This window comes from Citrus clementina, unplaced genomic scaffold, assembly GCF_000493195.1.
Source record: "Citrus clementina cultivar Clemenules unplaced genomic scaffold, Citrus_clementina_v1.0 scaffold_7, whole genome shotgun sequence".
Lineage (NCBI taxonomy): Eukaryota > Viridiplantae > Streptophyta > Magnoliopsida > Sapindales > Rutaceae > Citrus > Citrus x clementina.
Window position 1 is genome coordinate 14,347,593 of NW_006262075.1, and position 108,876 is coordinate 14,456,468.

The 108,876-nt window shown below is 33.8% G+C and overlaps 6 protein-coding genes, 2 long non-coding RNA genes and 1 other non-coding gene across 11 annotated transcripts; 2 read left to right on the top strand and 7 right to left on the bottom strand.

Moving 5' to 3' along the window:
- Nucleotides 1-6,257: 6,257 nt before the first annotated feature.
- LOC18036830 (probable disease resistance protein At1g61300) lies at nt 6,258-9,933 on the bottom strand. 2 transcript variants are annotated; one of them, XM_024181015.1, is made up of 3 exons: nt 9,743-9,933; nt 7,096-9,339; nt 6,258-6,960 (listed from the first exon to the last, which is right to left on the bottom strand). In XM_024181015.1, the coding sequence occupies exons 2-3, from the start codon at nt 9,328-9,330 to the stop codon at nt 6,541-6,543; spliced, it is 2,655 nt and encodes an 884-aa protein (XP_024036783.1). In that variant the 5' UTR covers nt 9,331-9,339; nt 9,743-9,933; the 3' UTR covers nt 6,258-6,540. The 2 variants fall into 2 exon arrangements, with proteins under 2 accessions (XP_024036783.1, XP_006427600.1); XM_006427537.2 differs by having other exon boundaries at nt 6,258-9,339.
- A 15,486-nt stretch (nt 9,934-25,419) lies between these two features.
- On the bottom strand, nt 25,420-26,082 carry LOC18036281 (disease resistance protein At4g27190). The gene has a single exon (XM_024181217.1). The coding sequence runs from the start codon at nt 26,080-26,082 to the stop codon at nt 25,420-25,422; it is 663 nt and encodes a 220-aa protein (XP_024036985.1).
- A 5,823-nt stretch (nt 26,083-31,905) lies between these two features.
- LOC18036819 lies at nt 31,906-35,100 on the top strand. Its single transcript, XR_002904719.1, has 4 exons — nt 31,906-32,313; nt 32,874-33,040; nt 34,346-34,424; nt 34,888-35,100. It is a non-coding gene; the product is annotated as an uncharacterized LOC18036819 (long non-coding RNA).
- A 2,069-nt stretch (nt 35,101-37,169) lies between these two features.
- LOC18037251 (probable disease resistance protein At5g43730) lies at nt 37,170-40,735 on the bottom strand. 2 transcript variants are annotated; one of them, XM_024180865.1, is made up of 2 exons: nt 40,675-40,735; nt 37,170-40,281 (listed from the first exon to the last, which is right to left on the bottom strand). In XM_024180865.1, the coding sequence occupies exon 2, from the start codon at nt 40,276-40,278 to the stop codon at nt 37,456-37,458; it is 2,823 nt and encodes a 940-aa protein (XP_024036633.1). In that variant the 5' UTR covers nt 40,279-40,281; nt 40,675-40,735; the 3' UTR covers nt 37,170-37,455. The 2 variants fall into 2 exon arrangements, with proteins under 2 accessions (XP_024036633.1, XP_006427604.1); XM_006427541.2 differs by having other exon boundaries at nt 37,170-40,287.
- A 12,029-nt stretch (nt 40,736-52,764) lies between these two features.
- On the top strand, nt 52,765-55,825 carry LOC18037638. The gene is made up of 4 exons (XR_002904548.1): nt 52,765-53,015; nt 53,535-53,703; nt 55,067-55,145; nt 55,609-55,825. It is a non-coding gene; the product is annotated as an uncharacterized LOC18037638 (long non-coding RNA).
- A 9,581-nt stretch (nt 55,826-65,406) lies between these two features.
- LOC112096966 lies at nt 65,407-66,947 on the bottom strand. The gene is made up of 2 exons (XM_024181218.1): nt 66,282-66,947; nt 65,407-65,988 (listed from the first exon to the last, which is right to left on the bottom strand). The coding sequence occupies exons 1-2, from the start codon at nt 66,945-66,947 to the stop codon at nt 65,407-65,409; spliced, it is 1,248 nt and encodes a 415-aa protein (XP_024036986.1).
- Nucleotides 66,948-69,401: 2,454 nt separating this feature from the next.
- LOC112097118 lies at nt 69,402-69,508 on the bottom strand. The gene has a single exon (XR_002904775.1). It is a non-coding gene; the product is annotated as a small nucleolar RNA R71 (small nucleolar RNA).
- Nucleotides 69,509-77,148: 7,640 nt separating this feature from the next.
- LOC18037639 (probable disease resistance protein At1g61300) lies at nt 77,149-82,943 on the bottom strand. Its single transcript, XM_006427543.2, has 3 exons — nt 82,898-82,943; nt 81,329-81,394; nt 77,149-79,954 (listed from the first exon to the last, which is right to left on the bottom strand). Exon 3 carries the CDS (start codon nt 79,929-79,931, stop codon nt 77,151-77,153), a length of 2,781 nt encoding a protein of 926 aa, XP_006427606.1. The 5' UTR covers nt 79,932-79,954; nt 81,329-81,394; nt 82,898-82,943; the 3' UTR covers nt 77,149-77,150.
- Nucleotides 82,944-92,822: 9,879 nt separating this feature from the next.
- On the bottom strand, nt 92,823-93,945 carry LOC112096967. Its single transcript, XM_024181219.1, has 2 exons — nt 93,356-93,945; nt 92,823-93,096 (listed from the first exon to the last, which is right to left on the bottom strand). Exons 1-2 carry the CDS (start codon nt 93,943-93,945, stop codon nt 92,823-92,825), a joined length of 864 nt encoding a protein of 287 aa, XP_024036987.1.
- Nucleotides 93,946-108,876: the final 14,931 nt, after the last annotated feature.

Consider the following 108,876-nt stretch of genomic DNA (forward strand, 5'->3'; position numbering starts at 1 on the left):
CTATTTTTAAAACATGAGAGACAATTTCGTTTAATTTTTTCTAAACAATAAGAACAGTCCTCATTTTTCTTTTTTAACGGATGTCTTTTGTGAACGTGTGGTCTTCTGTAAAATTGAAATTGTAATCCGTAATCTAAAAAACGCAATGAAAATTTTAAATATATATATATATATATATATATAAAACATAGAATTAATGCACTTTTTTCAGATTCTGGCGAAATAGAAACTTTGTCCAATTGCTTCTCGGATTTGAAAAGTGCAGGCAACGAAGCTACTTGTCCTCAATAATTCATAGGATGTCATAGCTGGTCCGGCTACGCATTGTTTTTAGTACATGCCGTGTTACATCTCGGAAGAATTCTAAGCTAAAAGCCTTTTGCAAAATTATTGAATGTAGGGGGATATTGACATTAGTTGCATTTTGACATTTGGCAAGGATAGGCAATGAATAACTTGTTTTCAATAATTAACAAGATGAAAGGGAATCCAAACATAGGTTGAATGACATGTCTTACCCTTTTGTAAATGACGACTTTTCCCTGATTCGCATTTGCAGTAGTTAAATTTCGAAGGAGCTGATAGCCCTCCACTAAGTACTAATTTGTCAAAATTAGAAGAATCATGACTTTTTTTTTTTTTAATGAGATCTTCTTATTTTTACTTTTTACTTTACTTTCAAGTTTATATATAGCGCTATCCATAATATCATATTTTAAGCTGAAGCTTCTTCAAATGTTAAATTACGGACAACACAACTGAATAGATATGTCAATAACTGTTTAAATTTTACATTTTTTTTTTCAGAAGGGGTGTCACCGATGTTATTTGATGAAAATACAGTCAAATCGCACTTATAATTATACCCTTGTAAACCAAAAGCGAAGGGAAAAATTTTTCGTGACTAAATTACAGATCCTTAGTCTCATTAGTTTTTCACTATCGTCAAGCAAGCTCTTATTAGCTTGCAAAGGGCATTAAACCCTTCATCAACACTTTTTCAAAGACCAATTTTGTCATAAAACAAGCATAAAAAATTAAATCTACTTGGTTAAAATAATTATAAATAAATTATTTAAAAAATAAAAATAAATTATAATTTGAAATTTTTTATTTTTTATTTTGTATTTATTAATTTAATTATAGAATAAGCTCATTTAATGTTTATATTTTTAAATTTTAATTATACTTTATAATAAATATTGAAAATTTAACATCAATGGGAGAACTTGTTCTAATAAAAAATAATTTCCTTCGTCTTTACAATTCTATATCAAACCTAGGGATGGTAGGAAAGCCCATATGGGCAATGTGAACCAAGCTTTGTCCAACTCGGGAGTGAGGCGTGCCAGATCAAGGCTTCAATAGTACATTTGATAAGCCTGGGCATGGGAAGCCCTAATTTTATTGAAAAAGTTTAAAAATATATATTATATTGAATAATTATATTTACTTATCCAACTCTTACATATGTTGGGAATTTTAAACCTTTAACTTCAACTTTTCAAGCCTAATTTTATTATAATAAAATTTTAAAAATTATAAATTTATCAAAAAAATGAAAAAAATTATAAAATACAAACTCTTGGTTTTCTATGCTCAAATAAAATAGTCCTTAGTCATTACAGTACCCTCTCCTTCCAATTCCTCTCCTTAATTCTTCTTTCCTTTGCTTTTTATTTTTCCGCTCATTTATTCAAACCAAACACTACCATAAAATATTAACCCAAAATTTGTTAGAATTTTAGTATAACACCCAACACCCAACAACCATCTATAATTTTAGTATGTTAGATAGTGTAGAGGAAAAGAAATTCCATATCAGACAAAATTGAAAGATAAAAAATTAGTTAAAAAATATTCTCTTTTTTGCATCAATTTGGGTACAGTAGCGACCGCCTTCTCAAATGTTTCCAACCATTGATTAAAGAGATCCTTGAGCAGCAACAAAGTGTTTAACCTTTTGGTGGAATTTATTATTAATACCCCAAATTAGAATCCTTGATATAAAAAGGCAAACTCTAAGTTACATTTCATGTACCTTACACCCACGATATAAAAAGGGATTGTTCTTTCACAAAAGAAAAAAGGGCCAAAATATACAAAATGTAGAAAGAAATTTCTCGCTCTAATTTTGAGAGAAATTTTTTTTCTATTGCTAGTTGTTTATAGTAGTAATATAAAGGCACCTATATATCAAATGCATATTAAATTTGAGTCATAACCTGAAAAATCGTTGGTGATAGATCATGATCTAGTAAGATCATCGATGACAGATTGTAATCTAATAAGATTAGTGGTGAAGGATTGTGACTTCAAAAGCTAAATTACTTAGTTAAATTACTTATACGGGAAAGTAAAGATATGATTTCTAGATTATTATGATAATTTAATATAATGTATAGGAACTTCAATCTAAATATTTATATTATAAAATTATTTTTAACCAATGGTTCCTACATATAGTTTGATGAAATCATATATAGAGATGATATCATCATTTCAAAATAAGTTCATTTTCAAAAAACAATTATCCATTTACTAAGTTCACTAAGTTTCATACTCATTCTATTTTTCTATATTCATCATCCCCCCAGAACCTAAACAAGAGATTTGCAGGCACACGAGTAGACCTAGTGATAAGAGATATTTTGAGTTATTCCCACTTGATGGTGCTAGGATTCACATATGTTATTATTAAGACATTTTGGATTGTATAACTATATTTTGATTAGATGATTAAGGATGATTAATGTATGTTGACATTAAAATAGTTGGGTGATATTTAGTGTTATGGTTGAGGAGATTGATTGATGAATTTGGTTGAATAATGAACTATTTCAGAAGTGTTTATTTTAGACATTTGCAGGTTTGAAAAAGTCATAAATTTAGGGGAAACTTTGCCCCCTTTTTTTTAGTAAATCCATATTAATACGTTTATTACTAGTCACGTTAGATGATGAATAGACATGCTTACCTTTAGAATTCAGAGCGGGTCATTTCATCTAATTCTTTTATCTTTATCTAGGATTGTAGCTTGCCAAACCCTAGAAATCAATCCCGCATCTTTGCTGCTGTTCAAATAGTGTTCTTGCTGTCGTTAGAACACTAATGACGAGTTCAAATAGTGTTCTTGCTGTCGTTAGAACACTGACGACGACTACGATGAAGATGCACGCGCAAAACTAGGCCACAAGTCTCACCAAGTTACGCTTCCATGTCACCAAGTTACTAAGATTTGGTAAGCATTTTGATGCTTCCATTATCAGTTTGATTCATTTAGTGTCATCAATTATTCCCAGTAGTCTTTCTCCCTCTGTGGAAATAATCATTGTTTTTGCTTTGATAGTTTACAGGAAACTTGATCCCATATAATAGTTTTGCTAGAACTTAATTAGTTATATTCACATGTGCCTAAGCCTTAGCCATATTTAAGTTCTTGTTTCAAAACCTAGATAAAATGAACTTATAATTGCATATTAATTGTAAATCAAACAAAAGGGTAAAGGAATTAATTAGTTATATTCACATATGCCTAAGCTTTGAAGGAAAGTTAGCAGCCTTTATGGGTACCCTTTTGGTTCCACATTTTATTGCCGCAAAGAATTAATTAAAGTTACATCAGAAACTTGAAAGTTTTACTTTAATAGATAATTCTTTATAATGATACTATTGGCTATAGTCAATTGGTGTTGCACCTGCAGGTTGAGAGAAACTGCTGGACTTAGGAGTTTTGCTGGGTATTTGTTGAGAATAGGAATTTATCTACTGGAATTTGACTGAGAATATGGGAGAAGTCTTGCACTACAAGATTTGACGGCTTCATAGCTAGTAAAATTTAAAGCATTTGCTCGAGTTAACTTTTTTTTTATTACTTTGGATGGGTTAATTGTTGGAGACAAGTGTTTTTGGATGGTGTTATTAATATAAAGTGTTTTTAGACTTGATAGAATGTATAATTTAACTTTTGGTTTATATTGAATTTGTGATTAAACTCATATGTAGGAATGCATAAATTTAAATAAAATAATTTAGAATTTCTTTTAATATAAATTCAGATCTTGGGACAAAAAAAATCAGTCATAAATTATGTGGCAAACAAAATAATTAATGATAAAAATTTTCAATTATTAATTCCATCACAAACAAAATAGTTTACCCACTAAAATTAATTGGATAATAATGTACGTGTAAAAGATAATTTTCCCGCCAAAATTTAAGATAAAATTTAATTTTCGCTCCAAAAAATTAATTAAAATATTCATATTTTAAGATGACTGACATATGACTTCGAAACATTATCATAAGTTAATGGTACTTTTTTTCTATCATAAAAGAGTGACAGATACGTAGATGATAGATAAATTCACTGTCATCCACCCCCTTTATGATAGTTTTTTTTCAGTCATCTATTGTCAGTTTTCATGTAGTGATTATTATTGTTATTATTATTTATTACTACTACAAACATTTAGTATTAATATTAATACTATGTTGACGCTTCTACTTATTTGTAGTTGGGCCTAATTTTTGTGAAGCCCATTTTAGTCATTTTCATCCAACCCATTAACTAATAGCAGACATAAAATAAAGATTGACGATAAAACAAGAGCTAACTTTTTCTTCCACCTTTGGTCGGCCATGAATGTTCAAGTTAGAGTATAAACATAGAGTTATTGTGTTTTATCTCTGTGATTAAGGATTGGAAAGTTTTGATTCTTGAGCTTATTGTATGAGTTTGGTCGGCCATGATGCTAATTCATTGTATTTGAATTTTTGTGAATTAATGAGTAAAGGCATATCTAAAATTGGGCTCCTAATTCCTTGTATTTTAATTTTTTGTGAATTAACGAGTAAAAGTTCTCAATTTTAGATTACAGATTTCAGGACATAATAGTCTTGGGAAAAAAAATTATTTGGAATAATTTTGATTGAATTTGGCTTTGAAACTTTTATGGCCTATATATTAATACGTCTATTTAAGCCCTACAAATTTCATAATTTTGGTATTAGTAATTTATTTTATAATAATCGAAGATTGAGGGCTGGTGATTTATATTTCTGCACTCCACATAAAACCTTTCCATTTATGAAGTATAGGAAATAGTTTGATGAGTATAATAGATTATTATTACCTTTTTATATGAATATAATATTCACGGGTAATATTCATAATAAACTGCTCTTAAAAGAGCCCACGGGTCGTAAAGCGAACATAAAGGTAATCATCCATGCCTCGCGCATTTGGATGGTGAGAGAGAAAAATGAGAATTGTTTTTTTTTTTTTAATAAAAAGGAAGATGACAAGAGAATTTGGAGATACGATATTTCTTTTTTTTTTTAATTTTATTTTCCTGTAAGAATAAAATTTAATTAAAAATTCAAAGAATTGCCAATCGTTTTCTTAGAGTTTAAAAGTAATATTGACTGCTGAATTTATCCACAATTTTTTAAATTATGATTTTTTTGGGTTGGTTCATAGACAAGGACATTATTGTAATTTTAAATCTCATAAATAAAAGATCCAAAATTCTATGAAAAAAATATACTCTTTTTTATTAGCTTATATTTCTTAGAAAGTCGCTCCAAAAAAAAATATATTTAAAAAAAAGTATTATTTTAAAATTTTCTAATGTTTCTCCTAATTTGCTCTGTTATAATTGTCATGTTAATACAAAATCATGATAATCAAACAAACAAACATTAGTTATCAATAGAAAAAATGATATTAAATAAATTGTCATTTTCAACAAACAATAATAATATATATATATGATAAAAAAGAATAATTATATTACTCTAACCAATATTTACCGAGAAAAAAACTCACAGGATACATATTGCGGTGAAACCTTTATTATTTGTGTGTGAATATTTGGTGGCAACTATTAAGGCAAAAGCAAATCCAATATTAAGACAAATAAATAATTATTTAAAGGTAACATTTACAAATTCACGAGTTTTTTTTTTTTTATCAAATGATGTGTATTAATTTCAAATGAGAAGAACTTAGAAAAACATTATATTTAAATACAAATCAACTTTAATAAGTCTCTTTGACGCAATGCATTATTTAATTATTTAATTTGTTTTCATCTACTCGTCCTGCAAAAATAGAACAAATTGCAGAAACACTACTGGACCGAAACTGTTACAGAGCATGATCAGAGCTGTGAGGATGAGCACACTTGATTATCTTCTAGCTGACATGTAACAGTTAGTTAGCTGAGTCAGCATTATTGTTAACAAACTCATTAATCGTGTATAGGCGTTATAACAAACTCTAGTCAGCTTCTTTACAATGTATAAATACCGAGCTTAAAACATTTTTGTATAATACAGTTTTAATTCTAATAAATTCCAAATTGATTCTTCTTCATATCTTTTCTTCATTTTCTCGTTGATTTTCTTACTTACCAAACACACATTTACATAATCTTCCAGAAACCATGCAGCAAAATTGACATGGAAGGAATTTAATAGAGAAAGAGATATGGGCATTGAAAGTTACCTGAGATGAGTTGCTGCATTATTTATATTCTAGAACCCCACAAACTTACAGTAAGGATTGAGGACATCTTTAGCATTGGCTTGATCCCACTCCAATGTTTCCCATAATTCTTTCTTTATCTCAATAACTTTAAGCGCAGCGGGTGGAGATGGTTGCCCATTATCAAGCAGAGGAAGCGAAAGAGAAAGCCGCTTCAATTTGGGGCAGCCGCGTACTTCAATTTCTTGGAGAGAATTACAAACCAATACCCCATTATTGCTGCAGAAGCTCTTAAATTCTGGCAAGAAATAAAAACCCAACCTCTTCAATCTAGGAAGTGTAACAGTATTAATGATGGTATTTGTAGCTAATTCTTTCTCAGTTTCTTCATCCTCGACCACTACTATCTCCTCAATTGAAAAGCACACTTTGACTTTGAGAACTTCCAAGTTTTGGAGGGCAGGCAATAACTGAAGTGAGAACAAATTCTTTAAATTAGGACAACGAACAAATGAAAGAACTTTAAGATCATGTGAAAACTTGCCAATGTTAACTAATCCTTGTTCCCTTGGTAAAACATCATTTAAGCTTGCCACGTCGCTAACCTCAAACATTTGTAAAAATTGAACATCTTCTGGGAGCACAATGGGTTCTTCTCTTTCACAGATTTTGCAATTCATTAAGCTTACTGATTTATCTACTTCGAGATCAGTAATCAGAATTCCCCTCATGTCAGATGCCGACAGCAGAAGACAATAATTTTTTGATCCTCGACCATCTGTAGATTTAACATATATGTTGAAATCTTTGAGTGTAGAAAAATGGCCTTCAAAAGTGTCCAATCTATTGCTCAATCTAGCTGCCTCTTCCACTGTTTCTCGTAAAGCTTCCCTCCCAAAAGATAATTTCAATTTGTAGAGATCACGTAGTCTAGGTAATATACCAGTCGGGAACTTCTTCAGCGGCAGCGAATAGAGATAAAGATAACTAAGGTTTTCCAACATTTCCATACCTTCTGGGACTTCTTCTATCCTTGTTGCTTCGAGGTCCAAGTAGTGGAGAGCCAACAGCTTTGCCACAGAAGGAACTCGCCTTAATCTTAAACAGTATCGAAGCAACAACGATCTTAGATTCGTCAAGTCAGAGACGGAACTTGGCAAGACTTCGATGTCGGTGTGAGAAAGATTGAGAACCTTCAACCCATGCATGTGCACAAAGAAACATTCAGGAATCGTCCATAGATTTCCATTTGCTTGTAGCAACAAAGTTGAAAGAATGTCACAATGTGGGGACATATATGAAGGGATTTCCTTGATGTTATTCTTCATCAGTGAGACTCTCTCGAGATTCTCTTTCCATTCTTGTTCAACGGGAAATTCTTGCAAACGTAGGCCAGCTTTCGCCATGAATAAAGGACTCTCGCTTGTAATGCTTAACGCCATGTCTCTTATAAGATCATGCATCTTCACACATCTTCCATCTTTAGCGCTTTCCAATAAGCAGCAATTTACAAGCCTATTCAATATAGTATGCCCTCTATCATTTTTTGCTTGGACATCCTTCACTTCTTCGATAAACCCTTCCGCAATCCAGTAATCTATCAGCTCCTCCTTTGGGATGGCAAAGTCTTCAGGATACAATGCACAATACAAGAAGCACTGTTGGACCTTGTCATCTTTTAAGCGATGGTAACTGAATTCTAATCGACCGAGTACATCAGCATTTACGCCATTCCGACTTCTTACAAGTCCACGCAATTCATTGAGCGCATTTCTCCATTCGTGAATTTCATCTACACCTCTCATGCAACTAGCTACAGTGACAATTGCCAGCGGTAAACCGGCACATTCTTCAACAACTGAGTTTATGATTTCTTTATCCAAATTCAGGATTTGTGAAGTGCTAATCCTAACTTTGTCCAAGAACAAATTCAATGCTTCCTCTTGAGAAAGCAGTTCAACTCCGATTTCTTTGCAATCCATAAAACGACAGACCCCCAATGAACGTGTAGTTATTACCAATTTGCATCCGTTTTCTTCACTAGGCTCAGGGATCCCTACTTCTTCAAGACGAAATTCTTTCCACATATCATCTAGTATCAACACAAACTTCGCTTTAGCTTTCAACATTCCTGACAACCTCCCTGCACGTCTTACTTCATCTTCATTTTCTGGAAGACTTTGGTTCAATGCAGCTGCAATTTCATTTTGCAGTTTAATAAGATCAAGTGGTTGGGACACGGTGACCCAAATCACAACATTGAACTTATTAGTTTCTTTCTGGAGTCTGTTGTTAATTTCTTTCATGATAGTTGTTTTACCAATACCGCCCATACCCCAAACTCCTATCTTTGTGACCTTATCACCCATCAAATCCTCCCAAATTCTTTCCACAACTTTCTTTGTCTTTTCGCCTGCTAATGTTGCCGTGGTCAACGTCAATCCTCCGGTTGGAGGTGGAGCAATCACCAAACTAGTGAAAGAACAAGCCTTTTGATGATACTCTTTCACTTCTTGAATCTTCTCCTCAGCATGTTTTCCCAAACGCGCACGTGAGAAATATTTTCCTTTCTTCACTTCCTCCTCAAAACTATGTGCTTCGCTGTTGATCCTTTCTACGTTTTCCAACCAATCATTGACTTCATTACTTGGTTGTTTGTTCCCCAGATCACACTCTGCCTTCAATGTTGCTTCTATATCTGCTTTCTTGCAATTTAATTCCTGTAATGGTCTTTCAAGATTTTTCATTATTTCACTGAGCTTTCGGTGGCGGCGAACATATTGGCGTATCGGCGGCCCCACACACTCAAAAAATTGAAGGATTGTTCCCATAAAATCCATAGGCAGGTCCTACAAGTATATCACTATAACATTAGCGTATATGATTTCTTCTGGAGCAATTTCATTTATCAAAATTGCATCAAATTTTGGGATAAAATGTTAAACCTAAAGGAATAAAAATAATAATATAATTTCTTTGAACTAATTTGGAAGATTTACAAAATATGCTGAGCTAAATCCGTGAAAGACATGATCTGAACATATATTTTGAGTTACGGATCCCCAGGTAATCCAATAAGAATTTGGTAAAAATTAATAATATTTTTTGACTAAAAATTTCAACTTACATAGATCAGTTAATGAATGAAAATATGTTTCTCAATTTGACATGACCAAATTAAGAACTAACAGCATATCAGATAAAATAAATCAGTGGTGCAATATAATCTAAAAGAAAATATAGCTTAATTACCTGAATAAACCGGCTTGCTGTAGCTTCTTCAAATGTTTTGTCAAGGGGAAGAAAGCATCAAGGCTGAAGAAGCCAAAACAATATGACCTTTTGCTGAATGGCACTACTCTTCGTGATTTGTCGGGAAAAACAAAAAGAAAAGAGGAAAAAAGAAGGGTCAAGAATCATAATGAATGCAAGCTAGTAGCTACATAAATATTATGTTAGTTAATATTTTTTTCATAATTTACAATTTATTATTAAATTAATTTAATTATTGAGGGTATATAAATCATTTGGCTTAATTATTATTTTTAAAATTTTTAGATTTTATAATCTACATCAAGGCTAGAAGTAGAATAAAAAATTAACGTATAAATTAACGCAGTTATAACTATAGAAGCATTTAAACTTAATTTCAAATATAAGAGAGATTTCGCTTAATTTTTCTAAACAATAAGAGCAGTCCTCATTTTTCATTTTTTTCCTTTTTAACGAGTGTCTTTAAGATAAGCGATGAAAGTTTGAAAAAAAACGACAGCTACTTGTCTTCAATAATTCATAAGATGAAAGGGATGGTTATTGTCTTATTAGCTGGCCTGGCCACCACGCGTTGTTTTTAGTCAAAAAGTCTTGCGCAATGCAATTAAATTTCCAAATAAATGCAATGACGATATTTTCATTTCAGGTGCGACGTCGGTTCGATGCATCCGATTTGATCATAAGGGAAAAAAATATGGAATCGAAAGTACATTGGAGAGCTGTTTTCGGAATGATTTGCGTAATCTAGAAGGGTAATATAAATAATAATTATTAATGTCATTAAATAAATTAAAAAGTTGAAGGGTAATTTTAAAAATTTTAGTTTCTAACATAAAAGGAATTTAAATGCTTCACTACAGTGTGAAATTCAAATTCTACATTATGATGGATATTAAATTCTAATATAAATTAAATTCTTATATATTCTATCTAATCAAATAATAAAAATAAAAATAAAATTTAAATTACTTTTCTCTCCTTCTACTCCCAACCAAACACCCCATTGGGCCTTAGGTGGCCTCCTACATCACCAGTAAGGCTAAAAGTCTTATTGGAATGACGACTTTTCTCTAACTGGCACCTACTGTTAAATTTCCAAGTGGCCACTTGTCCACTACTCACGATGTCATATGTTAACCTGAAGCTTCTTCGATTGCAAAATTGCGGACAACACAACCGAAGATGAAATGATACCTCGATATTATTGTTTAGACTTTAAATTTTTCGGGACGGGGCTTCACCGATGTTATTCCCTGAAATTGCAATCAAACTACGCTCACAGTTACACCCTTGCAAATGGAAAATTAAGTGGGGAAAATTTTTGTGGCTCCCAAAGAAATTAGAAAAAGAAAACTGAAATTTATTCGTGTTTAATTACTAAATTTTCATTACTAAATTGCAGATCCTCAGTCTCATTAGTTTTTCACAATCGTCAAGCAAGCTCTCATCAGGCGCAATAAACTCTTCATTAACACTTTTTTTATGGGCTCAAGTTCATACCTAGACAAATACATCTGGAAGTTTATATTTGTAAGTAAAATGGCATCAATATGCTACGGAAAAAAAATTAGAAGAATTAATATGGTCATTAATACAAATGACAATATGACATTAATATTCTCTGGAAAGATTTATATGGTCATTTATGCCAACTCTCTCTACACGTGACATTAACATTTCGTTTTGACATTTTCTTTCTACACATACAAATCCCAACTCTCTTTTCCTGTTAGATTCCAATAAAATAGATCATCAATTGTTGATAGTATCCATCTCAAGCTTAACTAAACTTCAAGGACCAATTCTGTCATAGAACAATCATTAAAAAAATAAATCTAATTGGGTTAAAATAATTATAAATAAATTATTTTAAAGAATAAAAAAGAATTAAATTTATTTATATGAAGTACAATTTAAATTTTTTTATTTTTTATTGTGTAGTTATTAATTTAATTGTAGATTAAATTCATTTAAAATTTATATTTGAATTATATTTTATAACAAATATTGAAAGTTCAACACCAAAGGGAGAAATTATCCCAATAATAAAAAAAAATTCCTTTGTCTCTAAAATTCTATATCAAACCTATGGCTGCCGAGAAAGCCCATATCAATATGAACTTGACTTGGGCCTAGGCAATGGGAACCAAGCTCTACAAGAGCCTGAGAGTGAGGTGAACTAGACTCGAACTTCACTCGATAAGCCTCAGTCTGAGAAGCCTATAGTTTATGAAAAAAAATTTAAAATATACAGTATACATTGAATAATTATATATAGTTAGCCACCTATTACATATATTTGGAGGTTTAAGCCATTAGCTCCAACTTTACTATCCTAATTTTAGTACAATTTATAAATTTTTCAAAATTAAAAATAAAAAATTATAAAATACAAAATTGGCTTTTTAAGCTCGGATAAAACATTACCTAATCATTACACTCTCCTAAGTCTTCTCATGTGCATTGTGAATGTTAATTTAGACTTCTATTATCTCCAGCCAAAAATGCCCATTTTTGATGGTGACATTAATATGCTGGCTCGACACGTATTGGAAGACTACACCTAGAGTGATCTGAAGTTACAAAAATCTCCTCAATCGGACAATCAGAAACACTTCAAAAAAATAACACTCACAGTCGCGCGCCCCTTCCCTGAGAATGGAAACGCCAGAAGTGTGCTTTTTTGTTAATTAAAAACTAGAAAAAGTTCTTTAATTTTTCTTCCTTAATTAAAAACTAAAAAAAGTTCAAGATAAGTGGACGGCGGTGCCGCCGTGGATGGCAATGCCGTCACCCTTTAATATGTAAACAGTAAAACAGACGCAAGTTTTACCTTTTAAAAATAATCAGTTGCCGTTTAATTTCCGCTGCTTGGAAACAAAATTGAATTTGACCTTTGACTTGGCTAATTGGCTTTTACTCTTTATCCTCGATGCTATGAAATGGTGACGTGGCTGGTAGTGTTGTATTGGATTTCATTATTTATCTTACAATAGAAGGACAGTCACAATTACCATTTGCAAATGCAAATTTTGATTTCTATATGAAATGTAATCATTTTTTATGAATAGCCAGACAAAAATTTTGTAATTTTTTGCAATGTGTCTCTAATACAAGAGAAAAAAAAAGTAAAAATGAAATTTCAAACTTAATATGTAAAAATAAAGAAAATTAATATTTTTTTTGGGAAATATGACAAGTTAATGCATACAGTGACAACTACAAGGAAGGTAAATTTAGAATAGAAGAAACCAATATAAAAGATTTTTTTTTTTTGGCTGAATATGAAAGAGAACTTAAATAGTCATAAACAATACAAATCAGTTTTGTGAAGGTAACTTTTGTAAATTTATCAGGCTTTTAAGGAATGAATTACACACATGGGGAAAAATATCAATTTCAATTAGTCACTTTAGGATAACCCTAGTCATAGTACGAGTATAAATTTAATTTTTTTTAGTTTGATTAGGATTTATTTTCTTATTTAAGTTATATTCATTTTCTTATAAGGGGAATCATAATTTTATTAGAAATATGATAATCCTAATTAGTATAAATAGGCTTCTTATACTTATTTCTTGACACAAGCTTTTCGTTAATAATATTCAATATTTCTCAATTGAGATATTCTCTCCTTTGTGAGAGCTCTTCTTCTTGAGTTATCAAGGACGTATCTAGAACGAAATTTACTATTGCTTTCACACTGCATCAAGTGATATCAGAGTCTTTCTCTGTACCAGAAGAGCTTTCTTGACCATCAACCACCTTTCATACACAAATCCTTCCCCATTATCCATTGATTCCATCAACTAAAAAAAAAATAGCATAAGAAAAAAACCAAACCTAAGCCACCTTAACAGCCACGACATCGATCATTCTTCTTCTTTCCTATTGATCCTCTCTCCCATCTGAACACCCATAAGCCATTAAAAACTAACCTATCTCACTACCGAATCACCATCAAAACACCACCGAAAACCTGCAAACCGCTACACCAATGACCACTCAAATCGCAGCGGTCTACCGTGATTCACCAGCCTCTATTACTACCAATTCGTTCACCATCAATAACCCATTCTTTCCAACTAGTTCTAGCCATCATCTGTCGCCTTGTTTGCCGAAAATCGAAACCAACCTCCTACCGCCAACTCAATTCAAATTTTTGGTCAATCCACAGCAATTTGAGACACATGGCTAGTGCCATCACACTCACCATCATCAAAACTTCTAGACCCACTTATCATAATCCAATTTTTCGATCACCGTCGTCGGCAACACAAACTTTTGCTTATTTTTATTTTGCCCCTTTACTTTTCTTTAATTATAATATTACCTTATAATTTCTTGTTCTTTTTAAAAACTTAAAAAATTAAAAAAGACCAAAAAAAAACCAAAAAAAAACCAAAAAATCAAAATGGTTTCTAGAGAAAGCAGTACTCAATTTGAAAATCGAATTACAAGGAGGATAGAGCGACTGAAGCATTCCCAAACCATTTATCAGAGACATGGCTTGAAACAATGACAGCCCTACAGTCAATACAAATCCATATTACGGTGATGGAAGAATCATTACTTGGCATGAGACGTGATTTGTAAGATATTAGACTTGTCCAAAGAAGTAATTAAGAAGGAAAGGTATTGACATTATTCATTAAGAAATTATTTAGTGACCCAAAAAAGACCAATAAAACTAAGGAGACAGGTAACTCTAGTAGGAATACAAAAGCTACTCCACTTTTTCTAAGTTCAAACAATTTAGATAAAGAGGAGATAGAAGATGAATGACAAAAAACATATCAGAATGACAACTACATCAAAATTGACCTCTCATCATTCAATGGACAATTAGGTATTGAAGAATTTCTTAATTAGTTATTAGATGTTGAATGCTTCTTTGAAACAATGGACTTTCAGAATCAAAGAGGTCAAAGTAGTAGCGCATAAACTCAAAGGCACTATTGCAATTTAGTGGGATAATCTATAGAGTTCTCATGTGCTACAAGGAAAAAGAAACGTCAAGACATGGCATCACATGCATCACCTACTAGGAGAATGATTTTTGCCTTTTAACTATGTACAAACGTTATTTCGTGAGTACAATAACTGTCGTCAATGAGTCAAAACAGTTGAAGAATATGCCCTGAAATTCAAAGGCTTATGGAACAAATAACATCTGCGAGATAAATGCCCATATAATTGGTCGATTCTTAGATGGTTTACACAAAAAAAAAGATGAGTTGCAACTGGTACATACATTATAGGATGCCATTCGACTAGCCAAAAAGATGGAAATGCAACTTGAAAAATGAAAGGCTCATAATCAAGCCACCTCATGCTCATTCATTCCTGGTTAGCAACTAAAGCAGAGGTATGAAGTCAACAAAGGAAAAGCTCTTATGGAAAACTTTGGGAAGCCAGCACAAAATCGTAATAGATAAAATATAGGGCCAATAAAAATCCACCAAGTAGTAATAATCTTTATACAATTCCGCGAGGCGACAAATATTTTCATTATTCCAAACAAGGCCATACATCAAACCAATGTCCAGAACGAAGACACCAAACAGTTAATTTGGCAACTCACCCTGAGGAAAATGAAGAGCTTGAGAACAAACCATTTGAAGACAATGAAGACATGGAAAAGGAAGAGGAAAAAGAGTAAACACATCCAAATAAATGAGTATCACTAGTAATAAAACGATTCTATATATTTCAAAGAAAGAAGAAGACACTCAGAGACATATCATCCTCAAAATAAAGTGTACAATCAAAGAGAGGGTATGCGATCTAATTATTGATAGTGGTAGTATCGAGAATATAGTTTGCAAGACAATGGTTGACAAGTTACAACTTAAAACTCACAAACATCCTTCTTTTTATTGCATTAGATGGATAAAAGATGTTGGAGAGACCAAAGTTACTAAACAATGCCATATTCCTTTCTCCATTAAAAGATATAAAGATGAAGTAACCTACAATGTTGTCAACATGAATGCTTACCATATGTCACTCGGAAGACTCTAGTAGTTTGATCTTAATACAGTACATCATGGGAAGAATAATACATACAGGTTTTATTATGACAACATGAAAATTATTCTTGCTCCAATGAAGTCAAAAGTTAAGGGAACCTATCTTTTAGTACTAAAAGAGGTAGCTGAAGTAGAATCAATGCCTAAATAAGTCCAACAACTACTCTTAGAATTCAAGATATTGTGCCTAAAGACCATCCTAACAAGTTACCTCTTATGAGGAATATTTAACATCAAATTAATCTTATCCTTGGAGCTAGTCCACCCAACTTACCTCAGTATCGTATGAACATAAAAGAGTATGAGATCTTATAAGAGCAAGTGAAAGAATTACTCTGCAAGGGCTTAATATATGAAAGTATGAGTCCATGTGCTGTTTTCGATTTACTAACTCCAAAGAAGAACGAAAGTTGGAGAATGTATGTAGATAGTAGAGTTATCAATAAAGTCATGGTGAATTATCAATTCCTAATTCCTCGACTATATGATATGCTTGATAAATTGGGAGGGTCAAAGATATTCTTAAAAATCGATTTGAAGAGTGGATATCATTAGATTTGTATCCGCCCTGGTGATGAGTAGAAAATAATTTTTAAAACTCACAAAGGTTTATATGAGTGGTTGGTTATGCCTTTTGGACTATTTAATGCATGGCATGAGGTTGATGAACTAAGAATTCCAACTTTCATAGATAAATTTGTTATAGTTTACTTTGATGATATTTTAATCCATAGCCGCAACAAAGAAGAACATTTATAACATTTGCAAGACGTCTTCATAGCCTTAAGGGAGAACAACCTATACTTCCTAGGCAATGTTGTGAGTATTGAAAGTATTAAAGTAGACGAAGAGAATGTGAAAACTATATGAGAATAACCAACACCTATAAGTATTAGAGAAGTATGAAGTTTCCATGGGCCAGCTACATTCTATATGCACTTCGTTAAATACTTTAGTACCATTACTACTCCTCTCACTGATTGCCTTAAGTAAAGGCAAGTAATTTGGACATATAAGATAGAGTAGAACTTTTTAAAGTTAAAAGAAAGCTTAAGTACTGCACCGGTCCTTGCACACCCAGAATTCAATAAGTTATTTGAAGATGATTGTGATGCTTTTAGGATTGGAATTAGAGATGTCCTATCTCAAGAAGGTTTCCTTATAGCATCTTTAGTGAGAAACTTAGTGAGGTCAGAAAGAAGTGGTATACTTATGAACAAGAGTTATATACTGTTGTTCTTACTTTACAACAATTGAAGCTCTATTTAATTCAAAATGAATTTGTCCTGAATATTGATCATGAAGCTTTGAAATTCTTCAACAATTCTTTAAAGCCAAATTGTATGTATGCTCGATAGATTGCTTACATTCAAATGTTTACCTTCTCTCTTAAGTATAAGTCTAGGCAACTGAACAAGGTAGCCAATGCTTTGAGTTGCCAAGTAATTTTTCTTGCCTCAGTAAAGAGTGAAATTATTGGCTTTAAATACCTAAAGGATCTTGACGCATATGATGAAGATTTCAAAGAGGAATGAAAGAGCTATACCTTAGAAGCTTCAAGCAAGTATCAAATATATGATGGATTCCTATTCTTTGGAGATCATCTATACATTCTCTAAGGATCTTCAAGCGGATGATTAAGAGGACATATAGGTCGAGATAAAAGCATTGCTTTAGTTAAAAGCACGATACTACTAGCCGCATTTTAAAAGATAGCTAAAGGCCATACACAGAACATGGGTTTATACACTCCTCTTAATTCCTAAGGCTCTTTGGGAAGATTTGTCTATGAATTTCATCTTGGGAGTTCCACGAATTTAACGAAGAACATATTCTATCTTTATAGTTGTTGATTGATTTTCTAAATTGGTATATATTCATTCCATGCACGAAGACTTCAAACACAAGAAATATTGCCCAATTATTCTTTTTAGAGGTTGTTCGATTACTTGGATTATCTAAGACTATTGTCTCTTATCGACATAGTAAATTCCTAAGCTACTTTTCGAAGACCTTATAGAGGAGACTAGATACATCCTATAGTATAGTAGTATTTGCTAACCACAAATAGATTGGCAAACTGAAGTAATTAATCGCACAATAGGCAATATTCTACGAACCTTGGTTCAGGAAAATCCCTGCCAATGGGACCAAGTTTTACCTTGAGCATAGTTCACTTATAAAAATGTGCTCAATCAATCAAGTGGAAAGCTACCTTTTGAGATTGTCTACACTAGACCTCCTTTACATACCTTAGATTTGGTTCCTTTGCCAAAACTACTTGAAATAGGCATCATTGTTAATCATATGGTAGACAAAGTCATCAATGTTCATGAGGAAGTCAAGAAGAAATTAGAAGAATCTACTACTGAGTACAAGGAAAATGCATATTAGCATAGGCGCTTCAAATCCTTTGCTGTAAAAGATCAAGTGATGGTTAATCTACGAAAGGACATATTTCCTTTTGGAGAATACAACAAGATCAAGCAAAAGAAGATTAGACCATTTCGCATCCTTCAGAAAATCCATGACAATGCTCGTGTTGTGCACTTACAGGTCAACTAGAATATTTTCAAAACTTTCAACATTCGAGACTTGTTCGAATATCATGGTCCTTCACCATTGCCATACGATTGAATCAACTCGAGGACGAGTTCTTTTAAGGGGAAGAGATTGATGTAGGACCACCTTAGTCATAGTAGGAATATAAATTTAATTTCTATTTTTTTCCTAGTTTGATTAGGATTTATTTTCTTATTTAAGTCATATTTCTTTTTTTATAAGGAACCATAATTTTATGAGGAATAAGATAATCCTATTTAGTATAAATAAGCTTGTTATGTTTGTTTCTTGACATAAGCTTTTCATTAATAATATTCATTATTTTCTCAATTAAGATATTTTCTCATTTGTGAGAACCCTCCTTCTTGAGTTTTCAATGACGTATACTAGAACGAAATCTAGTGTTCTTTCAGCACTGCATCACTTTGACACAATGAATAATCCATAATTTTCAACTTCTACTTTGGTGCTTAATTAGGAGATTTATTTTGGAGCCAGGTTTGGGCCTTTCGCAATTGGCTTTGCTACTTATCTTGCAAACATATGGTAGAACAAGATGCAAAACAGTTCTAAACTGTCATCCAAACATAAATAGATATCTTCAGCCTCAGTAGAGAAGAACAAGGTTGTTCTAGTGTTATTTTTTGTCTTAACAGTTTGAGAACAGCAGAATTAGCAAACCAATCGAAGGACACCAAAATTGGTAGATTATAAGCAAAATTTATGATTCTTCCATTTAGTTGGGTTTATATAGAATAGCTTAAGAAAAACAGAATTCGCTGATTATGCTGAAAACGACCCCAACAACAACATCATGTTTTCTCACGTAGCCTTTTTATGTAATTTCAAATTATTCTTTAGAATATGAAAACAAATACTGCATCAAATTGCAGATACATTCTTGCCTTAGAAATAAATTGGACATATAATATATATTCAAAAGTACAATCCTTTTATAGTGTAGATGCCTTCATTTTTTTCAGGCAGACATGCTGTTAAGCCATATGATTTAATAGAGTTAATTTTTAATGCTATTAAACTGTATGACTTTATAATGTATTGAAAATTAACTTTATGAAGTCACAATGCTTAACAATGTGTCTGCAATAAAAAAATTATAAGCGTAAACACCTGAGAATGATTATACAGAAGCATAAGGGTGCGGATATTTTCACCCCACTATTTTTATAAACCCATCACACCTCATAAAGTAATTACAATAAATTTACATTATTTTGTAAAATTACAAATTAATAATAAGTTTGAACAATTAATTAATTAAATCATTCTTATAATTTTTTCCGGTCTTTTAACAATTTTTAACTATTTAAGGTTGCTTTAAGATAAATTTAATTTCATTATTTTGCCCTTATAAAATAACCAATTACCTTAAGAAATATATATTGTTGTAACTAATTGTTTAGGCATTTAGTTTTATGTTTTATATAAAATTTAATTATTTTTAATACTCCACGTGTCCTAATTATATCTTGTTAGTTTAGTAGAATATTAATAACCACTCTAGTAAAGTACTACTATACATCATTAAAATATAAAAAAATTTCGTATAGAAAATTATTAGAGTTAAATTAAATTTTTAGATATTTTGATACTTTTACCTTATCAGGAAAAAGTAATTATATTAAATTATGTCAAAGCAACCTTATTGATCAAATATAACAAAAAATAAAGCATAGCCCATATAAAATATAAATGAACATTAATTTACTTGATTGAGATTCTAAATTTCTTCTTAATTTGAATTTTTAAAAAATAATGTGCATTTGTTGTAATAATTTTCTATAAATAGGGTGGGTTTATAAAATTTGTGGGGGAGAAATATGGAATATAAAAGAATTTATTTTGTCGGGAGAATAACAATGTCCTCCCTTTGGGTTGGGAGGAATATTAACAAACAAGTTATTAAATATATACACAATAAAAGACCCGTTATTCATTACAATACCTATGGACTTAAATGTGTCCTTTTCCTATCGAGCAGTAAGTTCTCAAAGAAAAATAAAATTAAAAAAAATATAATTACTTCTCACCCTTAAACAAATAATAAAATAGATAGACAAGTTTAACCCTTTAAATTATTCGTTGCTCTTATAATATTTTCCACCGCGTGATACCAAGAATGATGACGTGGCTTGCAGTGCGGTAATGGTTCTCTTCAGTTGTTTTGATGACTTAAAAGTCATAATAATAAAAATAAAAACAATTACGATTATCAAATAAATTACACCCCTGAAATGGGAAAAAAACTAAAATAATTTATACAAATTGATAAAATAATGTCCAGAATTTTCATGTTTCTAATGTTTGTCCTATTTGCTCTGTTATAGTTGATTATGTCATCTAATGAAAATACAAGATAAAGATGATTAAATAGGCAACAATAGATGTTATTGATTAAAAATGTTAAATTTCTCCATAAAAAAGAAGATTTTATTTCTCTAGATCTAGTGATATTTAGAATAGAAAAATCTCTTACAAAACATATGATGTGGTGAAACCTTTGATGTGTATAAATCAACAAACAATTATTAGGATAATAGAAGATATCCAATATAAAAGAGAAAGCTCAACAGCCATGAGCCATAAACAAGATAAATTGCATGTTTCCTATAATATTATCTAGATGGTTTCCAATATTATAAAGCATTTACAAATTACAAACAATATAATGAGATTCATAATATATGAATGACATGTATCATTATGCATAGACTGGCACTACCTATTCTATATGACATGTTATCATGGCATGTTATCATCCAAAACATAACATATAAAAAAATAATTAAATAATTTTAATTCATGGCTATCCTAAAATAAAAAAATACATTAACCATAAGCCTAATCTTCATTGGACTTCTTGTCAATATCCATCTTCCATAGCTTGTCTTTGTTAATGGACTAGGGGAAATTGAGCTTTTAAATTTATTATTGGTCAAATTTTAATTTTTGAAAGAAAACGTTAATTTTTTAAAGAAAATAAAATCTTTTTTTTAAAAAATAAAACTTTTAGACCAAAAATAAATTTGATGTGTTTAATTTTATCTATGCATTTTAATCCATTAAGCCTAAATTTCAATTGGACCTAAAATTAGGATTCATTAAGCCCAAACTGTTTTTGAACTTAAATGAAAAAAATTAAGACTTTTCCGCCCAACAGGAATAATATGAAACTATAGGGACCTCAGTGATAAAAATCATGAAACCCTATGATTTTCTTTTACTTTTTCTCCAGCTGCCATCTCCACAAAAGACAGCCATTGTTCACCATTTCCACACTGGATTTGAGCGCTGCTGCCTCGCCGGAATATCTCCAAACAACCTCCCTCCACCAGCTGCCAACGCACGCATGCGACCAGCACTTGCCCGCGCCGCTGGCAACGTTGCTTGCGGCGCTGTTCGCGGCCCGCTGCTGCAGCGCGCGCTATGGGTGCGCTGATCGATGTTGCCACTAAAATTTCCAGCCTTCTGTTTCCTTTGATCTCGTTATTCCGATGATTATTCTCCAGTGATTTACAAATTTCCTAGGCCAATTTTGGCTTACAAAATTTCTAGAATAGTAAACTAAATCAAGAGAGAAATATAGTGATAAAAAGCCATCCCTCTTATTACAGATCCAAACGAAAAATACAGTAGAGAATCTAACCATGAATTAAGACAAACCATAACCTACTTTATTCATATATTAAACAAATAATATATATCTGAATAAATTTTGTTACTTTAATAAATAAACATCAAGATTGATTTCACACGAAATTCTTATATATTAATATGGGATGGCTCTAATATCAAATTGTTGGAGAAAAATCAGTTTTTTAAATTTTTATAAAAACTTTTAGGACCGATCTCATACAATATATAGGAATACGTAATCTAGAAAATCATACCTTGGCAATTTAAGAAGATGAATAATCTTTGCTTTTTCCAATGAAGTGATTTAGGCTCCCAAGTCACGATCCGTCACCACCACTCTTGTTAGATCACGATCCGCTACCAAATAATCTTCCAGGCTATGACTCAAGTTTGATCTGCACTTGACGTATAGGCGCTTTTATCACCACTAAAACAACTAGCAAAAGAAAAAATTTCCTCTCAATTTTGGAGAGAAAAATTCTTTTTCTCTAATCTGTATATTGAGGCTCTGTCTTTTGTCTTTAGAGAAAATAAGTCTTTTTATATCTCCCTTTAGTGAAAATCCTAGACTCCAAACTATAAAAACCAAAAGTCATGTTACTTGTTTTTTCTATAGGGGGCCCACCTTGTAAAATAACATAAGACCCTTTACACACAAGCATATTAAATTGAGTCTCCCACTAAATGATATATTTAGGTTTTTTTAACCCAAATAACTAGTTATCTTGCTTATTAATCCAGTAGTGGTGCAGTCAATTAAATGAGTTAATCTGGGGATCATTTGGAAACATAAAATAGTGGCTACAATAATTAGGCATGTAATTAAACTAGCTCAATTATTTAATTCCAAATCTACTCCACTAAAAGATTGGAACTGGCCTCCATAATGGTATGCTCAAATAATAATTCGTCCCAAGCCACATTGATTTCTTTACTGCATAATCCTTTGTACGACATCGTTAATTAAATCGACATCTCAATTGTCCAATCAATTTAATTACATGTTGTTCCTTGATACTTACTGGTTTTCTCTAATGATCATTTTCAATATACTAAATATGTTGACACACTATGGCAAGAGAATTCTATGATCAAGTGCCGAAAAACCATCAAGAGATGTGTTGTATAAATTCTATATTGTTAATCTATAACTTCAATATTCATAATTACTCCCATCAAGATATCAAGTAATCTTGACTACAAATATGTGTCGTGCCCATTGGTAACTCAAATGGAATAACAATTACAATCATGAAATCATAACTAACTCAAGATTAAGATTACAATAAAATCAATGCCTATGAGATTGAATAAGTCTGACAGTTATTACAAAGTTAATTAAATCTCATATGTGATCCTGTTCAATGTAGTCGTACTACATTAATAAATTTATACATGATTAAGATAAATCATTTAATGAATTTATTACAGTCTAAACATAAATAGAGTGCCCAACTCTATTTATCAACTGCGAACTTAATTTATTTAATTATAAGATAACTTGTATTTATATCTTCTGTGAATCCATATGATGATCACATAAATACATATAATATGATTAAACAGACATTATTCAAAATATTTATGCAATTGAAAATATCTCAAATATTTTATTAATCAGAAAATAAATAAATTAATATGCTTTAAAGAGCATATAATCCCAACAAGTATGACATCTAAGCATCCTATGTAAATATATTGAATAACAAAGAGTCAAAGTTTTCCTAAGCACTTTATGTAAACAATTTAATGAAAGACACTGAATCAAAGATAATCATATATAAACTTTATAGATCCAAGCATAAATTTAGTTAAATATTAATCTTAACAACCAATAATGCATGATAGAATCGATGAAAAAATTTAATAACATCCAAATCAATCATGTGAAACAAGAACCATAAACATTAAAGCACACATGTATGGAATTAATTAAATAAAAAGATAATTATTTCATTGAATAGGATTTCATTCTTAACCTCAGTATAAGAAAATTAGATAGACATACTTGAATTGGGAGTAACAAATAAAATAAAATCAGCCATGGGAATATTGAATTGCTGCTGCCGCTATTTTCTTTTCTTCTCTGCCTTGCGTCTTCTCCTATGGTAGCCGCCCCTTCAAAAGCTAAAGTCACCTTTTATAGTCATCATAATAGGCCCGACCTTTTCAATTCTAAAGCCAAAAGGCTTGGCCTTTATTTGGTTTTGCTCTCACACGTGCCCACTACTTAGAATTGCATTAGGATTTTTTTTTTTTTTTTTATTAAAAGGGGCTCAACAAAATAAGCTAAACTGGAACAAAGCGGGGTTGAGTAACCCCAAACATGTCTTGCAATATAATTGAATAAATACCCATAGGCGGGCTAGTAAAAAAATGCAAACCATGAGGAACTGAATGAGCCATATTAGCCATGAAATCCGCCGCAGAATTCGCTTCACGAAATATGCGAGTGATAGAAATTTGCCAGTTTCTACTTAGTAATTCCCAGACAGCAACAACTATAGCATAGAACGCATTAGGCACGACCACCTGCTTAGAAATCATCTGTGAAACACAAAGACTGTCCACTTCCACCAAAAGACGTTTTATGCCAGCCTTCTACGCCAGGCTTAAGCCTTGAGCCTTTTTTTAATGCCATACACATGCTAACAATAATGGCAATTGCTTCTTACGTGATGCATATATTCTCTTCTTGAACTAAATCTCAATAAATTAATTCTTTTAATTGCTTGTCCTTCAATTGATTCTCAATTTAATCTCTCTTGTTTCCTAAATTGAGTTTCTTCATGTCTTTTTATCCATAATCTCCAATTAATTCCCTATTCAATAAAATAAATAAATTAATTAAAAATAACAAATAAAAATAACTAACAATTATATAATTAAAGATAAAATATGTATATATTGTAAGCCCATCACCTATCAGCTCATCCTTTGAGATTGCGAAGTCTTCAGGATACAACGCACAATACAAGAAGCAATGTTGGACCTTTTTATCTTTTAAGCGAAGGTAACTGAATTCTAATCGCCCAAGCACATCAGCATTTATGCCACTGAAACTTCTAACAAGTCCGCGCAATTCATTGAGTGCATTTCTCCATTCATGAATTTCATCTACGCCTCTCATGCAACCAACTACAGTGAATATTGCAAGCTGTAAACCAGCACATTCCTCGACAACAGAGTTTATGATTTCTTCATTCAAAGTTGGAACATGCAAAATGTTTCTTCCAACTTTGTCTAAGAACAAATTCAATGCCTCTTCTTTTGAGAGAGGTGGCACTCTGACTTCTTCGCATCCCATAGAACGCAAACCCCAACAGAACGTATGGTTATCACTAATTTGCATCCGTTCTGTTTATTAGGCTCATGGATCCCTACTTCTTCAAGAGGAAATGCTTCCTACATATCATCTAGTATCAACACAAACTTCTTTTTAGCTTTCAACTTTCCTAATAACCTCCTTGCACGACTTACTTTATCTTCATCTTCTGTAAGACTTAATTTCAAAGCCATTGCAATTTCAGCTTGCAATTTGACAAGATCAAGTGGTTGAGATACTGTGACCCAAATCACATCACTGAACTCATTGGTCTCTTCTTGTGGTCTGTTGTTGATATGTCTCATAATAGCTGTTTTGCCAAAACCACCCATACCCCAAACTCCTATCTTTGTGACCTTATCACCCATCAAATCCTCCCAAACTTTTTTCACAATTTTCTTCGTGTTTTCGCCTACTAGTGTTGTTGTTGGCAATATCAATCCACTAGATGGAGGTGCATCAATCACCAAACTAATGAAAGAACAACCCTTTTGATGACAATCTTTCATTTCTTGAATCTTTGCATCAACATCTTTTCCCAAACGCGCACATAAGAAATATTTTCGTTTCTTTACTTCCTGCTCAATACTCTGTGCTTTGCTATTAATCCTCTGTACATTTTGCAACCAATTTTTAACTTCAGTCCTTGGTTTTTTTCCTCGATCACCCTCTGCCTTCAGTGTTGCTTCTATATCTTCTTTCTGACTATTGAACTCTTGTAATACTCTTTCAAGATTTTTCATATTTTCATCGAGCTTTCTGTGATCCTAAACATATTTGCATACAGGAGGACATACGCACTTGAATATTTCAAGGATTGGTCCTATATTGACATCAAATGTTAGAATTACTAATAATAAAGATATTATCATTCCATTTGACATATTTATCAATTTTTAAATTTTCACTTATGTGACAACATGCTGAACCATTTTGGGTAGACCTAACAAGGCCCATTTTGGGCGTCGTTTGGATTTCAGGCATGGTGTGACATGAATTTTTTTTCTTTTATTATTATTTTTAAATTTTTATTTTTCAATGCATTTTAGCTTATGTTTTCATTGCTATTAACCAAAACTCAAATCGAACCAATTGGTTCTTAAATTTCGAAACCAAAATAAACCAACCACTACAAAAGAAAAATCTCAAACCATACCAACCATTTTGGCTCACGCCGTGTATGTGCAACTTTGCCCAACCTTTGAAGAACAAGAGAAGAGGTTTGACATAAGAACAAATAATCAGTAATTAATTTTATTTCATATACCTTTCAGCGATAAACATCAATTCTTTGATCTAATTTTTTTTAGGACTCTCAAAGGAAAGAAAAAAAAAAGAGCATGATAAATTTTATTCGCCAACATTTAATTTTCTTACATTAGTTTTCATGCATGTTTCTCATATCTTTTTTTTCTTTCTGTGTCTTCTCTTATTTTCTTTTCAGGAACTAAAAATATATCTATTTTTATTTGAATCGGCTTAAATAAATACTAAGACTACATAAAAACTGATAACTTAATAATGCTTTCATTTTCCATGCGCAGACGACATATATAAGAAACAACGAACACCTCAAAATATAAACTTAATTTATTAATTAAAAGCCATCCACCTCTCGTAATTCGATAATAGACAGAGTTGGTAGATAACAATACATATTTTTCGACAAAAAATTTAAACACTAGATTGGTGGATCGATAAATGAAAACTTGCATTTTAATTTAAGATCCCTGAAGAACTAATAGCACTTCACATAAAATAAACAAATAGTACAATACAATCCAAAAGAAAAGATAACTTACCCAACTAAACTGGTTGCTGTCGCTTTTTCAAATATTTGTCAAGGGATAGAAAGCAATAAACCTAAAGGCAAAACAATATAAACTTATCTAATGGCATTACTCTTTGCTATTTGTTGGGGGAAAAAAAATGGGGTCAAGAATCAGAAGGACTTAACCACATGCAACAATGGAAGTAGAGAATGTAATCAATTATAGAGGCAGCAAAGGTACATCAAATGGTGTGGCAGCAGGATAATTAGATCAATAAAAGGAGCGAATCTATTTTGAAGTAATAAAGCAACAAAACGAGAGTATATTAAATTAATTCTTCGTAGTGGCTGAAAAATTTATATATATTCCTCTTCTAATACCATGTCTTCATCTTTGTACAAAGGCATAAAATAAATATCCTCCGAGTTATTTTAAAGCTGAAAAGGGAATATATGGATAATTAATTACATTTAACTTTCACAATTTGACAAGAAAATAAGTTGCAGTTACTCTACGATTCAATTATAAATTTTAGTAAAAGAGAATTTCTGATACCTTGAACAGCCATTGGGTTTATTTGAGTACATCACATACAACTATATTAATTCATGCAACTCTATTAAATTGTAAAAAAAGTAAATTTTAGATTATCCCCTCATGAATTAATTATCTTCAAATCACACCCTTACTTTTAAAAACCTCAAGTTATCCCCATTTTTATTTAAAAGATAGGGGAGGGTTGTGTTGATGAATTTTTTTTTTTTTGTCTTCTTAATAAAAGTGAGGGTAAATTAAGGTTTTAAATAATAATTAGGATATTTTGAAGATAATTAAATTATGAGGGGAAAATCTGAAATTAACCCTTGAAAAATAATATGATACAAACAAAATCCAAGTTACCGAAGAGGACAAATAGATTTAAAAAAGCCTTTGTTAAAATTTATAACCATTTCCCCAACAGCTCTATATATATATATAATTTATTTCTGTTAATTTAAATTGGTTTCGTTTACTTTAGTGATGAAAATAACTTTTACATACAAACCCTATAATTCAATTTAGTAAATGCCTAATTACGTCAAAAAAGAAAATTAAAAATAAATTTTTAGGGAAAAAAAACTCAGTTGCAACTCTTTACAAACACAAGTGGCTCAAAATGAAATGTTATCATAAGTAAAAGATTAAAAAAAATGAATGTAGGATATTATCTGAGCTAAAAGAAACCAATGGTGCAATCTCATCTTGAAGCCAAGATATCTTAATTACCTCAACCAATCGGCTGCTGCAGCTTGCTTCTTCAAATATTTGTTAAGATAGAGAAAACCAATGTCAGAATTAATCATGATTGAAACCAAAAAAAAAAAAAAAACAATACGTTATACTGGAGAATTTAGCCAAAGCCAACAATAGTTGATGAAGCAAGGAATCAAATGGGGGCTTGCAAGCATGATAATTAATCAAGGAAAAGGAAGGAATGCAGCTATATTGAAGTGTTAATTAAGCAAGATTATAAATATAATTAAGTATATAATTAAAATGAATTATGTTTAGTAATGGTCTTTAAATCTGAGGCATCACAAGTGTCTTGTAAATAGACATCTCTTATATGTGATAATGATTGATTCCTAATCAAGGAAGAGATCAAAAATGACTTCTAGACGAATTTTCTTTTATAAAAAAATAATAATTATGGGTTTTAAGAAAGAATTACCTACCGCGTTGATTGATTCGATCCGCACAAGAAAAGATCAAAGTGACGCAAGATTTATTCTGATTTGATATATACCTTAACTTTCAGCACCGCTAACTTTCGATTGCACTTTGCCGCGATGATTATAATTTCGCCGTCGATTGCCCGAAAGTGAAAGGCCATATTCATGTTCTAATCACCAGAAGTTTTTAATTCCCACAAAAGTTGCAATCCTCTAATTCTAATTTTACGTCTTAATTGCTGTCTCGAGATCAATTTTTTGCACAAATAAGTGAAAACTCTAATCAGTTCTAAGAAATTTCTAGAATCTACGCTCACTGAAATGCTATTAGATTAATACTCAACGGGCTGCAACGGATGCTACTCGCTGCATCAATTATCCAATAATTAATTTCTGCCGTTAGATTGAACAAGAAAGTATCCAACAACTTTGTTAAATAAGGACAAAAACTGTGGTCTGGAACTACTGTTGCAACATAAATGGATCCCACGAACAAATAAATATCAATTTTCTTAACTTTCATTATGTGATTTCTTTTAATAAAAGAAGGTGGCAGAGGAGAAAAAGGGAAAAGCATCTGGTGCGAATTGTTGATGAAGAAGACGATGAAAGATTTAAGAGCGAAAACCTTTATGACTTGGGTATTAACCAACTTCCTTAGTGTATTGGCTATTAATTTCCTCTCTGACATTATGTCAGTCAATTTTTCTCTATAATTTATAATTTATTGTTAAATTAATTTAATCATTAAGGATATATAAATTATTTAACTTGATTTATATTTTCAAAATATTTAAATTTTATAACTAACACCAAAATTATAAGTAAAATGATAAAACGACATATAAAGTTAATATCATTATAACTGTAGAAGTATTTGAACCTATTTTTAAAACATGAGAGACAATTTCGTTTAATTTTTTCTAAACAATAAGAACAGTCCTCATTTTTCTTTTTTAACGGATGTCTTTTGTGAACGTGTGGTCTTCTGTAAAATTGAAATTGTAATCCGTAATCTAAAAAACGCAATGAAAATTTTAAACATATATATATATATATATATATATATATAACATAGAATTAATGCACTTTTTTCAGATTCTGGCGAAATAGAAACTTTGTCCAATTGCTTCTCAGATTTGAAAAGTGCAGGCAACGAAGCTACTTGTCGTCAATAATTCATAGGATGTCATAGCTGGTCCGGCCACGCGTTGTTTTTAGTACATGCCCTGTTACATCTCGGAAGAATTCTAAGCTAAAAGCCTTTTGCAAAATTATTGAATGTAGGGGGATATTAACATTAGTTGCATTTTGACATTTGGCAAGGATAGGCAATGAATAACTTGTTTTTAATAATTAACAAGATGAAAGGGAATCCAAACATAGGTTGAATGACATGTCTTACCCTTTTGTAAATAACGACTTTTTTCTGATTCGCATTTGCAGTAGTTAAATTTCGAAGGAGCTGATAGCCCTCCACTAAGTACTAATTTGTCAAGATTTGAAGAATCATGACTTTTTTTTTTTTTACTGAGATCTTCTTATTTTTACTTTTTACTTTCAAGTTTCTATATAGCGCTATCCATAATATCATATTTTAAGCTGAATCTTCTTCAAATGCTAAATTACGGACAACACAACTGAATAGATATGTCAATAATTGTTTAAACTTTTTTTTTTTTTCAGACGGGTTGTCGCCGATGTTATTTGATGAAAATACAGTCAAATCGCACTTATAATTATACCCTTGTAAACCGAAAGCGAAGGGAAAAATTTTTCGTGACTAAATTACAGATCCTTAGTCTCATTAGTTTTTCACTATCGTCAAGCAAGCTCTTATTAGCTTGCAAAGGGCATTAAACCCTTCATCAACACTTTTTCAAAGACCAATTTTGTCATAAAACAAGCATAAAAAATTAAATCTACTTGGTTAAAATAATTATAAATAAATTATTTAAAAAATAAAAATGAATTATAATTTGAAATTTTTTATTTTTATTTTGTATTTATCAATTTAATTATAGAATAAGCTCATTTAATGTTTATATTTTTAAATTTTAATTTTACTTTATAATAAATATTGAAAATTTAACATCAATGGGAGAACTTGTCCTAATAAAAAATAATTTCCTTTGTCTTTAGAATTCTATATCAAACCTAGGGATGGTAGGAAAGCCCATATGGGCAATGTGAACCAAGCTTTGTTCAACTCAGGAGTGAGGCGTGCCAGATCCAGGCTTCAGTAGTACATTTGATAAGCCTGGGCATGGGAAGCCCTAATTTTATTGAAAAAGTTTAAAAATATATATTATATTGAATAATTATATTTACTTATCCACCTCTTACATATGTTAGGAATTTTAAACCTTTAGCTTCAACTTTTCAAGCCTAATTTTATTATAACAAAATTTTAAAAATTATAAATTTATCAAAAAATAAAAAAAATGAAAAAAATTATAAAATACAAACTCTTGGTTTTCTATGCCCAGATAAAATAGTCCTTAGTCATTACCCTCTCCTTCCAATTCCTCTCCTTAATTCTTCTTTCCTTTGCTTTTTATTTTTCCTCTCATTTATTCAAATCAAACACTACCATAAAATATTAACCCAAAATTTGTTAGAATTTTAGTATAACACCCAACACCCAACAACCATCTATAATTTTAGTATGTTAGATAGTGTAGAGGAAAAGAAATTCCATATCAGACAAAATTGAAAAATAAAAAATTAGTTAAAAAATATTCTCATTTTTGCATCGATTTGTGCACAGTAGCGACCGCCTTCTCAAACGCTTCCAACCATTGATTAAAGAGATCCTTTAGCAGCAACAAAGTGTTTAACCTTTTGGTGGAATTTATTATTAATACCCCAAATTAGAATCCTTGATATAAAAAGTCAAACTCTAAGTTACATTTCATGTATCTTATCCCACGATATAAAAATGGATTATTCTTTCACAAAAGAAAAAAGGGTCAAAATATACAAAATGTGGAAAGAAATTTCTCTCTCTAATTTTGAGAGAAAATTTTTTCTATTGCTAGTTATTTATAGTAGTAATATAAAGGCGCCTATATGTCAAGTGCAAATTAAATTTGAGTCATAATTTAAAAAATTGTTGGTGATAGATCATGATCTAGTAAGATCATTGATGACAGATTGTAATCTAATAAGATTAGTGGCGAAGGATTGTGACTTCAAAAGCATCTTTGTCGCTGGTCATGAGACTGTGAAACAACACGCTTGCCAAACCCTAGAAATCAATCCCGCATCTAACACTGTGAAACAACACGCTTGCCAAACCCTAGAAATCAATCCCGCATCTTTGTCGCTGTTCATATAGTGTTCTTGCTGTCGTTAGAACACTGGCGACAACTACGACGACGATGCACGCGCAAAACTAGGCCACAAGTCTCACCAAGTTACGCTTCCATGTCACCACAACTCCACATCACTATCGCTCAAAGCCAGGCCAAGCCGCCGCTGCTCTGAGGTAAATTTTCCGTTCATTGGACTTCCATTGCTTTTTTCATAATAGAAGATCGAGTAAATTCATTTTCGTATATGTTGATTTTTGTTTTGAGATTGTGCTAGCGATTTCCATTTTGGTGGATTTGAATTTAGATTCTCAGAGAAATACGTGAGATTGTAAATAGATTTTAAATTGATTAAGTTGTTAGGTCTTATAAATTTTGTCAATTTTTTTCCTTTTTCTGATTTTTGGGCTGGATTCATGGTTGTTTCTCAAATTATCTCTACTGACATGCTAAAGCTTAAGCTATTAAATGTTCATGTACATTCAAGTGCTTATGTCTATGCCGAATGCATCGTGAACGTATGAACTTTGCATTTTGATGATATTATTCAGCAGTTTTTTTCTTTTTTGGGGCTGCTATTGGTATTTTCTGGACTGAAAAAAATTAGACGAAATAATAGTTTCTAACGAAGCCCACTAGGTGTTTGATGGAATGCATTAAAAAAAAAGAATTGCCTTAGTTTTTATTTTGTGGCATATTCTGTTGAATCTTTCATTTTAATTTTTAATTTTTGTAGGTTGAACCTACATCTTTGATAAAGTGACTACATGAAAAGGTTTTTCATTAACACTTTCATTAGTGGATTGTAATTGTCATGTTATCTATCCAACATGTCCAAAGATTAACTTTGTTATTTGGCCCCAAAACTGAAGGAATTAGAATACGGCAACCAACATTTGTAAGGTAATGTGATGTCTCTGTTTATACCTGGAGCTCATATTATAAGTAAGCTTGTTGATTTGTTTTATGTCTTATTATTCTTGTATTCTATATTCGATATATATAGTTATTGCAGGAACTTATTAACTTGGATTTGGCTTTGGATTTTTATATGGAATAAATTTTTATTTTTTACTCTTTGGCTTTCTGTTTTTAATGCCTCTATGATTCTGTTAGTTTCTTCAATGTGGGACAGTGTTTGTTTAAGAAATGAGGTGTTGAATGGTGATGCTACTCTATTGATAATCAATGTGCATGCAATCCTAATTCCCAGCTTTTTGTCCTCTTTATTTCTCTTCTTTACACACCTGTCTCTTTCTTTTGCACATATGTTTAACACTCTTTTCTATTCAATGATACCCAAAAATAATTGATATTATCTAAGTATTTGAAATTTTATCTCAAGAATTATAATTATACTAGAAATTAAAAATTGAGTAGCTTTTTTAAGCAAAGTTGTTGATAGTGTTTGTTTTAGCCAAAAGAATAATCAGTGCTTTGGAAGAAAGAGGAAAAACATTGTTTCTGTGGTTGATATTTTCTAGAGCATATTTACAAAAACTTGCTAATAGTAACGACTTTCGCTGGAGTTGTTTTTGGGTTCTTTGCAGGAGTATTACAAAGGTATTCACTGAAAAAGCATATAATAGACAATTAAGTTGTTGTAAAGAGGTATTCACTGAATAAGATACGAGACCCAGCATTCTGTCTTGTTCCCGCATCTCAGTTTTCAGACAATTGTAAACTATTTTCTGTAACTCCCTGGTCTTCATTGTGCCTTTGGGTAACTCTTTTCTAATTTTTGGCATTAAATATTCTCGGTTCACTCAATCATTTAAATTTAGTAGTTTATGAGTTATGTTAGGTGACATAGAAAACAAGTGTGGTTTCTTAAGCTATTTGGAATATTTTAATTGTTACTGCTTCACTGTTATTGTAAAGTTGTTTACCTTAATTCTTCATTGGGTGCATCATATTCATGACCCGTTATTCTCTTTTGAAACTGCAAAATGATTCAAGCTGCCAAAGTTTTTCAAGTATTTTGAGAATGAACTTGGAGCAACTGTGATCTTTGGATTATTTGCAATATCTTGGGTCATTCTACGATTAATATTCTTCCTCTTTTGGGTCATCAAATGTACAAGGTTGGCCTGCATGATAAATGATTTGATGCCACCTTATTTGGTCGTCTAGCAGTTTCGTTGGCTTATTTGCTTTTTTGATTTGCATTTTCCAACTATGATCTTTAGTTCTACTTGAACTTATCAGATATGCTGGTGGGTTCTCATATCCTCAATGATTTGGAGACAGCTGAAAAGTGGTCAACTTAGGGAAGATATAAGATCTGGTAAGCATTTTGATGCTTCCATTATCAGTTTGATTCATTTAGTGTCATCAATTATTCCCAGTAGTCTTTCTCCCTCTGTGGAAATAATCATTGTTTTTGCTTTGATAGTTTACAGGAAACTTGATCCCATATAATAGTTTTGCTAGAACTTAATTAGTTATATTCACATGTGCCTAAGCCTTAGCCATATTTAAGTTCTTGTTTCAAAACCTAGATAAAATGAACTTATAATTGGATATTAATTGTAAATCAAACAAAAGGGTAAAGGAATTAATTAGTTATATTCACATATGCCTAAGCTTTGAAGGAAAGTTAGCTGCCTTTATGGGTACCCTTTTGGTTCCACATTTTATTGCCGCAAAGAATTAATTAAAGTTACATCAGAAACTTGAAAGTTTTACTTTAATGGATAATTCTTTATAATGATACTATTGGCTATAGTCAATTGGTGTTGCACTTGCAGGTTGAGAGAAACTGCTGGACTTAGGAGTTTTGCTGGGTATTTGTTGAGAATAGGAATTTATCTACTGGAATTTCACTGAGAATATGGGAGAAGTCTTGCACTACAAGATTTGACGGCTTCATAGCTTGTAAAATTTAAAGCATTTGCTCGAGTTAACTTTTTTTTATTACTTTGGATGTGTTAATTGTTGGATACAAGTGTTTTTGGATGGTGATATTAATATAAAGTGTTTTTAGACTTGATAGAATGTATAATTTAATTTTTGGTTTATATTGAATTTGTGATAAAATTCATATGCAGGAATGCATAAGTTTAAATAAAATAATTTAGAATTTCTTTTAATATAAACTTAGATCCTGTGACAAAAAAAATCAGTCATAAATTATGTCACAAACAAAATAATTAATGATAAAAAATTTCAATTATTAATTCCATCACAAACAAAATAGTGTACCCACCAAAATTAATTGGATAATAATTTACGCGTAAAAAATAATTTTTCCTCCAAAATTTAAATTTCGCGCAAAAAAAATAATAAAAATATTCATTTTTTAAGATGACTGACATATGACTTTGAAACATTATCATAAGTTAATGATAGATTTTTTTTCTATCATAAAAGAGTGACAGATACATAGATGATAAATAAATTCACTGTCATTCACCCTCCTTTATGATAGTTTTTTTCAGTCATCTATTACCAGTTTTCTTATAGTGATTATTATTGTTATTGTTGTTTATTACTACTACAAACATTTAGTATTAGTATTGATACTATATTGGCGCTTGTACTTATTTGTAGTTGGGCCTAATTTTTGCGAAGCCCATTTTAGTCATTTTCATCCAACCCATTAACTAATAGCAGGCATAAAATAGAGATTGACGATAAAATAAGAGCTAACTTTTTCTTCCACCTTTGGTCGGCCGTGAATGTTCAAGTTAGAGTATAAACTTAGAGTTATTGTGTTTTATCTCTGTGATTAAGGATTGGAAAGTTTTGATTCTTGAGCTTATTGTATTAGTTTTATGCGTACTATGTGTTGGGGGATTGTTGATTAAATGAAAATCAAGAGGATTAAGGGGATATTGTGTTAGAGTTATTGTGTTTTTTGTAACAGTCGCCCATTCTGAAAATTATGTAAATCTATTTTTTTGAGTTATAATTTTTTTTATATATCTATCGAAACTAGACATCTTGAGGGTTATATAAAATTTTGTTTCAACTAAAAATGATTTCTATTCCATTTTTAATGAATTTTTGAATTAGGCCCTGTGGTTCTAGAAAATGACATTTCTATAGTGCTGTAAGATGGAAAAGAAAAATGTTTAAATTGATCAAACCGTCTCAAAAAATTATGAAACTTCTCAAATTTACTCTTTTGATGTCTATTACATCATATCCAAGATTGGGATGCTAATTCATTGTATTTGAATTTTTGTGAATTAATAAGTAAAGGCATATCCAAAATTGGGCTCCTAATTCCTTGTATTTTAATTTTCTGTGAATTAACGAGTAAAAGTCCTCAATTTTAGATTCTAGATTTCAGGACATAATAATCTTGGAAAAAAAATTATTTGGAATAATTTTGATATATATTTAAAAAAAGTATTATTTTAAAATTTTCTAATGTTTCTCCTAATTTGCTCTGTTATAATTGTCATGTTGATACAAAATCAGGATAATCAAACAAACAAACATTAGTTAGCCCTAGTTATCAATAGAAGAAACGATATTAAATAAAATTGTCATTTTCAACAAAAGATAATAATATATATATGATAAAAAAGAATAATTATATCACTCTAACTGATATTTACGGGGAAAAAAATCTCACAGGATACATATTGCGGTGAAACCTTTGTTATTTGTGTGTGAATATTTGGCGGCAACTATTAAGGCGAAAGCAAATCCAATATTAAGACAAATAAATAATTATTTAAAGGTAACATTTACAAATTCACGAGTTTTTTTTATTTTTTATCAAAGGATGTGTGTTAATTACAAATGAGAAGAACTTGGAGAAACAATATATTTAAATACAAATCAACTTTAATAAATCTCTTTGACGCAATGCATTATTTAATTATTTAATTTTTTTTCATCTACTTTGGTGCTCAAATCAATTGAGAGATTCATTCAGGAACCAACTTTTGGCCATGGCTACTGGACCGAAACTGTTACAGAGCATGATCAGAGTTGTGAGGATGAGCACACTTGATTATCTTCTAGCTGACGTGTAACAGTTAGTTAGCTGAGTCAGCATTATTGTTAACAAACTCATTAAGCGTGTATAGGCGTTATAACAAACTCTAGTCAACTTCTTTACAATGTATAAATACCGAGCTTAAAACATTTTTTGTATAATACAGTTTTAATTCTAATAAATTCCAGATTGATTCTTCTTCATATCTTTTCTTCATTTTCTCGTTGATTTTCTTACTTACCAAACACACATTTACATAATCTTCCAGAAACCATGCAGCAAAATTGACATGGAAGGAATTTAATAGAGAAAGAGATATGGGCATTGAAAGTTACCTGAGATGAGTTGCTGCATTATTTATATTCTAGAACCCCACAAACTTACAGTAAGGATTGAGGACATCTTTAGCATTGGCTTGATCCCACTCCAATGATTCCCATAATTCTTTCTTTATCTCAATAACTTTAAGCGCAGCGGGTGGAGATGGTTGCCCATTATCAAGCAGAGGAAGCGAAAGAGAAAGCCGCTTCAATTTGGGACAGCCATATACTTCAATTTCTTGGAGAGAATTACAAACCAATACCCCATTATTGCTGCAGACGCTCTTAAACTCTGGCAACTTAGAAAAACGCAACTTCTTCAATCTAGGAAGTGTAACAGTATTAATGATGGTATTTGTTGCTAATTCTTTCTCAGTTTCTTCATCATCGACCGCTACTATCTCCTCGATTGAATCGCAGCCTTCGACTTTGAGAACTTCCAAGTTTTGGAGGGCAGGCAATAACCGAAGTGAGAACAAATTCTTTAAATTACCACAATAGATAAACCGAATAACTTTAAGATCATGTGAAAACTTGCCAATGTTAACTAATCCTTGTTCCCTTGGTAAAACATCATTTAAGCTTGCAACGTCGTGGACCCTATTCATTTGTAAAAATTGAACATCTTCTGGGAGCACAATGGGTTCTTCTCTTTCACAGATTTTGCAAGCGAACAAGCATACTGATTTATGCTTGTATAATTTTTCGAGATGAGTATAATTTTTCGGGATGAGATGAGTCAGAAATCGCCTCTTGCCAGATGCCGACAGCCAAAGACAATAATCTTTCGATCCTCGACCATCCGCAGATTTAACATATATGTTGAAATCTTTGAGTTTAAAAAAATGGCCTTCAAAAGAGTCCAATCTATCGCTCAGACTAGCTGCCTCTTCCACTGTTTCTCGTAAAGCTTCATTCCCAAAAGATAATTTCAATTTGTAGAGATTACGTAGTCTAGGTAATATACCAGCCGGGAACTTCTTCAGCAGCGGCAAATAGAGATAAAGATGACTAAGGTTTTCCAACATTTCCATACCTTCTGGGACTTCTTCTATCACTGTTGCTTCGAGGTCCAAGTACTGGAGAGCCAACAGCTTTGCCAAAGAAGGAACTCGCTTTAATCTTCCACACATTCCAAGCAACAATGATCTGAGATTCGTCAAGTCAGAGACGGAACTTGGCAAGACTTCAATGTTGGTGCGAGAAAGATTCAGAACCTTCAAACCATGCATGTGCACAAAGAAGCATTCAGGAATCCTCTGTAAAAGTCCATTGCGTTGTAGCAACAAAGTTGAAAGAATTTCACAATGTGGGGACATATTTGAAGGGATTTCCTCGATGTTATTCCTCATCAGCGAAACTCTCTCGAGATTCTCTTCCCATTCTTGTTCACCTGGAAATTTTAGCAAACGTAGGCCAGCTTTCACCATGAATAAAGGACTCTCGCTTGTAATGCGTAACGCCATGTCTCTTATAAGATCATGCATCTTCACACAACTACCATCTTCAGCGCTTTCCAATAAGCAGCAATTTACAAGCCTGTTCAATATAGTATGCCCTCTATCATATTTTGCTTGCACATCCTTCACTTCTTCGATAAACCCTTCTGCAATCCAGTAATCTATCAGCTCATCCTTTGGTATGGCAAAGTCTTCAGGATACAGTGCACAATACAAGAAGCACTGTTGGAGCTTTTCATCTTTCAAGCGATGGTAACTGAATTCTAGTCGCCCGAGTACATCAGCATTTACGCCATTCCGACTTCTTACAAGTCCACGCAATTCATTGAGCGCATTTCTCCATTCGTGAATTTCTTCTTCGCCGCTCATGGAAGCAGCTACAGTTACAATTGCCAGCGGTAAACGACCACATTCCTCAACAACTTCGTTTATGATTTCTTTATTCAAAGCTGGAACTTGCAAAATGCTGTTGCCAACTCCGTCTATGAACAAATTAAATGCCTCCTGTTTAGAAAGCAATTCAACTGCGACTTGTTTACACTTCATAGACCGACAGACCCTATGTGAACGTGTAGTTATCACCAATTTGGATCCGTTCTCTTCACTAGGCTCAGGGATCCCTACTTCCTCGAGAGGAAATGCTTCCCACATATCATCTAGTATCAACACAAACTTCTCTTTAGCTTTCAACATTCCTAGCAACCTCCCTGCACGTCTTACTTTATCTTCATTTTCTGAAAGACTTTGTTTCAATGCAGTTGCAATATCAGTTTGCAGTTTAAAAAGATCAAGTGGTTGAGACACAGTGACCCAAATCACATCATTGAACTTATTGGGCTTTTCCTGGAGTTTGTTGTTGATATGACTCATAATAGTGGTTTTACCAATACCACCCATACCCCAAACTCCTATCTTTGACACCTTATCACCCATGAGATCCTCCCAAATTTCCTCCACAATCTTCCCTGTCCTTTCCCCCACTAAATTGCTTGTTGTTGACAACGTCATTCCGCTGGTTGAAGGGGCATCACTCACATAACTAGTAAAAGCACAACCCTTTTGAATATACTCTTTCACTTCTTCAATCTTCTTCTCAACATCTTTTCCCAGACACGCACGTGAGAAGCAGTTTCCTTTCTCCACCTCCTGTTTAAAACTCTCTGCTTTCGTATTGATCCTTTGTACGTTTTTCAGCCAATCACTGACTTCATTACTTGGTTTTTTTCCTTGCTCACGCTCCGCCCTCGACAGTGTCGCTTCTATATCTTTTTTCTTGTTTTCTAACTCCCGTAATACTCTGTCAAGTTCTTCCATATTTTCATCGAGCTTTCTGTAATAATCAAAATATTCGCATATGGGAGAACATACACACTTGAATAGATCACTGATTGGTCCGATAAGATCCATTGGCTGGTCCTAGAAGAGAATTAATCAGTATAGCATTAGCATAAGGTTTCTGCCAAATGCAATATTTGTTCAAAATTGCATCAAATTTTTACATTAAATATTATAACTACTAATAATAAAGATAAATAATTTCATCTGACTTATTTATTAACTTGAAAAAAGTTTTACTTATGTGGAACAAATATGCTTACATAAGATTTACAAAATATGCTGAGCCAAATCCTTGAAAGACATGATCTGAACACATATTTTGAGTTACGGATCCCCAGGCAATCCAATAAGAATTTGGTAATAATTAATAATATGTTTCTCAGTTTGACATGACCAAAGAACTAACAGCATATCAGATAAAATAAATCAATGGTGCAATATAATCTAAAAGAAAATATAGCTTACCTGAATAAACCGGCTTGCTGTAGCTTCTTCAAATGTTTGTGATTTTTGTTATAATCCAAAACAATATACTTATAACTAAATTGTAAATAAAAAAGAATGTAAGGGATTCAATCAAAAAAAGATAAAAGAGCGGTACGGGGGTATTGTAGCTGCGTCCCTGTTAACTTTCTACTTAAATTATGTTAGTTAATTTTTTTTTCATAATTTATAATTTTTTATTAAATTAATTTAATCATTGAGGGTATATAAATCATTTGGCTTAATTATTATTTTTAAAATTTTTAGATTTTATAATCTACATCAAGACTAGAAGTAAAATAAAAAATTAACATGTTATAACTATAGAAGCATTTAAACTTAATTTCAAATATAAGAGAGATTTCGCTTAATTTTTTCTAAACAATAAGAGCAGTCATTTTTCATTTTTTTTTCCTTTTTAACGAGTGTCTTTAAGATAAGCGATGAAAGTTTGAAAAAAAAAAATCAGTCAACGAACAGCTACTTGTCTTCAATAATTCATAAGATGAAAGGGATGGTTATTGTCTTAGCTGGCCTGGCCACCACGCGTTGTTTTTAGTCAAAAAGTCTTTCGCAAGATGACTTTTTCTCTAATTGGCTAATGCAATTAAATTTCCAAATAAATGCAATGACGATATTTTCATTTCAGGTGCGACGTCGGTTCGATACATCCGATTTGATCGTAAGGGAAAAATACAAATTTAGAGGTTATGATTTTTTAACACGTTAGAGGTTATGATTTAGAGGTTCGATACATCCGATTTAATACATTAGAGGTTATGATTTTTTTATCTATTAATATAGTGAAATCTGCCTTTTTCTCTATTAGTTACATCCTTATTTTGTTCCTCACTTTATCACTAAAAAATAAAAAATACAAATTTAAACACAATAATAAAAAAAATAGTTTCTAATGTATTGAAATCTATATATTTTTATATACCTTAAAGAAAAAGCACGCGCGCGCACACACACACACACATTTATATATATATAACAACAAACACATACAAAAATTAGGATCCCTTATCTTACAATAAATGTAAGATACACTTCTCACATGAATAATGTAGGGACTCCACATATACATTATTCATATGAGGAGAATGTATCGTATATTAATTGTAAGATAGGAATTGCCCAAAAATTAATGCTATGTTATACGCTATACATGGCCCCAGTTTCAAATTAAAACATTGACATTAGTTGCGTTTTCACATTTGATAAGGACATGCAATAAATAACTTGTCTTCAATAATTAAGAAGATGAAAGGGAATCCAAACGCACAATGAATGACATGTATCACTCTTAGGCCATGTTTGGTTTGAAGAGAGGGGAGAAGAGGAAAAAAATGAAATGGAGAGGAAGGGAGAAGAAAGGAGTGGAGGAGAGTAGTGAAATTAAATTTCATTGTTTGGTTTGATATAAAATATGATAAGGAAATAAATTACAATTTTTTTTAGATAAATTGATCATTTATCTTAAATATTAAACTATTTATATTACTAATGAAATGTAATTTTTTATATATAATGGTTGTTCGGCGGAGTTCCGGCAACTTTCCGACAACATCCGGCAACTTTCAAATTCTACATTATGATAGATATTAAATTCTTATATATTTTGTCTAATCAAACAATGAAAATAAAAATAAAATTTAAATTATTTTCCTCTTCTCCATTCTATACTCCCAACCAAACACCACATTGGGCCTTAACTGGCCTCCTACATCACCAGTAAGGCTAATAGTCTTCTTCGAATGACGACTTTTCTCTAACTGACACCTACAGTTAAATTTCCAAGTGGCCACTTGTCCACTACTCACGATGTCATATTTTAAGCTGAAGCTTCTTCGATTGCAAAATTGCGGACAACACAACCGAAGATGAAATGATACCTCGATATGTGTTTAGACTTTAAATTTTTCCGGACGGGGCTTCACCGATGTTATTCCTTGAAATTGCAATCAGACTACGCTCACAGTTACACCCTTGCAAATAGAAAATTAAGTGGGGAAAATTTTTGTGGGTCCCAAAGAAATTAGAAAGGGAAAACTGAAATTTATTCGTGTTTAATTACTAATTTTTCACTACTAAATTGCAGATCCTCAGTCTCATTAGTTTTTCACAATCGTCAAGCAAGCTCTCATCAGGTGCAATAAACTCTTCATTAACACTTTTTTTATGGGCTCAAGTTCATACCTAGACAAATACATCTGGAAGTTTATATTTGTAAGTAAAATGGCATCAATATGCTATGGAAAAAAAAATTAGAAGAATTAATATGGTCATTAATACAAATGACAATATGACATTAATATTCTCTGGAAAGATTTATATGGTCATTAATCCCAACTCTCTCTACACGTGACATTAACATTTCATTTTGACATTTTCTTTCTACACATACAAATCCCAACTCTCTTTTCCTGTTAGATTCCAATAAAATAGATAATCAATTGTTGATAGTATCCATCTCAAGCTTAACTAAACTTCAAGGACCAATTCTGTCATAGAACAATCATTAAAAAAATAAATCTAATTGGGTTAAAATAATTATAAATAAATTATTTTAAAGAATAAAAAAGAATTAAATTTATTTATATGAAGTACAATTTAAAATTTTTTTATTTTTTATTGTGTAGTTATTAATTTAATTGTAGATTAAATTCATTTTTATATTTGAATTATATTTTATAACAAATATTGAAAGTTCAACACCAAAGGGAGAAATATACCTATATGTATGTTAAAAAAAAATATAGTTAGTTATTTATTGAGGTCGAAAAGTATAAATTATTCTATCATGATTTCATTTCTATACAAAATTAAAATTTTCCTCTTACTTTTCTATTCATTTTCAAAATATTTTTTAGTGATATAAAACACACTCCTTCATCGAGGGGCGAGCACCTCTTCATCTTATTTTTTAAGTCGAGATTTTAAGTTTTCTCGTGTGCATTGTGGATGTTAATTTAGATATTCATAATAAGATATAAATTATATATTTTTAAGATTGGGGATTCAAGTCTTCTCTTGTGGTATCATCATACATAATCAGAAATAAATTGGACAATAGCACAAAAATGCAAAAAGTATTTCTTTTGTTGGGAGGATAATAAAGACTTCTATTGGGCTTTGGACTAATAAGAAACGACCTTATCATGCTATGTCCAGCCAGAAAGGCCCATTTTTTATTGTGACATTATACGCTGGGTCGAGACGTACTTGCAAGAATACACCTAGAGTGATCTGAAGTTACAAAATCTCCTCAATCGGACAATGAGAAACACTTTAAAAAATTAACACTCACAGTCGCACACGCCTTCCTTGAGAATGGGAATGCCAAAAGCGTACTTTTCGTTATAGAGCACTTCCTTAAATTAAAAAAAAAAAGTTTCAAGATAAACACTCACAGTCGCTGACGGCAGTGCCGTCACCCTTTAATCAAATAATCAAAGCATGTAAACAGAAGCAAGTTCTACCGTTTAAAAGTAATTAGTTGCTGTTTAATTTCCGCTGCTTGGAAACAGAATTGTATTTGACTTTTGACTTGGCTAATTGGCTTTTACTCTCTATCCTGGATGCTATGGAAATGGTGACACGGCTGGTAATGTTGTATTGGATTTCACTATTTAACTTACAATAGAAGGACCGTTACAATTACCATTTGCAAATGCAAATTTTGATTTCTATGTAAAATGTAACCAATTTTTATGAATAGGTACACAAAAATTTTGTAATTTTTTTCATTGTGTCTCTAATACGAGAAAAAAAAAGGAAAATAAAAATGAAAATACAATATGTTTTAAACCGAATATGGTAAGTTAACACTTACAGTGACAACTACAAGGAAGACAAATTCAAAATTGAAGAAATCAATATAAAAGATCTTTTTCTTAATTGAATATGAAAGAGAGCTTAAACAGTCATAAACAATACAAATCAGTTTTGTGAAGGTAACTTTTGTAAATTTATCAAGCTTTTAAGGAATGAATTACACACATGGGAAATTTTTTTTGAAAGGTCGAGATAAAAGCATTGCATTAGTAAAAGTACGATACTACTAGCCGCATCTTAAAAGATAACTAAAGGCCATGTATAGAATATAGGTTTACACACTCCTCCCAATTCCTAAGGCTCTTTGGGAAGATTTGTCTCCGAATTTCATCTTGGGAATTCCACAAATTCAACAAGGAACAAATTCTATCTTCGTGATTGTTGATTGATTTCTAAAATGGTATATTTCATTCCATGCAAGAAGACTTTAGACGCAAGAAATATTGCCCAACTATTATTTTGAGAGGTTGTTCAATTAGATGGGTTATCTAAGACTATTGTCTAAATTCCTAAGCTACTTTTGTAGGACCTTATAGAGGAGACTAGATACTTCCTTATAGTATAGTAGTATTTGTTACCTACAGATAGATGGGCAAACTGAAGTTATTAATCACACATTAAATAATATTTTACGAACCTTGATTCAAGAAAATCTCTGCCAATGGGACTAAGTTTTACCTCGAGCCCAGTTCACATATAATAATGTGCCCAATCAATCAAATGGGAAGCTACCTTTTGAGATTGTCTACATTAGACCTCCTTTACATACCTTAGATTTTGTTCCTTTGCCTAAACTACCTGGAATAAGCATCATTGCTAATCATATGGTAGACAAAGTAATCAATGTTCATGAGGAAGTCAAGAATAAATTAGAAGAATCCACAACTAAGTACAAGGCAGATGCAGATAAGCATAGGCGCTTCAAATCCTTTGCTGTAGTAGATCAAGTAATGATTAATCTACAAAAGGACAAATTTTCTTTTGGGGAATACAACAAGCTCAAGCGAAAGAAGATTGGACCATTTCTCATCCTTCAGAAAATCAATGACAATGCTTGAGTCGTGGACCTACGGGTGAACTACAATATTTCCAAAACTTTCAACATTCAAGACTTGTTCGAGTATCATGGTCGTTCACCATTGCCATATGATTGAATCAACTCGAGGACGTGTTCTTCTAAGGAGAAGAGACTGATGTAGGACCACCCTATTCATAGTAGGAGTATAAATTTAATTTCTACTTTCCCCTAATTTGATTAGGATTTATTTTCTTATTTAAGTAATATTTCTTTTCTTATAAGGAGCCATAATTTTATTAGGAATAAGATAGTCCAATTTAGTATAAAATGGCTTGTTATCCTTGTTTCTTGACATGATCTCTTTTCATTAATAATATTCAGTATTTCTTAATTGAAATATTTTCTTCTTTGTGAGAACTCTCCTTCTTGAGCTTTCAAGGACGTATACAAGAAGAAATCGAGTATTCCTTCAGCACGGCATCACTTTGCCACAATGTATAATACATAATTTTCAACTTCTACTTTGGTGCTCAATTGAGAGATTTATTCTGGAGCCAACTTTGGGCCTTTGGCAATCGGCTTTGTTACTTATCTTGCAAACATATGGTAGAACAAGCTGCAAAATATTACTAAATCGTCATCCAAATATAAATAGATATCTTCAGCCTAAGTAGAGAAGAACAAGGTTGTTCAGGTGTTATTTTTTGTCTTAACAACTTGAGAACAACAAAATTAGCAAACTAGTCAAAGGACACTAAAATTGGTTGATTATAAGCAAAATTTATCATTCTTCCATTTAGTTGGGTTTATGTAGAATAGTTGATGAACAGTAGAATTCGCTGATATGTTGAAAACGGCCCCAACAACAGCATCATGTTTTTTCTCTCAACCTTTTTATATAATTTCAAATTATTCTTTAGAATATGAAAACCAATACTTCATCAAATTGCAGATACATCCTTGCCTTAAAAATAAACTAGACATATAATGTATATTCAAAAGTACAGTCTTTTTATAGTGCAGGTGCCCTCATTTTCTTCATGCGGATATGCTGTTAAGGCATATAATTTAATATAGTTAATTTTTATACTATTAAACTATACAACTTTATAATGTGTTGAAAATAAACTCTATTAAGTCACATTGCTTAACAATGTGTCCGCAATAAAAAATTAAGGGCACCTGCACTTGAGAATAAATTCACATTATTTTGTAAAATTACAAATTAATAATAAGTTTGAACTATTAATTAATTAAATATTTCTTATAATTTTTTCCAGTCTTTTAACAATTTTTAACTAGTTAAGGTTGTTTTAAGATAAATTTAATTTCATTATTTTGCCCTTATAAAATAACCAATTACCTTAAGAATATATATTGTTGAAACTAATTGTTTAGGCATTTAGTTTTATGTTTTATATAAAATTTAATTAAAAATAATACTCCACATGTCCTAATTATATCTTGTTGTTTTGTAGAATATTAATAACCACACTAGTAAAGTATTACTATACATCATTAACATATAAAAAAAATTCATATAAAAAATTATTAGCGTTGAATTAAATTTTTAAATATTTTGGTACTTTTACCTTATCGGGTTAAAGTAATTATATTAATTTATGTCAAAGTAACCTTATTGACGGAATATAACCAAAAAAAAAAAAACCATAGTCCCATTTAAAAAAATGAATATAGATTTAATTGACTAACTTTCTAAATTTCTTCTTAATTTGAATTTTAAAAAATAATTTACATTTGTTGTAATAATTTTCTGCAAATAGGGTGGATTTATAAAATTTGTGTGATGGAAATATCACCATTCAAATATATATAAAAAAAAGGGTAATTTTTAAAAACCTCTCCTGAAGTTTGGGCTTGTTGCAAGTAAATGACGAGAATTTGTTTATTTGTAAAAAACCCCCTACCGTCAGTTAACTTTAACATTGACCGTTAGTTGACTATGCAAAGACAATATTACCCTTAACAACAGTTTATAGACGGAAATAACTAAAAAAAAAATTAAAATTGTTGGCGCGAAAAGCACAAACCCTATTTTTTGACAATTTTATCATTGTCAATTCCAAAGATTTACAATATCATAGGTAAAGATTATAACTATTTCATTTTCAAGTTTTTAATTTTATCTTTTTTGTAGGAACTTTAAGAAAATATCTATAATTTAAAGAGGATTTTTCAATTTTTTAATTTTATCTTTCTTGTAGGAACTTTAAGAAAATATCAATAATTTAAAGAGGGTAAAATAGCCAACAATTTTAATTTTTTTTTTAGTTATTTCCGTCTCCAAACTGTTGTTAAGGGTAATATTGTCTTTGCACAGTCAACTAACGGTCAATGTTAAAATTAACTGACGGTAGGGGGTTTTTTACAAATAAGTAAATTCTCGCCATCTACTTGCATCAAGCCCAAACCTCAGGGGAGGTTTTTAAAAATTACCCAAAAAAAAAATTTATTTTGTTGGGAGAGTAACAATGTCCTCCCTTTGGGTTTGGAGGAATATTAACAAACCAAGTTATTGCGTACATACACAATGAAAGACCCATTATTTATTGTGTAATATATGTTGCTTCTAAACGTGGTTCCTGTATACTCATACAACGCGCTGAAATTACCAAAGTATCCTCATTAAAGACTTACGCCTTTTTTTTTTTTTAGTCATTACAATATCTCTGGGTTAAAATGTGTCCTTTTCCTATTGAGTAGTAAGTTCTCAAAGAAAAATAAAATTAAAAAAATATAATTACGTCTCATCCTTCAAACAAATAATAAAATAGATAGACAAGTTTATCCTTTTTAAATTATCAGTTGCTCTTATAATATTTTCCACCGCTTCAGAACAAAAATGATGACGTGGCTTGCAGTGCAGTAACGGTTCTCTCCATTTATCTTGATGGCTCAAAAAGTCTTACTAACAAAGACAAAAACAATTACCATTATCAAATAAATTACATACCTGAAATGGGAAAAAAATGCTAAAATAATTTATACAAGTTGATAAGATAATGTCCAGTATTTTCATGTTTCTAATGTTTCTCCTATTTGCCCTGTTATAATTGTTTATGTTATCTAATAAAAATACAAGATAAAGATGATCAAATAGGCAACAATAGTTATCAGAAGAAATGTTATTAATTAAAAATGTTAATTTTTTTGGGAAAAAGAAAATTATATTTCTCTAGATCTAGTGATATTTAGATTAGAAAAATCTCTCCCAAAACATATGATGTGGTGAAACCTTTGATGTGTATGAATCAGCAACAACTATTAGGACAATAGAAGAAACCCAATATAAAAGAGAAAGCTAAACAACCATGAGCCATAAACAAGAGAAATCACTTTTATAAAATGTGTGTGGTGGGAATATGACCATTCAAATATAAAAGAATTTATTTTATTGGGAGATTAACAATGTCCTCCCTTTGGGTTTGGAGGAATATTAACAAGGGTGGTGTTATTTCCACCCCATAAATTTAATTAACCCACCCCAACTTTAAAAAATTATTTCAACAAATGCACATTATTTTTTAAATTTCAAATTAAGAAGAAATTTAGAAATTTAACCAATTAAATCCATATTCATTAATTATTATTTTTATGAGACTATGTTTTTTTTATTATATTTGATCAATAAGGTTGTTTTAATATAAATTAATATAATTATTCTAACCTTATAAGATAAAAGTACCAAAAAATCTAAAAATTTACTCTAACTTTAATAAATTTTTAGACAAAATTTTTTATATTTTAATGATGTAGAAGTAGTGCTTTTTTAGTATGATTATTAATATTCCACTAAACTAACGAGACGTAATTAGGACATCTGGAGTATTGAAAATTATTAAATTTGATATAAAGCATATTAGATTATAAAACATAAAACTAAATGTCTAAACAATTAGTTACAATAATATATATTTCTTAGGGTAATTTGATTATTTTATATTATAAGGGTAAACTAGTTAAATTAAATTTATCTTAAAGCAACCTTAAATTGTTAAATATTGTTGAAAGACAAAGTAAGAAAAAAAAGTATTAAAAGAATGATTTAATTAATTAATCATTCAAACTTATTATTAATTTATAATTCTATAAAATAATGTAAATTTATTGTAATTATTTTATAAAGGTGGGATGGGTTTATAAAAATAGTAGGGTGATTAACAAACAAGTTATTACGTATATACACAATAAAGGACCCATTATTTATTGTGTAATATATGTTGCTTCTAAACGTGGTTACTGCATACTCATACAACGAGCTGAAATTACCGAAGTATCCTCATTAAAGACTTTACCTCATGGTTTTTTTTTAAGTCATTACAATACCTATGATTAAAATGTGTCCTTTTCCCATTGAGTAGTCAGTTCTCAAAGAAAAATAAAATTAAAAAATATATAAAATTACGTCTCACCCTTCAAACAAATAATAAATAGATGAACAAGTTTATCCTTTTTAAATTATCAGGTGCCCTTATAATATTTTCCACCGCTAGAGAACAAAAATGATGACGTGGCTTGTAGTGCGGTAACGGTTCTCTCCATTTTAACTTGATGACTTAAAAAGTCGTACTAACAAAGACATAAACAATTACCATTATCAAATAAATTACACACCTGAAATGGGAAAAAAAATGCTAAAATAATTTATACAAATTGATAAAATAATGTCCAATATTTTCATGTTTCTAATGTTTCTCCTATTTGCTTTGTTATAATTGTCTATAAGAAGAAATGTTATTAATTAAAAATGTTAAATTTTTCCGGAAAAACAAAATTATATTTCTCTAGATTCTAGTGATATTTAGAATAGAAAAATCTCTAACAAAACATATGATGCGGTGAAACCTTTGATGTGTATGAATCAGCAACAATTATTAGGACAATAGAAGAAATCCAATATAAAAGAGAAAGCTAAACAGCCATGAGCCATAAACAAGAGCAATCACTTTTATCTAAAGATAATATTTGGAGATTTCTGAGGCTTTTAGCAAATAAATTAATTACACATGAAAAGAAATTGATAATCTGCATAAAAATCAACTTCAATAAGTCACGTTGACACAATTGATAAAATTGATAACATACATCTGCTTTGGTTCTCAATGGAAGGATTTATTCTTGAACAAGCTTTGGCAGTTGGAATGGCCACTTATATAATCCTGCAAAACAGAACGAGCTGCAAAACATTACTGGACCAAAACCATGCAGCAAAAACAATCAAATTGACATGGAAATTTAGTAGAGAAGGAGATATGGGCGTTGAAAATAACCAGAGATGAGTTGCTGCATTATATATTGGGTACCATATATTCTAGCTCTGCTCGAACTTACAGTAAGGATTTAGGACCAAAGCAGATGATTCCCACAATTCTTTCATTATCTTAATAACTTCAAGGGCAGGGGGTGGAGATGGTTGTCCATTATCAAGCAGAGGAAGCCTAAGAGAGAGCCGCTTCAATTTGGGGCAGGAGGGGGTTATCTGAATTTCTTGGAGAGAAATACAAATCAATACTGCATTATCACTGCAAACGCTGTTAAGTTCTGGCAAGAAACTAAGCCACAACTTCTTCAATCTTGGAAGTGTAATAGTGATTGCACTTGTTCCTAATTCTTTCTGAGTTTCTTCATCATTGACTTCTACTATCTCCTCAATTCTCTTACAGCTTCGGACTACGAGAAATTCCAAGTTTTGGAGGGCAGGCAATAGCTGAAGTGAGAACAACTTCTGTAAATTAGGACAATAGGAAAACCAAAGAGCTTTAAGATGTGAAAACCAGGCAGCGTTAACTAGTCTTTGTTCCTTTGACAAAACATCATTTAAGCTTGTAACATCTTCGATATCGCGCATAATTAGTCCTTTGAACATCTTTTGGGAGCAAAATGGTAACACCTTCTCTTCCACAGATTTTGCACCCATAGAAGCACACTGATTTATTTGCTTTGCTTGTGCGAATGAAGCTATAAAATCTAGTATTCGCGACAGAACCATTGTAAACTGTCGACACCTGAAAATGAAAATTTTTTTACCTTTGACCATCTGAAGATTTAACATATGTGTTGAAATCATCGAGTTTAGAAAAATAGCCAACGAAAGTATCCAATCTATCACTCGATCTGGCTGCCTATTGCACTGTTTCTCGTGAAGTTTCCGATCCCCAATTTAATTTTAAACTATAGAGATTGTAGTGTCCAAAAATTAAGTAAATAATTATTAGTATTAATTTGATTGCTGGTTTGAAAAAGTCATAAATTTAGGGAAAACTTTGCCCCCTTTTTTTTTGTAAATTCATATTAATAAGTTTATTACTAGTCAAGTTAGATGATAAATAGACATGTTCACCTTTACAATTCGGAGCGGGTCATTTCATCTAATTCATTTATCTTTATCCAGGATTGTAGTGTCTAAAAATTAAGTAAATAATTATTAGTATTAATTTGATTGCTTATTATGGTTATTGATTTATTTTCATATTTCATTGTTAAATTTTTTTATTATGTCATTCACTATAAGAAAAATGATAATAGAGATGACTGACACTTTATGATAGAAATCGCTATATCATAAGAGTATGATAGGGTTGTGATAAAATTATTATTTATCAAATGATTAATGATGTACTTGTGATATAATTTATGTTTATCGAGAATTTATGATAGTATAGTGATAAAAATATACTCTATCAAAAACTTTGTGATAGAATTTTAACATTGACCGAGTTTGACCAAATTTTAAATTAATTTTTTATTAAAAGAAAAATAAAATCAAAACGGGGCGTTTAGACTAAGACATAAAATTTTCTCATGTCACCGAACTCACTTAGGCTCCGTTTGGTACAGCTTATTAAACAGAGTTTATAACAATAGAGCTTATAGCAGTAGAGCTTATACCAATAGAGCTTTTGGACAAAAAGTCATTGGGTGTTTGGTTGTCAATAAAAAAAATACTTTTGAACCATTAAACTGTGTGATATTTTTTATATTATATATTTTTAGAAAAGTTATATAACCTCTATTTCCAAAAGTTCAAATTTTAGGCTTTTCCTAATAGAGGTAAATTAACTTATTTAAGTTAAAAAAACTCTACTAAAAAAATAACTAAACACCATAAAAATTTTTAAAAAATATTTATACGATTAAATAAGCACTTATAACTCTTAAATAAGCCATACCAAACAGTCTCTTAGTCACTTATTGCTCACCACAGAACGCATACCACTAATCAGCTAACACTGTGAAACAACACGCTTGCCAAACCCTAGAAATCAATCCCGCATCTTTGTCGCTGTTCAGATAGTGTTCTTGCTGTCGCTAGAACACTGACGACAACTACGACGACGATGCACGCGCAAAACTAGGCCACAAGTCTCACCAAGTTACGCTTCCATGTCACCACAACTCCACATCACTGTCGCTCAAAGCCAGGCCAAGCCGCCGCTGCTAGGAGGTAAATTTCCCGTTCATAGGACTTCCATTGCTTTTTCATAATAGAAGATCGAGTAAATTCGTTTTCGTATATGTTGATTTTTTTTTTTAGATTCTCAGAGAAATACGTGAGATTGTAAATAGATTTTAAATTGATTAAGTTGTTAGGTCTTCTAAATTTTGTCAATTTTTTTCCTTTTTCTGATTTTTGGGCTGGATTCATGGTTGTTTCTCAAATTATCTCTACTGACATGCTAAAGCTTAAGCTATTAAATGTTCATGTACATTCAAGTGCTTATGTCTATGCCGAATGCATCGTGAACGTATGAACTTTGCATTTTGATGATATTATTCAGCAGTTTGTTTCTTTTTTGGGGCTAATATTGGTATTTTCTGGACTGAAAAAAATTAGACGGAATAATAGTTTCTAACGAAGCCCACTAGGTGTTTGATGGAATGCATTAAAGAAAAAGAATTGCCTTAGTTTTTATTTTGTGGCATATTCTGTTGAATCTTTCATTTTAATTTTTAATTTTTGTAGGTTGGAACCTACATCTTTGATAAAGTGACTACATGAAAAGGTTTTTCATTAACACTTTCATTAGTGGATTGTAATTGTCATGTTATCTATGCAACATGTCCAAAGATTAACTTTGTTATTTGGCCCCAAAACTGCAAGGAATTAGAATACGGCAACCAACATTTGTAAGGTAATGTGATGTCTCTGTTTATACCTGGAGCTCATATTATAAGTAAGCTCGTTGATTTGTTTTATCTCTTATTATTCTTGTACTCTATATTCGATATATATAGTTATTGCAGGAACTTATTAACTTGGATTTGGCTTTGGATTTTTATATGGAATAAATTTTTATTTTTTACTCTTTGGCTTTCTGTTTTTAGTGGCTCTATGATTCTGTTAGTTTCTTCAATGTGGGACAGTGTTTGTTTAAGAAATGAGGTGTTGAATGGTGATGCTACTCTATTGATAATCAATGTGCATGCAATCCTAATTCCCAACTTTTTGTCCTCTTTATTTCTCTTCTTTACACACCTGTCTCCTTCTTTTATACATATGTTTAACACTCTTTTCTATTCAATGATACCCAAAAATAATTGATATTATCTAAGTATTTGAAATTTTATCTCAAGAATTGTAATTATACTAGAAATTAAAAATTGAGTAGCTTTTTTAAGCAAAGTTGTTGATAGTGTTTGTTTTAGCCAAAAGAATAATCAGTGCTTTGGAAGAAAGAGGAAAAACATTGTTTCTGTGGTTGATATTTTCTAGAGTATATTTACAAAAACTTGCTAATAGTAACGACTTTCGCTGGAGTTGTTTTTGGGTTCTTTGCAGGAGTATTACAAAGGTATTCACTGAAAAAGCATATAATAGACAATTAAGTTGTTGTAAAGAGGTATTCACTGAATAAGATACGAGACCCAGCATTCTGTCTTGTTCCTGCATCTCAGTTTTCAGACAATTGTAAACTATTTTCTGTAACTCCCTGGTCTTCATTGTGCCTTTGGGTAACTCTTTTCTAATTTGTGGCATTAAATATTCTGGGTTCACTTAATCATTTAAATTTAGTAGTTTATGAGTTATGTTAGGTGACATAGAAAACAAGTGTGGTTTCTTAAGCTATTTGGAATATTTTAATTGTTACTACTTCACTGTTATTGTAAAGATGTTTACCTTACTTCTTCATTGGGTGCATCATATTCATGACCCCTTATTCTCTTTTGAAACTGCAAAATGATTCAAGCTGCCAAAGTTTTTTAAGTATTTTGAGAATGAACTTGGAGCAACTGTGATCTTTGGATTATTTGCAATATATTGGGTCATTCTACGATTAATATTCTTCCCCTTTTGGGTCATCAAATGTACAAGGTTTGCCTGCATGATAAATGATTTGATGCCACCTTATTTGGTCATCTAGCAGTTTATTTGGCTTATTTGCTTTTTTGATTTGCATTTTCCTACTACGATCTTTAGTTCTACTTGAACTTATCAGAGATACTTTCATTTACTACTTGTTCAATACAATGTTGCCGATGCTCTTTGTGGTCCAGATATGCTGGTGGGTTCTCATATCCTCAATGATCTGGAGACAGCTGAAAAGTGGTCAACTTAGGGAAGATATAAGATCTGGTAAGCATTTTGATGCTTCCATTATCAGTTTGATTCATTTAGTGTCGTCAATTATTCCCAGTAGTCTTTCTCCCTCTGTGGAAATAAGCATTGTTTTTGCTTTGATAGTTTGCAGGAAACTTGATCCCATATAATAGTTTTGCTAGAACTTAATTAGTTATATTCACATGTGCCTAAGCCTCAGCCATATTTAAGTTCTTGTTTCAAAACCTAGATAAAATGAACTTATAATTGGATATTAATTGTAAATGAAACAAAAGGGTAAAGGAATTAATTAGTTATATTCACATATGCCTAAGTTTTGAAGGAAAGTTAGCTGCCTTTATGGGTACCCTTTTGGTTCCACATTTTATTGCCGCAAAGAATTAGTTTAAGTTACATGAGAAACTTGAAAGTTTTACTTTAATAGATAATTCTTTATAATGATACTATTGGCTATAGTCAATTGGTGTTGCACTTGCAGGTTGAGAGAAACTGCTGGACTTAGGAGTTTTGCTGGGTATTTGTTGAGAATAGGAATTTATCTAGTGGAATTTCACTGAAAATATGGGAGAAGTCTTGCACTACAAGATTTGACGGCTTCATAGCTTGTAAAATTTAAAGCATTTGCTCGAGTTAAATTTTTTTTATTACTTTGGATGGGTTAATTGTTGGATACAAGTGTTTTTGGATGGTGTTATTAATATAAAGTGTTTTTAGACTTGTTAGAATGTATAATTTAACTTTTGGTTTATATTGAATTTGTGATTAAATTCATATGTAGGAATGCATAAATTTAAATAAAATAATTTAGAATTTCTTTAAATATAAATTTAGATCCTGGGACAAAAAAAACCAGTCATAAATTATGTCGCAAATACAATAATTAATGATAAAAAATTTCAATTATTAATTCGATCACAAACAAAATAGTTTACCCTCTAAAATTAATTGAATAATAATATACGTGTAAAAGATAATTTTCCCGCCAAAATTTAAGATAAAATTTAATTTTCGAGCCAAAAACTAATTAAAATATTCAATTTTTAAGATGACTGACATATGACTTCGAAACATTATCGTATGTTAATGTAATGACACATTTTTTCTATTATAAAAGAGTGATAGATATATAGATAGATAAATTCACTGTCATTTACCCCCTTTATGATTTTTTTTCAGTCATTTATTGTCAATTTTCGTGTTGTGATTATTATTGTTATTGTTATTTATTATTACTACAAACATTTAGTATTAGTATTAATACTATATTGGCGCTTGTACTTATTTATAGTTGGGCCTAATTTTTGCAAAGCCCATTTTAGACATTTTCATCTAACCCATTAACTAATAGCAGGCATAAAGTAGAGATTGACGATAAAATAAGAGTTAACTTTTTCTTCTATCTTTGGTCGGCCATGAATGTTCAAGTTAGAGTATAAACTTAGAGTTATTATGTTTTATCTATGTGATTAAGGATTGGAAAGTTTTGATTCTTGAGCTTATTTTATGAGTTTTGGTCGGCCAAGATGCTAATTCATTGTATTTGAATTTTTGTGAATTAATGAGTAAAGGCATATCTAAAATTGGGCTCCTAATTCCTTGTATTTTAATTTTTTGTGAATTAACGAGTAAAAGTTCTCAATTTTAGATTCCAGATTTCAGGACATAATAGTCTTGGGAAAAAAAAGTTATTTGGAATAATTTTGATTGAATTTGGCTTTGAAACTTTTATGGCCTATATATTAATACGTTTATTTAAGCCCTACAAATTTCATGATTTTTGTATTAGTAATTTATTTTATAATAATCGAAGATTGAGGGCTGGTGATTTATATGTTTGCACTCCACATAAAACCTTTCCATTTATGAAGTATAGGAAATAGTTTGATGAGTATAATAGATTATTATTACCTTTTTATATGAATATAATATTCACGGGTAATATTCATAATAAACTGCTCTTAAAAGAGCCCACGGGTCGTAATGCAAACATAAACGTGATCATCAACAATTTTGCAAATCAAATCAATTCTAGTTCAAGATTGTCACTCCATGCCTTGTGCATTTGGATAGAATTGCCCTTTGGCAACAACGACAGTCCTTATAGAAAACACACACTGTTAGGTAAATAAGAGCACCAGCTCGGCCATGCCATCATCCCCACGCCGGGGTGGACCACCTCAGCCGAGTGGTGCGAGCAGAACACTGATAATGAGCCTTCTACAAATATGGGCCGACCAGAGACGAGTACCGGCCAGAGGAATATATCGACCAAAAACATATACCGAGTCGATACCCATCCCCCAAAGAGCGGGAACACGATCTCACAAAATCACGATAGTTGCGCTTTTCCCAGAACTGTTGAAGGAGACGCGAAATCCTACGTTTGCCCACAATGTAGCAGTTAGAACCCCATGAGGGGCTGCCACTACTCGAAAAAGGGGGGATGAAGGGTGAATGAAAATGTGGGACAACAGCTATAAAAGAGGAAGAAATCAATGAAGAAGAAGGGGGAAAAATTTGAGAGAAGAGAAAACTCTGCCAAATTGAAACCAGATCATTTTCAATACAAAATTGTGAGCTCATTATAAGCAATTTATCGAATCTTAATTGCACGGTTTTTCCGTAAACACCTTGTGCTAACTTAGGCATTGGAGGGTTTATGCCAGCAAATCCACCGGCGTCTCTGATCCATTTTTGTGAACGCAGACTTAGTGGGAGAAGGAAGGATAATTCCAACTTCAGTGACTAGAGCTATCGTCGAAGTAAGAAGAAATTGACATCCTCACTGTTGATAACATAAACGTTGGTGTAAAGGTCTGGTCGGGCAAAGGACGAGCAGATTTTAGCATTAACATATTGGCGCCGTCTGTGGGGACTTGAATAAAAAGCTACCGGCAAATTAGTAATTACCAGAGAAGCAGCGAACGGTTAGGTATGGATGTGGCAAGGAAGGATGCTTTGAGGGAGGACAATGAAACTGTGGAGACAATCACTCTCCGGGAAATTGTGAATGAAGCTCGAGAGAGGATGATGAAAGATCGACTGGAGCGGATGGAGAAACAAATGGAGACGCTCGCAGCCATACTGTATGAGCTGAGGGATGAGCGGAGAAGGGATTGTGAAACCCCCGTGGGGAGAGATGAAGTTGGAGCAGAACCCAGCCTCTAGAGGCGTAGAGTCGAGGAAATCCCTCCGCCGGCAGACTAACCTAATGAGGTGCATCCCCATAGAAGTACTGGTCGGGTTCCAAGAGAACGTGTGGATGAAGGGAGGGACCAACCTCACCCCGGACGGGTACTGGAAATTGATGGCTGAAGGGCCAGTGTTGATGAAGGAGAACTTAGACAGCGGTTGCAGAATGCCGAACAGGAGCGAGATCAGATAGCTGCGCGTGATCCTGATCGTGCTGTAGAATTGGAGGGAGAGGTGCGCAGATTGGCGCAGGTGATGGAGGATATTCAGGGCAAGAGAAAGCCCCCGAGTTGGAGGATAATGCTAGATGAAGAGTCTCCCTTATTAACCGAGATCATGGGTATTGTAATCCCAAGTGATTTCCGCTTCCCTGACCTCAAATACTCCGGGCGAAGTGATCCGCTGGTGCATATTGAACGTTTCAACGACATGACGGGTGTTCAGGGGTTGACACCAGCTCAGAGGTGCAGGGTGTTCCCATTGACACTAGAGGGACGATCCCGAGAATGATACAACAAGCTGTCACAGGGAAGTATTAAAGGGTACGAGCAGATGTACCAAGAGTTGGCTGAACAGTTTCGAGGAGCAGTGACCCCAGAGGATGATATGATGGAACTAATGGGGATGAAGCAGGAGAAACAAGAATCCCTTCGGGATTTTGTAAAACGATACCACCAGGCCGTGCTTGATTTGGGAGCTTTCAATCATCTGCAGGCGTTGAGAGGATTAAAAGAGGGTATGAGGATAGGCCGGCTATGGTATAACCTAAGAAGTCCCCTGGTGCAGAATTATTCAGCAGGGTATGAGCAGGCGAGGAGAGACATTGAAATCGAAGAGAAAAAATCGGCAAGGATAAAGAGTGAACAGCTGGAGGAGCTGAGACGAAAGGAAAGGAGAACCCCAAGTGGGAGCAGGTCGGGAAAGCGAGCTGGGGAATCCTCACTGATGGGTGCAATATCAGCTCGGTCTCGCCCTTACCCCATGGCTCAGAGACTGCAACAGGTCCAACACAATCGAGCTCAGCTTCCGCGCCCCCTATTCCCGGAGCGGCAACGAGAATTCCGGCAGTTGGCTAACCATCCTTATCACAACGCTCCCAGAGCACTATATACAGCCAACTCCAGAACTGGGCGACCAGGTCAGCTACCTTCAATATCAGCTCAGGACGATATTCATGATAGCCGAGCAGTCCAGCTGATTGACCAGAGCTTGGCGTACAGACAATACACCCCGTTAAAAGTCCCTAAGGAGGAGTTGTATGAAAGAATCGAGGGACGAGGCCTGCTGTACCCTCCAGCCCCTATAACAAAACCTGCTCACCAACGGGATAAGAGCAGATTCTACAAATTTCACAACACTCACGGTCACACTATCAGCCAATGTTGTGACCTAAAGATTCAGGTGGAGGATTTAGTGAGGAATTGATACTTGGATGAGTATGTAGATGGAGTGTCCCCCGTCATTGAATCACAACACACGCGAGATGAAGGAGTTGAGAGGGATCTGAAACGTGAACAGCCAACCATTCGTGTGATAGCAGGAGGGCCAACATTGGCTGGGGATTCGAACATGGCACGAAAGAACTATGGGAGATACGCCATGACTGGCAAAGAGGTGCTTCTCAATTTGCCAGCAGCCAAGAGAGCAAAAGTGCGGCAAGTTTCCATTATGTGGACAGAGGAGGACGAAGAGGGCATTTTATATCCTTATGAGGATGCACTAGTGATTAAGGCATTGGTGGCTAGTACAGAATTGCGGCGAATACTTGTGGACACAGGCAGCTCAGTTGACATTCTGTTTAAGTCGACCCTATATGATATGGGAATTTTGGATTTGAAGCTGGAGCAGACAAATACCTCATTGAAGGGATTTGGAGGGGGATGGTTAACCCCCATGGGGATCATTGAACTCCCGATTACTGTGGGGTCAAAGCCGTTTGAAAGAACGATTATGCTAGACTTTGTCGTGGTAGAAGAAAGAAGCCCTTACCAGATGATACTGGGGAGACCGTTCATGAGGATAAGTCAATGTGTAATGTCCACGCATTATCTGGTGTTGAAGTACAGAGTAAATGGAGTTGTTGGCGTAGTAAAAGGCGACCAGAGAATGGTAAGGAGCTACTATACTACAGCGGCCAAGGAAACGCTGCAGGTTACCTTTCTAGATAACCGAGGGGATTCAAAAAATGGTCGCCAAGAACCTGTTGAGAAGCTGGAGGGAGTTGTTGTAAGCAAGAGTAACTCGAGCAGAGTGGTTAAGGTCGGGTTAGAATTGGGCGAAACAATAAAAGGCGAGCTAGTGAAATGCCTACAGTCCTATGCAGATATATTTGCCTGGTCTCATGAGGACATGCCAAATATTGATTGCGGGATAGCTTGCCACAAGCTGGCAATCAAGAAAGGGGCAAGACTAGTGAGGCAGAAAAGGAGGTGATTTAACCAAGAAATGTACGAGGCCATAAATGCCGAGGTAGAGAAATTGTTGAAAGCAGGATTTATAAGGGAGGCTAAATACCCAGAGTGGATTTCCAACGTAGTGTTGGTGAAGAAGGCCAACGGGAAATGGCGAATGTGTGTGGATTTCACAGACCTTAATAAGGCCTACCCGAAGGACAGTTTTCCCTTACCAAAAATAGACCAATTGGTGGATTCAACGATGGGGCATAGTCTGCTCAGCTTCATGGATGCCTTCTCAAGATACAACCAAATATCCATGAACGAGCAGGACGAGAAGAGTACCACCTTTATAACTAACATGAGTTTGTTTTGTTACAGGGTGATGCCTTTTGTCTTGAAAAATACCAGAGCTACCTATCAAAGGTTAGTGAATAAGGTCTTCAAACCATTAATCGGTCACACTATAGAGGTATATGTGGACGATATGATCATAAAGTTAAGAGAACCGAAGGATCATGTGAAGCACTTGGAAGAGACCTTCGAATTGCTGAGGAGGTATGAAATGAAGCTGAACCCGGAGAAATGTGCATTTGGGATCAGCTCTGGTAAATTTTTGGGATACCTGGTGAGCCACCGAGGGATCGAGGCTAACCCGGAAAAAATACGGGTGGTGATAGAAATGAGGTCCCCACGAACAGTTAAGGAGGTGCAGAGCCTTATAGGGAAATTGGCAGCATTGAACCGATTCATTTCGCGAGCCACTGATAAGTGCCACCCTTTCTTCCAAACTATAAAGAAAGGGAGGAATACGAAATGGACATCAGAATGCGAGGAGGCATTTGGACAGCTAAATGAATACCTAGCCCGCGCCCCGTTACTATCAACTCCGAGAGAGGGTGACCAGCTGCTTTTGTACTTGGCAATCTCTAAATGGGTTACCAGCTCGGTCTTAGTCAGGGAAGAAGAAAGAAAGCAACATCCGGTATACTACACAAGCAAGGCCCTGGTAGACGCAGAAACCAGATATCCACTGATGGAGAAGTGGGCGCTGGCTCTAATAACGGCAGCACGCAAACTCCGACCATATTTCCAGGCCCACCAGATTGTTATGATGACTGACCAGTCCCTTCGGCAAATGCTTCAAAAACCAGATGCATCTGGTCGGTTAGTAAAATAGTCCATAGAGCTGAGCGAATTTGACCTATCCTATAGGCCCCGAGGAGCAATCAAAGTCCAAGCCCTGGCCGATTTTATGGTTGACCGTGCTGAAAAGGGAGAAGAGATTCAGGAGGAACAACCAATAGAGCAGGAGAAACCAAAGGGGGTGTGGCTGGTGATGGTTGATGGGTCACGTAGTGAACAGGGATCTGGAGCAGGAGTTGTAATACGGAGCCCAGAAGGGGTCGAGGTATCCTATGCAGTAAAATTCGAGTTCCAGCTTACGAATAACCAAGCTGAATATGAGGCCTTCATTACTGGGCTCGGGCTTGCACACGCGCTACAAGCTGAAAGAGTAGAAATCCAAGCAGATTCCCAGCTAGTCTGCAATCAGCTCTGCGACCAATTCCAAGTAAGGGAAGAGAAGTTGGGGCTTTATTTGAAGAAGGCGAAACAAATAGTTGGACTCTTCAAAGAGGTAGAGGTAAAGTAGATATCCCGGAATGAGAATTACCGAGCAGATATGTTGGCTAGAATGGCTGCAATTGTAGATCCAAAATTACCTAAGTGAGTTCCACTAGAGGTGAGGACCTCGCTGAGTATAGAGGAGGAAGTAGAGGTAATGAGAGTAAGCACTGAAGAATCCTGGATGGACCCGATTCTCGCATACATCCGCGATGGCATTTTACCGGAGGACAAAAGGCAAGCAAGAAAATTAAAATGCCGAGCAGCAAGGTACACGCTGGTTGATGGGGTGCTCTACCGCTGAGAATTCACCTTGCCCCTTTTGAGATGTTTGGATGATGAAGAGGCAGATTATGTACTGAGGGAGATTCATGAAGGAATATGTGGTAATCACTTGGGAGCAAGAACTTTAGCTTTCAAGGCACTCCGGCAATGATACTTTTGGCCAACCATGCACCAGGATGCGAAAAGGATGGTAAAGAGTTGTAAAATCTGCCAAAGCTTCTCGAGGTTCTTGCACAACCCCAAGAAAAGCTGACCACTATGACATCCCCATGGCCTTTTGCTCAATGGGGAATCGACTTGATTGGTCCGTTACCAAAAGGCCGAGGAGCGGCAGCACATGCAATTGTAGCAATAGACTACTTCACCAAGTGGGTAGAAGTGAGAGTCCTCAGCCAAATCACGGAGAGAAAGACGACAGATTTTATTTGGAAGAATATTATCTGCAGATACGGAATCCCTTATACCATCATTACAGACAATGGGAGGCAATTTGACAACAACAATTTCAAAGAATTTTGCCGGAACCTGGGGGTGGACCTGAAGTTCTGCACCCCCGCACGCCCCTAGGCAAATGGACAAGTGGAAGCAGCCAACAAAGTAATAAAGAAACTCCTGAAAACAAGACTGAGAGAGAAGAAGGGAGCTTGGGTCGACGAGCTACCAGGAGTACTGTGGGCTTACCGGACAACTCACAAAACTGCCACCGGGGAAACCCCGTTTGTTTTAACTTTTGGTCATGAGGCGGTAGTCCTAGCAGAAATTAGAGTAGGAACACATCGGACAGAATACTTCAATAAAGAGCAAAACGATGAACAGATCTGCTTGAGCCTGGACCTGTTTGAGGAGAAAAGGGAAGGGGCCTCATAGAAAGTGGCTCAGTGTCAGCAAAGGGTCATGCGTTATTACAACAAGAACGTACGCATGAGGCAATTCCGAGCAGGGGATTGGGTACTTAGGAAGGTGAATCAAAACACTAAGGATCCTAACCATGGCGCTCTTGGCCCGAAATAGGAAGGCCCGTACAGGGTGATACGAGCGACTGGACCAGGAGCTTATAAGCTAGCGTACCCAGATGGACGAGACGTGAAGAGGTCGTGGAACGCCGAGCACTTGAAAAAGTATTTCTAGTAAGCAAAGTGCTCTACTAAGTCTTCATTTTGATAAGTTATCTCTGTTAAATGCATGATGACTTGTTACACATGCATATATTCTGTATTTCTGTGATGCATTCAAATTTCAATAAAGATAAATTCGGCATGAAATCCCCCTACTAGCAAGGTTCACTGAGGCAAGCAAGTGCTTAATCTTGCTCGGTCAACGAAAGGCCAGCAAGCAATACTACAAAGTTCTACAAAGGCAAGCAAGTGCCTGTTCCTTCTCGGTCAACGAAAGACCAGCAGGCAATTTTACGCAATTTTCACTAAGGCTAGCAAGTGCCTAATCTTGATCGGTCAATGAAAGGCCAGCAGGCAATACTACAAAGTTCTACAAAGGCAAGCAAGCGCTTGTTCCTGCTCGGTCAACGAAAGACCAGCGGGTAATTTTATGGAATTTTCACTAAGGCAAGTAAGTGCCTAATCTTGCTCGGTCAACGAAAGGCCAGCAGGCAATACTATAAATTCTACAAAGGCAAATAAATGCTTGATCCTGCTCGGTCAACGAAAGACCAGCAGGTAATTTTTACGAAATGTTACTAAGGCAAGCAAGTGCCTAATCCTGCTCGGTCAACGAAAGGCCAGCAGGCAATACTACAAAGTTCTACAAAGGTAGGCAAGTGCCTGTTCCTACTCGGTCAACGAAAGACCAGCAGGCAATTTTACAGAATTTTCATTAAGGCAAGTAAGTGCCTAATCCTGCTCGGTCAACGAAAGGCCAGTAGACAATATTACAAAATTCTACAAAGGCAAGTAAGTGCCTGCTCCAGTTCGGTCAACAAAAGACCAGCAAGCAACTTTACGAAATTCTACTAAGGCAAGCGAGTGTCTATTCCTGCTCGGTCGCCTAAAGGACCAGCAGGCAAATCTACAAATTTGGTTATGACAAACAAGTGCCTATTTCTACTCGGTCGATTAAAGGACTAGCAGGCAAAGCTAACTAAAAGCGTTAAGAAAATTTACAAAAATGATCTATAAGCAAAACCACAACAGAAGAACCAATAGAAAGCATCTAGAATTTATGCTCAAAATGTTTACAAAGCAGATGAAAATTTAGAGTTTCTACAAAAATAGACCTAAAAATTAGGAGGGTCGACGGCTTCAGTAGTTGAAGGATCAGTAATCTCGGGAGGTGAAGGATCAGCAATCTCGGGAGGTGGAAGATCAGCAACACCGGGAAGAGGAGGCATGGACCATTGACCCACTTCAAAAACACGATCCCCGACTTCCCCCTCATGCACCCCATCTAAAGGAGCCTCTACCTGATCTCTGCACTCCAGCCTCTAGCTTGCTCATGTCCAGCTCGGGATATTCTTCCTCAAGCACAGACATGATGCACTTATAGCAGAAAGCAACCCCAGAGTCATACTCTGCATCCAGCCGATCGTCCACATCAACATATTTGCCTTTCGGCTCAGCCAACTGCTCATTTAGGGATTTGATTTCTCCCTCAAGGGCGGTCCTCAAAGTATCTCTTTCACTTTAAGTAGCCTGAAGATCAGACTTCAGGTCACCCAACTCACCGTCAAGTTTGGAGGAGGTGGACTCAGCAACAACAACTTTCTCTTCCAGGTCCGTGATCTGCTTGTTCAGCTCAGCCAGCATCTCCTTTGAGCGATCAGCAGATTAAACCTTTTTCTTCAAATCCTGATTGTCAGCTTGAAGCCTCCTCTCATGACGCGTGGCCCTGTTCTTATAACAAGAAACTATAGTGGCCAGCTTGAAGGAGACCCTCTGGACAGAACCAGCCAACTCACTGAGATCCATGCTCTCAATGTCGTTGACCATTTTCGGTCCCACTGACTTCCCATAGTCTCTTTGGTACAGAGTCAGATAGTCGCCTTGATCCCGAGGCGGAAGAGGAGAGGATCGGCCTTCAGAGTGAGTGCTGACCTCAGGACTCTTGTCGGAAGCTTTCTCCCCACCACTCTTACAAGGTAGAGGAGGGGGCAGCGTAGGAACAGGAGCCTTGGAAGGACCGACGCTGGTTTTCTTTGGAGGAGGAAGAGGGTTGCTGGAGTTGCTTGGAACCCGACCATGCTTTCTAGTCATAGCGCTAAGGATCTTGTTATCCATTCCAGCAGTTATGTCCACTAAACCCAAACCGACCAGGTTTGTTGGTGACAGGAGGTCTTGGCAGGTGGACGCGTTCACCAGAGCAGTTTCCACTTGAAGCAAAGGTCGGTCTTCAAGTTCCTTAATCAAACCCTACGATTCTGAAAGAGCAAACAAAGTTAAAGAACCCAATAAATGACAATTTGAGAAAGAGTATAGGCAAAAAATGAACGACCTGAGGTGACAAAATGCGTTGGAAGGTAAATATCACCACCCAACGAACTAGCTATTGGACACCAACTTCCCCTAGTAAAGAAGAATTTATTCTTCTAATTTTTGCATGAAGAGGGGAAGCCGGTGATTGGCTTCCTCTTCGCAGAGCTCGACATGAAATAATACCAGCCTGCTTTCTTCGGCCTACTCCTCAGCTGGTATAGATGCTTTACTTCAACAAGGGAGGGCTCCTCTGATCCACACCTATCCCATAACACATACATAGCTGAGAGAACCATCCACCCGTTGGGATGTAGCTGACCTGGGGCCAGGTGCATACCACCCAGTATCTTAGCAAAATAACGCTGAAGGGGTAGTCGAGCTCCTAATTTGAAACTCTCCAGGTGCATCGTCACATACCCCGGCGGAGGCCAACTCGGAACATCACATTTCCCAGGAACTATAAGGAGAACCTCCTCAGGAATGTTGTAGAGGTTCTTGAGCTTGAATAGATAAGTTTGTGTGGTGGCACAAGCTTTGTAGTCAATAGGGTAAGAATCCGCCTCTACCCTATGGCCAAGGTTCCTTTTCTTAGGGTGCCCGCCCGGCTCGGAACTGCTTCCCTCACCATTACCCACTTCTTCGGGGACCCCAACCCCACCAGAACTGTGGTTCTCACCAGAGTGCGACGCAGGTCCACTTCTATTCCCTACAAGCTCTAGTTTAGGGGAGGGAGAAGTAGCCAAGGGACGTGGGTACTCAAGGGTATCCCTACCATGGGAGGGGCCTATACTACAAGAGGGACGTAAAAAATCAGTGGGTATTGATAAGTTAAGGTCTGAATCCCCTGTTTCTTCATTACTCACATCAGCAATTAACTTCCTTTTCCGATTTGACATATCGAAATCTCAAAAGAAAACAAAGCAAACCCGAGTATACGGGTACAAAAGAGAAACAATGAACCCAATCAACAACAACCAAAGAAGGGGTTAAAGGCTATACCTAGAATAGACTGGCACTGGTAAGTGTTACTGTGATAAAGGAAAAGACCCAGTAAATGGAGATTCCAGACGCAGAAAAATATGAACGAAGTTCGTAGGAGTTGTCTCACGGCAAAGAAGCGAATAAGCAAAACGAAAGTAACTTTAGTTTAGGGATTTGAAACGAAAAAGAGGAAATGGAAGCGTTTGAGTGATAGGAGTGACAGCTCATCCACCGTATATCGAGGATGGATAGCCCGTCGTTTCAAATTTCAAATACGAAGAGTCTGGAGATGCCACGTCACTAACCGTTATAAGAGGCCAGACGAAACGCAAGCCTAGATATGCAATGGACATGCTCATAAAGCCCCATGTTCAGGTCGGAATCTCCTCTGACAAGAGAGGGAACCTCAGGTCCATACCAGTAAACAGAAGACCAGATGGGAAGTTCCCCGGGCCGGTAAGATTCGATTATCAGTTTTCATTCTCAGCTCGTTTCACTTGCAAGACCAGAAACTGGGGGACTGGTGTTAGGTAAATAAGAGCACCAGCTCGGCCATTGTTAGAGTGCAATTTATGCACTAGTTTTGCATTGTTTACTTCCCTTAATATCGATGTTTTGCACTTAATAATAATGATTTACTTGTGTTTTACTTTTGTAGGTGCAATTCTATTGATTTGTGATAAAATTGAGCTATAATATTATGTTTAAAGATGATTGTTCTCTTGGAGAAATTTAGAGTGTCAGAAAAACTTTATTGATAAGGCGTGGGCGCATGCTGTCAACTGCGGACCTGCAGTTTTTAGTTTAACGTGTTTTGTATTTTTGGTTATTTTTGTAATTATGAATTTAATATTTCAGATATTAGTATTTTATTTTAAATAGAACTCTAAAAGAGAAGAGAGAGAGAGTATTTAAGGGAGGAATCTATTGTGAAAAATGGGGGTTTTGGATTGGAGAAAAAGAAAGAAACCCTAGATCTAATTTTTCTCTTTTCTTTATGAAGAACTAAACTTATTTTTCTGGTTGAAGGTTAATGAAGCTTTGATTCATCACTACTGTGAGATCTTTCTTATGCTTTTATTGTTTTATTACTTTTTGGGTATTTGTTTATTCTCTGAATTAGTTTCATGATTATGTTTGTTAATTAGGTAATTGGCCACTATTTAATTATCAACTTAATCTATTGTCAATTAAAGGATTTATCGTATGAAGATTTTAATATTTGTGACAAATAACATAGCAGTGAGTTGTGTTATGAGAGTAAACAATCTAATTTAAATGAATCATCATATGTGTTGATTAGGATTTGGGTCTCTCTGGTTTTTCAAGCTGTCAATTGATTAAATCATATGATCGTATCTAGGGTTGTCTATTGATTAGGGAAATATCCAACGGTCGTACCTTGGTTATCGACTAGTTAAGGAGAGATTGGCTATTAGAGGGTCTCAATAGTTATAACCGGTCTATTCATAAGTAATAATAATCTATATTTGAATCAATGATCAGTAGTCGAATCAAGCTGAGTTAATTCCTTCAACCAGAGCTTTCTCCAATTTGAATTACAGCTTTAATTTGTATTCTTGTTATTTTAATTTAATTTTTATTATTGTCAACAATTCCTCCATTTTACGTTTTACATTTCAAAAGGATTTAAATAATTATCGATCTCTGTGGACACGACCCTGCTCAATCACTACACACAATTTATTTAGAGTAGGAATTTATTTTTGTTAGCTTCGACAACCATCAAATTTTGGCGCTGTTGTCGGGGATTGGCGTCATTTATTTAATTCTTTTTTACGTTTTACTTGGTGTATGGTTCGTTCTTCTCGTACAGGTACACTTTCGTTTGATCTTGAAATTAAGAAGACAGCTCGCCAGCTGAGACAGCAGACGAAGCGAGCTAAGCAACGATCCTCGTCGCCTTTGCTTTCTGAAACAGATACAGTGCCTTATTTAGTTGAATCATCTAACGATTCAGAAGAACAAGTGATGGATAGAGCTGCACCTGTAGAAAGAACTCTTAGAGAGTTAGCTGAACCAGACTTGAATCAGTAACCACTCTGCATTCAATATGTAGACTTGGAGGTAAATTTTGAATTAAAGTCTGGTCTTATTCATTTATTCCCAAGTTTCATGGTTTTGCAGGTGAAGATCCTCATAAACATCTTAAGGAGTTTCATGTTGTGTGTTCAAGTATGAGACCACAAGGTGTGACTGAAAAGCAGATTAAGCTGCGTGCTTTTTCATTCTCTTTAGATGGGTTAGCTAAAGATTGGTTGTACTACTTGCCTCCTGGATCAATTACAATGTGGAATGGTTTGAAGAAGCAGTTCCTCGAGAAGTATTTTCCTACTTCAAGAGCTGCCAACATCAGAAAAGATATTTGTGGGATCAGACAACTTTCTAGAGAGACTTTGTATGAGTATTGGGAGCGATTCAAACAATTGTGTGCCAGTTGTCCTCAGCATTAGATTTCTGATCAACTTCTTATTCAATATTTTTACGAAGGACTATCATTGATGGATAGGAGAATGATAGATGCTGCTAGTGGAGGCATGTTGGTGAACAAGACCCCTACTCAAGGAAGGGAGTTGATATCAAATATGGCTGCCAACACACAACAATTTGGCAGCAGGCAAGATCCTACTTCAAGGAAGGTGAATGAGGTAAATATTTCTTCTGTTGAACAACGTTTATATAAACTTACTTCTCTTGTGGAAAAGTTTGTTGTAGGTAATGTGCAACAGGTGAAGACTTGTGGCATTTGTTACAATATAGGTCATTCAACCGATATGTGTCCTACACTTCAAGAAGAACCCATTGAACAAGCCAATGCAGTTGGAGGATTTCCAGGCATGCCTCAGAGGAGGTATGATCCTTATGCACAAACATACAATCCGGGATGGAATGATCATCCCAACTTCAGCTATGGAGTTAAGCCGTCAAGATTCCCACAACAGTATCCACCAAGACAACCAGCACCTCCACAGTCAAACTCCAAGTCAGGTATATCTCTTGAAAAAATTGTTAAATCACTTGCGACTAACACTCAACAATTTCAGCAAGCAACTACAGCAAGCATTCAAAATTTGGAGAACCAAATGAGTCAATTGGCGACTACAGTGAGCCGTCTGGAGTCTCAAGTATTAGGGAGATTGCCTTCACAATCTGAGATGAATCCAAAGAAAAATGTTAGTGTTGTCATCCTTAGAAGTGGGAAGGAGTTGCAAGAGCCTAGTAAGAAAGTGATAAAGCATGTAGAAGATGAGCTTGAGAAGAATGAATTGATGCCTAAATCTCAAGATGCGCAACCCACTAGAGCGAAACCCCTACCTATTGTGATACCTCATTCTTTTCCAAGCCGGTTTGCAAAATCCAAGAAAGAGGAACAAGAGAAAGACATCCTTGAGACATTTCGCAAGGTTGAGGTAAATATTCCTTTATTAGATGCTATAAAACAAATACCTCGATATGCTAAAGTCCTTAAGGAACTGTGCACCTCCAAGAGAAAATTAAGAGGAGATGAAAAAGTTCACATGTGGGAGAATTTTCAGCAGTTCTCCAAAAGAAACTACCTCTTAAGTGCAAGGATCCAGGTATGTTTACTATCCCTTGTAAAATTGGTAGTGTTAGAATTGAAAAGGCTTTGTTAGATCTATGAGCTTCTATTAATGTCATGCCTCGTTCCATTTATTCATCTTTAAATGTTGGTCCATTAAAAGAAACTGGCGTGATAATTCAACTAGCTGATAGGTCTAATGCATATCCTGATGGGGTATTAGAAGATGTCTTAGTACAAGTTAATGAGTTGGTTTTTCCTGCTGATTTTTATGTACTTGATATGAAATAGGATAACTCCTCTAATTATGTCCCAATTTTGCTAGGAAGACTTTTTCTTAAGACTGCTAGGACTAAAATGGATGTACATAAAGGAACTCTCACTATGGAGTTTGATGGAGAGGTTATAGAATTCAATATGAATGATGCCATAAAATATCCTAGTGAGGAACATTCGGTATTTTCTGTGGATGTTATTAACCCTATAGCGCAGGAAGTTTTTTACAAGGAAAAGACGAAGACATTTCATGATAGAATGATTTTGAGAAAAGAGTTCTCTATTGGTCAAAAAGTTCTTCTTTTTCATTTTAAACTTAAACTTTTTCCGGGTAAATTACGTTCTTACTGGGTTGGACCTTTTATTATTACTAATGTTTTTCCTCATGGTGCAGTAGAGATTCGGAGTCTGACCTCTGACAAAGTTTTTAAAGTTAATGGTCATTGCTTAAAATCTTTTTATGAAGATTTTTTAGTGAATATTGTGGAGGATGTGGCTCTCGAGAGTCCCAATTATGGAGATTGATGCATAAATGTGTCTAGCCAAAGACATAAAACAAAGGCGCTTTTTGAGAGGCAACCCAAATGATTTATTTATTTTGGTTTTTGTTATTTCTTCTTTTAATTTTGATTTAGATTTTTTTTAAATAATGTGTTTGCTAATAAGTACTTCTGTGATTTTTAAAGTAAAATGGTTTTAAGGCGTGCCCACGTGCTTATTAGAAAAGTACTTCTGAAATTTTTAGTGTCTCAAGTGATTCATCACTAAAAAAAAAAATCGTTTTCTTTCCTAGCAACCAGCCGCTCCAGCCTTCACCAGAGCAACAGTTGCGTTCACCGAGCAGCCATGCACGCCCAGCAACCCACGCATCTCAGCATCTCCCATAGCAGCAGCCCGTGCGCAACAATCCCACCATTTCCGCCAAGCCCATAGACGTTATGAGGATCAAAGCTCACAATTCAGGGAAGTTATTGCCTTTAATCTTTTATCCTTACGCTTTAATTTTTATGTGAGCTTTGATTATCTTACATTGGGGACAATGTAATTTCTTTTGTGTGGGGGAGAGATTTTTGCATTATTGATGTCTGGAATTATTATTTTCACTCTACTCATCTATTTTCACTCTACTCATCCTTAAATGATTTTAGAGTTAGTATGCTTCATATATTATTAATTTTCTTTTCCTTTCTCTCTCACTACTCTTTTCCCATATATCTCAAATTATTTACATTTATTTTTTTTCTATCATACTCTTTCATCACTCACATTTTATCTTTCATTTTTTTACTACATACATCTTTCTCGCTTATTATCCTTTTTACCTTTCCTTTCATATCTCAATCATACCTTCTTCTCATTATACACCACTATTGATGGTTGATTCATTTGAAGAGTGTACATGATTTGATGGCAAATTTACCAACTTTGTGAAGATTTGAGCCTATGAGCAACCACTTTGCTCTAATTATTTTTGTTATGTGAATATCAATCCTAGTTTGTTTATTCTAGAACTTGCTTTGTTATGCATGTTGAAGCCACATTACGGGATTTTATGCATTAAAATGATAAAGGCAAACCATTTACCATTTTTCTATTCTCCATTTTCCTTTTTCTCTACCCGAAGACCTTTATTTGAGGCTTAACCATTACCCATCTAATTCTCTCCGTCTACTTAACCATTTTTATTCTTTTTGAGCCTCAATTTAAGGAGATTTTTAGACTCATTGTGTAGATATATTTTGTTACTTTTTCTACCTTGTATTAAAATTTCTCAATTAGATCAACAAGCATTATGCTTGAATAAAATTGTGCAAGGTTCGTTTCTTTTGTTTGATTAAAAAAAACAAAAACAAAAACAAAAAAAAGAAAAAAGAAAAGAAAAATAAAAATCGAAAAAAAAGAGAAAAATTTTACATTCTTGGTGACTTGAGTAGAAATAAGCATTTTGATATCATAAGTTCATTCAATGAGTTCATTCTTCTCATTTTGATCTCTTTTTCTTTCATAGACTTTTCTTTTTCATTTAACCTATTTAACTCCGTTACAACCATTTTAAGACCCTTAGATTTTTGCATTTAATTCATGTTTTGTGGATTGAGATGTGATATATGAGCAAGCTTATGGTAATAGCATTCTTTGATTTGATTTGAGTGCATAAATGACACCCTAAACACTTTGAGTGCATGGAGTGAAGTTATTGAGAGGGCTATTAAATGTTGTTGCACTTGAATTTTGAATGGATCTTCTTAGTGGTTGAATGTTCTTATTCTATCTTATGAAATTCTATGCTTTAAAATACTTGTCTCTCGAATGTTGAACGACTTAATTTCTTGAGGTTTACTTGCTTAAAATTGCTTTTGCATGAGTTGAGATGAGAATTGAGTGGAGATTTGGGATTAGTCTTGAGTTATATGCTTGAGGACAAGCATCATCTTGGTGTGGGGGAATTTGTTAGAGTGCAATTTATGCACTAGTTTTGCATTGTTTACTTCCCTTAATATCAATGTTTTACACTTAATAATAATGATTTACTTGTGTTTTACTTTTGTAGGTGCAATTCTATTGATTTGTGATAAAATTGAGCTATAAGATTATGTTTAAAGATGATTGTTCTCTTGGAGAAATTTAGAGCGTCAGAAGAACTTTATTGATAAGGCGTGGGCGCGTGCTGTCAACTGCGGACCTGCAGTTTTTAGTTTAACGTGTTTTGTATTTTTAGTTATTTTTGTAATTATGAATTTAATATTTCAGATATTAGTATTTTATTTTAAATAGAACTCTAAAAGAGAAGAGAGAGAGAGTATTTAAGGGAGGAATCTATTGTGAAAAATGGAGGTTTTGGATTGGAGAAAAAGAAAGAAATCCTAGATCTAATTTTTCTCTTCTCTTTATGAAGAACTAAACTTATTTTTCTGGTTGAAGGTTAATGAAGCTTTGATTCATCACTACTGTGAGATCTTTCTTATGCTTTAATTGTTTTATTACTTTTTGGGTATTTGTTTATTCTCTGAATTAGTTTCATGATTATGTTTGCTAATTAGGTAATTGGCCACTATTTAATTATCAACTTAATCTATTGTCAATTAAAGGATTTATCGTATGAAGATTTTAATGTTTGTGACAAATAACATAGTAGTGAGTTGTGTTATGAGAGTAAACAATCTAATTTAAATGAATCATCATATGTGTTGATTAGGATTTGGGTCTCTCTGGTTTTTCAGGTTGTCAATTGATTAAATCTTATGATCGTATCTAGGGTTGTCTATTGATTAAGGAAATATCCAACGGCCGTACCTTGGTTATCGACTAGTTGAGGAGAGATTGGCTATTAGAGGGTCTCAATAGTTATAACTGGTCTATTCATAAGTAAAAATAATATATATTTGAATCAATGATCAGTAGTCGAATCAAGCTGAGTTAATTCCTTCAACCAGAGCTTTCTCCAATTTGAATTACAACTTTAATTTGCATTCTTGTTATTTTAATTTGATTTTTATTATTGTCAACAATTCCCCCATTTTACGTTTTACATTTCAAAAGAATTTAAATAATTACCGATCTCTGTGGACACGACCCTGCTCAATCACTATACACAATTTATTTAGAATAGGAATTTATTTTTATTGGCTTCGACAACCATCAGCCATGCCATCATCCCCACGCCGGGGTGGACCACCTCAGCCGAGTGGTGCGAGCAGAACACTGATAATGAGCCTTCTACAAACATGGGCCGACCAAAGACGAGTACCGGTTAGAGGAATATACCGACCAGAGACATATACCGAGCCGATACCCATCCCCCAAAGAGCGGGAACACGATCTCACAGAATCACGATAGTTGCGCTTTTCCCAGAACCGTTGAGGGAGACGCGAGATCCCACGTTTGCCCACAATGTAGCAGTTAGAGCCCCATGAGGGGCTGCCACTACCCGAAAAAGGGGGGATGAAGGGTGAATGAAAACGTGGGACATCGACTATAAAAGAGGAAGAAATCAATGAAGAAGAGGGGGGAAAATTAAGAGAATGGAAAACTCTACCAAATTGAAACCAGACCATTTTCAATACAAAATTGTGAGCTCATTATAAGCAATTTATCGAATCTTAATTGCACGGTTTTCCCGTAAACACCTTGTGCTAACTTAGGCATTGGAGGGTTTACGCCGGCAAAACCACCGGCGTCTCTAATCCTTTTTTTGTGAACGCAAGCTTAGTGGGAGAAGGAAGGATAATTCCAACTTCAGTGACTAGAGCGATCGTCGAAGTAAGAAGAAATTGACATCCTTACTGTTGATAACATAAACGTTGGTGTAAAGGTCTGGTTGGAAAAAGGACGAGCAGATTTCAGCATCAACACACACAATACCAATAAATCTAACAACAAACTCGTAAGAATGAAATTAATTTTATTTTCCTGTAAGAATAAAATTTAATTAAAAAATTCAAAGAATTGCCAATCGTTTTCTTAGAGTTTAAAAGTAATATTGACTACTGAATTTATCCACAAATTTTTAAATTATGATTTTTTTGGGTTGGTTCATAGACAAGGACATTATTGTAATTTTAAATCTCATAAATAAAAGATCTAAAATTCTATGAAAAAATATACTCTTTTTTATTAGCTTATATTTCTTAGAAAGTGCTCCCAAATTATACATATATATATTTTAAAAAAAGTATTATTTTAAAATTTTCTAATGTTTCTCCTAATTTGCTCTGTTATAATTGTCATGATGATACAAAATCAGGATAATCAAACAAACAAACATTAGTTAGCCCTAGTTATCAATAGAAGAAACGATATTAAATAAAATTGTCATTTTCAACAAAGAATAATAATAAATATATGATAAAAAAAGAATAATTATATCACTCTAACCGATATTTACGGGAAAAAAAAAAATCTCACAGGATACGTATTGCGGTGAAACCTTTGTTATTTGTGTGTGAATATTTGGCGGCAACTATTAAGGCAAAAGCTAATCCAATATTAAGACAAATAAATAATTATTTAAAGGTAACATTTACAAATTCACGAGTTTTTTTTATATTTTTTTTATCAAAGGATGTTTATTAATTACAAATGAGAAGAACTTGGAAAAACAATATATTTAAATACAAATAAACTTTAATAAGTCTCTTTGACGCAATGCATTATTTAATTATTTAATTTGTTTTCATCTACTTTGGTGCTCAAATCAATTGAGAGATTCATTCTGGAACCAACTTTTGGCCATGGCTACTCGTCCTGCAAAAATAGAACAAATTGCAGAAACATTACTGGACTGAAACTGCTACAGAGCATGATCAGAGATATGAGGATGAGCACACTTGATTATCTTCTAGCTGACGTGTAACAGTTAGTTTGCTGAGTCAGCATTATTGCTTTTTTTTTAATTAATAAAGGGCTCTAAATAGAGCTAAGGCAATACTAAACGGGAGTGTGCAACTCCAGAAACATCATTGTTTAAAATGTTAAGCAAATTTAAAGGAGTAGACTGAAAATAATGCAGACCCACAGGAAAAGCTAAACTATAGGTAGCAAGAAAGTCTGCTGCTGCATTTGCTTCCCGATAAATATGATTCATTTGAATCAACCAATCTCGTCCGATTAGCTCTTGGATGGCTGTGATTAGAGAAAGATGCTCATTGATGGTGGGGTTCGAATGAGAGACTAGCTGCAAGATGCACCTGCTGTCCACTTCCACTATCACCCTACGATAACCATGAAGCCAAGCTATGGATAACCCATGAAATAAACCCCACAACTCAGCAGATGTTACTGAGCAAAAGCCTAAGTTAGCACAATATCCGATCTCCCAAACTCCTCTGTAATCACGAATGAGTCCGCCAGCTCCTGCATGGTCTGAATGCTTCTTGGCACCATCAGTGTTCAACTTAACCCAAGGCCAAGTAGGAGCACCCCAGCGAATCCATTTTTCGACACGGCTCTTGTCAGTGGCGGTAAGGGAGTCAGCATTATTGTTAACAAACTCATTAAGCATGTATAGGCGTTATAACAAACTCTAGTCAGCTTCTTTACAATGTATAAATCCTGAGCTTAAAACATTTTTGTATAATACAATTTTAATTCTAATAAATTCCAGATTGATTCTTCTTCATATCTTTTCTTCATTTTCTCGTTGATTTTCTTACTTACCAAACACACATTTACATAATCTTCGAGAAACCATGCAGCAAAATTGACATGGAAGGAATTTAATAGAGAAAGAGATATGGGCATTGAAAGTTACCTGAGATGAGTTGCTGCATTATTTATATTCTAGAACCCTACAAACTTACAGAAAGGATTGAGGACATCTTTAGAATTGGCTTGATCCCACTCCAATGATTCCCATAATTCTTTCTTTATCTCAATAACTTTGAGCGCAGGGGGTGGAGATGGTTGCCCGTTATCAAGCAGAGAAAGCGAAAGAGAAAGCCGCTTCAATTTGGGGCAGCCGCGTACTTCAATTTCTTGGAGAGAATTACAAACCAATACCCCATTATCACTGCAGAAGCTCTTAAATTCTAGCAAGTTAGAAAAACGCAACTTCTTCAATCTAGGAAGTGTAATGATGGTATTTGTTGCTAATTCTTTCTCAGTTTCTTCATCCTCGACCGCTGCTATCTCCTCGATTGAATCGCACTCTATGACTTCGAGATCTTCCAAGTTTTGAAGGGCAGGCAATAACCGAAGCGAGAACAAATTTTTTAAATTAGGACAACGACCAAATGAAAGAACTTTAAGATCATGTGAAAACTTGCCAATGTTAACTAATCCTTGTTCCCTTGGTAAAACATCATTTAAGCTTGCAACGTCGTCGACCCAATACATATCTAAACATTGAACATCTTCTGGGAGCACAATGGGTTCTTCTCTTTCACAGATTTTGCAACCTTCTAAGAATACTGATTTATCTACTTTGAGATCAGTAATCAGAAATCTCCCCATGCCAAATGCCGACAGCAGAAGACAATAATTTTTCGATCCTCGACCATCTGTAGATTTAACATATATGTTGAAATCTTTGAGTGTAGAAAAATGGCCTTCAAAAGTGTCCAATCTATCGCTCAATCTAGCTGCCTCTTCCACTGTTTCTCGTAAAGCTTCATTCCCAAAAGATAATTTCAATTTGTAGAGATTACGTAGTCTAGGTAATATACCAGTCGGGAACTTCTTCAGCGGCGGTGAAGAGAAATAAAGATGACTAAGGTTTTCCAACATTTCCATACCTTCTGGGACTTCTTCAATCGATGTTACTTCGAGGTCCAAGTACTGGAGAGCCAACAGCTTTGCCAAAGAAGGAACTCGCTCTAAGTTTTCACACCATCGAAGCAACAACGATCTTAGATTCATCAAGTCAGAGACGGAACTTGGCAAGACTTCAATGTTGGTGCGAGAAAGATTGAGAACCTTCAAACCATGCATGTGCACAAAGAAACATTCAGGAATCCTCTGTAAATGTTCATTGCATTGTAGCAACAAAGTTGAAAGAATGTCACAATGTGGTGACATATTTGAAGGGATCTCCTCGAAGTCATTCTCCATCAGTGAAACTCTCTCGAGATTCGCTTTCCATTCTTGTTCACCTGGAAATTCCCGTAAACGTTCTCTAGCTTTCACCATGAATAAAGGACTCTCGCTTGTAATGCGCAACGCCATGTCTCTTATAAGATCATGCATCTTCACACAACTACCATCTTCAGCGCTCTCCAATAAGCAGCAATTTACAAGCCTGTTCAATATAGTATGCCCTCTATTATATTTTACTCGCACATCCTTCACTTCTTCGATAAACCCTTCTGCAATCCAGTGATCTATCAGCTCATCCTTTGGGATGGCAAAGTCTTCAGGATACAGTGCACAATACAAGAAGCACTGTTGGAGCTTTTCATCTTTCAAGCGATGGTAACTGAATTCTAATCGCCCTAACACTTTAGTATCTACGTCATTCAAACTTCTCAGCCGTCCACGCAATTCATTGAGCGCATTTTGCCATTCATAAATTTCTTCTTCACCGCTCATGGAAGCAGCTACAGTTACAATTGCCAGCGGTAAACAACCACATTCCTCAACAACGTCGTTTATGATTTCTTTATTCAAAGCTGGAACTTGCAAAATGCTGCAGCCAACTCCGTCTATAAACAAATTAAATGCCTCCTGTTTAGAAAGCAATTCAACTGCGACTTGTTTACACTTCATAGAACGACAGACCCTATGTGAACGTGTGGTTATCACCAATTTGCATCCGTTCTCTTCACTAGGCTCAGGGATTCCTACTTCCTCGAGAGGGAATGCTTCCCACATATCATCTAGTATCAACACAAACTTCTCTTTAGCTTTCAACATTCCTAGCAACCTCCCTGCACGTCTTACTTTATCTTCATTTTCTGAAAGACTTTGTTTCAATGCAGTCGCAATCTCAGTTTGCAGTTTAATAAGATCAAGTGGTTGAGACACGGTGACCCAAATCACAACATTGAACTTATTAGTTTCTTTCTGGAGTCTGTTGTTAATTTCTTTCATGATAGTTGTTTTACCAATACCGCCCATACCCCAAACTCCTATCTTTGTGACCTTATCACCCATCAAATCCTCCCAAATTCTTTCCACAACTTTCTTCGTCTTTTCGCCTGCTAATGTTGCCGTGGTCAACGTCAATCCTCTGGATGGGGGTGCATCAATCACCAAACTAGTGAAAGAACGACCCTTTTGATGATACTCGTTCACTTCTTCAATCTTCTCCTCAGCATGTTTCCCCAAACGCGCACGTGAGAAATATTTTCCTTTCTTCACATCCTCCTCAATACTATGTGCTTCCCTGTTGATCCTTTCTACGTTTTCCAACCAATCATTGACTTCATTTCTTGGTTGTTTGTTCCCCAGATCACACTCTGCCTTCAATGTTGCTTCTATATCTGCTTTCTTGCTATTTAACTCCTGTAATACTCTTTCAAGTTTTTTCATTATTTCACTGAGCTTTCGGTGGCGGTGAACATATTGGCATATCGGTGGCCCCACACACTTAAAAAATTCAAGGATTGTTCCTATAAAATCCATAGGCAGGTCCTACAAGTATATCACTATAACATTAGTGTATATGATTTCTTCTGGAGCAATTTCATTTATCAAAATTGCATCAAATTTTGGGATAAAATGTTAAACCTACCGGAATAAAGATCATAATATAATTTCTTTGAACTAATTCGTCAAGTTTTAAATTTTATTTTTGTGGCTTTAGATTAGCTTTAAATTTTCCTTCAACTACGAAACTATACTTTTTTTTTTCAAGCAAATAATGCCTCACTTTTTTTTTTCTTTTCCTTCTCTTTTGTACATAATTGTAATTTTCCTTCCATACGGTTTATGTACGAACCCTATGTCTATTTTTTTTTTTTTTTCAATCATGAACTATAACCGTTAAACTCATGTTTTCTAATTTTTAAGTGATCAAGTTTTCTACTCTAAGCAAGTGAATTGTTGAATTAAAGAAAAATACTGCAGTGCCCTTAATTATAAATTACATTATGGAAATTCTGGTGCTTAAAATTTTTATTAAAACATGGTTATTCAACATACTTTTTATGGTGCAAAGAATCCCGTAGTGTAGTTTAAAAAGATAAAGTTATTTGTACTTTTAGTAATTTTATATCTATTCAGGACTGATGAAATAAGATTTGGGATTCAATATTATCACTCAAATTTTAATTTATTCCTTTATTATTTTTCAAATTTGGCAGTAGCCCCTATGACGCTGGGTATGATATGAGCTAAACAACTCAAGCATTTAACTCAAGAACCGGATTTGACAAATTTCCATGGTATTTTTGCCAACTCTTGATTCTTTGGGAAAACCGCAGATTTAAAGACATTTGTTAAAACTAATGGTCGAATTCTATTTTGTTTTTTTCATCTTAATCTAGGATACTCATTTTTTGCTTCTTCTTCTTCTTCTTTTTTTACAATTTTTCTTCTTTTAATTTTAGTATTTTATTTTCATCTTACTCTTTCGAGATTTTTCATTATTTTCAGTCAATTTTCAGTAGTTTTATTTATTCTTGCTACAGTACGGTTTGTCATAAATTAGAATTCTAACCAAATAAATCAGTCCAAAAATCTAAACTTTTCTTCCTTTAACTTTTAGTCTTTTATTTTATTAGTCCGTCAGTTTGATTTTATTTTTTTATTTTTGTCTCCTCTAAGTGGTTTTCATTTTTTTTAATTTCGGTTCAAATTTGTTATTAATTAAAAGGAACAAATCGGTTCTTAAATAGCTAAACCGACACAAACCCATTACTGCATAATAATAATAATAATAATAATAATCAAAATCCGACCATTAGATGGCATAAATCAATAAATGAAAATTTGCATCTCAATTTAAGATGCCAGAAGAACTATTAGACTTTAGTGATGAAACAATATTGCAATATGATTTAAATGAAAAGATAAGTTACCTGAATCAACTGGTTGTTGTTCGTAGCTTCCTCAAATGTTTGTTAATTAGGAAGGAAGAAACCAACCTATGACAAGCTTGAAGGTAAAACAATATCACTTTTTGAATGATAATATCCTTTTCACTTTGTGGAAAAAAAAATAAATGATTGAGAATCACAATGAAACATTCGCTATATCATGAAAGCAGATAATGTAGTAAATAATAGATGAAGCAATTAATCAAATGATGTAACAACATGGTAATGAATCAATAAAAGAAGAGAATCTATTTTGAGGTAATTAAGCAACAATATTTGATTACGTTAAATTAATTCTTTACTGTGGTTGAAAAATATAGATTCCTCTTCTTATAAAAGGTCTTCATCTTCGTAAAAAAGCCTAAATAACTAGATAATTACATTTAAGTTTGATAGCACTATCTTAATTTGTGCCACTGCATTTGGAATTGTAGAAAATCAGTGTTTTGGTGGGCTTGTGTTACATTTCATCACCGATCCCCCACTACCACAAACATCATTTTAGATATTTAAATAATTTTTAATGTTTATTTAATTAAATTGGTTTCATTAAGTTCAGTGATGAGACTTGATATTTTTTCTATATACAATCCCAAGTAATTCAATCACACTAAGGGCAAAGAGTTCATAGAAAGAATCATTTCTGGTCAGGACAAAAAGAAGTTCGTATAATGAAAAATAAATTCTAAATCATTTATAACATTAACAAACACAAAATGAATCAAAACGAAGAAGTGTTATCATGGAAAAAATGATTTAAAAATATGATTGTCGATATGAAATCAGTTAAAAATATAGTAGTTAATTTAAAATGATTGTATAAATTTTGAGTTATTAACCTCAAGCAATCCAATAAAAGAATAGAGTTGTTTGGTAACAAAAATTGTTACCTTTGTAGTAAAAAGTTTTAACCATTTATTATCTAGATTAATAAATAAAATTTATTATCTCAATTTAAGATGTTTGAAGAACTAATGGTATCACAGATAAAATAATTCAATAGTGCAATATAACCTAAAACAAAGATATTTGATTACCTAAACAAAATGGTATTTGTAGCCTCAAATGTTTGTTAAAGGAGAGAAACCACTAAAAGTCCTGGATCATCCACTAATATTAGTTTCATGACGTGTTTCATTCTTTTTATTAATATTTTTTTTTGTGCATTGTCTTATTTCTTTTAAGGGGCAAAGAACATACTTACTATTTTTAATCGGCTTAAATAAACATCAAAGGCTATATAGCAACTAGAATGCTTAAGAATATCCTTATTCTCATTTGCAAAACAAACGTAAATAATAATGAACAATTCAAAATATAAATTTAAGTTGTTGATTCAAAATTATTATATAAATTTTGAGTCATTAGTCTCATGTAATTTAATAATCGATATAATTGGCTGGTAACAATAAATACTACATTTTAACTAAAAATTTCAATTGTTGGATTGCATAAATTAATGAATGAAAATTTGTATCTCATTTTAAATGTTTGATGAACTAATTGCATTACAGATAAAATAAATATAATCTAAAAGAAAGGATAACTTACCTGAACAAATTAGTTGTTGTAGCCTCAAATATGTTAAGAGGGAGAAACTAATGAGCCTGAAGGAGAAATAAGATTACTTTTTACTGAATGATAATGATCTTTGTACTTATTGGAAAATAAAAAAATGTGAAGGATCATAATGAAAGCCAACAAATAAAGTAAAGATTAATGTAGCCAATAACAAATAAAGTAAAGTATCAAATGACAATTAATCAATAAAAGCAAAGAATCTATTTTTCAAATAATCAAGCAAAAATACGTGACTACATCAAATTAATTCTTTATAAAGAAAATGGTTTAAAAATATGAATGTCGGATATTATCTGAACTAATTATAAAAGAAACCGGCAGTCAATATCATCTACGAGAGAAGATATCTAATTACTCATGTAATGAAAAAAAAAAAGCAAAGTAAGAATTAATCGTGACTGATAACAAATAGAAGAATTAATGTAGCCAAAACCAACAATAAATATTTGATAAAGCAAGGAATCAAATGGGTGTGCAACATCTCAAGCCTGAGAATGTAGCTGGCTTGAAGTATTAACCAAGCAAGGATATACCAATCACGTAAATTGATTATGTATTGAAGCAGAAAAGTATAGATTCTTCTACTTTTTTTAGTTTTTTTATTTTTGGTTTTCACAGGGTATAGATTCTTCTATTTATTATCATGTCTTCATCTCTATTACAAGCCCTAATTAATTAAAGTACATATTTTTTAAAAACTTTTCTATATAATTTTTAAGAAAAAAATCATCCACACTCTCAAGATTGGTTTAAATGATCACATAAATTCTTAGGTTTCATAAATGGTCATTAAGACTTTTTTTGACATTTATAACCTTGAATTGTAGTTTAAACTTTTATGATAAGTACAATAGAATACTAAGATAAAAATATTAAATAAATAGCATATATATATATATGTCATGCAAACTATTTTTAATATTAAGATATTATTAGTTTGCCAAATAGATTTTACTAAAACCTAAATCCAGTAATCCAAAAAATAATTTTAAACTTACGCTGATATAGACATAACATAAAAAAATGTAATATAAAAAATATTATAAATAAAATACTTAATACGAATTTTGTAAGTTTTTTTGAATGTTAAATATAATTATTTTCTATTATTAATCTATGAAAAAATTCATTAATATTAAAAAATTAATTGTTAATAATAATAATAATAATAACAGTTTTGTTAATTTATAAAATATATAATAATTGAAATATTAAATATTATATTTGCATTTGTTATAGAATTTTACTCAAAGTCAATCAAATTTAATGTTGTTATAATTTTATTTAGTATTGAACAATTATTTATATATGATCATTTAATCAAAACTTAACGGTGTGAGTGGGTTTTTCTTTCCCTCTAATTTCTAATGTCCTAACGATACGTTATACTCTTCTTAGCTTAGATATCAATATTCAGAAATAAATTGGACACAACCGTTACCTTTTATGGCAAAAAGTGTAACAGAAATTCTTTTTTTTGGACAAAGACCTCCCTTGAGGTTTGGACTAATAACAAACTAGTTATTTGTGTGCTATATACTGCTAGAAGAACCCAATATTACGTGAATACCCCTATCAGATAAAGTTACCAAAATGACCTCAACTGGAAAGTTTCTAAATAATTGTGGCGCGGTCGATGCAGTGACACCTCACCACAACTATGGACTGTGAGTCTGTGATGCCAAATGTGTCCTTCTATTTTATTGAGCACTTTCTTAAGTAAAAAAACCAAAAAGCCAAAAAAGTGTTCACCAGATCCACCGCCGACAATAGATTGGCCTTGGTTGGTAACGTTGTTATGTTGGATATTTTATTTAAGATATGATTGTTGGATATTTTATGAGTTAAAAGAAATTAGTAGAAAGGAGAGTGGTTAATTTGAAACAGTTGTATAAACTTTGAGTCATTGACCTCATGCAATCTAATAAAAGATAGAGTTGTTTGGTAGTAAATTAGTTATTAGGCGGCCTAATTCGAAGAATGAAAAATGTTTATCTCAATTTAAGATTTTAAAAGAACTAATAGCATTACAAATAAAATAATTCAGTAGTGCAATATAATCTAAATGAAAGATAAGTTAATTATCTGGACAAATTAGTTATTGTAGCCTCCTCAAATATTTGTTAAAGGGGATAAACAACTAATCCTGAAGGCAAAACAAGAATATTACATTTTGCTTAATGATAATAATCTTGGTGATTTTCTGAAAAGAAAGAAAATGATCAAGAATCGTAACGAAATGTTAGCTTATGGAAGTACGGAGTAATTTAGGCAATAATAAATAAAGCAATTGTTAGCTTATGGAGAGAATCTGTTTTCAAATAATTAAGCAAAAATATGTGACTACATTAGATTAATTCATTATGAAGAAAAAATGTTTTCATAACAAAATGACATAACATGTCGGATATTATCCGAGAATATAAAAGAAACTAGTAGTACAATGACATCTTCTATTTATATTTTTAATTACCTCAACAAATGGGTTGTTGCAGCTTGTTTCTTCCGAAGTTTTTTAAGGTAGACAAAACCAAGAAGCATTCGAGGCAAAACAAATAATGGAGGTTCTTTAATTTGCAGGATGAAAATAGTCTTTATGAATAATAGAAACAACACCAAAGTAAGAACTGATCATGATTGAAACGCCTGCTTCTATATATATATAACTTAAACAACAGATTTAATGTAGCCAAAAACCGACAATATTTGATGAAGCAAGGAATCAAATGGGTGTGCAACGTAGCAAGCAAGATAATGAATCAAGGAATAAAGGGAAGAATATAGCTAGTTTGAAGTATTAAATCAAGGAGCAACGGAATATGGCTAGTTTGAAATATTAATTAAGCAAAGAATATATGAATTATATGTAAAAAAAAAAGAATAAATAACAAATTTTAAGTTACTTATTGAGGTAGGAATATAGATTCTTCTGCTCTTCATGATATTATCTGTATACAAAATAATTTCTTCATCAGGGTATTGATACCTTCTCGCCTTGAAAATTAAATTGGGCATAAATGTAAAAATTTAGAAAATTTTATTTCGTGGGAGAGTAACATTGACCTTCTCTGAGGTTTTAATTTGTAGAAAATTTTAATATTAACTAACCAACGAACTGTATATTGTGTCCGACTGTTTGGTACATGCAATGTGCTATTGAAAACAGTAATTATGTAATATGTTGGTTCTAAATGTACTCAGATGGACACGCCTTAGTGATAAAATTATGAAAATATCCTCAATGTCACCCCGGCTCACCCAGGAATTTTTTTTGTCATTACATCAGCTATGGATTGAAATGTCAAAAGTGTCCTTTTATTATTGAGTAGTACATTTTCAAAGAAAAATAAAAATTAACCTACCGTTAATAAGTTGCATGACACATCAGTTTATAAACAAATATTTTATATCTTGACATTATTTATAAGACAAAATTAGTAGTCTCCCTATGTGGAAATACCAAAATTAAGAATATTTTTATTTTTTTCCTTTAAAAGAAAAAGTAAAGCATAATTAATAAATAGTGCTCATTTCAAGTGGTGAATATATATTGATGTTAATTCAGTTGATGTATGAATTATGCATATCAACTTTACAAGTGTATGTATGAGTACTCATTCACTAATTTTTTGTTATTATTTTATTTTTAGAATTAATTTGGTAAGTTAATATTTTTTTTCTTTTTCATTACTATCCCTAAAAATGTTGCAAGGACAATAAAGTAAAAGCAAAAAAAAGTTTGGATTGGAGTATACATAATTAAACCAAAGATGTTTTAAAGTATTCTTCAAAATATAAAAACTAAAGGGACATTTTAAAATATAAGAATTAAACAAAAATTTACTTCTATTAAAATTTTTATATTACTGTATTAACTGTGTGATGTGGTTGCTATTTCATCGCCAACATCGTTCAAGGTTGGAGAATAATACAGATCATCAGTGTTGTGATCATCAACAAAGTTGAAGATCTACATCAAGTAGAGGATCTATTCAAAAAACTTCAAAAGAACTGAAACGACCCGCTCCGCACCCCCAGGGCGAGTCTATCTAAACTCGTAAAATCGAATCGATAATATTTATGATATCTAAGAATTCTATTAACATTTCGGCAGAATCTCCCTTATAAATAAAACATTCCCAAACCTACAATTTACAAAGCAATACTCCCAAAAATAATTCAATATCCATCCATCCTTCATAACCAACTTCTTAAGTCAACATATCAAACATCACCCAAATCAATGGTTATCCTTAATTACAAAATATAACAAATAAATACAATTCGCAATAACCCAAAAATCAAAATTATTAAATCTATGACTCCTAGCACCATCACGTGGCCACAATTTCAAAACTAACATTCGTTGCTGGGTCGACTGATGTACCTACAAATCTCCTAGGGGGGAAAATATAATAAAAACGGGATGAGTATAAAACTCAATGAGTTCAGTGAGTGGATAGTAGTTTTTTAAAAAAATAACTTTATTTAAAATGATTTAATCTTTCTCAAATCAATTTCTCAAATCAATTTCATCAAAATCTCACAAGAACTTATATCAACTTATTTAATTCAAATCAGTCACTGAAATACTATATTACATAAATCTGCATAAAATCGATGGAAACATAATACTTATCATATCAAATACTGAATACCAAAAACTATCATCAAACAAGTACCCAAGGGAATAATCTCATCATATCCGGACCTCGACGGACGGGCAATCAGGGAACCATCATGCCCTGGAGCTACAACGGATAGATGGGAAAAATCTCATCTCATATCTCATGTATCTCAACATATGTATCTCTGTAATCATCATACTGCATGCATAAGCCCCCAAAAGGCAAAAGCGCCCAAACACACGGCCCAAAGCCTTTATGTGTGTTCAGACGGGCCCCAAAGGCCTCTATCTCATCTCATATGTATCTCTGTATTCATCTCATATTATATGTATCTCTATATCTGGAGGGAAGGGTACTGTCCAATGATTTTCCAAACAACATTTATACTCATATACATAAACATATAATCACATCTGAAATCTCATTTTCTTTCTATGCAACATATCTCAAATATGCTCAATTCTAATATCATGCATAAAATCATTAATCAAACTCATTTTTAATAACAATAAATATCGACACGTAGATAAAAATCAATTTCTAGAAAATCATTAAATCGAAGCATTAAACACTTATTTATCAAAACATACTGCACTGTATCATAAAATCAACATATACTATGAAAATAGATTTTGTATATTCCACTCACAGTGTCGATGTTCAGACTCGGTATCAACAACGTCCGCGGGTTGATTCTCGCTCGCGGATCCTCCTAATCAAGGAAACGACATAATCATTCTCCGTAAATTTGAAGCGCAACTAATCTTATATAATAATTCTCGAAACGAATATCTATCAACAATAACTATTCCCGCATGCACAAAATTACCAAAATACCCCTAGATGCCAAAATTACCAAAATGCCCCCAACATCATTATTTTACCAAATTATCCTCAGAATCTTCAATTACCAAATTGTCCTCAATTCAGATCACATAAATAACCACAATGTCAGAAATTACGAAATTAACCTCGGAACGTAAATTTACCAAAATGTCCTTAATGACTTAAATTACCGAATTACCCTCGAAATCTCAAATTACCTCACTGCCTTAACTTAAAATTACCAAATTATCCACTGATTATTACAAATTCACCCTAAAGTTTTATGAATTTACCGAATTGCCCCAGCCGGTCAACGGTGACCGGACTTCAGTCAACGACGACGGGAAGCTTAGGTCTGATAGTTCAGACCTCGGTGAGTCCAATGGTGCCGGCGGTGACCTCCCACGCGCGGCAACGGCGGCAAATCAGCTTCCAAATCCGCAAGCTTTCCAAGTGGCTGATCGTCAACAATCCGACTGTTTCAGGTGACGAGGTTGGTCGGAAAATAATGTTGGTGACGTGAGGAGTAGAACCCAACTGGAAGTGTGCCTAAACTCCGGCGAAATTGACGGTGGCGAAAACGGGTCTTGGCCGCGAGTTTCTGAACTCAATCGCCGGCGTTCTGGTCGGTTTCCGGTGACGAGGACTGTTGGGTTATGACGGTCGGCTTCCAAGCTTCAGATCGATACCAAGCTCGGCCGGTGAGGTGGCCGGAATCGCGAGATATGGCCGGGTCAAGGTCGCGGGTTCCGGGTCGGATCCGGGTCAAACTCGGGTCATCTCTCTCTCTCTCGTGTCCCTCTCTCTCCTTCCTTTTAAAAAACAATTCCCCCCCCCCCTTTCTATATACAGAACCCGAATTCTTCTTCCTTTTTTTTTAAAACTTAAGCTTAATACAAATTAAGCTTATACCGGTGCCGAGACGAAAATAAAATCCGACTACTTGAGCTTTTAATCGCGCTAAATTTATCTCGATTTAATGTCGTGACAAATAAAATTAATATCGAAGAGGAAAAATTAAATCACACACTAAAATCAAAGTGCATATGTTACAATCCTCCCTCCTTATAAAAATTTCGTCCTCAAAATTTACACATTTGATGAGAACAGGTGAGGGTATTGGGCTCGTATTAAGTCTTCGCGTTCCCAAGTAGCTTTTTCCCTTGTGTGATTCCTCCACAACACTTTTACTAATGGAATGGTTTTTGAACGCAAAACTTAGTGCTTCTGTTCTAGTATTTCCACGGGCTCTTCTTCATAAGTCAAGTCTTCTTTCAGCTCAATTGGTTGTCTCGATAACACATGACTAGGATCATACACGTACTTCCGGAGCATCGAGACATGAAATATATCATGGATTCTGGATAACTCAGGTGGTAGAGCTAATCGGTATGCCAACGGACCAATACGCTCCACGATCTCATATGGTCCAATGTAACGTAGACTTAGCTTCCCGCGCTTCCCAAATCGAAGTACCCCTTTCCAAGGAGATATCCGTATGAAAACCTTATCACCCACTTTAAATTCAAGTTCCCGCCTACGCTTATCTGTATAGCTCTTTTGTCAGTTTTGGGCTGCTTTTAATCTTTCCCGAATAAGTTGTATCTTCTCATTAGTATTCTGAACCAATTCGGGACCAAGAAGCTTCCGCTCTCCAACCTCGTCCCAACATACGGGAGTTCTACATTTCCTGCCATACAAGGCCTCATAAGGTGCCATCTCGATGCTAGCTTGATAACTGTTATTACAAGCAAATTCCATTAAGGGTAAATAAATGTCCCAACCACCCTTAAACTCCAAAATACAAGCTCGTAACATATCCTCCAGGGTTTGAATAGTATGCTCTGACTGACCATCAGTCTGTGGATGAAAAGCTGTACTAAAATTCAACTTGGTGCCTAAAGCCTTTTGCAAACTTATCCAGAACTTAGAAGTAAATCGGGAATCTCTATCTGAAACAATAGACACAGGTGCTCTGTAAAGTCGAACTATCTCGGCTACAAAAATATTCCCTAACTTGTCCATCGAATAAGTGGTCTTGAATGGTAAAAAGTGAGCAGATTTTGTAAGTCGATCAACAACTACCCAAACACTATCATGACCACTCTGCGTACGTGAAAGTCCCGCTACAAAATCCATGGTGATGTGCTCCCATTTCCACTCAGGGATAGGAAGCGGCTGAGAAAACCCTGCAGGTCTTTGATGTTCAGCCTTAATCTGCTGACAAACTAAACACCAAGATACAAATTCAGCCATCTCACTCTTCATACCTTGCCACCAGTAATGATCTCTCAAGGTACGATACATCTTCGTACTACCCGGATGCATAGCATAAGTTGAACAATGAGCTTCTTCCATGATCTCCTTTTTCAACTCTTTAATATCGGGTACGCAAAGTCGATATCCCATAACTAAAACTCCATCATCTTTCACCGCAAAATCAGTTCGTAAGCCTTTTTGCACATCCTCTTTCAACTTCAGTAACTGCAAATCCTGATCTTGCATTTGATGAACTTTGTCAATCAAAGTCGGCCTCACTTGAAAATTAGCTATCAAAGCCCTGCAATTTTCAACTTCCAATTCAACTCCCAAAGATCTCAGCTCGATCAATAAAGGCATATATGTCCCTCGCAAGTGAGCTATAGAGCTGGAAGACTTCCTATTTAGCGCATCAGCTACCACATTTGCTTTGCCCGGATGAAAATCAATAGTGCAATCGTAGTCTTTAATCAGCTCAATCCATCTCCTCTGTCTCAAATTTAACTCTTTTTGAGTAAACAAATACTTCAAGCTCTTGTGATCAGTGAAAATCTAGCATGTTGCTCCGTATAAATAATGTCTCCATATCTTGAGTGCAAATACCACTGCTGCTAAATCTAAATAATAGGTTGGGTAGTTTTGTCATGCTTTTTAAGTTGCCTAGAAACATAAGCTACTACTTTCCCATGTAGCACACAACCCAATCCTTGACTGGATGCATCACTGTATACTACAAACCCTTCATTACCCGATGGAAGTGTAAGAACTGGTGCTGAAGTAAGTCGTGCCTTGAGTTCTTGAAAGCTCTTTTCACAGTCATCATCCCACTGGAACTTAGCATTTTTTTCTAGTTAACCGTGTCAGAGGAGTAGTAATCTTGGAGAATCCTTCCATAAATCTACGATAATAGCCAGCTAATCCAAGGAAACTTCGAACCTCGGTCACATTTGTAGGCCGTTCCTAATTTACAACCGCTTCGATCTTTTGAGGATCAACATAAATTCCTTCAGCTGATATCACATGGCCTAGAAATACTACTTTATCCAACCAGAACTCACACTTGCTGAACTTGGCGTACTCCGAGAATACACTAAAATGTCGTTAATGAACACAATCACAAATCGATCCAGATAAGGGCGGAATACCCTATTCATAAGATTCATAAAAGCTGCTGGGGCATTAGTCAACCCAAATGGCATCACCAAAAATTCATAATGTTCATAACGAGTTCTGAATGCTGTTTTAGGAATATGGGCCTCTTCAATTTTAAGTTGATGATATCCCGAGCGCAAATCGATCTTAGAAAACACATTCGCTCCCTGAAGTTGATCAAACAAGTCATCAATACGAGGAAGTGGATATTTATTACGCGCTGTAACTTTATTCAACTGCCTATAGTCAATGCAAAGTCTAAGAGTACCATCATTTTTCTTAACAAACAAAACCGGAGCTCCCCACGGAGACACACTAGGTCTAATAAACTCTTTATCCACTAATTCTTGCAGTTGAATCTTAAGTTCCTTTAGTTCAGCTGAAGCCATCCTATACGGTGCTATAGATATAGGAGCCGTCTCAGGGACTAAATCAATAGAAAACTCAATCTCTTTGTGAGGTGGCATCCCTGGAAGTTTATATGAAAATACATTTGGAAACTCCTGGGCTACTGGAATATCCTCCAATCTCAACTCCCGAACTTCAGTATCTATTACGTGTGCCAGATAAGCAGAGCAACCTTTTCTCAGTAAACGTCTTGCATCAATGGCCGATATGACACATGAGGGTAAAACTCTACGCTCACCGTAAAATTTCACCTCAATTTCTCCTGGCTTATTGAACACAACTTCTTTTTTGAAACAATCCACAGTAGCATGGTGAGATGCAAGCCAATCCATGCCCAAAATGGCATCGAAATCTCGAATGTCTAGAATAATTAAATTCGCCCTAAATTCATGCTTACCCAATTAAATCATGCAATCTCGATACACCCTCTCGGCAAGCAGTGACCCTCTGGTAGGTGTACTAACAACTAAACCATAATCCAACAATTCAGGCTCTTTCTCTCTATGCATAACAAATGTACGAGAAATAAAAGAATGTGTGGATCCAGGATCAATAAGAATATGAGCATCATGGCCAAAGATAGATAATGTACCCATAATAACTTCTAGTGTAGCATGAGCCTCCTACTGTGTCAAGGCAAAAACTCGAGCCTGAGTACAAGGTCGACCAGGTTGACCTCTCTGACTTGGAATAGTGGCCTGACTCTTAGATATAGAACCCCCTGTTTGCATATCCCTTTGACCCTGAACTGGTCCAGCATGAGATTGATACTGCGGGGCTGTCCCTCGAGCAAAACTATCACCCTGAGATAAAGTAGGGCAGAATCCCCTTATGTGTCCAGGCTGACCATACAAATAACAAACTCTGTCTCCAACACGACATTGGCCCTGATGATTGCTGCCACATGAAGGGCAAGAAGTCTACTGGAAACTCCTAGAACGATCATCACGATATCCCCCACCACTGCGGTCATACTATCCCTGATTCCTGGTATTACTCCCCACTGATGGTTGTGCCGAACTGTAACCGGCGGCCTGTCTCTGATCTCCCCTGCTACTTATACTCTGATTCTTTTGCACACCAACAGAGTAATTTGTATGTGAGCCTCTCTTCGGCGGTCTGCTGCTCGAGCCACCCTCTGTCCAACTCTGGCTACGTTTTTTGTTTCAGAGCCTGAACTCTACGTCCCTCAGAGATATTGTGTTCTACTCTCTTAGCTGTCTCAACTACCTCAGCAAACTCAGTGTACCGTGATGCTGTCACAGTTGTACGAATTTCAAATCGGAGACCCTCCTCAAAACGCTTGCATCTCTCTCTCTCATCACCAACTGCTGAAATGGCAAATCTAGAAAGATCCAAAAATTTCTTCTCATACTCTTCTACTGACATAGATCCTTGAACCAACCGAAGGAATTCACTCCGCTTAATATCCTGATACACAGCTGGAAAATAATGATCGTAGAATTCCTTACGAAAAATAGCCCATGTAAGCGCAGCATGCCCTTGGTATCTACGCTCTACTGTTTGCCACCAATGATAAGCCCTATCTTCGAGTAGAAAAGTGGCAAATGAAAGTCTATCCTCCTCTAAGCATCTCATCATATCAAAAATACGTTCTAATTTAATAAGCCACGACTCTGCCTCAGGTGGATCTTCAGAACCATTAAAACTCTTGGCCCCTAAACTTCGTACACGCACGATAGTATTTGCATGACCGACATGCGGATGAGTCTGATTCTGTACCATTGTAGTCACAATCTGAGCTAATCTATCAATTGACTGCTCAATGTTCGGAGCATTTCCTGGTGCTTGTTACACAACCTCGTGCGTAGAAGACTCAACTATTCCCTCGTTTACGGGATCATTTTCCCCCGCAGGTACATCTCCTGGAGTAAACCCAGCTACTAGCCTAGTACGGCCACTACCATGGCCACGTCCGCGGCCACGTCTACTGCTACGACGAATCATGATGGTGCCTACAAAATATTAAGTCTGACTTTAATAACAATAAAACTTATTCTATTTACGACAGTAAAGTCTACAGAATCTATAACAATGCTCTGATACCAACTGAAACGACCCGCCCCGCACCCCCAGGGCGAGTCTATCTAAACTCGTAAAATCGAATCGATAATATTTATGATATCTAAGAATTCTATTAACATTTCGGTAGAATCTCCCTTATAAATAAAATATTCCTAAACCTGCAATTTACAAAGCAATACTCCCAAAAATAATTCAATATCCATCCATCCTTCATAACCAACTTCTCAAGTCAACATATCAAACATCATCCAAATCAATGGTTATCCTTAATTACAAAATATAACAAATAAATACAATTCGCAATAACCCAAAAATCAAAATTATTAAATCTACGACTCCTAGCACCATCACGTGGCCACAATTTCAAAACTAACATTCGTTGCTAGGTCGACTGATATACCTGCAAATCTCCTGGGGGGAAAATATAATAAAAACGGGATGAGTATAAAACTCAGTGAGCTCAGTGAGTGGATAGTAGTTTTTTAAAAAATAACTTTATTTAAAATGATTTAATCTTTCTCAAATCAATTTCTCAAATCAATTTCATCAAAATCTCACAAGAACTTATATCAACTTATTTAATTCAAATCAGTCACTGAAATACTATATTACATAAATCTGCATAAAATCGATGGAAACATAATACTTATCATATCAAATACTGAATACCAAAAACTATCATCAAACAAGTACCCAGGGGAATAATCTCATCATATCCGGACCTCGACGGACGGGCAATCACGGAACCACTGTAACATATGCACTCCGATTTTTCTTAATAAAGTGAGTGATTTAATTTTTCCTCTTCGCTTATAATTTTTAAATTCGTCACGACAATTTATCGAGATAAATTGAGCCGACGAGTTCTCCCGTTTCTGACTACCTCACCGGCCGTGCTTGGTACCGATCTGAAGTTTGGAAGCCGACCGTCGTATCCCCGCTGTCCTCGTCGCCGGAAACCGACCAGAACGCCGGCGATTGAGCTCGGAAACTCGTAGCTTAAACCCATTTTCGCCGCCGTTGATCCCGCCGGATTTTTGACGCACCACCACTTGGAACTGGTTCCTCACGTCTCCAGCATCATTTCCCGACCAACCACGACCACCAAGGACGCCGGAAAATCACCAAACGATCACCGGAAAGTTTCAGATTTTTGGAGCTTCGATCCGCCGTCGTCGCCGCGCGTGGGAGGACACCGCCGGCACCACTAGACTCACCAAGGCCGGAACTATCAGACCTAAGCTCCCCGTCGTCGTTGACTGAAGTCCGGTCACCGTTGACCGACAGGGGCAATTCGGTAAATTCATAAAACTTTGGGGTGAATTTGTAATTTTATGTAATCAGTGGACATTTTGGTAATTTACGCTCCGGGGGTAATTTCGTAATTTTCTGACATTGTGATTATTTATGTGATCTGAATTGAGGACAATATGGTAATTGAAGATTCTAAGGACAATTTGGTAGAATAATGAAGTTTGAGGATAAGTTGGTAAAATATTGATGTTGGGGGTATTTTGGTAATTTTGGCATGTAGGGGCATTTTGGTAATTTTGTACATGCGGGAATAGTTCATCGTTGATAGATATTCGTTTCGAGATTTATTATATTAAATTGGTTGTATTTCAAATTTACGGAGAATGATTATGGCGTTTCCTTGTTTAGGAGGATCCGCGAACGAGAATCAACCCGCGGACGTTGTTGATACCGAGTCTAGACATCATCACTGTGAGTGGAATATACGAAACCTATGTTCATAGTATATGCTGATTTCATGATACAGTGCAGTATGTTTTGATAAATAAGTATTTGATGCTCGATTTAATGATTTTCTAGAAAATTGATTTTTATCTATGTGATGGTATTTATTGTTATTGAGCATGAGTTTGATTAATGATTTTACTATCGTTTTTGAGTAAAGGCATGATGTTAGAATAGAGCAGATTCGAGATATGTTGAATAGAAAGAAAATGAGATTTCAGATGAGATTATGTATATGAGTATGAATGTTATTTTTGAAATCATTAGACAGTACCCTTCCCTCCAGATACAGAGATACAGAGAATATGAGATAAATACAGAGATACAGATAAGATGAAATACAGGCTTTTGGGGCCCGTCTGAACACACATAGAGGCTTTGGGCCGTGTGTTTGGGCGCTTTTGCCTTTTGGGGGCTTCTGCATGCAGTACAGAGATATGAGATATGAGATTGAGATTTTCCCCATCTATCCGTTGTAGCTCCGGGGCATGATGGTTCCCTGATTGCCCGTCCGTCGAGGTTCGGATATGATCAGAGTATTCCCCTGAGTACTTGTTTGATGATAGTTTTCAGTATTCAGTATTTTATATGATAAGTATTATGATTCCATCGATTTTATGCAAATTTTGATGTGATATAGTATTTCAATTTAAATAAGTTTGTTTAAGTTCTTATGATACTTTGAGAAATTGATTTGAGAAAGATTAAATCATTTTAAATAAATGTATGTATTTTTCAAAATTACTATCCACTCACTGAGTTCACTGAGTGTTATACTCATCCATCTTTTATTATATTTTTCCCCCCCACAGGAGATTTACAGGTACATCAGTCAACCCAGTAACAAACGTTAGTTTGATATTGTGGCCACGTGATGGTGCTAGGAGTCGTGGATTTAATTATTATAATATTTGGGATTTTTGCGAGTTGTGTTTATTTATTATTTTATGTAATTAAGATGTATTCTAATATTAGGATGATTTGGATGATATTTGATACGTTGATTTGAGAAGTTGGTTATGGAGGATGGTTGGATATTAAATTATTTTGGGAGTGTTGTTTTGTAATTTGCAGGATTTGGGTATGTTTTATTTTTAAGGGAGATGCTGCCGAAATTTTTATAGAATTCTCAGATTTTATAAATAGTATCGCTTCGATTTTACGAGTTTAGATAGACTCACCCTGGGGAGTGCGGGGCCGGTCGTTTCAACCATCATGCCCCGGAGCTACAACGGATAGATGGGAAAAATCTCATCTCATATCTCATGTATCTCAACATCTGTATCTCTGTAATCATCATACTGCATGCATAAGCCCCCAAAAAGGCAAAAGCGCCCAAACACACGGCCCAAAGCCTCTATGTGTGTTCAGACGAGCCCCAAAGGCCTCTATCTCATCTCATCTGTATCTCTATATTCATCTCATATTATCTGTATCTCTGTATCTGGAGGGAAGGGTACTGTCCAATGATTTTCCAAACAACATTTATACTCATATACATAAACATATAATCACATCTGAAATCTCATTTTCTTTCTATGCAACATATCTCAAATCTGCTCAATTCTAATATCATGCATAAAATCATTAATCAAACTCATTTTTAATAACAATAAATATCAACACGTAGATAAAAATCAATTTCTAGAAAATCATTAAATCAAAGCATTAAACACTTATTTATCAAAAAATATTGCATTGTATCATAAAATCAACATATACTATGAAAATAGATTTTGTATATTCCACGCACAGTGTCGATGTCCAGACTCGGTATCAACAACGTCCGCGGGTTGATTCTCGCTCGCGGATCCTCCTAATCAAGGAAACGACATAATCATTCTCCGTAAATTTGAAGCGCAACTAATCTTACATAATAATTCTCGAAACAAATATCTCTCAACAATAACTATTCCCGCATGTAAAAAATTACCAAAATACCCCTAGATGCCAAAATTACCAAAATGCCCCCAACATCATTATTTTACCAAATTAATTGTCCTCAATTCAGATCACATAAATAACCACAATTTCAGAAATTACGAAATTACCCTCGGAACGTAAATTTACCAAAATGTCCTTAACGACTTAAATTACCGAATTACCCTCGAAATCTCAAATTACCTCACTGCCCTAACTTAAAATTACCAAATTATCCACTGATTCCATAAATTACAAATTCACCCTAAAGTTTTATGAATTTACCGAATTGCCCCTGCCGGTCAACGGTGACCGGACTTCAGTCAACGACGACGGGAAGCTTAGGTCTGATATTTCAGACCTCGGTGAGTCCAATGGTGCCGGCGGTGACCTCCCACGCGCGGCAACGGCGGCAAATCAAGCTTCCAAATCCGCGAGCTTTCTAAGTGGCTGATCGTCAACAATCCGACCATTTCAGGTGACGAGGTTGGTCGGAAAATAATGCTGGTGACGTGAGGAGTAGAACCCAACTGGACGTGTGCCCAAGCTCCGGCGAAATCGACGGCGGCGAAAACGGGTCTTGGCCGCGAGTTTCTGAACTCAATCGCCGGCGTTCTGGTCGGTTTCCAGTGATGAGGACGGCTGGGTTATGACGGTCGGCTTCCAAGCTTCAGATCGATACCAAGCTCGGCCGGTGAGGTGGCCGGAATCGCGAGTTATGGCCGGGTCAAGGTCGCGGGTTCCGGGTCGGATCCGGGTCAAACTCAGGTCAACTCTCTCTCTCTCTCTCTCTCTCTCTCTCTTGTCCTTCTCTCTCCTTCCTTTTAAAAAAACAGTTTCCCCCCCCCTCCCTTTCTATATACAAAACCCAAATTCTTCTTCCTTTTTTTTTTTAACTTAAGCTTAATACAAATTAAGCTTATACCGGTCCCGAGACGAAAATAAAATCCGACTACTCGAACTTTTAATCACGATAAATTTATCTCGATTTAATGTCGTGACAAATAAAATTAATATCGAAGAGGATAAATTAAATCACACACTAAAATCAAAGTGCATATGTTACAAGAACTAAATTACACATGAATTGAATAATTTAATGTTTTATTTTCTTTAATCGCATGCACTGCCGAAAAAAATTCCAATATGTGCCATTACACAGTTGGAGGTAGAAATAGGTAGGGTAAATGGTTTTAGTAATTAAGTGTCCTTTAATAAATTATTCTCATTTTTTGCGGTGAGATCTTTTGATTTCCTATTTGTTGCGACTTCTCCTCTAGTTGCCATCGCATTTTTGAGAAATTTTAGAGAATATTACAGGTATTATATCTATTTAATACATGTATGGTCTGTGTGCACTAATTAAATATAACTACAAATTGCATGATAATTTTTAAGGTGCACAAATATCATAAAATAATTAATTAGGTGTAATATTTTTAATGTATTCTAAAAAGTAGAACCTTTCTCTTTGTCTTAATTTGCTACTTCAGTTGCAATCTATTATCTTTCTTCTTTATTGTTATTATAACTCACGAACTTTAAAGTTTGAACTCAAAACCTTAGCTTTAAAATTTGTCCAATATACAAATGTGCGGATGTCTTTATTCTTTTTCTTTTATTTTACAATTTGCTTGCTGGACTTAGTAAATGTAATTACTTAGTAAATTTAATTTTATCATTTTAAATGACCATTTATTTTAAATATAGTATGTATTCGAAAATATATTATATGATATATTAGTAAATTTATATTACTTGTATTACATCTGCCTAAATACTCGCAAAAACCCACAGATAATTATGCTTGTGTCATTACCTTTCCAGATGGGTACATGGACGGAAATATTTATGTACTTTGTGTTTACATATTGAATACAAGTAAATAGATGTTTTCAGTCAATTTCAATTATTACTTTATCTCTTTTTGCCAGCAACGCTTGCTGACATAATTGCCCTTTGCTGTGCTTCTAAAGTTGATATTCTGTCAATTTTTTTTGTAATCATTTTTCTCAGACCATGTTTTAAATATATGTGACAGGTCCATGTTGAACTGAGGAAATGGCTTAAAGACAATGTCAACGCTGAAGTTGCAGCATCAACTAGAATCATCTATAGGGGTATCATTTCACTACTTTATTAGCTATTAATTGTGACCACTATTTAAAATTAATTTTGTGCATGTTGTAATCGTTATTAATATATATGGAGCCGGGCATGGGCTTATTGAAGCTAATGGCTGGTCTTTTTAGAACATTTTCTTGTACAGGCAAAGTAATAAATAGCACCTTACAACTAAACATACAATATTATTACTCCAACCTGTTTATTGAACTTACTTTGGCCTTTTCTGTTTGATATCAAGGAGATATATTCTCATGTATATGCTTCTGAGATAAGCATTCTTTTGCTCTGTTAGGTGCTTAATATTTTTTCTTTTGCAATAATAATTTTAGTTCGATTGGTTCTTAAACAGTTCCAAATATTTAGAAAAATGAAAGTTGCGTAAGGATATAATATACAATGCAAACTATTGAAAATGGATCCAAGAACAGAATTCTCTGCCACTGATATTTTATTCAGCTTAATTAATTAGAGGAGTAATGATAATGTTGTGAACCAGGCCTGCTTTTGTATTCCTCGTTTATAGGTACTAACAGACTCATCGATATTATCAAGTTTCCACTCATCAACATTTTATAATTAGATGTCGTTCATGATTTATCCTATAGGTTCATTTTGTAGTATACCACTCGGTTTAATGCTGAAGCTGTGAAAAACTTTTTGTACACTCTCAAAAATGGCAAGATACCGAAAAAGAAATTTAATTGTAGGTTGTCCACTGAACGACTGACAAGTGTTTGTTATTATTTAGGCATTTCTTCCACTTTTATTTTTGGGGTTGGAACAACAGAATGAGATATATTTTCACAGCTACTTTCAAAATATTTAATGACAAATGCATCATCCAAAAAGAACCAGCGATTTTGAATTAAATTTTTATGGAGCTCTGTTGTTTGGCTGTATTAAAGCTTGATGACCTTCGGAGATATCTAATATATATCTCCAGAATAGGAAACATATTTATCTGTTGTGCTTCTCTATATGTGGTTTGGGGTGGCAGTGGAAATGGGGAGAATATGGTACTGCATTCTATTGTCTCTTTGATATACTTTTTTTTTAAATAATTAATTCATATTAATGCTTGGTGTACTTATTTGTGCTATTTTCTTGTCGGTTCTTGCTTTTGGAATTTCCTTTTGCATTAGAAGGAAGGAGGAAGTTCGTTTTATTATGGGCGAGTTTGGTTATGGCTACTTTTTAGGATGTGTAGGAGAGAAACAAAAGAATATTTGAGGAAAACACGTGAGGATATTTTTGTATATTTAGGAGAAAGTGAGGATCTGGGCTTCTCATTGGGCTTCCATTCCATTTTTTCAAAGTTTAATGAGTCTCCTTTTAATTCTTAGCAACTGGCAAGAAATGGCAGCAGCCTGAGAAGGAGAGTTTTAGCCTTTTCATAGATTTTGTGGAGACTTTCATGTTTATACTCTTGGCTATAGTTTGTGCGCTGTCATATTAGTAATAGAGTTTCAAATCATTTGTCCATGATTTTCACAGGATATGTGCTAGATAGAAATAACCATAATGTTTTGCATGCCTAATTTAAGTTGCATAAAAAACATGGAGTTTTACTTTAATAGATAACTCTTTATATTATAGGGTTGGCTATATTCATTAATGTTGCACATGCAGATTGAGTTTGAATTTGTAATGATTTTGTTGCATCTAAAACTTACGAGTTTTACTGTAGTAGTTAATTCTTTTTAACATTAGTGCTGGGTATATTCAATTGGTGTTGCATATGCATGTTGAGAGAAACTGCTCGTCTTGGGAGTTTTGCTGGGTATTTGTTGAGAATGGGAGTTTATCTACTGGAATTTTACTGAGAATATGGGAGGAGTTCTACATTACAACGTTTGCTAGAATTAGCTTCTTAATTACTTTGGATGTGTTAACTATTGCATACAAGTGTTTTCGGATGATGTTATTAATACAAAGTGTTTTTGGACTTGATAAAATGTATAATTTAATTTTTGGTTCATATTGCATTTATGATTGAATTTCATATACAAGAACGCATAAATTTAAATGAAATATTTCATAATTGCTTTCAATATAAATTTAGATCCTATGACAGAAAATATTAATTATAAATTAAGTCACAAAAAAAATAATTTATGACAGAAAACATCAATCATAAATTCCGTCATAAACTAAGTACTCTACCCACTAAAATTATCCATATGATAATTTACACGTGAAAATCAATTTTCATGTCAAATTTCAAAATTGAAAAAAAAAATTCCTGCCAAAAATTAATTAATATATTCATTTTTTTATGACAGACATATGACATCTAAACATTATCATAAGTTAATGACATTTTTTTTCTATCATAAAAGAGTGACAGGTACATAAATGATGGATAATTTCATTGTCATCCACCCTGCTTTGTGATAGTTTTTTTCCGTCATCTGTTGCCAGTTTTCTTGTAGTGTATTACCCTTCTTAATAACCTCAGATCCCTTGACAATTTTCATCTAACTAGATTCCATCTTAACACTACATCCTATTTGATTAAGCATTTCCAGCGAAATTAAATTCCTTTTCCGATCAGGCACATACCTAACCTGTCTAAGTTCCCTAATGATACCATCATGTAGTTTGAGATTAACATTGCCAATTCCGAAGATCTGACACACAGTACAACCTAAGTCTAGAACTCATTTACCATTTTCTTTGTTGTATGTGGCAATACATTTTCTAGCATGTTTATATCCTCCATCTTCTGCAACAACTGCATCTCCATTTTTATCCTTTTTCTTAAGCTTCCTTTCTGGGTAATCCTTCTTAAAATGCCCCTCTTTATGCATAAGAAACACTTCAAGTTCTTAGGCTTTTCCTTGCTTCTTTTTCTTCCTTCTGGCTTTGCTTTTGCTATTAAACCTTCACTAGAGCCATTTCCAAGGCTTTCTTGCTTCCCTTAAAACTCCTTAGTGCTAAAAGTTGACTTTACCTCATCCAGAGACAATGCATGCCTGCCATACACTAAAGCATCAACAAAATGTTCATAAAACTTGGGCAGAGAGCTTATTGAAAACAATGTTGTATCCTCATCGTTCAATGTTGCACCTATAGTTTCTAGAGTGCCGCACACTTTGTTAAACTCATCAAGATGATCATCAACGGATAAGCCTTCAATTATTTTCAATATGAACATTCTCTTTTTGATGTATAATCGGTTAGCAAGAGATTTTTTCATGTATATGCTCTCTAATTTGGCCCATAGGTCAACAACTTATCGATTCTTTGGCCACTTTCCTTATCACTGAGTCTGCAAAGCTCAAGATTATTGTTTCCCTTGCCTTCCTATCAAATTCAGCAGCCTGTTCAGGGGTCTTTGAAAAGGGAACTTCCTTCTCTTCCTTCTTGGTGACTGGTTTAATAACATCTCCAAGGCCTTGTGTAAGTAATGCCTCCATTTTTACTTTCCACATATTAAAGTCATTTTTACCATTAAGCTTCTCAAGATTGATCTTTGGATTAGCCATATTTGGATCTTGACTCTATAATCCTAGCTCTGATACCACTTATAGTGCTCCGATAACCCAAAATACAGAGCTATCAAAGCACTGCCCAAGATTGAGGTCAAGAACAACCAAATTGCATATGATGATCAGATCAGTCTTTGATACCTTTAATTTTAAACCAGAAACTTCAATCAAGGTTTCTAGGAATCAAAGAAGTAAGAAACTCAACAAACACAGCAAACAACACACAGAAGAAAAAAATTCAATTACGTGGTTCAGTTGTGCTGTAAACACAACCTACTTCCACGGGAGAAGCCACCATAATGAGTATTATTATTGATTCAAGTCAAAATTATAGAGCTTTTACAGAGATGAATACAAGAACAAAGTATCACACTCCACTCTCACTAAGATCTCTCTAGAAAGTTCTCGATTTCATGCATTGAAACCTACTCAACAATCAGCTCAGATATTAGCCGATACGCAACCCAGTTTTCACAGATTACAGCCACGTGTATAATGGCTTTGTAACTGATTTGATTCCCTTCGCACATGCATCCCCACACGCCTCACTAAAGCATGCTTAAAACGATGTTGAATGATGTCGTTCAAAGATATAAGTTGAGCACATGACTCGCTCGTGACTGGTTAAAGCATTATAACCATTTGAAACGCTGTCGTTTAATGACCCCAAGTTTTGAATTCATCAATTAGATCCACACTTCTAATGTTTGTCAAGGGGAAGAAAGCAACAAGGTTGAAGCCAAAACAATATAACCTTTTGCTGAATGACACTACTCTTCGTGATTTGTCGGGAAAAAAAAGAAAAGAGGAAAAAAGAATCATAATGAATGCTAGCTAGTAGCTATTTATGCAACAACGGAAGCAAAGAAGGTAATCAATAATAGATGCATTTTATCACAGTACTATCATATGTACAAATAATAAAGGACAAAGTTCCGACCAAAATTTTATACTCAAAAGCAACCAAAAAAAAATAATACATATATAATAATGAAGAATCCAAGAGAAACAATCGCAATAAAATATTGCAAAAGTCACTGGTGAATTTTTTTTTTAAAAAAAGAGAGGTTTGGAAGAAAATAGCTAAAGTTGAGTTGCGAGGATAAAGAATAAAACGAGTATAGTGGCAAAATGGTTGAATAAAATAAATTAAAAAAAATTTGAGAAAACGACCTTGCCCACGCCTTCAGCTTATGTGCCCACGTTTTTTGTAATTATTTTGTACACAGAAATGGTTTTCTTTTTTGAAACATAGTGCATCCTGCACAATAATGTTAGAGCTAACCATATGTTGGAATTTGGATGAAAATCAATAATAATACTCATTATGGTGGCTTCTCCCGTGGAAGTAGGTTGTGTTTACAGCACAACTGAACCACGTAATTGAGTTTTTTTCTTCTGTGTGTTGTTTTCTGTGTTTGTTGAGTTTCTTACTTCTTTGATTCCTAGAAACCTTAATTGAAGTTTCTTGTTTAAAATTAAAGGTATCAAAGATTGATCTGATCATCATATGTAATGGCTCAGTCAGTCTTGAGTCATTTTATTGTAGGTGTCTTATAGTGCTATATTAAAGAACAAAGCACTTGTAAGAGAAAATGCATCCCTCGCACAACAAACTCTATTTTTCATGTTCTACAGTTCCTTACCCATTTAAAGAACGCATAAATTGATATAATAAACTTAAAACGTACCTGAAAGAGTAAAATCTGCACTTAAACTCCACATACCTGAAGTCCCTAATAGAGAGATTTAACTTATATTAGTTCCATTGTGTTCGCACAAAGAATTGCTTTTGTACATTTAACTTGCTTCCTCACTTCAGCTATAGCCTTGGCAGACTTCCTCACTTCAGATTTAATTTGTTTATTGAACTCATCTGCAAAGTATTCAACCAACAATAATTCCATATTCTGACTGCCAAGTTCTGCATCTCATCTAATATCCTTAACCTGCAAAATTGTCAAATATCAACTAGCATCAAAAAGTAATTAGATATGCAGAACATAACAAGTGGCACATAAAGATTGTATGGAGCACCGATGAAGTGAAGAAAAATAATGCTACGGGAATAATAACCACTCAACTCATATTGCATGCTTATATCCCAAGATTATTTAGTCAAAGGGTACAAATACTTACAAATAGCTTATGAATCCATCATAATGGCTATCAAATACTATTGTTCTAACTATGGTATCAGAGGCTTCCAATTCATATGATTGCAGCTCTCTAAATCGCTAGATTTCCGCTTACGAGCCCCCGCTAGCCTCATTCCTGTAATGAAATTACAAAATCATTTATCGTTTCCAATTCACCTTCTCTTAATCTAATAAATAAACATATAGGTTCTTGCAAGCTAATTACAAGTTTTAAATCTTTTCAAAAAAAAAAACTACGAGTTTTAAGAAAGAATTACCTACTGTGTCGGTTGATTCGATCCGCACAAGAACAAATCAAAGTGTCGCGAGATTTGTTCTGATTTGATATATACCTTAACTTTCAGCACCGTTAACTTTCGATTGCACTTTGCCGCGATGATTATAATTTCGCCGTCGATTGCCCGAAAGTGAAAGGCCATATTCATGTTCTAATCACTAGAGGTTTTTAATTCCCACAAAAATTGCAATCCTCTAATTCTAATTTTACGTCTTCATTGCTGTCTCGAGATCAATTTTCTGCAGAAATCAGTGAAACTCTAATCAATTCTAAGAAATTTCTGGAATCTACGCTCACTGAAATGCTATAAGATTAGTACTCAACCAGCTGCAACGGTTGCTAGTCACCGCATCAATTATCCAATAATTAATTTCAGCCGTTAGATTGAATAAGCAAGCATCCAACGACTTTGTTAAATAAGGATAAAAACTATGGTACGATACTGCAGTTGCAACATAGATGGATCCCACAAACAAATAAATATCAATTTTCTTGAGATTTCTTTTAATAAAAGAAGGAGGCAGAGGAGAAAATCATAAAAGCATCTGGCGCGAATTGTTGATGAAGAAGATGACGAAAGATTTATGATTTGGGTATTAACTAACTTCCTTATATATATGTATGTCTAATTTTTTAGTCCTAATATTGATTGGCTAGTTGTTTCTGACATTTTTTCCCACATAACTAATTCTTCTTGTAAGGAAAGAAATCTAATAATATTGTCATCTTTATCCTTATTTAGTTATGGAATAAAAGAGTTCAATTTTTCTCTATAATTTATAATTTATTATTAAATTAATTTAATCACTAAGGGTATATAAATTATTTAACTTCATTCATATTTTCAAAATATTTAAATTTTATAACTAACATCAAAATTATAAGTAAAATGATCAAATGACATATAAAGTTAATATCATTATAACTGTAGAAGCATTTGAACCTATTTTTAAAACATGAGAGACAATTTCGTTTAATTTTTTCTAAATAATAAGAACAGTCCTCATTTTTCTGTTTTAAAGAATGTCTTTTGTGAATGTGTGGTCTTCTGTAAAATTGAAATTGTAATCCGTTATCTAAAAAACGCAATGAATATTTTAAATAAGCTACTTGAAAATTTTAAAACGCAATGAAAATTTTTCAGATTCTGGCGAAATAGAAACTTTGTCCAATTGCTTCTCAGATTTGAAAAGTGCAGGCAACGGACAGCTACTTGTCCTCAATAATTCATAGGAGCGACGTCGGTTTGATACCTCCTAAAATTATTTCGATTATAAGGGGAAAAAATACGGAATTGAAAGTATATTATATTTGAGCTGTTTTCGGAATGATTTGAGTGCTCTCTAGAAGGAACTAGAGTGCTCTAGCGATTGCACAGCTTTATTTATTTTACTTTTTCTCTTTTCGCTTTTAAATGTTAAAAAATCTATGCGGCGTGGGCCGTATTTCCGCAATTTATTATTTAATCAAATTGTAAAGTGATCGTTAGATCTAATCCAATGGCCAAAAATACTCTCTTGTATTATAACTATAATTCAAGCTCATAATTTAATAATAATATTAAATTATCAACTCGTACAAATTAATAACTTTTGTAAATTTCAACAAATTTTAGATTTTAGATTAGAACACACATATATGTACACACACATATATATTAAACAATAAACACAGACAAAAATTAATGCTATTTTATACAACATAAATGGCCCCTGTTCCAAATTAAAATATTGGCATTAATTGCATTTGGCAAGGACAGACAATGAATAACTTGTTTTCAATAATTAACAAGATGAAAGGGGATCCAAACACAGGTTGAATGACATCTCTTACCTTTTTGTAAATGACGACTTTTCTCTAATTGGCACTTGCAGTAGTTAAATTTTAAAGGGGCCGATAGCTCTCTACTAAGTATTAATTTGTCAAAATCTGAAGAATCATGACTTTTTTTTTTAATGAGATCTTCTTATTTTTAATTTTTACTTTCAAACTTCTATATAGGGCTATCCATGATATTATATTTTAAGCTGAAACTTTTTCGAATGCTAAATTACGGACAACACAACTGAATAAATATGTCGATATCTATTTAAACTTTAAATTTTTCAAATAGGGTGTCACTGATGTTATTTGATGAAAATACAGTCAGATCACACTTATAATTATACCATTGAAAACCGAAAGCGAAGGGAAAATTTTTTCATGACTAAATTATAGATCCTCAGTCTCATTAGTTTTTCACTATCGTCAAGCAAGCTCTTATTAGCTTGCAAAGGGCATTAAACCCTTCATCAACACTTTTTCAAAGACCAATTTTGTCATAAAACAAGCATAAAAAAATAAATCTAATTGGTTAAAATAATTATAAATAAATTATTTAAAAAATAAAAAGAATTAAATTTTAAATGAATTATAATTTTTTTTTATTCTTTATTTTGTATTTATTAATTTAATTATAGAATAAGTTCATTTAATGTTTATATTTTTAAATTTTAATTATACTTTATAATAAATATTGAAAATTTAACATCAATGGGAGAACTTGTCCTAATAAAAAATAATTTCCTTTATCTTTAGAATTTTATATCAAACCTAGAAATAGTAGGAAAGCCCATATGGGCAATGCGAACCAAGCTTTGTCCTACTCGAGAGTGAGGCGAGCCAGATCCAGGCTTCAGTAGTACATTTGATAAGCCTGGGCATGGGAAGCCCTAATTTTATTGAAAAAGTTTTAAAATATTAATTATATTGAATAATTATATTTACTTATCCACCTCTTACATATGTTAGGAATTTTAAACCTTTAGCTTCAACTTTTCAAGCCTAATTTTATTATAATAAAATTTTAAAAATTATAAATTTATCAAAAAAATTAAAAAAAAATTAAAAAAAATTAAAA

What these genes read in the sequence shown, in the direction of transcription:
- LOC18036830 (XM_006427537.2), bottom strand. Translation starts at nt 9,330, where the DNA reads ATGGATTTTATGGGAACAATCCTTCAATTTTTTGAGTGTGTGGGGCCG.
- LOC18036281 (XM_024181217.1), bottom strand. Translation starts at nt 26,082, where the DNA reads ATGAAAAATCTTGAAAGAGTATTACAAGAGTTCAATAGTCAGAAAGAA.
- LOC18037251 (XM_024180865.1), bottom strand. Translation starts at nt 40,278, where the DNA reads ATGGATCTTATCGGACCAATCAGTGATCTATTCAAGTGTGTATGTTCT.
- LOC112096966 (XM_024181218.1), bottom strand. Translation starts at nt 66,947, where the DNA reads ATGTCAAATCGGAAAAGGAAGTTAATTGCTGATGTGAGTAATGAAGAA. An exon ending in AGGAGCCCTCCCTTGTTGAA is followed by an intron (nt 65,989 to 66,281) that starts GTAAAGCATCTA and finishes TCAGAATCGTAG; the next exon opens with GGTTTGATTAAGGAACTTGA.
- LOC18037639 (XM_006427543.2), bottom strand. Translation starts at nt 79,931, where the DNA reads ATGGATTTTATAGGAACAATCCTTGAATTTTTTAAGTGTGTGGGGCCA.
- LOC112096967 (XM_024181219.1), bottom strand. Translation starts at nt 93,945, where the DNA reads ATGGTACAGAATCAGACTCATCCGCATGTCGGTCATGCAAATACTATC. An exon ending in CAGGCTCTGAAACAAAAAAC is followed by an intron (nt 93,097 to 93,355) that starts GTAGCCAGAGTT and finishes TTCATGTGGCAG; the next exon opens with CAATCATCAGGGCCAATGTC.